This window comes from Schistocerca serialis, chromosome 8, assembly GCF_023864345.2.
Source record: "Schistocerca serialis cubense isolate TAMUIC-IGC-003099 chromosome 8, iqSchSeri2.2, whole genome shotgun sequence".
Classification (NCBI taxonomy): Eukaryota; Metazoa; Arthropoda; class Insecta; order Orthoptera; family Acrididae; genus Schistocerca; species Schistocerca serialis.
The window spans coordinates 548,246,414-548,368,309 of record NC_064645.1 but is presented as its reverse complement, the minus strand read 5'-3'; the positions used below and the strand labels follow the sequence as shown (position 1 = coordinate 548,368,309).

At 40.8% G+C, this 121,896-nt stretch overlaps 1 protein-coding gene across 2 annotated transcripts; it reads right to left on the bottom strand.

The window, feature by feature from the left end:
* Window positions 1–1,093: 1,093 nt before the first annotated feature.
* On the bottom strand, window positions 1,094–92,810 carry LOC126416195 (endoplasmic reticulum lectin 1). Of its 2 annotated transcripts, XM_050083783.1 has the most exons (10): window positions 92,547–92,810; window positions 81,575–81,664; window positions 60,125–60,208; window positions 58,667–58,802; window positions 54,429–54,687; window positions 33,764–33,884; window positions 23,916–23,969; window positions 20,953–21,108; window positions 3,459–3,698; window positions 1,094–1,532 (listed from the first exon to the last, which is right to left on the bottom strand). In XM_050083783.1, exons 1-10 carry the CDS (start codon window positions 92,679–92,681, stop codon window positions 1,290–1,292), a joined length of 1,518 nt encoding a protein of 505 aa, XP_049939740.1. In that variant the 5' UTR covers window positions 92,682–92,810; the 3' UTR covers window positions 1,094–1,289. The 2 variants fall into 2 exon arrangements, with proteins under 2 accessions (XP_049939740.1, XP_049939742.1); XM_050083785.1 differs by lacking the exon at window positions 23,916–23,969.
* Between the last annotated feature and the right edge of the window lie 29,086 nt (window positions 92,811–121,896).

Here is a 121,896-nt window from a genome sequence, read left to right as displayed (position 1 = left end):
TCAGTCAAGTGGTTCATTTCATCAATTTGTTCCAGTGTCACTCTGTCTGTCTGTGAGCAAGCCTGTTTCTTGACCTGAGGTATGTGCTGTGATGTACAATCCTCCTTGGCCAAGTGAACAATGTGTCACATACAGCTGTTGTGAGCCCACTTGAGGTTGAATATGGCTCTCCTGTTTACATCAGTTCCATATTTGCATGGCAGGCTTGTGTGTTCAGCAGACAAAACATAGCTGTACACTGTGTGTGTGTGTGTGTGTGTGTGTGTGTGTGTGTGTGTGTGTGTGTGCACTCTAACTTGAAAATAGATTTGTCTGAAAGCTAGTGAGATTTTCATTCCTCTTCGAGTGCTTATCAGCGACTCAGAGCTTCTGGTATTCACTGGATTGTTACCTTCACTCCTAAATTATTTACATTCAACTAGAACTTCTCATACCATATTTATGTTAATAAATGACTGTGTTGTAGTTTTTAATGTTAGAGAGTCTTTTAAGAATAAATTCATTTATTATATATACTGAGAAATATCAATTTATAGTAATAGAAACAATAATATAGTGGATGTGAGTAATGAACACAAAAGTGAAGACGAGATTTGAAAAAGGTCTGATGCCTAATAGTTGAGTAGTAAAATAAGAAGGTTTGAGCAAATCTTTTTAAAAATACTGTTCCCCTCACAAAAGATATGTAAGTGAGGAGCCACAAAGAGGATGGTATATGAAGGGAAGGGATATTAGAACAGCAGGCAGAAACAAGGTTATCGATTGTGCAAAACCTCCTATGAACAACAGATAAGCACTAGGAACGTTGTTAAATTCACAGAATAGCTCTTACACAGAGGAGGAGATTGAGAAGAGGTTTTTCTTTTCATTGAATATATTTCTTCATTATTACTTGCCTCATACTTATTGAACTGAAGATTCATAGCTATCATAACATGTTAATGAACTGATCCTTACTGAAACTGGAACAAGATGGCGTAAGTAATTTACCCTTATAATTAGTGTAAATGAACATGTGTATACAAGCAAGATGCACACTTTCTTTAAAGTTTTTGTAGCAGAAAATAACACAATGGAAAAATAAAAAGCCAAGTATGATACACATGGACTTATAATACTCTGTTGTAATACTTTTCTTCTTTGTTTTATACACATATCAGAGACTTATAAGCTACTGAAAAATGTCACACAACCAGTTTTTATACAGAAGAATGACTAGTTTGTTGAAAATTCTGCCCAGTTATTGCAATAATTCAAACAGTTTCTATCACAGTAAGGAGAAACACATGTTATTCATCTCCCTTAGGTCCACCAGGCTCAGGCAGTTCATCGTCGTCTTCTGCTGACACAGTAACACCATCTCCCGTATAGTCGAGAGGCAACTCAACTAAGCCATTCTCATCAACTTCGGAAAGAATGCTGCAGATCAGAGGAGACTCCACACCGAGCACGTACTCGCAGGTCTTTGGCTCCAGTAAATATAGTGCAACAGCTCCCGGACTTGCACTGTTCTCTAAGCATTTTAGTTTTACCTACAACATAAATCATGTGTTTAAGTGTGCAACAGCAATCTTAACATAGTTTGAATTTAGAGAAAAATAAATTCAATTTTATTGCAGAATGAGGTGTAATTGTGTACATTTCCTCACTAAACACAATTTCAACAACTTCCTGAACAGAACTTCAACAACTTCTGCTGCAAACATATTAACATGTTTCACAGTATTATTTTTAAAATGAGACTCCATTTCAGATTTTTATCTAGAAGTCTGGAATCACAAAGTCTATTCAAATATTACCAGTTTGAGAGATTACAAACAGTCCATCTTCAGACCTTCACTTATTAAAAGTAATTTGTAAATGTTTGTTCATTATTTAAACAAGTAATTCATTCATTCACTTGAGCTAAGAGGCCTAGATAAGTTGAAGTTCCTTTGACGTGTTGAGGTCTCTTAAACCCAAAAGTAGAGAGGTTACTTTGGAAAAGAGGGATACAATTTATATGTAGAAACTATTTGAATAGACTTTGCAATATCAGACAGAAAAATAAAAACCTATTATTGACACAGCAGTGCAGGTTGTGGGGGACAGTAGGTTATCATAGGTTGAGACCTGGATAATTTTTTGAGTTGGGAATGTTTTCTAAGCATAACTCTCATCTACATAGTTCAAAAAAGGTGGTGGTGGAGGGAAGGATCTCGATGGTCCAGGTTGTAAAGCAGCCATTAAAATCAAGCATGTCACATTCAGCTGCATTTATGCCAAAGAGTGGTGCACTTTGCTCTTGGCTGCTGTCTGGTGGTGGCCATTAATTCTGGTGGACACCTGGTTGGTAGTAATATCAATATACAAAGCCGTGCAATGATTGCAGCGAGCTGGTAATGACATATGGATTTCACAGGTGGTTCTGCTCTGATGGGGTTGGGTGAGTCTGTGACAGGACTGGAATATGAAGTTCTGGGTGAATGGATTGGGCAGCTCTTGCATTTGTGTCTCTCACAGGGATATGAGCCCTGTGGCAATAGACTGGGATTGGGAGTGTCATAGGGATGGACTAGGATGTTGCGGAGGTTGAGTGGGCAGCGGAATATGACTTTAGCAAGGGTGGGAAGGATCTTTGGTAGGATGTCTCTCATTTCAAGACATTATGATACATAATTACAGCCCTGGGCAAAGGATATGATTCAGTTGTTCCAGTCTGGGGTAGTATTGGGTGATGTAGGGAGCGCTCCTTTGTAGCTGGTTCTCAAGGGTGCTGGGACGATTGGGAGTATGCGGGGATATGGCATTGGAAATCTGTTTGAGGATCAGTTCTGAGGGTGGTGCCTGTCTGTGAAGACCTTTGCGAGACCTTCAGCATTTTGGGTAAGTTGCAGTCTGGCCAGATATTGTAGTCATATATGTACGAGGTGTGCTTGCTCGTGAGGAATATGTGTGTGTTTTCCTTTCTTTTCCAAAGAAAACTTCGGCCGAAAGCTTAGTGCGTAACAATCTTTTCATTTGTGCCTGTTTGCAATTCAATGTATCATCTTAAAGGTGAATAGTAATCTGTCCTTTTCACGATTGCTGATATTTCAACCTAGACTTCCCACTACAAAAGATCAGTATGACTCATAGTACGTAGCCCTCCACTGAATGGCACAAGTCTTCGCTTGTTCCAATGGATGAGGGCTAATCTAAATGTATCCTATGCCATTTACCAAGGCAAAAAGAATACTTAGACAAATCCACCGTAATCACTTCTTTTCATCAACTGATGTTCATTACACCTTTAACAGAGTGAAAGCGTAATTTTGAAACATTATTCACTATGAGGTGAAGTAAAAAGTGGCATCTTTCAAAGCAAAATCTCATAATTTGCTAATTTAAGGAAAGTGTTGTGAAGCCTACAAACTGCACGAGTTACACTTCAGCTATACTATCAGATAAAAATCAAGCTGGAGACATGCATATCTCACCTCAGTTTGGCGGGCACGACCTGTTTTGTCACATATTGTTCCGCCAGTATACAAATGGGAAATATGTTTTCGCTGGCCAAGTGGTTTTGGTCTTTTGTGGGGGTTTCTGTACAACCAATTCACATGTGCTTCCTTGTTAAAGTATCCAAGGTTGACCACTGTTTTTGTACCATCTTTTTCTTCGTGAAACTGTTTCACACTTGCTCCATAGCAAAACTCATACTTCCACCAACCTGTACCCTGAAATGGTTTCATAAGACAAATGTGTTGTAATTTACAGTTATCATTAGTAATATTAAATTAAATTAACAATTATGTTATTGTAAATATTCAGTTACAAGTCAAAACTCTCTTCTCAATTAAGACAGACACCCAAACTTAGAGAACGAAGGAAAGAACAAATGAATTTCATAACACAACCCTTTAAGCACTCCACAGGAATGCTGCCTCAGGTTTTTGTAGACAGAGAAACCTGAACAATTAAAACGAATTCTGTGATCCAGTAAATGGCACATAGGAAACATATTGATGCCAGTAGTAACTATCAGGGCAAGGAAAGCTTTTACTTAGACAGTTTAAGTTAAGTCACCTACATCACAACACCTTACATTACTTCACAGACCATTCAAAATATCAAAATGAGGTTTTCAGCAAATGGTAGTACACATGTCTTGTCCATTTCCTTTTCTTATCAATCAATATTCTGAAGCAAACAATGGAAAATCCAAGATGGAGTGTAACAATATTATGAAAAGGAAAGTTGCTACTCACCATATAGCGGAGATGCTGAGTCGCAGACAGGCACAGCAAAATGACTGTCACAAATAAAGCTTTCAACCAGTATGGCCTTTGTCAAAAATACACCACACACACACACACACACACACACACACACACACACACAACTCACACATATGACTGCAATCTGCACACTACATGGCTTCAGTTGCCTGAGACTGCAGTCGTGTGTGTGTGTGTGTGTGTGTGTGTGTGTGTGTGTGTGTGTGTGTTTGTTTCTGCCGACTATTTTTGACGAAGGCCTTACTGGCTGAAAGCTTTATTTGCGAAAGTCTTTTTGCTGTGCCTATCTGTGACTCAGCATCTCTACTATATGGTGAGTAGCAACTTTCCTTTTCATAATATTATGAAGCAGTTATGTAATTTTAAATTGAAATTAAACACTTTTTAAAAGTGTGATACACCATGAAAAGAGAATACAGTGATGCTGATATCAAATACCATTAACAAAAGTATCTTGTTCCATACATAACAACAACTGCTTCAGTATGTGGACTGACAAAAAAGTGAAGAGTATTAATCAACATCAAGATACACTACTTTCTTTGCACACTATCTGCTAACACATTTCAATAGCTGAAACTTATTATGAAATATTAGAGGTGATATGAACTGAATAACTTACACTGCATAATTTAAGTCAGTGCTGTAAGCATTATGGAAGTTCAAAAGGTCAACCAGATGGTCAATGTAACACATCGATCATCACAGATTTTAGATGAAATTTTGTGTGAGCATTCATACATTTCCCCAATGAACATTGGTAAAGTTTTACTTTCCCCAATCTAATACTTGCAGAGATGTCTTCATTTGTCTGACTACATGATAATCATCTTATTTTTTGGGTCTATGGAACAAAAACTGAATCTAATTCATCTAATCTAATATTGCAGCTACCAACAGTGAACACACAAATTTTCAACACAATATCTCCGCCAATATTTTCATGAAAGAAACAAAACCAGGCCATCATCTTGTACAGCTTTATGTGCTCTCTAAGTGGCATAATAAAAAAAGATTCCTTGAGAAGTTTAGATTTTTATACCTCTGGAAGTAACAGTGGGATAAATCTAAAACTTTGCACATATAATTCACCAAAAAAAGATTTTAGAATATAAAATTTCATTCACCTACTGCTTTCCAATAGTCTACAAACTAAGGAAAAATTGGCGACTTTCCTAAACATGCCAAAAATGGCCATTTTTGGCCCACTCTTACAAAAAAAGTGTCTTCTGCAAACATTTTTAAACCATTTTCATTAGAAACCCCATGTTCTAAACCAGCTAAGCAACTGTATTTGGTTTTGCAATCCAAGCATATAAGCCACCAAAAAATAATGACAATGTGAAGCACAGTTGGCTGAAAGAAGGATGCAGAAAAAAAAGTGTCATTTAGCTTTCTATATCTCCAAAAGTAATGGTAGAAAAAAACTGAAATTTTACACGTAATACCTTACCAATGTATGGTTTTAGAATATACAATTTTATTCTCCTAGTGCTTTCCAATAGTCTACAAATTAAAGGCAAAGTTACTGATTTTTCTAGTAATGTCAAAAATGGCTATTTTTGATCCACTTTAACAAAAAAGTCATCTGCAAACTCCTTTAAACCCTTTTCATTAGAAATATCATGTTCTAAACCACCCACAACACTATATTTGGTTTTGCAATGCATGCATTAAAAAAAAGGGACAAAGTGGAGGTGCATTGAAGATGGGCCCATATTCCGTTGGTTTTCAAATTAAATCTGACATTTTTGATTATGTTCTACAATTGTTTGGTACTCTCTGTGGAAGATAATGCCAAAAGTTCTGGTGACTACAAAATGAGTCTGAGTCTGAAAAACTGCAAATAAATAGTGTTTTTTGTATTTTTAGACATCTCTACAGCATTCAGCTCAACAGGACTCCTTATTAAAAAAGGAAATGGATTACGGAATCCAGTATAAAGAAAAGTTTCCTGTTTTTATTTCGGGCACTAATAATTAGAGGTAATCACATTTTTTATGTTCTGTCTTAGCAAAATTTCTTCCCAAACCTTGACCCCCATATGCTGACCCAGGCTTTGAATGAAAAAAAATATTCATGATCACCATTCTCTAAAATGTGTACCTGGTGCCTTTCTTACATGAAATTAGTCTGTTAAACAGCCAGGAGTTTAACAGTAAATTTGTACTTTGGCAGTTTCATACAAATAAACTAACAGTAACTATTTAACTAACTAATTTCATGTGGAAAATATCACAAGGTACACATTACATAGAAAATCAAATGTCAATAATTACATTAGCAATCAGCTACACTTAGATGTTTACTTCACTCCTGCGGATCTCCATTTTACTGTTGTGTTCTTCACAGCTTAGTGAGTGGGTTCTTTTGACTGAGTGTAATTCTTATGTACTTCATAAGACCATGCAAGGTTTATAATCTGATACATGTTTATAATAATACTACTTTTGGTTGTTATTTGCATAGCTATATACTTGTATTTTTGCTGACTGTTTTATTCTGGTGTTATACAATGTGCACAACTTCATTCAACTGCAATCTTAGCCAATGGTATTCTGCAATAATGCTTTTGTGATTAAGTAAAAATGGACACAGAAAGGAGCAGCTTACCTTCCTGCTCAACTGGGCAAGGAGCTGAAGCATCAGGGGTCATGTAATTTTCCACAAAGGGACAAAAAGGGGGGGGGGGGGGGGATTGGATTGAAATTGTCCACAAATTTTAGTGAGTGCAAACAAGCTCTGTTGGTGACTAAATGTGAGAGTCTACAAAAAGTGCTCTAATCCCGTGGGGAAAAAAAGAGTCATAATGTGAAGACATGAATTCGGACAGTTGATACTGAAACAGCACATACAGCACATAAGGCTTGTGCTCTGAAGAAGCAGCAGCTTGTACATAATGTAAAGCCAGATCATCTTGCAAGACTGCAGTACATAAATATATCGATTGTTTTCATTGTTACAAATTTCTGGAGGACATTTTATCAGCATCATCATTGCAGTCTGACGATGACTTTATACCAACTGAAGAGTTAAACACCATGTTATTATCAGTTGGCATTTCACCCCTGAAACAAACTGTAAGCACTCGAGATGCGCCTCAGTACGTGAAGCAGAAAATTCAAAGACGACAGAGTGTAAGTGAAAATCAAATCAGTTAATTCAATAGGCCAGTAAAAGCAAACAATGTGGCGGCTCTGCTGATTACGCACATTTGCTGATTGAATTGGAGGCCAAGATGCAGGAATCTAATCATAAAAAACAAACACAAATTTCAACCTTAGCTCCTGTAAGCTGGACAATCAGAGAAACAGTAACATATTTTGAAGTATCAGAAAGGACGGTAAAGCATGCTCAAAAGCTGAAGGCAGAGAAGGGCATTCTATCGCTTCCTGGAAATAGACAAGCAAACAATTACCAGCAGAAATCATTATAGCTTGCATCACGCAAGACAGCGCTTCCATGCATAGAGGCAGAGCAGCGAAGGGATGAGAACTGTGTATGCACGGCAGCAGAGAGCGAACAAACAAAGTCCATGTTGCCAAACTGCATTGCTGCGGACAACAGTCAGGCTCATTTGTCTCGGTACATCATATTATACATTCAAATCTATGAGGGGAATAGTAAATATTAAAACCAATTTCAATCAGTCATCATGAGAGAAATATTAATTCATATCTTGATGACGATGGGTCCAGTGCTCCACAGATTTAATCTGAGTGACATCTGGGGGCGAGAACAGCTGACAGAGCTATATGAAGATGTGAAGTACAATTTTTCTCAACACGACAAGATCACTGAGACTGCTTGCAATAACTATCATTTGTTGAGATTTGAATTGTATTGTAAGTAAAAGTTTAATACACAACAGAATTAACTTCAAGCACAAACCGAAATCATTATATTTGCTTGACAACTGTTGCTACTCAATATAATTTTTAAAAATGTGTAAAAGGTGTGTGTGACTATCGTAAAAATGGTCAGTAAGTTGTCATATTTTTCATGGTTAACAGGCATTGTGAACGTAAAGTAACTCGTTTGACATTACAGTGAGAGACTGCATTTATAATCCATTGAACAAGCAAACAATTAACCCTCATCCGTGAATAACTCAAGGGAATGATGACTAATAACATCGAAAAAGACCGATATCTTGACAAGTAACAGTTACTGTCATTTTAGGGCCTTATCCAATTTGTGTCTTGAAAATGGCAGGGATTTACATGTGGAAAATATCGGACTTTTGACGAATTTGTCCAGCCGCATTCTCACTTGTTATTAAACCATAAAATATGGTGGGAGAAGCTTAACTTCTCCTTGGGCAATATGTTGAACATTATAGCCTGCATAATTCAAAGAATACAAAGTCCTAATCAAAAATGCTAGGAAGTTCTCATTATTACGTACACAACTGATATGGTGACTAACACATTTTTTAAACCACGAGTCTTTAACACTAAGAAATATTATTACTTTGTTCCAAAGTCTACATCGCAATACCACCGTCACTTCTATTTGAATCTGTTTCTGAACAACCTAATTGTAAATTTACAATGATAGGTTCAGCACTTCACTGTCAAATTGTTCTTTCTGAAGCTATTCAGCATGCTGCACACACCATGCCCACTCTACAGGTGGGATGTTGTCTATTGCCTTGTGCACAAGAGATTCAGTGAATGTTATCTTGAATGTTTTGTTTTATTTTATTTTTTTCCACCCCCACACAGCCTTATCCTTTGCCCAAATTAATTCCATAGGGCTACATTGACAGTGACATGTGGGTAAATGCAAAATTGTGTGACCCCGTTCACGTGCAAGGAAGTCATGTTTGCAAGTTCTGTCACGTGACTTGTAAACATTGCAGAGCTGCAGGAGATTGGCACAAGTCTGGTTTATACTGTGCTTAATATTTTTATTTTTAAGCCAGGGGAAAATATCCACTTTTCTGGTGTTTATACTTGGAGTTTTCTCTGAACAGTTGAATTATAACTGGAAACGGCCAACTTTGAAGCAAGGTATGACAAGAAGTGTGAATCACGTAACAAAACTGACAGCCTTCATTTCCAAATGGTAGTCACTGCTGTTTTTCTTACACGTAAACACAAGGTTACTCTCAGAAACAAAACCAGACGAAGAGTCAGCATGCAGAATAATTACCTGAGAACCTATACCTATGAAAACTTTATAATCGCCAGTACCATCACTATTTTCCAGCAGATCTTTCTGGAATGATTCTAATTGACCCATGTTTCATCAAGGTAATACAATGTTTAACTACCTCCTTCTCTTGTATCTTGAGTCTTTATATGGGATGTAGTTCATGCTGTACCTATGTCACTTCTTTGAACTAAAACTCTCCTCTTAACCTATTAGGAACCAACGTCTTTTAAAATTCTTTACATTGATGAAGCGCTTACCATTGAAGCTAATTTCCTCCTGCGTAACTGTAACATGTTTTTGCGATATCGGGCATTCATCATTCACATGGAGCACTTTGAAACAACACTGTTAAAACCATCCATTTGTGTTGCAGGTTCCCTGCAATTTTGATGCTTTCCAGGCAAAATGAAACCAACTTTTTCTACAGTTCCTAGTTCTGACACTTTCATTTACAATCCTCTTTACAGTTCTCTTGCCTACACCACATGGTTCTGGAGTCCATTCTTGTGTCTTCAAATGTCAACAGTAGGACACCAGATTTCAAATTCACGTTTGAAAAAGTTATAAATGCGGTAAATAATCCCCCTCTCCTACTTGTGAAAAACTTCACATTTATTGCCGTCACCGTCACCTGGCTCTTTTTTAAATTGCACTTAAACATTTACAGATACTCATTCACACCTATACTGCTACAAGCGGGGAACACCGAATAATTAAAAAAAACTGACTGTTGAATAAATAATTTGGCTGTCGCGAAGTATGGCAACAGTGCAGCATATAGGAGCGAGGTTCTTGCTGTCTAGCTGTAACTCGCTGCTACCTGCTCCAAAAGAGAATGAATATTATTGGCTGCCAGTGGCTAGTGGAGGGGGATGCGCAGAATGGCTGAACATTGGGCCACCTTCCAACACGATGCAGACTCTAGTGGAGAGCAAAATTTTTCTGAAGATGATGAATTTAGCGAAGTATGTCCTGGAAAAAGGATTTTATATCTGTTAGTGTTTCAGGCACACAAACATACACAAAGAAAAGATTGTTGCTTTGCAATTTATGGGAAATGTACGTATGCTACAAGAATAGAAACGACCCAGAAATAAGGTTCTCAAAATTTTGTGAACTTAGATCAAAATGATGAGCAACCGCTGAATCAGCTGAAATGCATGCAGTCCGCTGGAATGCATGCAGTATGTGTTTGCATACTTCATCAGAATGTTAAGCTTATGCTTAGTGAAGCAGGAGTAAGTATAAATTATAAAGAGCATCTTAGCAAAGCAGTCTGCAGTCTGGAATCTAAATAATGCATGCTACACCACAGTGAAAAATTTCTTGGACCAAAGACTGTAGCATCTGCAGTTGCCAGCTGTTGTACAGAGCATGATCCACAGGAAATTATCATGCACAAGCAATGGATCCATACTGATCAGGACACTATGGACACAAAGCAAATGGTAGTGGGCGAATTTATTAAAGAAGTAGCAACAAAAATTTGAAATTCGTCACGCCTTCATTACATTGCTAAACATAAAAGTTTGCATCTTAAAACCCTTAAATGTGATCTGCAGGAACATGAGCTCATGATCCTAATAGATTTTACCAAAAATTATTCATTTGTCATTTAGGATGAAGTGTAAGGTTTTCATTGGGAAAAGAGTCAAGCAACAAGCCACCCATTTGTTGTTTATTTTTGCCAAAATCAGAAAGTGGATCAATGAGTTTCTCCATGGCCAATGACTGACTGTTACATGACATAATTACTTTATATGTTTTCATCAAGGAGCTGATGAAATGCATAAGAACACAGTTTGCGAGGGTATCCTCATCCATTATTTCAGTCATGGCTCCGCTTCCCAACACAAAAATTTTGAAAATTTTCCCAGTTTGTGCTGTTGTAAAAGAGACTTTGGAATTCTGGCAAGTAAAGTAAAGTAAAGCACAACTTCCATTTATTTTGTTGTTATTGATCTGGTGAATCTAATAAAACATCTCCCAAACGTGTATCTGCAGTAGTTTTCCAGAACATTAAGAGAAGCAAAGACATAATTTCATAAAATTTTTAATTTATTAACTACTTGGCCCAATTTATTTTTTAAATTCCAGATAATTGCAAAAAGCTTTCAACAGGAGTTGTAGAGAATTGAATTTTGGAAAAATGATGGTAATAATGTTAACTGAAACTATGAATGTCAGATAATCTGCTTTCGTTAATACCATAGTACAAGTGAACTCATGTTAAACTGGAATAAAACAAAGCTCAGTGTTAAGGAAGTTGTACAATGTACATACAATTTCACAATACATTCACAATAAATGTTCAAAAATGTCTCAACTGAGTTCAATGCATTTAGCTGCACTTGTATGAACAGATTTTGTTGCTCATTTCAGTTTCACAGGGTTGTTCTTAATTTCGTCTGTTGCATTCATAATGTGAGAAAATAATGTCTCATTTGTATTGACTTTGTCCACATAAACTATGTCTTTCATCCATCTCCATACACAAAAATCCATTGGTGTTAAATAGGGCGATCTGGGTGGCCACAGACATGTAGCACGATGACCAATCCATTTCTGAGGAAAATGTTCATTTAAATGTGTAGTAACGGCGTTGGTGAAATGTGGAGGCATGGCCTCATATTGAAAATACATTTGGAATCGGGTAGCAAGAGGAACATCTTCGAGCAAGCGGGGCATTTCTTCTTGAAGGAACTGTAAGTATGTCTCACCAGTTAGACGTCCTGGGAAAATTAATGGTCCAATAAAGTGTGTGTTGATTACACCACACCCCATTTACCCTAAATCGCTGCTGGAAATGGCGTTGCACTGTTGCATGTGGGTTTGCTTCAGATCGTACGTGCTCATTATGTAAATTGTTTGTACCATCTCAAGTAAACTGTGCCTCATCTGTGAATAAAATGTATTTGTGCAACTGTCAATCAGTATTTAACCAGCTGCACAACTCCAAGCAAAGGGCAGGATCTCCCGGATGTAAACTTTGTTTATGGTAAGGATACAGATCATTGTACTTCAGTGTACGCCATACCTTACACTGTGAAATGCCTAATCATTGAGAGACACATTGCATACTGGTACCTGGGCTATTTTGAACATCATCCATAATATCCACACCATCGTCTTCACATATCGAGCGCTTTTATTGATTAAGAACACTAAGTGGAGAACATGTCTCCTGTAAGATTCGAAATACTCCGATAATGGTTCATGTATTTGGAATCCTCCAAGTTGGAAACGTGCACAATATTCGTTAAGTGCAGCCATAGCATTACCATCACATTTGCTGTAAATAAATGTCATATCGGCGTAGTCCTCTGTCACAAATTTGAAAGGCATCCCTATTTCATAAATAATCTACAAAGTACAACAGTTACTATGTGGTTTCACTTAAATATACTGTTGATGTTATGTTCTTTCCCTGAACAATACAGAAAACAAAATCACTTCAAGGTTAGGAAATGACTGAAACAACTCACTAACAGTTGCCAACAATGAGAAACGTTTCTACATTTTTAATGGAAAGTAAACAAATTTACTTGTATAATAATCTTTGCTTCTCTGGAAAACTACTGCAGATACATGTCTGGGGTATGTTTTATTAGATTCAGCAGACCAATAACAACAAAATAAATGGAAATCAAGCTTTACTTTAACCTCATACACTTGTGTGACGGCTTCATATTAGTGAAGTTGCTAAATTTAAGGCAAAATCTTTTATTAGCCATAACTCCATAACTAAAGATTTTCTGACCTACGTTTATGTGAACTTTTTTATTTAGTTTTAGAATAACATATTCTTGTAGAATAACATATAAAATATCTGCATATCTTCGTGAATAACCCTGTATAGTATTCTGTTCTGCCATGTGTCTACATATCCTTTCAGTTACTTCTGCAGGCAATTCTGAAGGCCAGATCTTAAAAAAAACGGTTCTGACAGCATGACAAGAATTTATTAATTGCTGTACACCACTCTTATCACCACTGATATCTCCTCAAGTCACGTGCTCTAGCACAGTAATGAAGATGTGCACTGAGCGTGAGTGTCTCTTATGGGGGGGGGGGGAGGGGGGGAGTGTTCAATAAGTAATGCAACATATTATTTTTCTTGGCCAATTTAGTTGAAACATGCACAATTTGTTGTAGGACATTGTGGAATATTCCTGCATCAGCCAGTATAGCTTCATGAAGTTCTGATAGGTAGCAGCACTATACATAGCCTTCAAAATGGGATTCGTAACGGAGGTGCATTCCAAGTAGACAGCTGTCACTGAGTTTCTTTTGGTGGAATATCAGATATTCATAGGTGCTTGCAAAATGTCTATGGAGAACAAAAGCATGGTGAGTTGTTGGGCGAGGAGTCTGTCATCACCATAACAAGATTGTGTAAATCTGTCTGATCTTCCATGTACCGGAACTGCTTGCTCATTACAAGGCTGATCATCACAATTTTTTGTCAAACACTGTCACAGGCCATGAAACATGTATCCAACACTTTGAACTGCAAACAAAATGGCAGTCCATGGAGTAGTGGCATACCACCTGTCCTCCAAAGAAAAAGTTCAAAGCCGCAACCTCAGCTGTAAAGTCATGGTGACTGTCTTCTCGGACTCTGAGGGGGCTATTCTGTTGATGTCCTTCCGCACACTGCAACGATCAACTCTGAAGTGTACTGTGCTACTCTCAGAAAATTGAAGAGACAACAGTGTGTTCATTGCCACAAGAACACAAACAAACTTCTCCCTCTCCATGACAAACTTAACTGGACTGTTCTAACTCATCCTCCCTACAACTTCGATCTTGCACCTTCCGACTTCCGTCTGTTAGGCCCAATGAAGGATGCACTCCGTGGGGAGCAGTATGAGGATGATAAGTAGGTTACTGAGGCAGAAAGATGTTGGCTCCAATGTCGACCGGCAGAGTCTCGGCAAACAGACCCTCCCAGTAAGGTGGCTTAAGGTTGTTGCACTGAATGGGAGATTATGTTGAAAAACAGTGTTTTGTGGCAAAAGATGCAGGGAATAATGTGGAGTATTGGAGCCCTGAATGAAAACAACCTGATTTCAGAAAAAAATGTGCTGCATTACTTATTGAACCCCCCTTGTATATTGACAAATTGCTCCTACAATATTTGGCCCTGCATCAGTAACAAACATGATGTTTTGGACAGTGGTGAGTAAACTGAACAACCATAAAATCTTTAACAGTTCATATTTAATATTTTCTCCAATTTTTTTTAAATCTCACTCTTGAATTTTCTGGTACACAACATTTGGTCCTTAAGTTTTCCGTCTTCTCTGTTTGTGTACTGTGTAGTCATTCCCCTGTAGTTTATTTTTCGATATGGAACATACCACTGATCAACTGTTAGCGCCCCTCTTACATCACTGAAAACATTCCTCCCCCTCTAGAAACAGTTTCAAGCAGATGATTGGTGGTTTCCTTTGAATTTCCAGAAATGATGGCTGGATGTGGTAGCAATTCCTCAGCACTCACTGCACTGCACTTGGCCCCCACATCAATAAAGAACTGTCCTGTTTTGAGAAATCAATTTCCACGTGTAACTTCAAAAGATAAAATAAGATTTATGAGTTTTTTTGTCACAGCTATTTTCAATTTCGGTGGGACTTTGGGAACTTTAACATCTTTACTGGTATTTAAAAAAGTAATTAAACTACTCTGTCCAGCCTCACATGCACATTTAAACAAATTTGAAGTCCAAAATTTGTGTTCAGTGCAAGAATATACATTTTTACATGCTAAACAGACCACTGTGCCATTGATTTTTCTCCTTGCCATCAAACACATAATCAAATTTCTTCCAAATCAACAATTTTAATTTGTTTTCTTGCAATAATGTGAAATCACCTTGTTTCACCTTACATGCAATGATGTCCATTGTGTTCATTTTAATAAAGCACTCTCACTAATGTTTACTCCTGTGGAATTACTATGTGGTGAGTTAATTACTATCAAAGCTTTAACTGAAGGCAGCATAAATTTGGTAACTCTCATCTCTCAGGTAGCCAGCGGCCAGGCTTGTCACCCAGAATATCCTTCATGGACTGCAAGAAAGATAAGATTGCCACAACATAACCACAAAATGGAAGCCCCTTTGGGACAGCGAAAGTGGTCATAACCAGAAGGTAACGACAGAAAAGGTGTAAGATGCAAACAGATTTCCACTATACATGCAACTTTCAAACATTCCAAGAATGCCAACACACCTGAAGTTTTCAGCTGATGATACAACAAACGTGCAATGCCGTTCACTGACCACATGTAACACGACTCGACAAAACTCATATAAGATTGATACTGGCCTTTAATTTTTAATTAGGAAGCAATTATCCACAAATCTCTGAAACTGTGCATACTTTTATCAGCAAAGTAACAATTACTACGGATATCCGCACACATGTGTATGCACCCTCGCATCCCCCCCCCCCCCCCCCCCCCCCCCCACACACACACACACACACACACACACACACACACAGAGAGAGAGAGAGAGAGAGAGAGAGAGAGAGAGAGAGAGAGAGAGAGAGAGAGGAGAAAGGGGGGGGGAGGGAGGGAGGGTGGGAGGGAAGGAGTCTTCACCCGTTCTTTCAACTGCCATGTGTCATGGGGTCAGCTCTATTTGCTGCTATAGTCACACCAACATTATGGCATGTGACATACAACTTTCTGTGCATGAGTGGGAGACCTCTAGCACCATTCTCCCACTTTCTTTCATTTCCACTGAGTTGTTAATATGTTACTTTATCTAGCTTGTCCTTATGTGTACGTAGCAGTATGCAGAGGAAATTTATGAATTTTTCTGAAGGCTTAGGTTGTGGCTACTTTTCCCTACTTAGGGGGGACTGAGGCCAATGCCACTGCAGCAGCATCCCATGTTGTTTGTTCTGTTTTACGACCATGTTTTTTAGGCATCTTGATGCCCTAATATCTAAAACAGTATCAAGTGGCTGGAGCAGGCTATTTTGAATCAGATTCTTGTATTAGGCCAAACAGAAAAGAGATGAATCTTCATGGCAGACTAAAACTGTGCCCCAGACTGAGACTTGAACTTGAGATCTTTGCGTTTTACAGGCAAGTGCCCTACCGACTGAACTACCCAAGCACAACTCACAAACCATCCTCACAGCTTTAATTCTGCTAGTATCTTGTCTCCTACCTTCCAGACTTGACAGAAGCTCTCTTGTGAAACTTGCAAGACTAGAAGACTGGAAGGAAGGATGCTGCGGAGACATGGCTTAGCCACAGCCTGGGAAATGTTTCCAGAATTCCAGAATGAAATTTTCACTCTGCTGCAGAGTGCGGGCTGATATAAAATTTCCTAGCAGATTAAAACTTTGTGCCAGACTGTGACTTGAACTTAGGACCTTTGCCTTCCAAGGGCAAGTGCTCTATCGACTGAGCTATCCAAGCATGACTCACGACTTGTCCTCACAGCTTTACTTCCAGCAATACCTTGTCTCCTACCTACCAATTTAATGAAGTACTGATGGAAGTAAAGCTGTGTGGATGGATCGTGAGTCACGCCTGGGTAGCTCAGTTGGTAGAGCACTTTCCTGCGAAAGGCAAAGGCCCTGAGTTTGAGTCTTGGTCTGGCACACAGATTTAATCTGCTAGGAAGTTTCATATCAGCGCACCCTCCGCTGCAGAGTGCAAATTTCATTCAGAGAACAGAGGTAGTTTTACATAACATAAATTAATTAATTAATTCAAAATGATTAGAAAGGGATAGAATGATGAATGATAGCTTAAGGGTTTAGCAGTCAGTCTGACCTGTGGCATTATGTGTGATATATGAAAGTAACTAACTCGTATTGGGGTAAACATCTTGGCCACTTTTCCAGAGTAGTATGGCCAGTTTTTTCGACTGAACACCATGGTGGCATTAGTGGTTCATAGATGAAACTACCAAACCGAAAGAAACAACAAGGATCAACATTTGCAGGTCAAATGTGATTCTTTAGTTTAAACACTGATGTGGTAAAAGTGTAAAGATGAGATAATAATAATAATAATAATAATAATAATAGGAAACTTCCCAGCACATAAATGGACTAATCAAAATGGATGGAAGTTGGTCAAATTCTGCAGGATATTCAACCTTAAAATCATGTCAACGTCAAGAAGAAACCATCAAAACACATGACATGGAGATCACCCAACTCACTCACTGGTGAATTTCAAATTGACCATATAGCAATTTCCTGTCCAAACCACAGGGAAATCATGAATATCTAAGTAAGAAAGGCTGCAAATGTAGACTCAGACATATTACCTAACAAGAATCAAACTACAGTTAAAACCTTAGAGGTTCACAAAAAGAAAGCCACTAATCCCAAAATTTGACACTAGCTGGATTCAAACATCTTTCACAGAAGAATTACAGAAAAAGCCCTCCAACAATTGGAAGCAACTCAGAAGCAAACTAGTCGAAACCGCACAAACACTGATACCTCTGCAAAAAAGAAAAAAACACCTTTGGTGGAACGAACAATGTGAACAAGCAATCCAATCTCGACAGAAAGCATACAGTAATTGGAACAGCAGAAAGACTGAGAAGAATTACAAAACATTCTTGACGCTACAGAAAAAGACAGCCCAATTAATCAGAAAGACTGAAAAGAAATTCAAAAAGGAGCAGCTACTTGAAATCGAGAAAGACTTTGAAACAAACAACACGCGAAATTTTTAAAAGAGTTTCAAAACAAAACTCACAGGATATTAGCTGCAAAATCTTTGCTTCAAGAAAGGAAATTGGCAATTTTCGCTGAAGAATCAGAAAAATTGTGAAGAACTTGCAAGATATTTTGAAAAACTGCTGAACTGTCCAGAACCAACACAAAGATTTCCACCTCAGAAACCTGAATCCACAAATCCAAACTCTTTATCACCGAATGTAGAGGAAATTACCAAACAGATCAGATGTCTTATAAACAATAAAGCTGCAGGTGAAGATGGAATTGTAGCGGAAATTCTCAAATCAGCAGGCTCAAAACTATAAAAGAAATCACTGAAATAATACAAGACATTTGGCAAACAGAAATAATTCCCGACGACTGGAAAAATGCATTAATTCATCCTCTACACAAGAAAGAAGATAGATCAGATGTAAACAACTATAGGGGACTCTCACTGATATCAGTAGTATACAAAATTCTATCCCAGTGCCTTCTCGATAGAACACAACAACAATTAGAACCAAAAATTGGAGAATATCAGGCAGGGTTCACACCAGACCATTCATGTCCAGAGCAAATTCTTAACTTAAAATTAATCTTAATACATCAGAGAATAAGTGGCAATGATGTAGTTTGCACATTTGTTGACTTTAAAAAAGCCTACGATTCAGTTGACCGTCAATCATTATTCCAAATATTAAAAGAACAGGGTTTAGATCTGAAAACACTTGCAATCATACATCAGACATTGATAGACACAAAATCTAAAGTCAAATTTATGGAGGAAATCTCTGAACCTTTTCTGATCAAAACAGGAGTAAGACAAGGAGATGAGCTTTCTCCACTACTGTTCAACTGCGTCCTTGAAAAGGTGATACAAGCATGGCGCAAATTGAAATCAGTCCTCAAGATTGACCAACCAATTACTCTTCACAGAGGAAAATTAACAGTAGCATTTGCAGGTGATCTAGCCATCTTAACAACATTCAGGAAAATGGAATAGAAACAAAATCCAACGAAGTCAGATGCCAAAAGATGGACACTGCTTATGGACTCAGTCAAAATATCTACGGTAAAAATGTGTTTCCAAGCACACAAAACTACGACATTACAATACTGTCATAATACCAGAATGTCTATATGGATCAGAGACACTAACTTTAAACAGGAAAACAGACATAGAAAACATTCAGAAAAAGGAATGGAAGATTATAAGAAAAATATTAGGCCCAAAACTTGTACATGAACAGTATCGGCTCAGAGGCAAACAGGAAATCAAACAATACTCTAATATTTACAGTGACATTAGAAAACACAGATTAAGGTTCTATGGACACATCAAAAGAATGAATCCGGACAGACTTACAAAGCAAATAAATGAATTCTATGAAAACAGGAGTAAATCTAAAACAAACCCAAGGAAATGGATTGGAGAAATTAAAACAGATCTGAAACTTGCAGGAATTACACCAGAGGATACCCAAAACAGGGAAATCTTCAGATTCAAAATTCACAAGTGGCAAGTTGACCAAGAGGAGAAACCAAAGACGAAGACTGGAACAATGTGGTCTCAAGAAAGAAAAGAAGCCCACAGCAAAAGAATGAAAGAAGTACGGGCACAAAGAAAGGCAAATGTACGCCACTAAGTACTTTGCTTAGTCCTAACGGGCTCATTCACAATTAATAATAATAATAATAATAATAATAATAATAATAATGACTGGCTGAGGAAGTCAAGGACATGTGGCATCAGGATAAAGTTGACATTATACCAATTATACTATCAACTACAGGAGTCATACCACACAATATCCACCAGTACATCAACGCAATACAGCTACATCCAAACTTATATATATACAACTACAGAAATCCGTAATTATTGATACATGTTCAATTACCCGAAAGTTCCTAAATGCAATGTAACATATACCGTACAGTTAAAAGGAAGTCATGCTTGATCAAGGTCCGTGTCACTTTCCATTTTTAACCAGACCTAAGCTCTGAGAAAGGAAAGAAGATGATGATAATAATAATAATGTAACAAGATTTTTCAGTCCAACTCACTGATAATGATGATGATGTATATAAACTATTTTGACCACTTCTTGACATGCAGCAACAATGTTCAGGGCAAAAAATGTAACGGTCTCTTTTCCTGTACTCTCCCAACTTTCCCTAATTCTCTGTAGGTACATGTATGTAATCTTGCTACACTCTGAAATCCCTGTGCCAGAGTACCATAGCACAGTGGTGAAGAAGAGAAAATAAAATGGGGCAGCCCATCTGCACTTTATCAATGAACTGCACTATGTTCTTTTCGCTTCTCTACTGGTGCGCTACAATACTGTGGCATGGGGATTTCAATGTGTAGCAGACTGCGAACGTGTACCTGCAAACAAATAAAAATTAATTAAATAACTTTACTCTTTTTAGGTGATAGTTAAAACTTCATGACTACTACATCTACTGATAATGGATGGAGTTTGTATCAGTAGTTTGTATCAGTTAGCTCTGAGGGACACTGATCAAAAGCTCAGCAACAATTTCAATATCATTTGTGTGTCTGTTGACAGTCTGTGCCTCAACAACACAGTGAGTGGGTTACCTTTACATTATCACTTACTGGTTCTCCACTCAGGACATTCCAGCATCACATCAAAACCATATGAGTAATTTACACTGAAACACTTGATAATTATCTTTCACTGCTTCATTATAGGATCATGGAAGTAAACAACCCCTACCAAGTTTCATAATGCAGTTTTAAGGCTACCTGTAACAAAACAGGTTTTTGATAAAATTTACTCTGAGACATTGGTACAAACCCCAGTGAGACAGTCCTTCCCTGCCAAAAAATTCATCACTGGTGACGTATCTCTAGACACTTGTGGTTCAGGAGGCTGTGGGCTTGCTGGTGCTTCCAGTTCGTCAATTGACATATCCATTGGATGTATTTCAACACGGACTCTTGTTTCTCCATCCTGTAAAATAACAACAATAACAAATACACAATGAAAATCTGTTATGTAACGTGTGCTACACACAGGACATGACACGTTAATATGTGGGGGCACTGAATAACTCAAGAAAACCATGGTCATGGCATTTTGCAATCTTCCACCTTTTGTATCACGGAAGATAGCAGCAGTCTTACACAATAACTAAATATGATATTGGTGAAGTAGCATAATGTCAATACATTTGTAATGTGTCTTTCAAATCGTACATCTCAAGCAAAGTTTGAGAGAAGAACGCTGATGACGATAAGCACTGAGATTGAGACACTCCCATACCACCGCTGGTCAAAATTTTCTTCTGGCTCCTTGTTGCTACCCAGTATCGCCCATTTCCCCACTTCCAAACAAAGCTACATTTGAAAAAACTTTGTTTATGATAGACCTATTATCACAATTTATTCCTGTTGCAGACTCAGTATTTCAGTAAAGTCTTGGTACTCATTCAGCACAGAATAAGTATAATACTGAGTTACATTTGAATATTCATTCACAAAATGAAGTGATTGACTGAATGCGAGTAAAGGCAATAACTTTTGATGACCTGGCAATGAAAAAATCAATATTCAGCTGATAAAATAGTAACAAATGTGAGAAGTTCCCAGTAGAGACACAAACTCTTATGTGTTAAGCTACATTTTCATATGTTCTATGAAGTGTACGTAGATTGGACCATACGCATACTTCAATCAATAGACCAATAGTGGAAAGATATTCACGGAAGTGAAACTTGTCGGAAAAAAAATGAAAGTACAGTATAAATACTGTACGCAAGAATTAATATGTTTATATTTAATGTTAATTCTACAGATCCTAAGTGAAGTGGTCCTGAAGGACGTACATATAATCTCCCTTCCATAAAAGAAAAATGAACAATAAATATTTTTTCCTAGTGCGCCAAAAAAAAGTCAACTGACTTTGTAGTTGCCAAAATATATTTTAAAAAACAGCAAAAAGTAGAAAACAAGCAATGGAAGCAGAGGAGGAGAGAAACACTATTGGTTGCGTTGCTGGAACACAAGGTTGTGTAATGCTGGAGTGGGAACAGAGAGGTGGGTGAAGGACAGGGGCTAGTCTGCCTGCCCCACCCTCCTCCTCACCCCCATTACACGCAGATTGAGTCTCCCGTCAGGCACAGTTGCTCACAGACCAGCCTCAGTGGCCAGAGACAGTGGTCATGTGTGTGTGTTTTGTGCTTGAATGAACATGTGCATGTGTTTTCTACTGTAGAAGGAGGTCTTCAGCCAAAAACTCAAATGTGTAGTACTATTTTGGTTGAGCCTGTCTGTGACTCAACATTTCCTCTGTGTGGTTAGTAGCACTCTATCCTTTTCATAATACAGTTAAAAAATGAAAATGCTTCTCCAGCATACGAACAGTGTACTGCTCCTAAATAATTCAAACATATCTAAAACAAATAACTAACACAAGATAAATTTATCACCTCAATTTTACCAATGTAATACTAAATAAAAGAACAAGGATATTACAGCACATTTACTGCACAGTAAAATCAAATTATCCAAATAAATGGCAGACAGCAGATGCAAAATTTCTAGAATCAATGCAACACCAAACAGCAAAAAAATGCAAATAGAAACACATTCATTACAAAGAAAGCAAAGATGGAGTCCAGTAAGCAACTAAATCAACAGAATGCTCCTAACCAGATGGTAGATGCCTGAGAACAACACATTTACATTTTAATGGAATTAGATCTGTAGAACTTCATGGATAGTAAATGTTGACTAACCTACAAATAGATATTACTGAAAATTAGTTTAACTAGAGAAAAGTGCAAATCATAAATAAATGGACAGAACAAATGTGTGAGTTATCATTCACCAAACCTGGAATGGTAAACAATGAGAATCACCCAGCTCTTAGGTCACAATAAGCAAAATAGCAATATTGGCATAAATGTAGTGAACAAAATTAATAACTGGGTACATTAACATCATTCCTGAATCTGAACAATGGAAAATTAATTAGTGTTGAGCGCTAAACAATGAGGCTGCTAAACAAAAGACAAGCTTTAAAATCAAAGTGCAGCAGATCTAACTCCGATCCAATGCAGCCATTTATTATAAAAAACATAATACATAATTATAAGTTGTTCTGAGTCACAACTATTACATCACATCAAGTTTGACAATTTTAAACTTATGGATAATGATTTTATTGAATGAACTAACACAGTGTCTGCAACAACTGAAAGATAGCCACATAAATCCATTTTTAGAATACATTATATGTAACATGTGAGGCCTAGCCAACAAACTGTGTGTGTGTGTGTGTGTGTGTAAAAAAGAGTGGAAGTGGGGCTAACTATAGTATCTGCAAGAACAGGGAGAGGGGAGTTGGGGTGGCGAAAAGAGATACATCAGCCTCCTCTCCCCTCCCTGGAAACTGGAGTACAGAGGCTTTATTCATAACAACATTTTCATACACTCGCAGAAGTTATTCCCTGTTATTCTGCTAAATCTCTCACTTAGCCAATAATATCATTACACTGGTTTAGTTCTTGTGGCACGTCTCGCATTCTGCCCCCCCCCCCCCCCCCACACACACACACACACACTCCGCAACCCCCACCCCCTGGATAAATTTCTGCAGACACTCGTAGGTTGATATGTATTACAGATATGTCCCAGGTCCACCACACAAAAATTGTAGGTTACTTGTGTATAAGCATATTTTATTTTTGAAAAGCAAAACTTTTTAAACCATCATAACAATCATTGAAAGTAAAAATAATTAACAAGAACACCAACCTGTCCTTCTCTGTCAAAGGAGAAAACTGCATAAAGTTGCTGCAGCTTTTCATCCTGTTAAAACAACGAAAATAATCACTAAAATAATAAAATAAATAAACAAAAAATAAAAAAAGTTGATGTAAGAAAGTGTCAAAATAAAATTAAAAACTTAATATAATGTAAATAAAATGAATGTTAACAATAACTGTGTTAACTTTATTATACTCTATCAAAAATTAGAGAGAGTTAGTTTGTGAAGTTAAAAAAAATGATGTTAATACAGCTGATGACAGAATTACTTCAGCTATAATTCCAACAAGCATGAAAACAAGGAAGTTTCTGCACATTGTAAAATATGTCAGATATGCATCCAATTTCAGGAATGAACATCCTAATGTAAGGATTGGGGTTACAATAGGTCTTTTTGATAGGGGATTTTTTGCAAACTATATTTTGAGTGTTACTTCTAATGTGATAGGGTAATAAATAGTGGACACTCTTCTCACAGAATTGAGGACACTGTCTTGAAACACTGATCCATTGCATCTGGTGTATGGTTATGGGCACCTGTTTGGCACCATCCTATGCCAACCTATTCATGGGTCATCTAGAGGAAAACTTCCTCAACACCCAGAATCCTAAACGCCTCATCTGGTTCAGATTCACTGCTGACATCTTTGCAATCTGGATCCAGGGTGAGGACACCCTGTCCACATTCCTCCAGAATCTCAACTACTTCTCCCTCAAGCCAAAAAGCCCACCAACTATTTTTGACGAAGACCTTACTGGCCGAAAGTTTATTTGTGACAGTCTTTTTGTTGTGCCTAACTGTGACTTAACATCTTCGCTATTTGGTGAGTGGTAACTTTCCTTTTCACAATACAGTGTTATTACAAATGACTGAAGCGATTTCACAGCTCTACAATAACTTTATTATTTGAGATATTTTCACAATGCTTTGCACACACATACAAAAACTCAAAAAGTTTTTTTAGGCATTCACAAATGTTCGATATGTGCCCCTTTAGTGATTCGGCAGACATCAAGCCGATAATCAAGTTCCACCCACACTCGGCGCAGCATGTCCCCATCAATGAGTTCGAAAGCATCGTTGATGCGAGCCCGCAGTTCTGGCATGTTTCTTGGTAGAGGAGGTTTAAACACTGTATCTTTCACATAACCTCACAGAAAGAAATCGCATGGGGTTAAGTCAGGAGAGCGTGGAGGCCATGACATGAATTGCTGATCATGATCTCCACCACGACCGATCCATCGGTTTTCCAATCTCCTGTTTAAGAAATGCCGAACATCATGATGAAAGTGCAGTGGAGCACCATCCTGTTGAAAGATGAAGTTGGCACTGTCGGTCTCCAGTTGTGGCATGAGCCAATTTTCCAGCATGTCCAGATACACGTGTCCTGTAACGTTTTTTTCGCAGAAGAAAAAGGGGCCGTAAACTTTAAACCGTGAGATTGCACAAAACACGTTAACTTTTGGTGAATTGCGAATTTGCTGCACAAATGCGTGAGGATTCTCTACCGCCCAGATTCGCACATCGTGTCTGTTCACTTCACCATTAAGAAAAAATGTTGCATCATCACTGAAAACAAGTTTTGCACTGAACGCATCCTCTTCCATGAGCTGTTGCAACCGCGCCGAAAATTCAAAGTGTTTGACTTTGTCATCGGGTGTCAGGGCTTGTAGCAATTGTAAACGGTAAGGCTTCTGCCTTAGCCTTTTCCGTAAGATTTTCCAAACCGTCAGCTGTGGTATGTTTAGCTCCCTGCTTGCTTTATTCGTCGACTTCCGCGGGCTACGCGTCAAACTTGCCCGCACGCGTTCAACCGTTTCTTCGCTCACTGCAGGCCGACCTGTTGATTTCCCCTTACAGAGGCATCCAGAAGCTTTAAACTGCGCATACCATTGCCAAATGAAGTTAGCTGTTGGTGGATCTTGGTTGAACTTCGTCCTGAAGTGTCGTTGCACTGTTATGACTGACAGATGGAGTGCATTTCAAGCACGGCATAAGCTTTCTCGGCTCCTGTCGCCATTTTGTCTCACTGCGCTCTCGAGCGCTCTGGCGGCAGAAACCTGAAGTGCGGCTTCAGCCGAACAAAACTTTATGAGTTTTTCTACGTATCTGTAGTGTGTCGTGACCATATGTCAATGAATGGAGCTACAGTGAATTTATGAAATCGCTTCAATCATTTGTAATAGCCCTGTATTGTTACATTCCATCCTGGATTTTCCATTGTTTGATATAAACTACGTGAAACAGACAATGGGGTAGCCTGGAGGACAACTGGATTTGTGAGTAGGTTATTGAACCACAGTGAAAAGAACTGCCCTATGACTGAAAAGGAAACTCTTGCTATAGTTCGGGTTCTTTTACAATTATAGTTATTTGTTTGCAGGACATAGCCTATTGTGCACTCAGCGTCATTACACATTACTATTTTTAATACATAGCATTTTACTTAAAATTGCATAACTGAAGGGGCTGTTCATATAACAATTTAACGCCACGGGCTTGTAGTAACACGGTTCACGTTTCCGTCGCACTTCACATAGCGTAGACCGGGAACTGTCTCCTAGGCAGGCCCGATGTGAACTGACTGGGCACGGCCCGTGCTGCCTGAGTTGTTGTTCCGCCGGCAGAGGTCGCAGCCGAATTCTCGCGTGCCCTCTGGTGGACGGGACTCTACTTGCGGCAACTACCGTCCGTGACACGCTGTGCTGATGTGCGCCTCCCACAATCTTTCGGGTGGCTACTGCACTCCTCCTCCTCCTCCTCCTCCTCCTTCAGGAGGTGCAGCCACTGTGATCCACTGCGTTGAAAGGTGGAGTGTCATGCAGGAGCGATGACCTCCACGTCCATCGGAAGGCTGGAGTCGAGGGGATCGGCCAACCCTCGAGCCGGAACCTTCGAATACGGCTGGAAGTGACCCCACACGAAGAGGTCCCCATCGTCCCACCACCGGAGCCTGGGACAGAACGGGAGACAAGCCGTCTAACTCCGGATCCTGGTCCACCTCGGAAGGGTAAAGACCCAGTGACAGGGACGATGGGGAAGGGACGTCCACAGGTGAATCAGCCTCCTGAGCCTGCGTGGGGGGCCAGCTCGCACTGGGACATCACTAATGATGGCGATGCCGGTGCTGGAGCTACTGGAGGGTGCCAAGGCTGAGAACCATCGCAGTGTGGCGGAGTCCCAGGGGGAAGGGCGGTAGCGTCCCCTGAGAAACCAACACGGGTGCCGGCAATGGGGAAGCCGGTGCCCGAGGGGTCGGAGGGTGGGAGCCCAAACGTGGACGTAGCTGATTTAGGTGACGACATACCTCCCGGTCCCCCGCCTGCAAGGTATAGAGCTGGCGGCCATTTCGGCGCAGGACCGCCACCAGTATCCAACGTGGATTGTGACCAAACCCACGTGCCCAGACTGACATATCCGGTGGAAAGCCGGGTACTCCGTTTTGCGAAAACTAGCGAGGACCAGGCCAGAGGAGGTGTAGCAGAGTCCTAGGTTGGTGCCCGTGGAGGAGCTCTGTGGGGCTGCTTTCTCCCATTGGTGTGGTCCGGTATGCCGTCAGGAATAACGTCAACGCCTCCTCTGCAGGAAATTCGTGCACATACTTTTTCATCTGCGTCTTAAATGTGCGCACCATGCGCTCAGCTTCCCCATTCAATTGTGGATGAAAGGGGGGAGAGCAAACGTGCCGAATACCGAAGCACATACAAAAATCCTGGAAGGTCTGCGAAATAAACTGAGGTCCATTGTCCGAGACCAGGGTGACTGGCAGACCGTCCACAGAAAAGATTTTTGCTAGTGCCTAGATTGCAACTTCTGAAGTGGTTGAGGAGCAGCGAACCACATATGGGAATCGGGAGTCAGCATCAATGACAATGAGCCAAAAGCCATTGAGAAACGGGCCCGCAAAATCGATGTGAACGCGTTCCCGTGCCTGGGTTGCATGTGGCCACGAAGAGAACACTGACCTGGGAGATGCCTGTTGGCTCGCACACTAGGAACAGGCGGCCACCAAGTGCTCAATTTCTCTGTCAATACCGGGCCAGAACTCATGTCTGCGAGCCAAGGTTTTAGTACGGGAAACACCCCAGTGCCCCTCATGTAATAATGTGAGGACTTCCCTTTGCAAACTTGCAGGAAAAACCACGCGAGGAGAACTCCTTCCAAGATGGAGAGGTGGTCTCGTAGAACAAAATAATTACGAAGAGGGTCCGAGGCCCGGCCTGGAGGTCGGGATGACCACCCCTGCTGAATGAGGCGAACGACGTGCCGGAGAACCAGGTCAGCTGCCGTTTCCCTGGCAACTCGAGAACTAGTGATCAGGAAGCCATCAACCACTTGGCGGGACGCCACATCCAAATGAAAACACATAATCTCCTCTCGATCAAACTTAGGATCCGGGCCCACCGGAAGACGGGAAAGAGTGTCTGCGTTGGGAAGCTGTCCGGTAGGGCGTAAATGAATGTCATAATGGTACTTAGAGAGGAACAAGGCCCAGCGCTGTAGTCTGTGGGCTGCCCTATCCGGAATCTGAGAGGCGGGGCCAAATAACGATATTAACGGCTTATGGTCAGTGATTAACTGAAACTTTGTGCCATACAAGAAAGGGTGAAACTTGGTAACAGCATAGACAATGGCCAAAGCCTCTTTTTCCACCTGGGAGTAATGAGCTTGCACGGGACTAAGAGTTTTAGACGCAAACGCCAGTGGGTGCTTGGAACCATCGGCGTTGCGATGGGCCACGACCGCCCCCACCCCATACTGCGAAGCATCAGTAGCCAGGACCAACGGCTTATGGGGGTCAAAAGTAGCCAAACAAGGCGCTGACATGACAAGGCCCTTCAACGAAGTGAACCCTCACTCACATGCAGGCGACCAATCAAAAGGAACACCCTTGCGCAGAAGGCAGTACAGGGGGTGGGCGATGGTGGAAGCCCTGGGAATGAACTGGTGGTAATAGGCAATCTTGCCTAAAAAAGCTTTTAACTCCTTCAGCGAAGCGGGCCGTGGAAGGTCGACGATACCTTGGACCAGACTTCCTAGCGGCTGGACGCTGTGCCGAGAGATGGTGTAGCCCACATACTCAATGGACGGTTGGAAGAAATTTGACTTACGCAGGTTGCAACGCAAGCCCACGGACCTGAATTTGAGAAAGAGGGTGCGAAGGTTGTGCAAGTGTTCCTTCGTGCTGCAGCCTGTGACAATTATGTCGTCCAGGTAATTAATACAATGAGGGATAGTCGACGTGACGTGCTCAAGATAGCGCTGGAATATCGCTGGGGCACTGGATATTCCGAAGGCCAACCGCTGGTATTGGTAAAGGCCAAATGGAGTATTGACGACCGCCAGCCTTTTGGAGTCCTCATCAAGTGGTATCTGATGATAAGCCTCCGAAAGATCGATTTTCAAAAAATATTGGCCTCCTGCCATGGCGGAGAACAATTCATCAGCACGAGGCAAAGGATAGGTGTCCACCACCAATTGGGAATTAATGGTGGCCTTGAAATCGCCACAAAGACGTAATTTTCCCGAGGGTTTCCTGACAATAACGAGAGGCGAAGCCGACCCACTAGAAGAAATGGGAAGAATGACCCCGAGGGCTGTCAGCCAGTCGAGCTCTTCTTTTACCTCAGGATGGAGAGCCAGGGGGATCTGCCTCGCACGTAGAAAACGTGGGCGACGCCTTCAAGGTTAAGTGAGCTTCAAAGTCTGAAACACGCCCCATGCCCTCCTCAAAGATATCCGGAAAGTCAGAGATCAAAGATTCCAATGATTGATAGGGAACGTCTTTGGAGACCAACTGTATGGTGTCAGCGATAGAAAAACTGAAAGCTTGAAAGGCATCCAAGCCAAAAGGTTAGCGGAGCTCGCATCACTGACAATAAAAGTAATAGGCCGAGTGATTGATTTGTAAGTCACGTCGGTAGTGAACTGACCCAGTAGGGGAATGAACAGTTTACCATAACCGCGTAGACACCGGTAAACTGGCGCCAACGGGGTCGACCCAAGGTCGGAGTAAGTTTGTGAATTAAACAAAGAAACGGCCGCGCCCGTATCTATTTGCAGTTGTAATCGGCACGACCGAACAGACACCTCAATAAAGAGTTTGTGTGCTGATGCGTTGGGAGCCTGGCCCGATGAAACTTCCTGATTATCAATGTCCATGTCCTCTGTACCTGCTTCCTTCGATTCTTTTGATGCTGAGCGGCAAACTTTAGCAATGTGTCCTTTTTTATCACATTTGCAACAAATGGCCCAATGCTGGGGGCACTCTGACCAATCAGGATGTATATAGCACGATGCACAGGACGGTAACAGGGGCCGGCGGCCGGAACTCTGTTTATGTGCTGTGCGGGAGCGGCCGTAACGGCCGGATTGTACCGCTCGCACGTCGACCACCCCGGACGCAGTGGACGCGGCCGTGCTGCCCTGAACCGCCACGATGTCGCACCACGCTTCCAACTGTTGACCTGCGGTGTGAGAGACTTCATACGATTGAGCAACGGACAGGACTTCCTCAAGGGAAGGGTCTTCTGACTGCAGGACCCATTGCCGAACCTCCCTATCAGGGGCCGAACGAACAATGACGTCGTGCACCATAACGTGGGCGTACGACTCTCGCGACTGCTCCGTGACAAAATGACACTTGTGACTAAGGCCGTGCAGGGTAGCGGACCACGCCCGGTAAGACTGATGGGGCTGCTTCTTGCATTTGATAGAACTTGACCCTAGCCGCCACAACATGCGCGGCAGCGATAATATGAAGACAGCAATGAACACAATGCGTCAAAAGACAAGGACGAGGGTTCCTGCAACGGCGCTAGCTGCCGCAAAACTTGATACAGTGTGGGAGATATCCAAGACAAGAAAAGAGCACGACATACCTCCGCATCGGCAACATGAAATGCCTGTAAATGTTGCCGAAGGCGATGTTCATATGCGTCCCAATCCTCCGCCGTCTCGTCACACGGGGGAAAGGGAGGAGGGAACGGTGCTGGAGCAGACTGCGTGGAGAGCAACACTGGAAGCACTTGTTTCATGGTAGCCATGAGCTCCGTCTGCTGCTCAACCAAAACCAGCACTAAATCCTCCATGCCGTGGATAAGCTGCGAAACCGGAACAACAACGCAACACGCGAAAGAACGACCCTACTCGTCGCCAATTGTGTAGTAACACGGTTCACGTTTCCGTCGCACTTAACATAGCGTAGACCAGGAACTGTCTCCTAGGCAGGCTCGATGTGAACTGACTGGGCACGGCCCGTGCTGCCTGAGTTGTTGTTGTTGTTGTTGTTGTTCCGCCGGCAGAGGTCGCGGCCGAATTCTCGCGTGCCACTGGTGGACGGGACTCTACTTGCGGCAACTACCGTCCGTGACGCGCCGTGCCGATGTGCGCCTCCCGCGATCTTTCGGGTGGCTACTGCAGGACTCATGTGAAACTTTCACACTTTAAATAATGATAGTATCTGGAACAAGTGTAGTCACTGAGATAAGCATAGTTGTTGGAAATGAAAACATCTTTAACAATGAACCGAACAACGTGAAATAATAATCATGAATTTGTGATACATCTTTCTATAAACATTTCCACGTGTCCAAAAAAGTGTTTTGCATTCTAGATGTTGGTCATGGTTTCTGTGACACACTTAGATCAGGGGTTATCAGAAGGGGCACGTAATCTGTAAGTATAACTCGGCAAATATTTTCAACTATAGTGAACACGATAGGCTATAGTAGCAATAGATAAATTTTTATTCATGGCGACAATGACAAATAAATTTATCATTTAAGAAAGTACATTCATTAGAAATGTCAACTTGTACAACAGGCAGAGTCTCTCTCGTATTTTAAAATTTTCCACAAATAGTTTCAGCCCAAAATTTCTTTGCAATGTCAGAAGCCCGTTAAAAAACATTTCCAATGAAACCTCATTCATCCCTGTGTGATTAGAATGTGTTAAGAAAAAGGGATACTGACTTGAGAAAAAGTACACTGAAAAGCCAAAGAAACTGGTACATCTGCCTAATATCATGTAGGGCCCCCGCAAACACGCAGAAGTGTCGCAACATGACATAGCATGGACTCAGCTAATGTCTGAAGTAGTGCTGGAGGGAAGTGACACCATGAATCCTGCAGGGCTGCCCAAAAAATCTGCAAGTACGAGGGATGAAGATCTCTTCTGAAAAGCACTTTGCAAGGCTTTCCAAATATGCTCAATAATGTTCATGTCTGGAGAATTTGGGGGCCAGCAGAAGTATTTAAACTCAGAAGAGTGTCCCTGAAGCCACTCTGTAGCAATTCCCGACATGTAGGGTGTTGCATTGTCCTGGTGGAATAGTCCAAGTCCATCGGTATGCACAATGGACATGAATGGATGTGGGTGAGCAGACAGAATGTTTATGTACGTGTCACCAGTCAGAGTCATATCTAGACGTACCAGGGGTCCCATACCACTCCAACTGCACACCATTACAGAGACTCCACCAGCCTGAAGCTGACATGGATTCATGAGGTCGTCTCCATACCCGTACACATCCATCCGCTTGATACAGTTTGAAATGAGACTCATCAGACCAGGCAACGTGCTTCCAATCATCAACAATCTAATGTCGGTGTTAACGCGCCAAGGCGAGGTGTAAAGTTTTGTGTCTTGCAGTCATCAATGGTACCTGAAGCCCGGCTACAAAAGCCCGCATTGATGATGTTTCGTTGAATGGTTTGCATGATGACACTCGTTGATGGCCCAGCACTGAAACCTGCATCAAATTGCAGAAGGGTAGCACTTCTCTCACACTGAACGATTCTCTTCGGTTGTTGTTGGTCCCATTCTTGCAGGTTCTTTTTCCGAGCACAGCGATGTTGGACATTTGATGTTTTACCGCATTCCTAATGCTCATGGTACACTCATGAAATTTTTGTATGGGAAAATCCCCACTTCATCGCTACCTCTGAGATGCTGTATCCCATCGCTCATCTGCCGACTACAACACCACGTTCAAACCTACTTAAATCTTGATAACCTGCCATTGTAGCAGCAGTAACCGATCTACCAACTGTGCCAGGCACTTGTTGTCTTATATATGCGTTGCCGACCACAGTGCCATATATTGCCTGTTTACATATCTCTGTATTTGAATACACGTACCTATACCAGTTTCTTTGGCGTTTCAGCTTATATACAACAATAATTCAACATGTACAGTGGGATGTGGACAAGGTGGAAATGAAAGATCTATGAGAATTGATAGACGAGATTCACTCAACTTTTTTCCTGAGGGGGGCTGAATATTAAAAGGACATTAAAGAGTCATGAATAGTCCTAATATAAAGGTAAAATTTGCTATATGCAGGCATCTTATTCAACAAATTAGAATGTGCAGGCATCTTATTCAACAAATTAGAATGTGGAGTCCTTTATTGGCATGTGTGCTATCTGCACCTGTTGCGAACGCCTATATTATTTCACCAGGCAGCAAATGAAGAGGCATAACACACAAAGATACTAGAGGAAACCATTGCGCACAACATTGAGAATACCTATAACATCAAACCTGCAACTATCTCCTACCAACATGCTTCTTTCGACATGGTGTGATTCCAGTTAAATGAGCTACTACCAAAACATGCAATTCTGAAAAGGCACACAGAGGGGGGGGGGGGGGGGGGGGGGGATGGCGAAGTAAGCAAATTACTTGAAAAGTTGTGGCCTGTAGTGCTATAATTATGGTGAGTGAGTGATTTAATGTGATCATGCATTTCTCTAATGAAAATATGGCACACTCATATTACCAAACATACAATCTGGTGTTTCATTAAGTGGGATTCTAGGTCAAACTTACTATAACTTTCTGGTGTCTGAATTTTATGCTCTCAGCTTCATGCATCATCAGGTCTTTAGGTTTGATGGGAGAACCTTCCACTGGGAGACAATTGATGACGTTTTCTCCAGAACGCTGTGGTCTGTAAGAAAGCAAAAGCGCATTTAGTAACTATATAACACAAATAATAAGCCTGTGTTTTTAAAATGTCTATGGCCAGTTGCTAATAATTTTCGTTTCCCTCATCCTCACAACAGGTTGGTCCCCTTACACTGCAGTCTAAAAATAACCTGCCTTTCCTCTCTAACCTTTCCAAAACTCTCTCTCTTTCCTCTCTGAAAGCTAGGATATTCTTTTTGTTTTTATGTGTGTGTATTGGCAACACAGAAATTTTGCCTCCTGATGGGAAGTACTGGGCTTGCAATCTGCATCTATAATTTTGCAGTTCTCTGAAGTGGATTTTCCTTTTGATTTAATTCAGTCACTAATCAATAAGGCAATGTTTTGCAAGTTTGGAATGATTCTGATAACCTTGATTTTCAAGTGTCACTTAAAAGTTACATTACACATAGAAGCAAACATGCAACCATACCACAACTAAAATTACTAATTAAACTGTACAAGCTACTTAACAACCCAAAAAGGAACATATAAACAACATTCAGACTGAAGTCTCACATTATTTTCATTTGTATTTATTGTTTTTATTTGTGAGCTTCATTTAGAGATAAGGATACAATAAAAAATAAATTGTTAATAATCATATAATTCTTGCATTTTGACACTATGTTTATTACTCACAAGTTTGTCTTCATTGTGTAGCCTAATGCTGATGTGTGAAATAATATTTGGCACCTATTTTCCATATGCTCATATCTTTCTTCTTCAATATGATGCTATAGAAACGGCTTACAACTAATTACTTTTCCTGTAACTGCTCCATAAATAATTCATGCATTTTCTCCAGTAAAGTCAAATACAGCGAAACACTTGTACCAGCCATCTCAATGTAGCTGCTGTCAGTTAATATTTTCTAGGCATCTGACCAATATAATCACTTCATATTTCATTTTCTTACGAAATTTTACATTCTTAGAAGATGTTTCAGACAATTTCAAATTTGTATAATTGACTGAAGGGTACCACAAAAAAGAAAATTTTTCTTTTTCTTGCCTTGATAAAAAGGCGAGGTTGTCTACTGATGCTTCATCACTGTAGTTTCACATAGTGGTGCATTTGACATTCTTACTGATGTTGTCATCTCCCTTCTCAAATGGGTCACTGTCCCCCCAAGATTATACCCTTACTCTTCAATATTTCAGCCTTGTGCACAGATGGGAAAAAAATTATTTGTTATCACATTCCTCCCACCTCTAAAGAATGATGTCATAAGCTTCATAACAATGTATCTGGAAATGATTTGATTCCCTTGTCAAAGCTCATCATTTCTCAGATATGATTCATGGTTTACTGACCATGTACTGTGTAAATCTGCATCTGGCTTTAGTGAGAAAGTGCCGTTCGCCAGCTGTGATTTCTTTATCCCAGAATGCAAGACAGGGAACAATTTCAATGAAAACAAACTTGTCTGTTTTGTGTCTTAACTTATTTTATTCCATGATTTCAACACGAAGAAGAAGAAGAAGAAGAAGAAAGAAAGAAAGAAAGAAAGAAAGAAAAACCAAGGGTGGACAAAACTGCAATGAATGTACCTATGTCAGAAAGAAAAACACACCACCTGTTGTTTCCAAGTTGTCTATGGAAACTTACCTCTGCTTAGAGTTTTATATGTTTTAGCATTGTGTCACATGTAAAAATCATGTGCACACAAAAAATAATGTTCATTGTGTAGAGAGATTAAATGGACCTTCTGAGTCCAAAATGGCACTGTGTACAACTAAACCTAACATCATTTGGGAGCAAAGGCCAAGTGTGGAGGATGGGGTGGACAACAGAGGACCAATACCAACTTCTTCAAAATCTGATTGAAATATTCAAAGACGATACAAAACACTCAAGATCTTACACAGCATAACAAATAACCTTAGTGTTCCTAATGCCTCAAAGATATTATTCACAATCTCCTCCCTGATGACAATTACAAGACTGCCTTCATAATTTTGCAGCTGGTTTTATGACTTCACTCAATGGCAAATACAACAGTCTATCCAGGTGCAGCATGTTTTGCTGGAGCCCTCTGAGGTGACTAACATTAAACTATCTGCATTTTCTATTACTCTAATGCTGGAAAATAATATTCCACACAAGTATTGTCAGATATCTAAACAGCAACATTTCAATGCAAAATTCTTATGAGATCTTCAGTTTATTGTTGTTGTTGTGATTTTCTATAGAAATACCGATTTGATACAGCTCTCCATGCTTGTTGGTACTGCGCAAGCCTCTTCATATGTGCATAACTTCTGCAGTCTACATCCACTTAAATCTATTTACTGTAATCAGGGCTTGGTCTCTCTACAATTTTTACCACCCCCTCCTCCAATTCCCTCGATTACCAAATTGGTAGTTCTTCAATATATCAGGAAGCATCCTATCAACCTATACCTCATTTTAGCCAAATTGTGCCACAAATTTCTTTCTTTCCCCTCATTTGATCCAGTCCTGCATCTACTCTAGCATTTTTCTGTAGGATCACTTTTCAGAAGTTTCGTTTCTCTTCTTGTCTGCACTGTTTATTGTCAACAATTTAATTCCATACACTGCTGCATTTCGATACATACGGTCAGAAAAGATTGAATTTATATTCAACGTTAACCAATTTTGGTTTTCAGAAAAGCTTTCTTTTCTACTGTCTCAGCAATTGATGGAGTTCGAAAAATATTATACCGCACTGAAAAAGGAAACGACAAGCACAAAACATACTGCACAGAATGGGTGGAAGGGGAGTAACCAGAAGTGAAACAGAGAGATTCATTAACTGATACTAAACGTGATGTGAAACCCCAAATCGCAGAACAGATTCACAGAACAATAATACCAAAAATAAAATTTGAAAATGATTCTACATTTCCTAGGCCAATGAAAGGAAACCCACACAATCTTGAATGAAAAATTCTTCCCACTCCATGGTGTGCCTGGTACAGCAACCGTGGGTAGTTCTTCCCACTCCATGGTGTACCTGGCACAGCAACCGTGGGTAGTATTTCAAAAGAAAAACAGTCTTGGTTGCAGGGGAAACAATACTTTTATTCACATGGTTCATCCTTCTGGGGCGTCATCAGAAAATTTGCATTCAAGACATCTGTGGGGACTGCTGTGCATGCCTTACAAATGGAGGTCAGTTGAAAAAGCAGACTACACTTACAGAGTTTGAACCCATGTAGCACAATACGTACACTAAGCAATAACTAGTCACCCCACAGCACGAATGTTATGCGTTTTGTATGAGAATTTGTAATTCTGATTGAAACAAGTTACTGCTTAGTGTACAGATTGTACTACACGATCTGAAAACCTCTAAGTGTGTTCCTACACCAGCACAGCTTTTTCAGCTGATCCTGATGTGTGTAAGGGGCATACAATGGTCTTCACACGTCAATAAAAGTATTGTTTCCCTTGCGACTGAGACTGTTTTTCTTTCAAAAACTTGGATGAATATTATCACAGCAAAGTCAAACATTCGAAGTGGTTATGCCATTCAGCTGTGCACCGACTGAAGTCATCTACCACACTGTCACTAAATATGGTAAGGAAAGTTTCTGGGAGAATGTAAATAATTGTATATATTTTAGACCTTGTACCTACATAAGGGCCTGTCCTTACTGACAGTGGAAATACAGAGACAGGATTAGTGACCATGATCATCATCACAGCAACAATAGTTACTAAAGTTAATAAATCCTCATCTACATACATACTCCAAAAGCCAATGTATGGTGCATGGCAGAGGGTACCTTGTACTTCTATTAGTCATTTCCTTGACTGTTCCATCCGCAAATAGAGCGAGGAAAAAATGACTGTCTATAAGTCTCCATACAAGTCCTAATTTCTCTCATCTTATGTATTTTGGCAGCAATAGAATCATACTATAATTGACCTCAAATGCTAATTCTCTAAATTTCCTCAACAGCAGCTCGCAAATAGAACATCGTCTTCCCTGCAGGAATTCCCATTTGAGTCCATGAAGCATTTCTGTAATACTCGTGTGCTGATCAAGCCTACTAGTAGCATATCTAGCAGCACATCCTTGCATCAATACGGCTAAAAGAGTTTTCATGCTGGTAAGAGCAGATAAGCTGTTGTTAGCAGCATACTTAGATAATGGATGGGTATTGCCCAGTATGGTGGAAACATAGGAATTACGGTCAAAGTTTAAACTGATTGTAAATTGCGCTCTGGAGAAGTATGTATTGAGTTTGTTGATTAAGGATGAAAAGATTCACGATGGTTTGATAACAAAATTCAGAAAATGCTGAGGAAACACAGACTATTCCATTCTCTATTCAATAAAGAACACAGAAATGATGACATGCAAAAGTTTGAAGAAATTTGTGTATAAAAAGATTGATGCGCAAAGCCTACAAAAACTAGCACCATCAAACTTTAGCGAAAGATCTTGTCAAGAACCTAAGAAAATTCTGGTTCTAAGAAAATTCACAAAGAGGACTGAACATTTCTATTCAGTCATTCATCAACCTGTCTGGTGTGGCAATAGAAGATAGCAATCACAAAGATGAAGTTTTCAAAGTCGTATTAAAAAAAAAAAAAAAAAAAAATCATTCCTACGAGAGGATCATACAGATGCACCATCTGGATTTTGCAAAGCAAATTTATTCAAATTACCAACATTTAAAACTAAAAGCATTGTACTTACCAAAAGCAGAAACACCATAACTGTGGGAAGACAGCTTCTAAATAATCAGTAGGAATGACATTGTAAATAGATTCGTCGTTCCTTCTTGTTGGCAAATAAATCTGTCATCTCACATGGAAATGTTCAATTTTACACATGAATGACTTTTCACAGTATAGCATCCCTATGGCACTCAGTTATTCTTCTTTCATGGTGTTTCGTAGCAATGTTTTAATTCTCTTGAGCACGGAAGCGTACCACTCAGATTCTGATGTCGAGACAGGAGTCATGGTTAGCAGTTTCAAAACTTTAAACAGTCTCGTTGACTGTGTCATGAAATTCATCCTCTAGAATCACCGAAAGAAATGCAGCTGCTCTCAACTCAGGCCTAGCATAGAAGACTTGAAGCTCACCCTTCAATTTTTGTCTCCCCCCCCCCCCCCCAGAAATGTATATGTGTCTTTAATTTCAAAGTATTTGTCAGGAAAATCTGTGATGTATTGTCAGACTGATTTATATCAAGCAAGTTGGCTGCAACGAGGTGTCCAGTGAACTGAAAACATAATTTTATTTCAGAAAGGACAACATCGCACACTTTCAAAGAATCTCTTTTTTTATGCCCATCAAGAATCCTTGGCTTCTTGGCAGGCATTGTTTTATTATTTTCAAACTCATCTCGTTAAGGATGGAGTCAATGTCATCTCCGATGTTTTGCATTACCGCTTCAATGTCCTGGTTGACTTGCATTGCTGTGGTTGGTTCGGTTATCTTCTTCTGAGGCTGATAAAAAAGTATGTCTGCATGAGGCAGTATCTTATAGAAAAATGATAGCCAGAAAATGAATTCATTATCTTGCAGTCTTTGTTTGTATGAACCAGCTTTTTCAATAGTAGGAGACAGTTTTATGCTCTCACTTGTTTCAGTGATTTCCATAACAGTAATAAGATTTTTTCCTGTTTTCAAAAACACCTTTTACTACTCACAAATGATAATTCCATCACGTCACACACACGGGCAAAGCTTATTTGAATAATGCTATGCAACACTTTTGATCTCTTTGCGAGTTAGGGGCAAAAAAAAGAAGAAGAAGAATTACCTGAAAGGAGTGAAAAAAAGATGCAAGCTTTGCAATTAACAGAGGCTGCTGGGGACATTATAAAAATGGATGTAGTTTGCATTTGGATATTGGTCTTTAATCTCTGATCCCCATTCGACTTGCCACTCTTAACATTTGCACCATCGTAACTCTGAGCTATTAGTTATGCTCAATCATCGCCAATTAATGGTTCAATTTCTTTGAGAATACTCTCAGCTACTGTATGAGCATTCTGACTTGCTGGATTAACAAAGTTCCAAAATCTTTCAGCAGACTTTCCCCTCAACAACATAATGCAAAACAATAACCAACTGAAATCCGCAAGACACATCTGTGATTTCATTCACGATTATTGCAACATAATTAGCACGTTTTATTTCTTTACAACCTTCATCATGGTACACTTCCAATGTAAATTGCAGTAGTTTGTTCTGCAATGCCTTTGAACACTGATGCTTGAATGAGATAAACTTAAGCTCTTTACCCTGTTCTGCGCTGAACTGAATTAGCTTGCGAAAAAACCCTTTTTTTTTTAGAGGCACCAGATTCATCATGGCCCCTGAGAGCCAGCTCCAAAGCACCACAAACCGACTACAGTTTATAATTACATTCAATATATATCTATTCTTTTCTACAAGTTGAAACGTAGCAGTCTAATTAAAACCCATTTAAACACGTAAATTTTAACCATAAACAGTAATTTCTGACAAAGAGCTATATGGAAATATGTACTTGTGGAAAAGTTACAAAGAAAATAATTATGGAATCTTAATTACACTAATGTGTGGAAGCTCCGTAAATGAAGGGAAAATTTTCCATGAAAGGAACCTCTAGTAATTAATAAAATATGAAAATCGATTGTTGTAATTTCGTATTCGAGAAGTTATACTCAAATAAAATAACAGACATGTACTAATATCGTAGTGTACTAGCTGTTCTGGAGCAAACATACGTTCATATATGTATTTTCAGTTTTTATATGTCAATTTTAATTGTTACAAAATGGAAAATCCAGGATGGAATGTAACAATACGAGAGAAGGAAAGTTGCTACTCACAATATAGCGGAGATGCTGAGCCATGATAGGCACAATAAAAATTATTGTGTCTATCGCAGCTCAGCAATTTTAATTGTTAATCAACCAAAAAATGATTCTAAACAATGCCGAGGACTGTTCAGGATTGTTAAGAAAGTATAAATAGTTACAGCCATCCAGAATGAGATTTTCACTCTGCAGCGGAATGTGCGCTGATATGAAACTTCCTGGCAGATTAAAACTGTGTGCCCGACCGAGATTCTCCTGCGAAGAGCTTCTGTAAAGTTTGGAAGGTAGGAGACGAGATACTGGCAGAAGTAAAGCTGTGAGTACCGGGCGAAGAGCTTCTGTAAAGTTTGGAAGGTAGGAGACGAGATACTGGCAGAAGTAAAGCTGTGAGTACCGGGCTTGAGTCGTGCTTCGGTAGCTCAGATGGTAGAGCACTTGCCCGCGAAAGGCAAAGGTCCCGAGTTCGAATCTCGGTCGGGCACACAGTTTTAATCTGCCAGGAAGTTTCAGTTACAGCCATGTTGGCAAAGTGAATCAGTACTTTGTGTGTATTTGGACAGAAAATGTGTAACTTGTTGAGCATAATTCATTTCATTATTGTAAGTATGATACAACTTATTTCAGATTTGTCAAGATGCTTTTATTTATACTTTGAGACTGTAATAAATATTCAGACAAAACACTATACTGGATTAATGATTTAAATAACTTAATAGTTATTTTTTTACAGTAGCCGTTTTCCTGGACTTTTGCTGCGACAGATTGCCAGCTACGATGAGTAAATTAACGCATAGTAAAGCTTTATGAGTTGGAGGAGCTGGGATGCAGTGTAATTCTGTAAACTAATTTAGTATTTTGTTTCAGAGTTAATTCACTTGTTGAAATATTATTCCATTTTTTCGAAAACTGGACAACGAAGACAGTGAATAACACTACAAAGAACTTAATGATACTTATGTGAAAACACAACTTGGAGAACTAACTGTAAGTACAAAAACTTATTTGAATTTTTACTTTTGGATTCCCCCCCCCCCCCCCCCCCCCATCTGCATTGTCATTATGGAGGATAACAGGGAGGTTAACAACAATAGGGAAGTTGACGATAATGGGGAGGTTAATGGAAACATGCAAACTAGCGTAGATATTACTGATAATAATGTAGTTAATCGAGACAATGAAAACGGAGAGGATAGTGATCACAGTAGTGTATGTTCACCCTTTCGTGGATTTGAATCAAATGTATCAGCCTTAAAGGGGTTAGTTCAGTTAATGGAAGAACAAAAGAGATCAATTGATGAACAGAAAACTTTTCTGGATTCAATCGATAAAAAATTAGACAACCATGGAACACAAATTCGCGAGACAAAGGAGAGTTTAGATAGATGCTGGGGAAAAGTAGTCGAGAATACCAAAAATGTGTTGACTATAGAAGGGGAAACTGTTACCATAAAACAGGAATACCAAAAATTTGAAGAGAGGCTAGATTCCACGGAAAATTTAGAAAAAGTTGCTACTGTTGAAGTAATTGAAAAAGCTCAACAAAGATTTCGTAAAGAAATTCACACAAACAGACCAAAATATACAAAATTTCCCTAAAATCGCAAATGAGAATTTCGCAGAATTAAAAGAAGATGTAGGCACTTGCTTAGGCGAAATTTCGAGCTTCAAATCTAAATTTCAAGAAACTGAAGATTCCGTTGCTGTGAAATCTTTCTGTAGTTACAGTCCATTGTGGAACAATGTTAACATAAAAACATTTTCAGGGGAGGGCAATATACATCTAGTTGATTTCATGGACCACATAAAAGACAATTTCAATGATAAAATGAGCGATAATTTGAAAATTAAATTTCTTAAAAAGTTTTTAGATACGGAGGCTTTGTCATGGGCAAACCAGTCAATCAAACCCAAAATGTCGTTTAATCAGGTAGAACAAGCTTTCATGAACAAATTCTGGTCAGAAACTAAACAAGCCAGAATTAAGTCAGAATTTTGGAATGGGCCAAATTTCAAACTGGGTAGGGGACGCATGAAAATCTTTCATGAACAGCTTTGGTGCATCTTGATAAAGCACTGAATGAGATGATCCAGATAGATGCATTAAAACGTAGATTGCTGAACAGGGTATGGAGTCTTGTCTACGGACCTGATGATACAATTGAACAATTTCTTGGATATAAAGATAAACTGGACTTAGCATGGGAGAGAAATGACAGATGTAATGACAGACCTGATGATAGCAGGAATAACAACAACAGAGCTTTCAATGATCATTTTAATAGTAGATTCAGAAATGACGACAGAAGAAATGGGGAGAGCAATGGTAGCCAGAGACCAGAGAACAGGAATTTCGAACCAAGAAATAGGCAGTGGGGGCAAAATCAGGGAAACAATAGTAACAATTTTGAAAATAGAAAAAATTGTCCGGTAAACTAAGACCTGCCTCTTTCGGAGTCTGGCGAAATGGGGCAAATAGACATGGGAATTACAATCAGGGACATTGTAGTAATTTCAGAAGGGGAAGGGGCAGAACAAATAGAACATACCAAAATTTTGTACCCAGAATACAACCTGAAGTGAATAGAATGAAGTTTGATAGGGAATTTTGGGAAAATTTTTTTCTGAAAACAAAGCTGAACAAAAAAGTAAAAAATCTGAATTTGAGTTAGAAGAAGACACTTTGACAAATTTCTTAAACAGTAGTAATGCAGTGGTAGTTGTCGACAGTGATGAGAATAGATCTGATGAGTATGGTTCAGTGAGAACGTTGAGTGACTGTGAAATGAGTGAAAAAGCTGATACTTGTGCTGTATGTGTGGAAGCTGATGTTCATGTGCTTGGCAATGGAAATGAGAATGACAGAGTAATTTCAGATGAAATTGCAGTAGATAATAGACAGGAAAATGAGAATTTGGTAGAACAGAGTAGTCACAGTGTTGAGGTTGTTGAAGAAGTGCGTGAAGAGAGAAATGAGTTTGGTGTTGAAAATAATTATTAAGTGTGATGATAATGTTTCTGATGAGAATGTTTCAGATGATGATGATGATGATGATGATGTTGATGATGATATGTTACCTATAGAATTAGATGGGATGGTATATGTAGAAGTTAAAGTTGACGATTTGATGCTGAATGATTCTGGAAATTCTGGTGTGTGTTCAAATAATGAGTTAGATACCAGTAGAGCAGTGCCTGATAGATTAATGTTACCAGTTGATGTTAGTGATGTTGTGTCTGAATGTGTTTGTGAAAATGGAAAAGAAGGTCTAATTAGAGATAGAGTACTAAGTGTACTCAATGACTATAGTAGCAAATGTCAGTATGGCGATCAAAACGCAAGGTCTTAAATGAAATTTGTCAAAGTGTGTACTTAGATGATAATATTGCTATGAAAAATTCGGGACAGTCTCCTGATAGTAATATGATTAGTGAATGTGTATACAAGCAGTGGAGGAAGGGAGTGTGTGTGTGTTGAAGTCAGTAGCTTGCAGATTGATTTGAGGGGCCTCTGCAAAAACAATTACAGTACACAATTACTGAAAGTACCACAAAACCGAATAAACAACCAGCAAATAGTAAACTTGTGTTGAAGAATGTATACTCTATGCCACACAGACAAACCCATGCTGTACATCTTGTTAAGACACGTTATGAATATTCTGACCCAGTAATAATAAAAACACTAATTGAAAGAAAATCACAACTCATAAAAATCTCAATTAATGTCCACTGCTTTTTGCATTTGCAAACACTGAGAAGTGAGAAATTGGATAACTTAACACATTTGAAGCTAATACAGTAAAATATTTTTTGTAGTTTATATTCGTATTTCTTTTGTGTGCGAATATTTGCATATTTTTACCTATATTTTATCTATTCATAGAGTGGGGGTTGAAAAGAGTATATTTGAACATTTGTGTATACTTTTACCTGGCATAGATTGGGGGTGGTTTGATTTTTATGTAGGACCATTTGAATTTGTTGTAATTTGGACTTAGGAATGTGACACAGCTGAAATTGTGCAGACTACCTTAATCACCCATTTAGCGTCATGATATTTGTTCTTTGATAGTTGACACACCATTGGAAATTTATTTGTTGTTGAAGGTGTGTTCTTCATTTATACTGTGTTCTGCTACGGCTTATTTTTCTGTGTGACCTAGTCGCACACATCTGATATGTTCTTCGCAGCTTTAAGATATACAGCGCTGTGTTTGCCCAATTTATTGTTTACCGCATTTGTATGGTATGCTGTATACTCCTGGGGTGTTGAGGTTCAGTGCGCCTTTGACAGAACCTAGGAGCTCCCTCGTCTTTGGTGGTGGTCGGAGAATGGTTTTGATATTGTATTTGCCCAGAAGTCGTGCAATTTTGGCGGAGAGCAGACCCACATACAGAAGGAATGCGAGTCGTTTGTCTTCTTCTTCTTCTTCTTCTTCTTCTTCTTCATCATCATCATCTTCTTCTGGGGTTCTCACTGCTTCCTCCTTCCTTTTGAGCACCCTGTTGATCTGCCTTTCACTGTAGCCATTTTGGTGGAAGACTTCCATCAGGTGCTGCAGCTCGGATGGTAGGCTGTCTTTGTCACAGATGGTGGGGAGTGGCGGGCAGTGCCACCATACTATACCCCCCCTCCCTGCCCCAGCCTCCTCCTCACCTAGTCACCACTCCCATCATGCACTGGTGCTGCAGTTCACAGTGTGGTCTCAGCTCTCTGAGACTGCATATGTGTGTGTGTGTGAGTGTGTGTATATGCGTGTGTGTACGTGAGTCTACTGCTGACAAAGGCCTTAATGGCTGAAAGCTGGAACTGTGTGAATCTTTAAATAACTTTATAGTTATTTTTTTACGGTAGCTGTTTTCCAGGACTTTTGCTGGGACAGATTGCCAGCTACGATGAGTAAATTAACGCATAGTAGCGTTTTAATGTTTGTTGTGGCTATCAACTGTTTGTCTATATTGTGAATCTAATTTCTGCTGAATATTGGTTTTGCCTAGAAATGAAACACTAAGCACACTATTCAAGTGTCACTTTGACATTTCATGTACTTTCATTTTGAACCATGTATGCCCAACATCAGTTACTCCAGTCTTACACCAATGAACATCTCCCCCAAATAACACACAAGGAAAACAAAAAACAGCATTGCTTTCTTCACAACCACAAATCCATTTCTTTTTTGGTAAATTTCTGGACTGAACTTAAGGCATCAATTTTTTGTTTGCTACTACAGATTCAGATTTGGGAGTGGCCTACCTAGTGTTTTTTATCTGAGAGTCCTGTCACTAAATGGCATTTTTAATCACTCATTTACTTTGTTCATGTTTACTATTTTCACAGTCAACAGAATTTTCCCTTACACATAACACTGTGCCGAGAGCTATATATGGTCAATCATATGACCTCACAATAACTGCAACGTGTTTGTTCAGAACTGTATCACACGAACGTAATGAGTATAAACAAAAATACTACACCCTTGTTTGGAAAACAGATGCTCGACAGGTGGTGAATATGTTAGTTTTTTTGTTCTATAGCAATAGCCTTGCTGTTTTGAAATATACTAATATTTAAATAATGCCTCTTAGTTTCAAAATATAAGGCCATACTTACATTCAAATTACATATAGCTATTTATAATGATATTTAAGTGTATTATTTCTGTATTCAATTTAATTAAGCATTAATTAGTGTTTAGGAAAGCATTAGCATTAACTTGCTGAAAGATTGTAAACTTGGATTACAATGAATCTGTGCCCCGATGTATTCTAACATGATCGCTAGATGGCACATCATGCTTCTATAGGTCCTGCAATTTACTGCTCTCTGGCGGAAAGAACGTGAAGCTCTGAGTCAACTAGCTGTGGCTCTACCTCTGCCATAAGAAGCATGTAGAAACCAACAGCTGAGCCTTTCTCACAGCCCTTATGAGGGCAGACGGTGCCAATCTGCAGTTGGTTCCAAGCTTCAGAAAACTACCGCAAGAGCATGAATGCACCTCTTCAAATCAGAAAATACATACTCTGAAACAATGTTTTATGCGCAGTTCATATAGATTTTGCTTTCTTTCTTTTTTATGCAAGTGGTGTCATGGCACAGCAGCACTACCTCAGAAGCCGCCCCTGGTTTCACATATTTTCAACATAATTTTTTTAACAGTAGGAAATTTGCCTGTCTTGTACATATTTAACGCAACTCACCTTGGAACATGGTTGTCAAAATCATCTAAATCCGTGACAGGTTTCTCACGATTGTGATGTTTTCCTAGTGATCTGAATACTGGGCTTCCACTTGTCTGGACAGATAAATTACCTTTTCTGCCAATCCACTGAACACTTCTCAAGCTGATGCCACTCGCTTCTGCTGTGCGTTCCTAAGAGCTGGCAACATCTGTGATAAGTCCACCGTTTTCTGTTTCACGCATGAAGAAAGTGTGTATCCCCTAAATTATGTCTCTCACTTCCTGATGGAGAATTTGTTGCTTACCACCACCATCAGCCACGACAAATTGCAGCAAACTGAATAAAAATTCACCGAATAACTGTCACAAACACGTTTAACACTCGCACTGCCCATGACATTCACAGTAGAGTACTAAGATAACTACTGAATGTTTATTGGGTGTTGGAGGATGATGTCATGTCAGATGCACAGAACGAGTCTAAACTCAGCTGCCATCGTTCATGGCTCCAACTATAGTGGTGCACTGCTCAAAACAATTATGCCAATGAAATATCTACGAACAATGTTGCAAAACAATATGAAATGCAACAAGTACATAAGGCCTGTAGTAGGGAAGCTCAATGGACAACATCAGTTTATTGGAGAATTGTAGGGCTGTGTAGGTCATCTATAAAGGGGATCGCGTACAGAACATCAGAGTGAATCCATTCTTGAGCACTGCTCGAGTGTTTGGGATTCCCACCTGGTTGGATTGAAGAACACTTCCAACTGATTCAGAAAATGCTGCCAGATTTGTTACCGGTAGGATGGACCAATATGCAAGTATTATGGAGATGCTTCGAGAACTCAAGCAGAGGACGCTGAATGGAAGACAATGCTTTTTCGTCAAATACTGTTGAGAAAATTTAGAGAACCTGCATTTACGGCTGACTACCGAATTATGTAAAGACCACTAAGACAAGGTAAGAGAAATTAGGGCTCATACAAAGGCAAACTGAGGAGTTACTGGATTGAGAAGTGACGGCTCCGGTCTTGTAAACTGACATACGGCAGGGAGAGTGGTATGCTGACCACATGCCCCTCCATATCTGCATCCAGTGGCGCCTGTGGGATGACACGGTGGCCGGTCGGTACCACTGGGCCTTCCAAGGCCTGTTCTGATGGAGTTTAGTATCTGCGAGTAGAAGAGGATAGGGAATGACTAGTAGTGGTACAAGGTACCCTTTGCCACGCACCATATGTTGGCTTGTGGAGTATGTATGTAGATGTAGAACACACACACACACACACACACACACACACACACACACACACACACACTTGTGTAGCTACATTGTGCAAAGTGTGTTTACCGATGTAACATAGTACTGCATGTGTGTGTGTGTGTGTGTGTGTGTGTGTGTGTGTGTGTGTGTGTGTGTGTGTACTCTAGTTTGTTAAAAGGTTCGTCTGAACGGTAGCAAAGCTTTCATTCTTTTTTGCGTGCCTGTCTATGACTCAGCGCTTCCATTATTTGATGAGTTGCCTCCTTTAATCCTAAATTATTTACACACTGACATTAAAGACAGAGCTCAGGAGGGCAAAGATGTGGTAAAAAATTGTTCATGGTATTGTTGTAGCAATCATCCCAACCTTTGCCTGGAATAATTCTGCAGAATGTCGGAAAAGTGAAGAAGAGATCGGCTACGCATGAATCTAAGCTTCAGTCTTTATCTTAACTACTGCACCACCTTTTTTATCACATCAACTAGAATTCTGAATCAAATCCATTGGAGAACTACCACTATATGGCAATCCTAAAGTTAAATTACAATAAAACTGTCCTGTGTCAAATTTACAGTGATAAATAGTCCAGGGTGCAATATATGTATTCTCATATGTGAGAACGAATCACTACTCATCAAACAAAAGAGTTGCTACTAAGCATCGACAGAGAGGTGGTGGTGTCAATAGGCAAAAGTGTATGCGAATGTAAGGGTAGAGTGTGTGTGTGTGTGTGTGTGTGTGTGTGTGTGTGTGTGTGTGTGTGTGTGTGTTTTAGCTCTGGAAGCTAAACTATCTTCAATCATTAATATGCCCACAGTTAAGAGGCTCTTCTATGATGTGGTTAGTCATTTATCCTTGTATCCAGTTTGTAAGCTAAGCCAAATCCACATTTGCTGCCATCTAGAAAAAAAGAGTTTGTCAGGTATCATATATTTCACAAAAGAAAGATGCCAATTCATTGTTTCCAGATATATGTATTCAACGTGAATGAGTTATTTTACATGCAAGAGGTGAAAGCAAGGAATGGTGAGAAAATGATTTATTTTGTTTTAAATTTTCTCATTAAATCTTTCGTAAATCAAAGTTTGGAAATTAAAATCTTGTTTCTTTCCTGATGGTAACCACAACAACTTACAAGTGAGCAAAGAGGAACAGCAGCTTGAGTGAATAAGAGCACTCAACCTGGCCATTAGACAGTAGTAGCAGTGCCACTAAGGCAAGTAAAAACATCTGTGGTACACCAAACTTTTTCTTCTCATGAAAAGATCACTATTCTATGCTAAAGAATAAGAAATGATGTAGTCACCAATAAAACATAAAATGACAGCTATCTCTGAATGTAATAACTTATGAAAGACTAAAATACCTGTGAAACAGTATTTTTATTAATAGTAAAGAATTTCATATTCTGCATTTCTGAATCTACATTATAAACAACAGAAAGTGTTCTGTGAATTTTAAAATTTTCCCGGCGAATTGTCTGTTCAAACAAATTTCGGGCTTGCAGCCAGTCGTCGTTCAATACTTCGCATGATATTCTGGCGAAAACGTCCTCCGTTCCGCAATATATAGCGTACTGTAACTACTCTGCGCATGCGTCGAAAACTTGATAGTTGAACCACACTGCCCGCCGGCAGCGCCCTCGCTGGTGGAATAGCGGAACTCAGTCGCCCTCTGCGTTGCTGTTTGCCACAGCCGTCGACGCACTCTGTCGTCTTCGATTTGAGCAAATCGTGGAGATGATGGGATTCCATGCACTGTCCAGCTGGTAGCCACTGTCACAGTTTAACAGATTTTCCACCAGTTGTATTTCTACGGATTCTTTAATAATGGAGTCCCAGAAAGACGTTGCTGTGGACAAAATCATTGTTTTCTCATACTCCATTGAATGTCCAGTAGAAATACAATGTTCAGCAATAGCGGACTTGCTTGGCTGCAGAAGGCGGGTGTAACGTTGATGTTCAGTACAGCGTTCTTTCACGGTGCGTGTGGTTTGACCTATGTAAGCCATACCACATTGGCACGGTATCTTGTAAATTCCGGCCTTTCGTAGTAACAGATTGTCCTTAACCGACCCCACAAGGTCCGCAATCTTCGATGGTGGGCGCAAAACCACTTTTATCTGAAATTTTCGGAGGATTCTTGGTATTTTAAACGAAGTGTTGCCAACGAAAGGAAGAAAAGCTAAAGATTGTTCCGGCATGTTCTCCTCTTTATTCACTACCTGCTACTTAGTTTTAACTGTTAGTGCCCTGTTAATCTGCCGGATGGAATACCCATTTTCGCTGAATACTGTCTTTAGATGGGCGAGTTCTTGAGATAAGCTATCTAGATCTGAGACAGTATGAGCTCTATGAACAAGCGTTTTAAGCAAACTCATGGTTTGCGATGGGTGATGGCAACTCGATGCTTGCAGGTACAAATCAGTATGAGTGGGTTTCCAGTAAACTGAATACCCTAGAGAACCATCATTCTTCCTTCGAACCAGGATATCCAAGAAAGGCAAACAACCATCTTTCTCTATTTCCATGGTGAACAGGATGTTGCTATGAATGGAGTTGAGGTGATGTAGAAACTCCATTAATTTATCTTCTCCATGAGGCCACACTATGAAAGTGTCATCCACATACCGCCAAAAACTGTTGGCTTCAGCGCAGCTGATTCAAGTGCTCTCTCTTCAAAATCCTCCATAAAAAGGTTGGCGACCAAAGGAGACTGGGGGCTACCCATGGCGACACCTATAGGTAGAGTCACTTAGCAGACCATACATCTTATCTTTATACGCACCACGAGGTAACAAAACAGTTGCATTACCTTTGTCAGCTTTCAATACCACTACATCAGGGTCCTCTCTCAGATTTCGTGTTGCAGCCCTTTCTGCAGAGGTTAAATTACTGCGTAGAGTAGGAGCCTTCAACAGAGCATGGCAAGTTTCCCTTCTTATTTCGTCTGCAGCATCCAAAGGAAGACGTCGTACAGCTTCTTCAACACCACTCAAAATACTTATTAATGGCGGTGCTGTAGGTGTAGGTGCAAAATTGAGTCCCTTGCTTAATACAGACATCTTCTCCATGAGATTGACAACAGAAAGTCTTACCATTATCCCTTCTAGCGACGGCTTCTGTGGCAACAGTCGATCAATTTTTGATATCTGCCGACAATTAGCATCATTGTGGATCCACTCGAACTTGGCCGAAGTCACTCCATCAACCCAGTCCCATGATACGTCCAATAGTGAGCAACATTGGAGCTCCTACATATGATTTAGCTAAACATCTCGCTTCCTTACTGAGACCTTTCGTAGGCAAGTGCTCACATCACATACGAAACTCAGCTGATTTTATCAATAGACTGGGGGCTCTTCGTCTTAGCAGTGTAGACCTTCTAGTAAGTTTTGATGTGGTCTCACTTTTTACAAAAGTTCCTCTTGGAGATTCTTTGACACTGATTGGTAACATGTTTCCTGTTGATATCACTGCTTTGTTCAGGCACGCACTTTCCTCAACTTATTTTATGTTTAATCAAGAATATTTTGAACAGACTGACGGTGTCGCCATGGGTAGCCCCCTGTCTCCTTTGGTCGCCAACCTTTTTATGGAGGATTTTGAAGAGAGAGCGCTTGAATCAGCTGCCCTGAAGCCAACAGTTTTTGGCGGTATGTGGATGACACTTTCATAGTGTGGCCTCATGGAGAAGATAAATTAATGGAGTTTCTACATCACCTCAACTCCATTCATAGCAACATCCTGTTCACCATGGAAATAGAGAAAGATGGTTGTTTGCCTTTCTTGGATGTCCTGGTTCGAAGGAAGAATGATGGTTCTCTAGGGCCTTCAGTTTACCGGAAACCCACTCATACTGATTTGTACCTGCAAGCATCGAGTTGCCATCACCCATCGCAAACCATGAGTTTGCTTAAAACACTTGTTCATAGAGCTCATACTGTTTCAGATCTAGATAGCTTACCTCAAGAACTCGCCTATCTAAAGACAGTATTCAGCGAAAATGGGTATTCCATCCGGCAGATTAACAGGGCACTAACAGTTAAAACCAAGAAGCAGGAAGTGAATAAAGAGGAGAACATGCCGGAACAATCTTTAGCTTTTCTTCCTTTCGTTGGCAACACTTCATTTAAAATAGCAAGAATCCACCGGAAATTTCAGGTAAAAGTGGTTTTCCGCCCACCATCGAAGATTGCGGACCTTGTGGAATCAGTTAAGGACAATCTGTTACTACGAAAGGCATGAATTTACAAGATACCGTGCCAATGTGGTATGGCTTACATAGGTCAAACCACACGCACCGTGAAAGAACGCTGCACTGAACATCAACGTTACACCTGCCTTTTGCAGCCAAGCAAGTCCGCTATTGCTGAACATTGTATTTCTACTGGACATTCAATGGAGTATGAGAAAACAATGATTTTGTCCACAGCAACGTCTTTCTGGGACTCCATTATTAAAGAATCCATAGAAATATGACTGGCGGAAAATCTGTTGAACCGTGACAGTGGTTACCAGCTGGACAGTGCATGGAATCCCATCATCTCCACGATTTGCTCAAATCGAAGACGATAGAGTGTGTCGACGCCCGTGGCAAACAGCAACGCAGAGGGCGACTGAATTCCACTATTCCACCAGCGAGGGCGCTGCCGGCGGGCAGTGTGGTTCAACTATCAAGTTTTTGATGCATGCGCAGAATAGTTACAGTACGCTATATATTGCGGAACGGAGGACGTTTTCGCCAGTCTGCGACGGCTCACCTGAAGATGACTGGCAGGTGCCCAGTTGAAATATCGTGCGATGTATTGAACGACGACCGGCTGCAAGCCCGAAATTTGTTTGAACAGAAAGTGTTCTGTTTGCCATTACAAGAAAAACTGTTTCGATTGCACTGCACTGTCATTATGAACAGCATTTAAGTAATATACCAGTATACACACAGAAATCATATCAATCACAATAAGTCTTATGCCTCGTGACAGAAGCGGTACAAAACATAATTCACTATTTCTTTAACAGCAGAGATGAATCCTACTCTTCAAATTATTCTAACAGACAAAAATGCTTATAAGAGCCAACCAGTTGAATACACAACTGTGACTAGGAGCATATGTAAGAAGCAATCAAGAAGTAGCAAACCAAGATACACAGCCCTGCTTGTACAGTAATGGATACATTGTGTGACAAGCCAAAACACTACAAACTTCTCAATCGAATATACTGTTGTCAGTTACACAGACAATACCAAGTCATATATTATGTTGATATAAGAATATTGTGATTTATAGTGTAGAAAATGCAAGTGCTTATGTAACAGATTAGAAAGACTACTAATAGATATCTAAAGCCTGATAAATTGCTGGGACAAGTCACTCTGAGAGATGAAAGAAATGAGATGATTATGATGTGTGCTCTAACTGAATGTAGTAAAACAGGTTGTGCAAGCACAAAGAAAAGATGTACTCACTTAGGCACCAATACAGTCACGCTGACGGGAACTACAAAATGGGTCTTCTTGGGAGTGGGTGGGAGGAGGGGGATGGGTAACTGAAATGGACAATGGGTCAGTCTTACTGGAGATAATATTAAGTATGCGAGTAACCTGCATTAGTTTGTTTCATGATGAAGGATAGATAAAATATTTCACAGCACCATCAGAAATGTTAAATCAGTATTTCTGAAGGGAACACACAGTTTTGCAGTAATATTTGCATAAATTGGATGTAGAGCTCTGTGGACCAACAGCTCAACAACAGAACCTGAAACTTGTAGCTAGTACATATTCCAGTATCAGTCACACTGACCATTTGCCGCACCTCTATCCTGGCCACTGATGGTAGAAGAAATGCCTGTAGCTGTATAAATCTATTTGCGTTCCCTCTATTTTACTCTTATTTTTTTCTCCTGTTTCAACAAGAGAAAAATGAATTACGAGGGGTGGGGGGATGGGGAAGGAAAAACAGCATGAGGAAAAAGGAGCCAACATAATAAGTGAGGTTTATGAACAAGGCAATAAACAGAGGACTGAACCTGTGGAAATGCAAGTGATGGAGAAGGGAACTGAATATCACTCTGAACCTAACCTAGTTCAAGATCAGAATCATTTTGTGACCCCAACAGCACACTCAATGAAAGTTGTTACAAGTAAGGAGAGTTTGTAAACATCAGACACACACCTGTTACGGCATAAGAGTGTGCTCATTATTCTAATAACACATTCCTATTGTAATAGCTATAGTGCTTATCAATTACAGAACATAGAACTAATATCACAACTTACCTATAACCAGGGTGCTTGCACAGCAAAGGTGACAACACTATAACTTCGTATTCACATGTAGAAATCTCCTTCAAAGAAGTAATTTCATGTTTCGGATGGGCAAAACAAACATACAAAACTCTTGTCGTCCTTGGCTTCTGATTGAGATCACAAATGGTTCCATCCGTCATATTGATTTCCAAGTACGGCATGTTGACTCCCTCAATTCTCTTTGTTGGAATGGGTTGCTTCTCTTTAGCTTGTTTTTCCAGTTCATCAACTACAGAACACATGAACCAACATGGCAAACAATACTTTTAGACAAACTACTGACCTATTGGTGTAAAGAACCATGCTATTAATCCCCAAACACAATAAACTACACTATACTTTTACTGCAAAAAGTCATAGCATTCAGTAGAAACGTTCCTTTTACATAAAGCATTAATAAATGAAAAACTTAACGTAGTAAATAATTCTATGGTATGCAGAGATTTCTTCTTTGATGCTTCACTTTTATTATTGGAGAAGATGGGGTGGGTTGAGGTGGGAGACACTTCTGCCATTTAATGGAGATACTACAATAGATACTTCTTTACTTCTTGTTGCCTTTTGTTCCATTACTGATGATACATAAAAATTTCTAACTGGCACCAGTGTGCAGCACTATGCTCACCTGTGACCATTTTCTTGAAGTAGAGGCAAATGGCACAGCAAATATGACGGGCTGTGCTTTGGTAAACACCTACGATATTCATATACCGACCTTCGGTACATGAATGTTACCACAGCAATTGATGAGGTGCATGCCACTACAGGTGCATGTCCAAAAGTGATCCACATGTTGATCACAATTCTTTGCCTCCATAAGCTATTATTGAATGTCCAGATATTTGAGAACCACAGCAATAATTCGGTTACATGTCACAGACCTGTACTGTGAAATGGGTAAATCCCACTCCTAAGTATTCAGATAATCTTGGACTGTCAAAGGTAAGAATTAAAGATGCTATTTTATTCAGATTCTCAGTTTACTTGTTTCATGATGCTGTGTCAAGCTGATACCCCTACTTCCCACAGTTCACTCAGCTCTGATGCTGGGATATTGTACATCAGATCTTTGCCTGTTACAATATGTTTGCCAAAACTGAGTGTGCTGTGTGATTCTACTGCAATTGGGTATTCTTGTTAACATATTGTTCTGACAAGCACAATTATAAATTTCACTACTGTACACCGAACATTTCCTGGGTTGCCTGGCTGGATACATGTTCTGTCAAGCAGTTCGACTTTTCCATAGAAAAGCAAACTACGTGCGAAACTGCTCAAGAACTCACCCCCCCCCCCCCCCCCCCCGGTCCTTTCTTTAAGGATAATTATACTTTTTCTTTTTGCCATCATTATTGCATGATTTATAATCTATGAAAGAACTAAAATAAATATGAATAACTGACCTTGAAAGCTTGGTCTTCTTTGATGTGTGTCACCCTTTAAGGTATATCAAACACAAACGTGCCAGTAAAATTTTAAATAATGGCTTAAATGGCTGGTCTTCTGTGCCCAAAGTTTTTGTAAGTGGCTGGTCCTCAAGTGTTAAGTTTTGAATGAGAGTCAAATGTTCTGTGATTTAAGAACTTCATCACACATTCTCACACATAACGTAATTGATCTTGCCTAAAAGAAAATTTACTCTGCAATTCTTATTGAGACCAGTTTGAAATGTAAACAGCTGTGACGTCACGCTCACTGAAAGCACTCTGTTTTCCAAAGTATTGCACAGTTTTTATCCTAAAGCCTTTGCCACATTTTGCTTACGGCACATGCTCGTACGTTTGCAGTGTATTTTGTTGTAAATTACACTTTTTCTCTGCAACTACAAGTTTTATTTTGGTATTATTCTCTATTCATGTTTTATTGTCGCAGTATTATTCTCCAGTAGCGGGTTAAAGTAAAATCATTCTTTCCAGTCACAATTATAAAAATTTTACTGAAAACTAAAACAATGACAAATCCCTGGAATTCTAAAAAAACTGTTGGGTTTTTCTCAGCTTTTTTCCGAATAGAAAAATTCACGCATTTTCCCAGATTTTCCAATTGTCCTGGAGCGTAAACACCACGTTCAACAGTCATCCATCCTATCGGCATGCAGTCCATCTTGAAGTAGATGTTGTGTTTAAACTAAAGATTTATATGTCACTCACGATTTGGGCAACTATGGAAAGATGCCCCTTCCCTAAGACACACAAAATGTTTCATTGTCCTGCCTAAATCTGGTCACTGAGCATCCCTACAATCAGTTATAGAGAACTGGGTCACCCACCAGTCCTCAGCTCCAGGTCCCCTGGTTCATCAGGCCTATATTCGTCCATTGAGGGGAGTACATAGATAGTGGTGGTAGTAATAGTAGTAGTTTTAATCATGGGTGGATCACATCTTCTACGATACTGGACATATGATGGATTAAAACCAATAAACATGTTTTATATATACAGATATTTACATGCTTAGAGGTCTAGTTTGACAAAGATGAGCCCAGTAGTCGCTGTGGCCTTATAGCAAGAACCATACCAGTATTTTTCTAAATTAATTGAGGGAAACCTTGGAAAAGCTCTGTTGGATGGGTGGATGTATGAAGAGCTCTATCAGAGCAGATGGGCAGCGATTCAAGCCATCATCCTCCTGAATACATGGCCAGTCTCTTAACAGTAGTACAACCTTGTTTGGCGAGGACAGTGACTTGCACAAAGAAAATTGAAGTTGTACTGCACAATCTGGGAGCCCTTTTTTCTTCAACCATGTGTTCATAAAAGAATGTTGAATCCCCTGGTGGACATCCAAGTATGTAAAAGAAACTTAAGAATATGAACAGATATCGGCATCAGTGAAGGAAAAGGAAAAGATGTCAATAAAGGAGGAAAAACTGAACATAACAGCAAAAAGGTATTTGGTATACGACAAAACTATGGTCAGGTATGCACGAAGAAGGGGACAGTACATATACAAGAGATCACTATCGACTTAACACTGCTGTGAAACGAAGAAGTATACCAAACGAAACAGTGTATAATGGAGACAGAAGCAAGGAGACAGCTTTTCAAATACATTCATAGCCACTATACTAGGTAAGGAGCAACAGAGGCAAGGTAAAGCATATTGGGCATAAAAAACTAAATGGATCTAGGTTAATACAGAAATGAAAAATAATAGTGGACAAATGGATTAGAGTTAATGGAAAACAATGGCAAGATTAAAAAACATAAAAAATGTCAATAGTAAACTAACAACAATGTAGAAAAAGATAGATTGCTACTTATCGCAAATATGACACGTTAAGTTGCTGACAGGCACAATTAGACACTTACCCATAAGCCTTCAGTCACAAACTTCAGAAAAAGAAATAGAAACACACACCACTCACTTATTCATTCAAGCAAGTACACTTCATCCATATATGACTGCCCACTCCAGCAGCTCAGACCAGAAAGCAATTGTCATGCGGAAGGGAAGCAGTACTCTGAAGGAGGCGAGGAAAGGATAACAGGGCACAGGTGGGAGGAGAAAGAAGCGCTGTCTGGCAGAGTGTGTAGGGACTAGACTGCCAACAGATACAGTGTCAGGGGATTGTGGGGCATGGTGGTTGAGAAAATGAAGTGAAAAAGAAGAGAAGCAGGGAACAAAAGGTGGATGCATTGGCAGAGGGCGGTGCACAAAGAAGGTGGGAGAAGAAAAGAGGAGAAGGTAATAGGAAGAGGGGGTGAAAACTATTGGGCGGGGAATGTGGGGACAGAATGTTACTGTACACTGAGGCTGGGATAATTACGGGAGTGGACAATGTGTTGTAAGGATCTCTCATCTGCGCATTTCAGAAAAGCCGGTGGTGGAGGGGGAGGATCCAGATGGCTTAGGTAGTGAAGCAGCCATTGAAATCAAGCATGTTATGTTCAGCTGCATGTTGTGGCAAAGCATGACCTACTTTGCTCTTGGTCACAGTCTGGCAGTGGCTGTTCATCCTGGTGGAAAGCTGGTTGGTAGTCATAACTAAGATCCCATACAGCAAATGAGAAACTGAATGATGATGAAGATGAAGAAGGAATTTTTGGGTACTCCCCAGATTTATCTTAATAAAATCTTACAACCAGAGTGGGGGGGAAAAAAAAAAAAAAAAAAGGTATCATATACATGAAAGTCAATACATTGTTTCGGAATCTGTGTGTCAATACAAAATGGTAATGCTAACTAAACATCCCAGTTTCACTTACACAACTTGTGGTACTGTGCCATATTCCATCGACCTAGGTAAAATTCTTGATGCTTCACTCTCTTTCCTTCACGTTCTTCATGGAATTGACGGATATATCTGCCATGACACAGCTCGTAAGTCCAGTATGATTCAAGCTTAAATAAAAAGCACATAAATAATATACTCATAGGGGAGTGCTTAAAAAATATGAAAGTATAATAGTAAAAAATCAAAAGCAGGAATGAGAATAAAGAACAAAATGAAAGTAACAGATTGTATTCAGTATGCAATCAACACTTTACCACCTTGCTGTAGCCTTGCTGGCAGGTGCCACTGTGTCTGATTGCTGCATACAGATTATCTAATTTGCAAGACACACACATCATATAATAAGTAAATCAGCAAAAATAATGCATTCTTAATCAAATCAGGCTGCATTAAATTTTATAAGCCAGCCCAACAATGTGTTGATACTTTAGTAACATTTTCGTAGAATTTCAATGTTGTGTACTGTATGAATCACAGGTAATATAATCTTAATTCCTCTTAATCAATTAAAATAAACTGTGATATTTTCACAAACATTTTACAGACAGTTTAAGTACCCTGGTGTATTAACTACTTCTGGACAGGATAAATAACACCTAGCCAGTTATTGAATTATTGTGCCAGACAGTAGCAAATACTTTATAATACACAATTTCTAGTACTGGCACCGCCACGCGTAAAAGCATAATATTTGTATTCCAAGAGAACGGGGGACGTCACATTCTAGGTGATGCATTTATGAGCTCGCATTAGATTTCTCATGCATTTTGACTTTTTAAGTTTATTTCACATGCTAAGAAGCGATAAAATAGTGAATGCACAATATCACAGCTGTAAAAATAAACTCAGGAACTGTCAAACTCCACTAATGAAAACTTCTAGCAGATTAAAACTGTGTGTTGGAGTAGGCCTCGAACCTGGACCCTTGCCAGGAAGTTTCAAAATAGAGTATAGTCTACTATAGAGTGACAAATGCATTCTGGAAACAATCCCCTAGGCGTTGTCTATGCCATTTCTCTGCAATATCCTTTCTTCAATGAGTGTTGGTCCCACAAGTTGTGCAGGAGAACTTCTATGAAGTTCAGAAAGTAGTAGAGTGGTACTGGCAGAAGTAAGGGTGAGAGAGTGGGCCAAAGAAGAAGGTTCTGGGTTTGAGTCCCAATCCAGTACATTGTTTTTATCTGCCACAAAAGTTTCAAAACAGCACACACTCCACTGGACAGTGAAAAGCTCTAGATAATATTTGGAATCTGCTATCACCAGTTAGTGACAACAAAGATCTTGTGATTTATCTTCAGAAGTGATGCTACTAAATCAGACTTTACCTGCATGCTCTGTCAATATTTCCAGCTCACTTTAATACATTGCATTCACAATCAAATTCTCAATTCTAAATACATTTATTTTGTGATAATAAACTGTTGCTTACCCGATGAGAGCACGGTGCAGACGGTGGAAACACTGCTGACAGTAATTCAAGTGGATTTTGCCCATCATATGTTTCTACAGAGTCCTGTAAAAAAATAATAAGAGCTGCTGCACTGGTGACTAAAAATATACTTTTAACTCATTCTGAAAGCTGGATAAAATAATGGAATCAGTGTAATCCATGAAAGTGAATTAGAAGCCAGAAGTAAAAAACACAGCTCACAGCACCTGTCATGTTGCAGATAAAGTCTCAATCTCATCATTCGCTACTTCTTGAAGGTATAATGGTTCATCACAAATGGCATCATTTAGTGTTGATGTTGTGTTCATATAACATTTTGTCATATCCCATCAGTTGGAACAGTAGCCTGCTTCTTTTATTTTATTTATTTAAAATGTAAGGAAAAGATAGATTGCTACTTACCATTATGATAACATGTTAAGTGCTGCCAGGGATGATGGTCATGTGTGTTTGAGGTGTACTTGTTTGTGTGACCAAATGTGTGTGTGTTTTTCTGTTTTTCTGATGAAGGTTGTATCTGGAAGCTAATGTGTAAGTGTCTTTTAACTGTGCCTGTCTGCAACTTAACACGTCATGTTTATGTTAAGTAGCAATCTATCTTTTCCTTACATTGTAAATAAGGTAAATAAAATAAAATTAAAAAAGTAAAAGCAGACTATTCACCAACTAAAAGACAGGACATGACAAAACTTTAAATGAACACACCATCAACACTAAATGATGCCATTTGTGATGGACCATTACACCTGCAAGAGGAACATACCAATACGCTGGTAATTTCATCTGCAACATGACAGTTGCTGTGAGCTATGTTGTTATGTGTTATAGCTATCTTCACCATAACCAGCTCACAGCTCCTGAAGAGAAATAGGTCAGCTGCTGAAATACAGTGCAGAAAAATGGAATCAACAACTAAGAAGGCACACCATTAGTTGATCACAACAAGAAAACCAGAGAGATGACGCACAGATATCTTTTGGGCAGAGCTTTAAACCATATAATAAACAAAAGTACGCAACATGAGAAGATTTGGAAGACAAACTACAGAAGGGTCTCTCTCTCTCTCTCTCTCTCTCTCTCTCTCTCTCTCTCTCTCTCTCTCTCCACTCAAAGCCAGTATGGAGGTAAAGAAATCTAACTCTCCATTATTAATAATTATGGAAAGGATAGATTGCTACTCATCATGAAGATGACATGTTGAGTCTGGCATGAGCAGCCAGAGATGGCAGTTGTATGTGTGTGCAGTGTGCTTGCTTTCGTGAATGCGTGAGTGTTTTTCTTTTCTGCTGAATACTTTGCCAAAAGCTTAATGTGCAATAGTCTTTTTCGTTGTGCCTGTCTGCAACTCAACATGTCATCTTCACTGTGAGTAGCAATCTATCCCTTCAATATTTGTTGCTGTTCCAACGTGGACTTTCCACTGTTTGATTCTCCATTATTAATGAGAGTCAATGTGCAGCACTTCCATTTAAAACTTAATCTCTCATGTATTTTACGGCAAACCCCATGTGTTCCCTCATCTGAGTCATGGTGCATCTCAGTGGCCACCAATAGTGGTGCGAGGGAGGTGCAAACATAGGGAAAATTGTGGATCACAGACCATGGACAGCGTGTTGCTGCTCATTTATTGTTTAGACAGGAAAAGAGAAAGCACACATAGAGCAGCACTACTGTAGCTCAGAGCATGACAAATAATGATCACTGTATAATATTGATAAGTTTGTTGTCAACAGAAGAATAAATCTGAAACCATATCCAACACAAATGCTAAAAGTTGTCTGATGTAATTAGTTTTGGTGACATATTAAAAGTGCCAAGGTGTCACAAAAAACTGCTTAAGTATCAAACCTGAACATATAATCCTTGTGCACTGAACCTACTTCTATCCACCCCTCTTTGAGACAGCTTACAAATATCTTTCTAAAGATTTCTTCCTATACCATAATGGTGCATCTATCAACTATCATGTTGGAAAAACACAGCATTACTTAGTAATACAGCACTTAACATTTCGGACACTTCCTTCCACATAATTCAGGCTTTCCAACATACATGCAACAGGAAAAAAATGCCATTCAAGATGTTCTGACTATAAACAGAGAAGTAAATGATCACACTAAATATAAAAGAAACAGTTACCTCACACACCACAAATGAGGCAGCAGAAACTATTTCTGTGGCACTGAATATTGGCCTTAACTGTGATCTTCCACCAAAGAATAAGACTGCTGATACTATGACATACAAAAATGTCTGTTCTAAAACTGGACCAAAGCAATCACACTGTAGATCAGAGTTAGGCTATCAGCTACTTCCTTTCTGTTCTCTTTTTTGGTGTTTTTGAACCCTTTAACACTGGATCTAAATTATTCTCTTCCACAGGTCAACCACACACCAGACATCGAATTGCTTAGATTTTATAGCTGCATTACGATTCCATTTGCTGTGTGTGTTTGTACTGCCCTCGCATATCCCAGAGCATACACTAAATTAGTTCTTCAAAACCTTATCACTCTGGCACAGATACCTATGAACTACCTCCACTCCCTCTGGAAAATACCTCTTTTCTACAAACCCAAATTCCTCTCCAACTGAAAACCTCGTTCTCTAATAACTATGCCGACACACAAAATGCCACTTTAAAAAGGTGCCTAACATTCCACTCTCATACTCTCTTCTTCAAATAGCAGTAGCCACCAAGAAGAACAGCATCACAATAAACCTCTGCATTGACCTCTCAGAGTTGCCAAACCCTAGCTTGATGACCTGCTGCAGACCCAGACTCACTTTATGGGAGCCACACAGACCCTGAACACATGTGTCCTCAAAAGAACTCTCAGTCCCATAGATGAGTCGGTTCTTTCCAGAGATCAATTTTAACCCTATATAAAATTCAATTATGGCGTAACTGTTGAAGATCCACTTTTATTTGGTTTGTTCGCATAATGGAAACATTTTCTAAATATTTTCCCAAGACAACAGACTTAGACCAATGCCTACAACGAGCCCTGCCTCACTCAGTTTGCACCTCTAAGTAACTGCGATCCTCTGCAAATCATCATCTTCCCTGGAGACAAAGGCTCCACAATTGTTTTCATAAAGAGGCTTCCAGTCAGCTGTTGGGAAAGTTTGCCTACAAGCTCTGCTTCAATCATCCTGTTCAAAAGACCATGATGACCTCCAATTTCTTCTCAAATTCCTAAAAGCTATCTTCCAAGTCTCTTTCCTTCTTTATTCCCATAATCGTCCACATTCACACTTTCTACATATTATTTAGATCCCCAGCCCAGCAACCCAACACACCACATCATGGCTGGTTACTGTGAGTGCTCCACTGATAGAATCTCTACAGAACTGGCATCAGTTATCTAATGATGAAACACTATCTAAACTTGAACACAAGCCATCTACAGAAATTCTCTCTAGCCCTCAGACTATTTGAACCCCCTCATTCACATCACTACACACACACACACACACACACACACACACACACACACACACACAGATATATATATATATTATATAATGGAAGGAAACATTCCACGTGGGAAAAATTATATATAAAAACAAAGATGAGGTGACTTACCGAACAAAAGCGCTGGCAGGTCGATAGACACATACATATCCATCCACAAGCTGGATGGATATGTGCGTGTGTGCGAGTGTATACCTGTCCTTTTTTCCCCCTAAGGTAAGTCTTTCCGCTGCCGGGATTGGAATGACTCCTTACCCTCTCCCTTAAAACCCACTTCCTTTCGTCTTCCCCTCTCCTTCCCTCTTTCCTGATGAGGCAACAGTTTGTTGCGAAAGCTTGAATTTTGTGTGTGTGTTTGTGTTTGTTTGTGTGTCTATCGACCTGCCAGCGCTTTTGTTCGGTAAGTCACCTCATCTTTGTTTTTTTATATATATATATATAAAAAAATCTGGTTCAACCCGGTTCATTGGATTACAGATGGTAACTTCCATCTCACTAATCACTCAATCACTCTACCAAAACCTCTGTTTACATTAGACCTGTTAGTCACCAATATTTGCACTTTGACATATGCCACCGATACCACGATACCACAGTAAAGAGTCCTATGTACAGCCTAGCCATCAGTAGACATCATGTATGAAATGACAAATAGTTTCTCATCCAATATGTTGCAGGTCTTGCTGAATCTATCCTTCCCAACTCGTCAAAAAAGAGATTTTCCATATCTTATCTTCATAAAACATCTAACACCTCAAGGGAATTTACTGACCAACCACAAAGGAGAGACCCTCCCTCCGTCACTCAATACATGACCTGGAATAACTGAAACATGTTTTCTGACAGGATTTTGACTACTACTCATCACGTCCTAAAATGAGGAACATTCTTCCCGTGTCTTTCTCTCTACAATGCAACAGTCTTGTACCACTCTCAGGGCTTCCAACTACTGTAGTAGTAGTAGTAGTAGTAGTAGTAGTTGTTGTTGTGGCGGTCTGCAGTCCAAAGACTGGTTTGATGCAGCTCTTCATGCTACTCTATCCTGTGCAAGCCTCTTCATCCCTGAGTAACTACTGCACCCTACATCCTTCTGAATCTGCTTAGTGTATTCATCTCTTGGTCTCCCTCTACAATTTTTATCCTCCATGCTTCCTAATACTAAACTGGTGATCCCTTGATGCCTCATATCATGTCCAACCTACCGATCCCTTCTTCTAGTCAAGTTGTGCCACAAATTCCTCTTCTCCCCAATTCTATTTAGTACCTCTTCATTAGTTACATGATCTACCCATCTAATCTTTAGCATTCCTCTGTACCGCCACATTTCAAAAGCTTCTATTCTCTTCTTACCTACACTGTTTATGATCCATGTTTCTCCTCCATACATGGCTACACTCCATACAAATACTTTCACAAAAGACTTCCTGACACTTAAATCTATACTCTATGTTAACAAATTTCACTTCTTCAGAAATGCTTTCCTTGTCATTGCCAGTCTACATTTTATATCCTCTCCACTTCTACCACCATCAGTTATTTTGCTGCCCAAATAGCAAAACTCATCTACTATTTTAAATGTCTAATTTCCTAATCTAGACTCATGTTCATAAATTAAGGATAATTGCAGAATGTGGTGCCACACAACGCGGCACTACACAAAACTGGCGCTAATAGCACAGGCACATAGGGAACACACACGACACAGATCTGTAAGTCCACGGTATTGGTGATAAGTTGAGAAAACTGTCCCAAAACACATGTACAAAACGCCGCTGTTTCCTGTGCATGAACCCCGACAGCAATATGGGATATGATCACCATGCACACGTGTACAGGTCGCACAATGGGTTGGCATACTCTGGATCAGATGGTCGAGCAGCTGCTGGGGTATAGCCTCCCATTCTTGCACCAGTGCCTGCCGGAGCTCCTGAAGTGTCTTAGGGGGTTTGAAGACGTGCAGCGATATGTCAACCGAGAGCACCCCAGACGTGCTCGATGGGGTTTAGGTCTGGGGAACCGGCAGGCCACACCATTCGCCTAATATCTTCTGTTTCAAGGTACTCCTCCACGATGGCAGATCGGTGGGGCCATGCTTTATCGTCCATTCACCCATCAGGGGGAAAGTGGGACTCACTGCACCCCTGAAAAGGCGGACGTACTGGTGCAAAATGACGCCCCGATACACCTGATGTGTTACAATTCCTCTGTCAAAGACATGTAGGGTGTACGTGCACCAATCATAATCCCACCCCATACCATCAAACCACGACCTCCATACAGGTCCCTTTCAACGACATTAAGGGGTTGGTATCTGGTTCCTGGTTCATGCCAGATGAAAACTCGGCGAGAATCACTGTTCAGGCTATACCTGGACTCGTCCGTGAACATAACCTGGGACCACTGTTCCAATGACCATGTACTGTGTACTTGACACCAGGCTTCATGGGCTCTCCTGTGATTAGGGGTAAGTGGAATGCACTTTGCAGGTCTCCAGGCGAATAAACCATGTCTGTTCAGTCGCCTGTAGACTGTGTGTCTGGAGACAACTGTTCCAGTGGCTGCGGTAAGGTCCCGAGCAAGGCTACCTGCAGTACTCCCTGGCCGTCTGCAGGCACTGATGGTGAGATATGTCTTCTTATGGTGTTGTACACTGTGGACGTCCCGTACTGTAGTGCCTGGACATGTTTCCTGTCTGCTGGAATTGTTGCCACAATCCTGAGATCACACTTTGTGGCACACGGAGGGCCCGTGCTATGACCTGCAGTGTTTGACCAGCCTCCAGTCACCCTAGTATTCTACCCCGCATAACGCCAACAATATGCGTTCTTTAAGCCGTTTTCAACACACAGTCACCATTAGCACGTCTGAAAACGACACAGTCACCATTAGCATGTCTGAAAACATCTGCACACTTACTTGCTGCACCGTACTCTGACATGCACCAACAAACCTCTGTGTATGTGGACTGCTGCCAGAGCCACTGTGCACCGCATGGTCATACCCCGAGGTGATTTAAACCCGCAAACTGCCCACCAGAGCATTGTTTCACCACGTATCAGCATTATCCTTAATTTATGAGCATAAGTGTAATTCCCTCAGCATCACCTGATTTAATTCGACTACATTCCATTATTCTCGTTTTGCTTTTGTGGATGTTCATCTTATATCCACCTTTCAAGACATTGTTCATTCCGTTCAACTGCTCTTCCAAGTCCTTTGTTGTCTCTGAAAGAATTACAATGTCATCGGCAAACCTCAAGGTTTTTATTTCTTTTCCCTGGATTTTAATTCCAACTTAAAAATTTTCTTTTGACTCCTTTACTGCTCAATACAGATTGAATATCATCAGGGATAGGCTACAACCCTGTCTTACTCCCTTCTCCATCACTGTTTCCCTTTCATGTCCCTCAGCTCTTACAACTGCCATCTGGTTTCTGTACAAATTGTAAATAGCCACCTTCAGAATTTGAAAGAGAGTATTTCAATCAACTTTGTCAAAAGCTTTCTCTGAGTCTACAAATGCTAAAAATGTAGGTCTGTCTTTCCTTAATCTATTCTCTAAGGTAAGTTATAGGGTCAGTATCGTCTCTTGTTTTCCTATATTTCTACGGAATCCAAACTGATCTTCCCTGAGGTCAGTTTCTACCAGTTTTTCTATTCGTCTGCAAAGAATTGTTAATATTTTGCAACTGTGACTAATTAAACTGATAGTTTGGCAATTTTCACACCTGTCTGCACCTGCTTTCTTTGGAATTGGAATTAATGTATTCTTCTTGAAGTCTGAGGATATTTCGCCTGTCTCATACATCTTGCTCACCAGATGGAAGAGTTTGTCACGGCTGGTTCTCCCAAGGCAATCAGTATTCTAATGGAATCTTGTTTACTCCCGGGGCCTTGTTTTGACTTGGGTCTTTCAATGCTCTGTCAAATTCTTCACGCAGTATCATATCTCCAATCTCATCTTCATCTACATCCTCTTCCATTTCCATAATATTGCCCTTAAGTATATCGCCCTTGCATAGACCCTCTATATACTCCATTCACCTTTCTACTCTCCCTTCTTTGCTTAGGACCGGTTTCCCATCTGAGCTCTTGATATTCGTACAGGTGGTTCTTTTTTTTCCAAAGGCCTCTTTAATTTTCCTGTAGGCAGTATCTATCTTACTCCTAGTGATATACGCTTCTACACCCTTACATATGTCCTCTAGCCATCCCTGCTTAGCCATTTTGCACTTCCTGTCGATCTCATTTTTTAGACGTTTGTATTCCTTTTCACCTGCTTCATTTAGTGCTTTTTTTTATTTTCTCCTTTCGCCAATTAAATTCAATACCTCTTGTGTTACCCAAGGATTTCTACTATCCCTCATCTTTTTACATACTGACAACTATTCTTTCCTTAAATAAAGGGTAATGACATTCTCTGTTACTGGATTTTTGCAATAAATCTATTTCATCTCTTACTTGCTGGCATTCAATTTAGGTTAAAAACATATGCGTTTCTTAGATGTGAGAATATTTTCTCTACTGTTGTTTAAATGGAACTGTTACTCTGGGTTGTTATGGGGACACTCCACATCAGGTGGACCAGTATGTCAAACCTGACCATTTTCAGTCTGAATGAAATTTTAAACAGAGGTTTCTTATAGAAAATATATATAAAAAAGGGCTCAAACTTCGAGCTCAAGGTAAAAAAAAAAAGCACGAGTAGGACTTACACTCTGAGGGCTCCACGCAAACTTGATATGTAGATAACAATAACAATAATAATAATTTTGTGCGGCTCAATGGTGTGATGGAAGTCATTCTATTGGACACCACCAACAAGTTTCGTGTTCCTAATTTACCTCCATTATCCAACTGGGGAAATGGGACCCACCATTTAAAGTGGAAGCTGAACCATGTGTTGTTTGTGGTGACTCCTCAAATCATTCTCATCATTGAGAGGTGAAGGCTAGGTTAATACAAAGACTGAAAAATCTGTGGTCTGTCCGCGACTCAATTGCGTGACCTCTCAGTTTACACGCATGTGCTTTCCTGCTCGACCACCAGGTCACATAGGTGATATGTAGGCTTTGATGGAGTGAGTTCGTATCAAAATATGTAACATATATGGCTGTATCTTTTGATTCCATTAACTAAGAAGCTTAAATTATATTCTCTACAAAGCGACTGTAGACCTTAGTAGTTGATATAAAGTTCAACTTGATACCTCTACCGATTCCTGAGAAAAAGGAGTCTCAACAGACAGACAGGCAACAAATTACAAAAAAGATATTTTTTTTAATGTGATGTAATTACAAATTAACTATGTTTAGAATTTTTTCCTTTGCTTGTACTGCGAATCTTTGCTTCTCGTCAAATTTCATGATTGTAGGTCAATGGGAAGTACCCTATAGGTTCTGATGAGTGAGTTTGGGAGTATCGAAACATAAGTTTGTGACATAAATGGCCATCTCTTTTGATTTTATTGACTTACACGCTTAAAAATTCCACTCCGCTAAGGGACCATAGACCTTAGTATGTGACATAAATTTCAGCTTGATACATCTACCCATTTCTGATAAAAAGGGGCTTAACAATCAGATAGACAGACTACAAAGTGGTCCTATAAGGGTTCCTATTTTACGATTAATTACAGAACCCTATTAAAAAAAGCCATGGGTTTCTTTTTTCTGTCCACACCACTCCTTCCCCACCGACATCATGTGCAGCCTTCATCCTCCACTACCCCCAACCATGATATGCGACCCCCCCCCCCTCCTCTCCCCCCCCCCCCCCCCCCCCCGCTCCTTGTTCGTCACTTCCCGCTTCTCCTCCCCTCTCCCTACCTCTTATATGCTCTATCCTTGGAACTTCTTTCGACTTGCTGTGCAGCTGCTAAGTCATTGGTGGAAAGACCCACTTCCACACTAACCCACTATCCCCTCTTTACCTCATATGCCCTTCCCTATCTCCACCCCACTTCCATCTGCCCAGGAAACTGCTACTGATAAACCACAGTCAGTATCGCCATGGCCACAGGTGTTTGCGTTTGGGATTCTGCATGGTTGTATGCCTGACTGTGTGCTGAAAGCTAATACAAATACTGTTTTCTGTTGTGTGTTTCTATGCACCACACATCAATCAGCTATAGGTGATTGGTTACCTTTCCTTGATTTTACATATGAACTCCACATTCTCAAAGCTGATGTTAATTTCCAGGCTATGATAGACTGTCTTTTTTTAATAAATATGTAATCCTTAAGTAAGTACTTGGTTTGTATTCTTCTAATGGCTCTTGCAGACAATAGTTTCAAGGGAACCCAACTATTTGTCTTTTTCTCTGTCCACATTCTATACAACTTCATATTCAGATGCTATTACCCTCCAGACAATTAATAAAAGTAAAAATTAGCCAATTTAATTAAAAAGAAAGTTTAGTGTTTAATAGCCCATTGATGCCATGAACAGCAGGCCAATATTAGCTTCCATAATGGGAAGTAGCGAACTGATGGCAAATAACTGCAGTAACTTTCCTGTTCATCCAAATATAAATCCGATGTGCACAACACTGTGTCACTTCACTTGGTCCCACTTTATTTCAGCAGTAACACCCTCTTGCAGGCCTTGGCTCTTGACCTGCACAGACCAGTGATTGCTATATGAAATGCCTCACTGTGTAAACCACTTCATGGTCCCGGTACATGTCAAGAATCAAGAGGAAGTGACAGCAGAGAGTTGTGGGGTTAACTGAGTCCTTAGGACCATGTGAAAGGTCCAGGCGAAACTTCAGCCTAGGCGTACACCATGGAGCGCTCATACAGAGGCATATAGGCAGTCATTTTTCCCTCGTTCTGTTTGGGAGTGGAACAGGGAGAGAAGATGCTAGTTGCGGTAAGAGGTACCCTCCGCCACGCACCGTATGGTGCATTGCGGAGTATGTATGCAGATGTAGATGTAGATGTAAAGATGTACTTGAATGGACCTCAATTTTAGGTGGTAAAGGCAAGAACTCCAATTCAGACAGAAGAGATCAGATGCGACCACAATCTTAAGCCCTGACCTGGGCCTCCAATGCGGGAGATGAACCGCTGTGGATGGGAAAAGGAGACGACAATTCAGATGCTCAGGAGATCTATGAAAGTGTGCAATGTAACTGGTGAACAGTTGTGCACACCTGACCTTCATGGAGGGACTCCGGCCTCCACCAGAATGCTGGTCACCAGACTTGTCCTAAAAGCTCCTGTTGCCAGTTTAACACCACAGTGGTGCTCTGGGTCGAGTAAACACAATGCTGAGGGCGCTGCCAAACCATAAACCAGACTCTCATAGCCAAGGCGGTATTGAACAAGGGCTCTGTAGAGCTGCAGCAGCGTAGAGCAATCTGCACCCCAGTTGGTGTTGCTCAGGCAGTGGAGGGCATTGAGGTGCTGCCAACGCTTCGACTTCAGCTGAGGAAGATGAGGAAGCCACATCAATTGGGCGTTAAAAACTAGTCCTAAGAATCGATATGTCTCCACTACAGTGAGTGGATCATCATTAAGATAAAATTTTGGTTCTGGTTGATTGGTATGATGCAGACAGAAGAGCATGACACACGACTTCACAGTTGAAAACTGGAAGCTGTGGGCTAGAGCCCATGACTGCGCCTTGTGGATGGCTCCCTGTAGGTGCCACTTGGCAACACCAGTATTGGAGATGCAGTACGAAATGCAAAAGTCGTCTGTATACAGAGAAGGTGAGACCGACGACCCTACAGCTGCTGCTAGACTGTTAATGGCCACTAAAAATAGATACACTCAATATAGAGGCCTGCGGCACCCCATTCTCCTGGATATGGGGGAAACTATGGACGGTACCAACTTGGACACAGAAAGTACGGAGTGATAGGAAATTTTGGATAAAAATAGGGAGCGGGCCCCGGAGACCCCACTCATATAATGTGGCAAGGATATGATGTCGTCAGGTCATGTCTTAAGCTTTTTGTAAATCAAAAAAGACAGCAACCAGGTGTTGGTGTCTGGAAAAGGCTGTTCGGATGGCAGACTTGAGGGAAACTAGATTATCAATGATAGAGCGACCCTGGCAGAAACCACCCTGGCATGGAGCCAGTAGGCCACATGACTCCAGGACCCAACACAACCGACGACTTACCATACGTTCTAAAAGCTAACAATGAACATTGGTGAGGCTGATGGGCCGATAGCTACCCACATCAAACAGGTTTTTACTGGGTTTGAGCACTGGAATGATGGTACTCTCCTGTCATTGCGATGGAAAGAAGCCATTGCACCAGATCCAGTTGAAGATGACAAGGAGATGTCACTTGTAGTCCGATGAGAGATGTTTGATCATCTGACTGTGGATCTGATCTGGCCCAGGAGCTGTGTCGGGGCAATGTGCAAGGCCGCTGAGGAGCTCCCACTCTGTAAATGGAGCATTATAGGGTTCACTGTGATGTTCAGTGAACGAGAGAGCTTTCCTTTCCATTGGTCGTTTGAGGGTGTGAAATGCTGGGGGATAATTCTTTGATGCGGAGGCAAGAGCATAGTGCTCAGCAAAGTGCTCGGCAATTGTGTTTGCATCAGTAGATAACACGCCATTGATGTAAATGCCAGTAACACTTGTCGGGGTCTGGTACCCACAAACACATCTGATCTTCGTCCAGACTTGGGAAGGTGACGTATGGCACCCAATGGTCGAGACGTACCTCTCCCAACACACCTGTTTCCATCTTTTTATAAGCTGGTGAACGCAAGCACGGAGCCATTTAAAAGCCATCAGGTGCTCTAGGGAAGGGTGCCAGTTATGTTGCTGCAGAGCTCGCTGACATTCTTTAATGACCTCAGCAATTTCCGGCATCTGCCAAGGTACAGATTTTCGCCGGGGGCTCCCTAAAGAACAAGTGATTGTGTTTTCCACCGCAGAAATGATCATTCTAGTGACCTGCTCAATTACCACATCAATGGTACCACGTGGGGGAGATTCAAGGGTGACAGCAGAGGTGAAAGCTTCCCAGTCTGTCTTGTTTTCCCATCTTGGTAGACGTCCGGGGGAATGGTGCTAGGGGAGTGACAGGAAGATGGGTAAGTGAGCTGTCCAGTGGACACTTGGGAGAGGTCATGGGCTGCAGAGGGATAACTCAATGGCCGAGTAAGTGCCTTGAGGTCGAGTTGAGACAGTAAAGTTTTGACGTCTCTACCTCAGCCAGTAAGCACAGTGCCACTCCACAAGGAGTTATGGGCGTTCAACTCTCCCAAAAGTAGGAAAGGCTCAGGGAGTTTATGAATCAGTGCAGCCCTTGCATTCAGGGGTACAGCACCATCTGGAGGAATACATACATTCCAGATAGTTATTTCCTGTGTTGCCCATATCCTGACAGTCACAGCTTCAAGAGGGATTTGAAGGGGCACAGGTTCACTGCATACCGAGTTCAGGAAATAGACATCAACTCCATGAGACACACTATTATAGTCGTTACTGTTCTTGTAATATCCCCTATAGCCGCAAAGGGTAGGGATCCACATTGCCGGGAACCAGGTTTCCTGGAGGGCAATGCAGAAAGCAGGTGTAAATCCATAGCTCAGCCAGGTGGTGGAAAAAAACCGCAGCAATTCCACTGGAGGATGACGTTATTGTGAGGCTGGGAAGGCACGGAGCATGGAAGGAGGCAGGTTACTCCTCAGGGTCACTAGCTGCCACCAACTGAGTATTTGTATCCATTCCTGTTGTGGATGAGGCATCAGTGAGACCCAGGTTCTCAGGGGATGCTGAGATCTCCACCTCATCCGCAGGTGCAGAACTGGTGTGGAGTTTTGGGGCCACCGGAGGGTTCCTTATCTTAGCAGACTTCTTTGTTTGCTTACCCTCTCAATTCTCTTTAGGCGCTTGCAGGGAGGATTTCTCTGAAGTAGCTTCAGGCAAGGAGGAAGACTGTGAAGCTCTTCCTTCAGCAGTTTTTGGCTCCTTTAGCCACTGGCGAGTGTACGCTGTGGCATTAGTGGAGCCCTTTGGAGAGAGGGTCCCAAGGGACCCCTTCCACACAAGAGGAGCCGGAGGGGGCTGTTGCTTATACGATCGGGGGGAGAGGACTGATGTCCCCTGTGTTTGGGGGGCCTTGTTCCCAAAGTAGGTACTTTGGGAGCTACAGAAGGAGATTTCCCCCCTACAACCAAGGAGGCAGATGTATTCTGGAGGCCCAGAGGCCCGCTGTTCATGGCACAGAGTGTGGTACAACTGGTACTTGTGATATCGATGGTAATGTAGCTGCAGCATATGTGGACGTCAACCGAACGGAGTGTAATCGTTCAAATTTACGGTTAGCCTCTTGGTAAGTCAACTGGTCCAGGGTCTTGTACTCAATGATTTTACGATCCTTTTGGAGTACTGTGCAGTCTGGCGAGCAGAGAGAGTGCTGCTCTCTGCAGCTGGTACAAAAAGTGGGAGGAGGCGCACAGAGAGTATCTGAATGCAGTAGACGTCCGCAGTCTCGACATGTGGCATTGCAAGTGCAGCGGGAAGACATGTGCCCAAATTTCCAACACTTAATCACCACATAGGGAGAGGCATGTATGGTTTAATGTCACAGTGGTAAACCATCACCCTGACCTTTTCAGGCAATGAATCATCCTCAAAGGTCAAGATGAAGGCACCGGTAGCAACTCTGTTGTCTTTGGGTCCCCTGTAAATGCGCCGGATGAAATGTGCACCCCCGCCATTCTAGATTGGCATGGAGCTCATTGTCAGACTGCAAGAGAAGGTCGTGATGGAAAATAATCCCCTGGAGCATGTTGAGGCTTTTATGGTGAGTGATGGAAACAGGAATATCATCCAGCCGGTCACAAGCGAGTAATGCCCAGGATTGAGCTGGGGATGCTGCCTGAATCAAGACTGCACCATTTCTCATCTTGGACAACACTGTCAATTCCCCAAACTTATCCTCAAGACGTTCAGCAAAAATTGAGGCTTCATAGGTAGAAAGGAGTCCCCGTCCATTCTGTTACAGACTAAATACCAAGGCGAATAAGGCTCTCTCCTTTCTGTAGGCCTATGTTCCTCCCATGGTGTAGCGAGGGAGGGAAATGATTTAGGGTCATATCTGTCAGCATTGTACTCAATCTTGCCCTTCTTAGAGACTGCTGGTGCCATATGGTCACCACCAAGAGATGACTTAGTCTGCTTCATTGCGGGTCATCCGCCCTGATGCCACCCACTCCGATCCGGGGCTCTCCTCACAGGTGCCACTCAGCCACAGCACAGGCCACCTGGCATGATGGCCATTGCTGGGAGTCCTGATGCCTCTAGAAGACAGGCATCTACTCCTTAACATACATGGGGAGTTTACAGCTCAGGAATCAGGAATAGATCCCTGTGTAGTCAGGGGGCTACCACCACATGGGTACATGACAGCCCCACCACAACGGACTGGCTACGACGCTGGATATTGCGCGCAGAGAACTCCAATACTGTCATGGGGGCGAAAGAGTACAGGAGACAACAGAAGAAGATGACATACCCTGGAAAGTGTCCTTGTCCTATTAGTCGAAATGCAGGTGGAGATGCAAAACCATGACAAGAGGTTCAGGAGACCGAATCTAAGGGCACTATGGATAATTCATGCACCATGTAAGGTGTCCTTCCTCGTACGGCCCGCACTTCTGTAGAATTTATAAAGTGGCAGATCAAACCATAAAATGGGACCTGAACTTACAGAAACTGAGACTCCTTTTAGTCACCTCTTACGACAGGCAGGGATGCCTCGGGCCTATTCTGACCCCCAGACCTGCAGGGGGAAAGCTCTGTATTTCCCTGTCTCAATTTCTCTTTCACAAATTTTTTCAAATGACTACTAAACTGATCTAGCACAAGAAGAGAACTCTTCTTCAATAAAGCACTCTGTTAATCCATAATTTCATACCACCAACCTTGTCCATCCAACCCCTGTCATGTAAGTAAACAATAACACCTGGTGGCATTCCAGAAAATTTTGGCATTGTTTTGTGCTTGAAAATGATCACCGAATTAAGTTTAGTACCACCAGCCACATTGAAAGAACAACACTGTAGTGGATTTTTTCCATGTCCAATTGTTTTTATAGTTACAGTTTTAGCACCTTTCATGGCAACAGTTCTGTTACTCGGCACATCAAATGTCAGAGAAGTTTTGTCCATATCTGCTATTTGGATTAGTTCCACACTGCTTTTCTTTCGATGTTGAACAATAAAATGATGGAAAGATAATATATGCTCTTCATACTGTTGTGGCATCTTCCGAGATATTTTGGCTTTGGCTTGCATGCTAAGACCATGATGCTTCGTAAACCTATAGCACCAACCAACTCCACCCTTAAAATTTGTTAAGTTCCACGGTAGCACTAGTTTATGAGCATGTATTTGAATCATTTTTGTATTAATTCCAATGCTATTTTGATGGTCTCAGTTCACTCTTCCATCTCCATGCCCCGTCACAGTCACCACCAACCATCCTAGCCAATACCACTACTTGTGCCAGGAAGCCTGTAGTTCCATAAGATAATAGTAAGTCCATGTGCATCTGGGGGAAAAGGAGGGAGAGCGGATTATAAGCTATAAAGGAGAACTGTTACCACAATCTAAGCAGTAGAGCACCCTTTCCTTTGTGCCATCTCCTGCTCAGCATCTTACATGTGGGTGAATAGCAGTCTATCACCAAATACGCTTAATGTACTGTCAACAACTATAGTTCAATTCTTTTATCTTGGCGGCTCGCGCATGCCCGCCCAGACGCAGGAGATTGCTGCGTTGCCAGTTGCACACGAGGCACGCGCCAATAGAAGCAGCGCCATAGTATAGCATAGTTCGCAAGCTTACGTTTAGGGGGGAGCGCGCAGTTCATGAAGCAAAGCCACCATGGCCGCATTAACCCTTTCACTGCTACAAAGAAGTGCTCCCTGCATTCTGCGCTGTGCGCGATTTTGTCACTGCACTGCTTGCCTGTGCAGACACATCGTGTTCCGACTGTTTTGACACTCTTATCAATCGATTCCACAAAAACTATTTGGCCCAAAAATTAGATTTTTACACATTATCTTGACTCATACCTTCCCCCCATAAATGACTTAATTTTGTTTCGATGTTCAACGCAGTTATTATGCAGCATTAAATATAGTAAACCATTGCACGAAATTTTGAAGAGATTGCAGAGGTAAAAGTCCATAGAGTATACTTTCTGTATGGTCAATTTTAGTTGCCACAATGTTGAGAATGAAATGTGGACAAGATACCTAAATTTCATATAAAATTTACTGTATAACAATATCTCATTTAAGGGGATACGGAATCACCTATCCCCGCAATGTTAATATATGCCTACTATAGGGAACATTTTCTCACAAACTACTGGAGACAGAGAGGTAAAAATTTTACTGTATGTGCATTCATATGTTACAACAATACTGAAACAACAGTTTATTGTCAAAGTATTTTCTTACAGAGATATTGTACATTTATTTTTAAGTAAATTTTTTCCATCGCTTTTTACTAGACTATCACCCCTAAGTCTTTTGTAAATCAAGTAATTAAAAAATCGTTGTTTCAGTATGTAATAGGGACCTATGTCACTACGTCATAAAAATTTCAGACTTCTAGGTTGACCAGTACCTGAGATAATGTTCCTAGATGAAGTAAAAAGTAAACTTACGGGAAACGGAGAAAGAAGATTAAAACATTCCTGATCCGTAGCTAATACCCCCTTCACAGTCTTCATAATCATCTTCAAGTCTTCTTTTGGCACCCCTCTGCACCTGTCTTGCTTTTTTCACTAATGTCTTGATTATATTATCAGCATGCCTTAGTCTGTGCTGATCTAAAAAGAACATAGCACGTACCGTACGGGAACCAACACACATACCCAACTTTTGAAGGACCTGGCATTTAGTTATATTTCCAAGATTGAAGGTTGCCACAGCATCATACACACCAAAATGTAGTGTATTAATTCCGACAAACACTGTTTTTGGGAGACGATGCCATATCACACTATTCAAGCACTCGTTGAGGTTCTGCGTTTTTCCGTGAAGACATTTCATCAGAAGACTTCTGTCAGCCAGATCTCTGAAAATGGGCTTTATTTCTGCCATGATGGCTGATGGTAGACTGTGGTGGTGAATGTATTTCTCTCCTGTTGTTAGTCCCCTATTGTATTTACACCAGCTGTTTTCACCTTTGGGGCACAAACCATGTTGTGGATGCTCATCCGTGGATGCGGTGTGGAAATATAAAGCCCATATAGCTCTCCTCATTTCTTCAAGATTGCCTGTATTTTGCCTGATTGCAAGGCCATAGCAGTTCTGAATGTGGTCTATTATGGAATCAGTCAATCTTCCTCTGCCATCCAAGGTTTTCCCATCATCTAGTTTTTTCCCTTTCATATCTGATTTTAACCTTCTCAGCCTGGCACCCATTCTCTTCTGCACATGTCCTATACATTCAAGTTTGCTTATATTTACACTGTTCCCATATGGTTTGCTTTCCAAAACTTCTTTGAATGCTTTAGAGTCACCATCTCCCAGATATTTGACATAGCGAACATTATACCACTGTGAAGAGCGATGAAAAATTTTCTTCACCCCAGCAACCTCCATGCCACCACTACTACCATAATAATTAGCAATACAGTCATCACTGTGTTCATTTTTCAGCCTGCCTGTGCACCTACAGTATTTAGACATTATTGCAACATCAATAACCTTGCCAGTATCAACACTAGTTGCTGTTACAACACCATTGTTGGAGGTGTGGCCCCTTTTCTGCCACGTGCCATCAAACGCCACTGTGAGGTCACGACTGCCGTCATTTTCTTCCACTGCTTCTTCCACAGCAACCTGCATTGACTTCTGTGCTACATCTTCAACTGCAGATCCTAGTACATAATTGTAAGCTTCAAACTTTGAAGGTGCACTTGGAAGATTTAGAACACCACATAGCATATCACCAGCTGCTTTGCCCTTACCAATTGCTCGCAATCCATAAACTAACCTAATATTTACACTATAAAGTTCAGTTTTCTTGTATCCATTATTTACAGTTACTGAAACCGAACTTGGAAACTTACAGCTGTATTTACAAACACTGCATATTAAATTAAACTGGGTAGCCAGGCCAATATGGGATTCTACTTTCAGAGAAACGTTTCCATGACATTTTTTGCAGCACAAACTGTTTTCAAGAGCTTCACACAATATATTCGTATCAATGAGTTCAAAAACTTCATTCCCTCTATCAAGTAAATTATATTTCTCTTCCAAATCTCTTAGTTTTTTATGAGAAGCACTGTTTTCATTTGGTGTAAGTTCGTTCGGCAAATCAGTAATAAGTGGATTCACATTTTCCAACAGTGATGATGATGAACTGCTTTGCTTTGCTAATGAATCATTATTTCTTTTCTTTTGCCAGTTCACACGCTTTTTAAATACTTTTGCTTTAGCTCTAGGCATTTTCACTGCGAAAAATGAAGCACTAAATACGAAATAACACAACAACAACTACTTTCTTATATCACACTGTTTACAAAACAGTCCCGCCACAAAGTCAAAGAGTAACTTGAGGAAACCAGAGAGAAACATTTTCGGGCAACTAGTGTATAAATAGTCGCTGGAAACCGGGATATTTGAATTCATGTCACTTTAAAGGTACTGCCAAAAAGTTCATGGTCAGCCACGAGAGACGTGTATAACTAAAGCGCAATACCCGATCTCACAAATATATAAAAATAAAATAGTTATAATTGTAGTAGAGCTATGTATGATACGTCATTTTAAAGAGGAAACATGGCAGAATATAATACGCCAATAAAAAAAAATTCGATTTTTTAACCCAAAATCCGATTCCGTATCCCCTTAATTTAAGTACGACATAGGTGTCGTATGTAGTATTGAGAAATATTCCGTCTTTCGCGACTGTAACAGAAGTTTTATTTACACTGAGCACGTTTGGCTTTATTTTAAGGCACTTCAATCAATCAAAAGGAAGTAGACAAAATATATTAAACAAAACTGTGGACTTACAAAAACATTAGGACTTGAATATACCGTCTATCAGTGAAGTGCTCTGAGCTATGTCAAATATAATTTTTGTGTGTGGCACACACAAACAACATTTATTTGCTAAAACACTGATCCGCCAACACAAACGTTGAATATTGTGTTACCGCAGCACAAAACTACAAAAGGTGACTTGGCAATGGAGGAGACAAAATACTGTCCACTGAAGATGCTTCAAAAGAGAGAAACGCGTCTGGTCTAAATAAGCCCCTTATTACAGTTGCAGAAGAGGAATATATTTCAGTACCATTGGTAAAACTGCGACTGTGGAACAAAAACAAGAAAGAGAACATGAGTACCATTGTGTATGTGCCATACCGTTCCTTGATTGAAGTGCTTTAAAATAAAGCCAAATGCGTCCGGTGTAAATAATACTTTTATTACAGTCGCGAAAGATGGGAATATTTCTCAATATTACATACGACACCTATGTCGTACTTAAATTAAATGAGATATTGTTATACAGTAAATTTTACATGAAATTTAGGTATCTTGTCCACATTTCATTCTCAACATTGGGGCAACTAAAATCGACCATACGGAAAGTATACGCTATGGACTTCTACCTCCCTCTGCAAACTCCTCAAAATTTCATGCAATGGTTTACTACATTTAATGCTGCATAATAACTGCGCTGAACATCGAAACAAAATTAAGTCATTTATGGGGGGAAGGTATCAGTCAAGAAGACTTGTAAAAATCAAATTTTTGGGCCAAATAGTTTTTGTGAAATCGAATGATAGCGTGTCAAAGCAGTGGGAACACCACATGTCTGCACAGGCAAGCACATGTCTGCAGCGGCGAAAGGGATAATGAAGAGACAAAGCACTAGAAATTTCAAAAAATTGCATCCAAACGAATATAATTCGTGAAGTAAGGCATTTCGATATTGTTTTTAAATAATGAAAATCTTAAGCACCGCGCAAGGTTTGAACTCATAACCTTCCGCGTAGCAGCCCAACTAGAAATTTCAAAAAGTTGCATTCAAACGAATATAATTCGTAAAGTAAGGTACTTCGATATTGTTTTTAAATAATGAAAATATTAAGCACTGCACAAGGTTTGAACTCACAATCTTTAGCGTAGCAGCCCAACACCTTAACCGTTACGCTAATGCACCTCGTCTCACTACATAACGGCATGAGCAGTATAACACGTCACGCAAAATACCGACAAACACTGTTGGTATGACTATGAATTACTCACGCTTCGTCGAAGTACAACAGAAAATAAACAATTACCGCTGTTCTTTGTTGCGAAAAAGCGGTTCGTGAGAGTGATACAAACACCTTTCCTTGCTATCGCCTGAATTAGGAGTCTTATTGCTTGTTTGGTTTAGTTAATTAATAGAATATGAAGCAATTGGTATAAAGAATGCTTTTTCCAAACTTTCTATAAAAGAATGTCTGCTATCAAGACATTGCTTTTGTTCTATTACTTTATTTATGACTGAACGTTTCTAAAACTGAAGACACTCGTTCATGATCTGCACTGCAGTCGAGATGTGGCAACGTCGTTCTCTGTTCATTGGCTGACTGTGTTTTGTGACGTCAGATGCGCAGAACGAACCTAAACTCGGCCACCAACATAAATGACGCGCACTTTAATCATACAATATTATAGCCTATATTTTACTTATTAGTTATTGTTTCCATAATTGTCTATTCATGTGGTTTTTCATTCATTCTGACATTTCAGGTACCCAGTTTAATTAATTATAAATTTTACTTTCATCGTTACAGGTATTGTTTTTCCCTTTATTGGTGTTTTACACTTTCATTTTTGGGGACCACAACAACTTAAAACAATTTTCAGCAATGTTAAAAGCAACTGTTTTGCACTGATACAACAGTCAAGTAAAGTGTGTATTTATATAGCGCACATATTTTGTTACCTTTTCTTCCTCCTGAGATGACGGCAACAAGCATTTGTATCGCTCATTGTTTGCTGATGTGACAAAAAGGGGTTCAGCATCACCTATTTCCTAAAAAGAAAATACTGTGTTAATAATTTTCTTATATCAAAACCAAACATCAGGATATATTAAAATTAAAAATTGGTATGAGCACCTCAACTACCTAAATTAGCTGTGGTTACCATGAGCACCTGCTTTAGTCAAACTACAGAAAATCACAAAGTGTTGTAGAATTATGAAAGAGCACGGTTGCCACTACCTTTGAATATTTCCAAAAACAAAATAAAATTGATACGTATCATTCTGGTATTCTTTAACTACATTTTGGTCCTACTTTCTCCTCTTTACCATGCATACCTCTTAATGTCTTCCATTTCTCATAATGATTACAACTTCTGTCTTCTTTTTCTTTCGTCTACTTCATCAGCTTTTCTCTCATTGTTCAACATTTTAATCTCACACATTTACGAGGTTCACGCTTAAAGCTTTATGAAAGTAATGCAGACCTCCATGTTTTCTGCAAAATTTTCTACAGGAAATGGTCTATTCCAGGGATGAAGACCTTGTTGTGATGTCTAAATCTGGTGGATCATTATTTACTTAATGAAGTCTGAAGATGAAAAACATAGCAACCAGAAATGATAGCAGTTTAAGAAGACTAAAAAAGGGCAAACAGGGTGAAACATCAGCATGGAAACAACCCCAGCAGGAGTGATCCCAGGGATAGTATCCTACCAGTTTTCACAGCACACCCTCTACAACCAACGTACACTGATAGCAATACATGATATGCTACAACAGAGCTAAATAGTGGCAACATTTATTCTGTTTAAAATTTGGTGAGAAATGTTAAGACTTTCTCACAAACCTTGGTCGCTGCCAAGGTAGAGTGGCTTGCATGCCTCAATGACACATGTAGCCATACAGTAGGTGAAACACAACGAGGGGGGGGGGGGGGTGTACCTGTGGAGAGTCAGACAAACATATCGTTTCTGAAGTGGGCATCAGTCTTTTCAATACTTGCAGAGGCAACAGTCTGGATAATTAACAGATCTGGGCTTGTAACATCAGACAATATGGCATTGCTGTGCTGGTACTGCGAATGACTAAAAGAATGAGGGAACAGCTGTTATTTTTCCAGAGGACATGTAGCTCTACTGTATGGTTAAATACTGATGGCATCCTCTTGGGTAAAATATTCCAGGCGTAAAATATTTCCCCATTCAAATCTTTGGGCAGGAACTACATGGGAGAATTTCATCATTAGGGAAAACAAAACTTGCATAGCACGGATTCTTAGATCGCATAATTGGTAGCAGGTTATAAAATTTAAGAAGGGAAATCAATAGGTTGGAGTTATAGTGGGAATTAGTGAAGATCAGTGGAATGATGAACAGGGCTTGTGGTCAGGCGAATAAACAGCTATAATTACAAAATCAAATATGGGTAATGTAGCTGAAGGTCTGATAATGAATAAGAAAATTAAAATGAGGGTAAGCTACTATGATCAGCATAGTGAATGCATTATGATAGCCAGGACAGGCACAAAGCCAACACCCACCACAAAAGTAGGAATGTGTGTGCCAACTAGCTCCACAGAGGAAGAAGAGATGATAAGAATGTATGATGGCATTAAAAAAATTATTCAAATGGGTGACATACCGGAAAATTTAATTGTGGTGGGGGAATGGAATTCAAGAGTAGGAAATGGAAGAGAAGGAAAACTAGTGGGAAAAAATGGACCGGGTGAAAGGAATGAAAAAGAAGTCAACTGGTTGTTTTGCACAGAGCATAATTTAATCATCATTAACATTTGGTTTAAGAATCATGAAATAAGGTTGTATACTTGGAAGAGACCTAGAGATGTTGGAAGGTTTTAGTTTAATTGTATAATGGTTGTACAGAGATTCTGGAACCAGATTTTAAACTATAAGACACATCCAGGGGGGAGACGTGGACACTGATCATAATTTATTCATTATGAACTGTATATTAAGACTGAAGACATTGCAAAAAGGTAGGAAATTAAGGAGGTGGGTCCTGCATAAGTCAAAAGAACCAGAGTTTGTTGAGAATTTCAAGGGGCGTATTAGGCAGTGATTGACTGAAAAAAAGGGGAAAGAATACAATAGAAAACAAATGAATAGCTTTGAGAGATGAAACAAGCGAAGGCAGTAGAGGACCAAATAGATAGAAATCCTTGGATATCACATGATACATTGAATTTAATTGATGAAAGGAGAAAACATAAAAATACAGCAAGTGAAACATACAAACAGGAATACAGACATCTAAAATCTGAAATTGACAGAAAATGCAAAATTGCTTAGCAGGAATGGCAAACTGACAGGCCTTTGATGAAAAGAGAAGCAGCTATGTGAATATCAAGATCTCAGATGGAAAACAAGTAATAAGCAAGGGAATGAAAGCTGAAAGGTAGAAGGAATATATAAAGTGGCTACACAAGTGAAGGTATTATTGCAGAAAGTGAAGTGGGAGGAGATGAAGTTGATGTGGGAGATATGATGCTGTAAGAAGAATTTGACAGAGCACTGAAACACCTAAAGTCGAAACTAGGGTCCTGGAGTAGATGACAACTCCTTAGCACTACAGATATCTCTCGGAGAGCCACTCACGACAAAAGTATTCCACCTGTGTGCAAAATGTATGAGACAGGTGAGCCATTCTCAGACTTCATGAAGAAAGTAATAATTCCAATTCCAAAGAAAGCAGGTGTTAACAGGTGAGAACATTTGAAAACATTGTTCTTGTGAAACACAACTAGCTCTTTATACATAAAAACTGTTGAGTGCTATTGATGAGGGATTTTAAATTGATTCCATATTTCTAGATTTTCAAAAGGCTAAGTTTAAACAAAGCTCCTGGAGTAGATGACACCCCATCAGCACTAAAGATATCTCTGGGAGAGCCAGTCATGACAAAAGTATCCACCAATGTGCAAAATGTACAAGACAGACAAAACAGCCTCAGACTAAAAAAAAAAAAAAAAAAAAAAAAAAAAAAAAAAAAAAAAAAAAAAAAAAAAAAAAAGAGAGAGAGAGAGAGAGAGAGAGAGAGAGAGAGAGAGAGTAATGATTCCAATTCCAAAGATAACAGGTGCTGCAGGTGTGAATATTTGCAAACACTGTTTTTGTGAAACATGAATGAGTACTATTGGCAATTAATTTCAAATTGATTTCGTATTTCTAGATTTCCAAAAGGCTTTTGATCTGTACCAAACAAGCTAACTTACGGAATATTGTCTCAGTTATGTGACTGGATTCATGATTTCCTTTCAGAGAGGTCCGTTTGTAGTAATTGACAGAAAGTCATCGAGTAAAACATAAGTGATTTCTGGCATTCCCCAATGTAGTCTTATAGGCCTCCTGCTGTTCCTTATCTATATAAATGATTTAGGAGACAATCCGGGCAGCCATCTTAGGTTGTCTGCAGATGACGCTTTTGCCTGTCATCTAGTAAACTCATCAGACGATCAAAACAAATTGCAAATGATTTAGGAAAGATATCTGAATGGTGAAAAATTGGCAATTGACCCTAAATAATGAAAAGTGTGAGGTCATTCACATGACTGCTAAAAGGATTCTACTGAACTTTGATTCCATGATAAATCAGTCAAATATAAAAGCCACAAATTCAGTTGAAAGCCTAGGAATTACTATCATGAAAAATTTAAATTGGAAAGAACACACAGAAAACGTTGTGGGAAAAGCAAACCAAAGACTGCAGTTTATTGGCAGAAGACTTAAAAATGTAACAGATCTACTTGTCCGTCCTCTTTCGGTGTACTACTGTGCAGTCTGGGATCCTTACCAGATAAGGTTAACGGAGTACATTGAGAAAGTTCAAAGACGAGCAGCATGTTTTTTATTATCGTGAAATAGGGGAGAGAGCGTCACTGGCATGATCCAGGATTTGGGGTGAACACTGTTAATAACAAAGGCATTTTTCATCACTGCAGAATTTTTTCATGAAAATTCAATTACCAACTTTCCCCTCTGAACGCAAAAATATTTTATTGACGCCGACCTATGTAGTGAGAAATGATCATTGCAATAAAATAAGGAATGTCAGAGTTCCCACTGAATGATATAGGTGTTCATTTTTTCTGCATGCTGTTCAAGATTGGAATAACAGATAATTATTGTGAAGGTGGTTTGATGAACCCTCTGCCAGGCACTTAAGTGTGATTTGCAGAGTACATGTAGATTTAGATTTATTACCCAACTATGTTTACAACAGGCCATGGTTGCAAAATGCTGACACTAATTTTTTACAGAAGAATGGAAAAAAAGTAGTAGAAGCTAACCTCAGGGAAGATCAGTTTGGATGCTGGAGAAATGTAAAAGCATGCGACGCAATACTTATCCTCCAACTTATCTTAAGGCAAACCTACATTTATAGCTGGAATACATTCTTTTGGGATTCTGGAGGTAGCAGGGGTGAAAATACACACAAAAATAGCTTATGTACAACTTGTACAGAAACCACATGGCAGTTATACGAGTCGAACGGCATGAAAGGGGCCCACTGGTTGAGGAGGAGTTGAGTCAGGGTAGCAGACTACCCTCAAATTATCCAATCAGCATAATGTGCAAATAGTAAAGGAAACAAAAAATCAAAATGGAGAAAGAATTAATGTTCAGATGGCAGCAATAAAAACTTTGAGGTTTGCTGACAACACTGTAATTCTGTCAATAGAGTTGAATTAAAGCAGTCGATGTTTAGGGAATTAGATTAAAAAATGAGGCACTGAAAGTAGCGGTCAAGTTTTACTGTTTGGGCAGTACAAGGACTAATGATGGCTGACATAGGGTGGATATAAATGTTGACTGGCAATGGCAAGAATAGCGTTTCTGAAGAACAGAAATTTATTAACACTGAATGTCAATTTAGGTGATAAGAAGTCTTTTCATATGGTATTTGTCTGCAACATAGCTTTGTACAGGAAGGAAACATGGATGATAAGCAGTTCAGAAAAGAAGAGAATAAGAAGTTTTTGAAATGTGGTTGAACAGAATACTCCTGAAGACTAGATGGGTAGGTTGCATAATGAATGAGAAAGAGTGAATAGAACTAGAGACAAAAGTAGTTTGTGGCATAACTTGACTAAAAGAAGAGATCGGTTGATGGGGCACATCCTGATACATTAGTAAATCATCAATTTACTACTGGAGGCGAGTGTGTGGGATAAGAATCATATAGGGAGACCAAGAGATGAATACAGAAAGTGGGTTCAAATTGAAGTAGGTTGCAATAGTTATTCAGAGATGAAGAAACTTACACAGATACAGTAGTGAGAGCTGCATCAAATCATTCATCGGACTGAAGACCACAACAATAGTAACTAAATGATTTGCCAGGTTAAAAAATTACAAATGTATATCACATTTGTCAATACTTGATGTGACTGAAAATTAACTAAGAGGTCCCTCATGATCAGTGCTGCACTGACATGTACTGCCTCCATGTCCAACCCTGAAACCAATACAGAATTATATGTATATGGTATTGGACATTGCTGCAATATCTGCTTTCTCTTGAAAGTTCAAGCAGACAGTCTTGCCAGCAGAAAAGTGGAAGACACTGTTGATGCTCCATGAGTAAACATGATCAAGACATCGCTGAAGACATTGCTCAAGTAGCCAGGTTCTTAAGAGGAGTAATAGATCTAAAAGTCATCAATGAAAAGAGTTCCAGAGATACCTGGCATGAGACAATCAATAATAGGGTTATGGCTATGGCAAATAAGACGACGCTGAACACAGAACCCTGAGGCACCCCATTCTCTTGAATAAAAGTGTTCAACAGAGCCGAGCCCACATGTTTCTTAAAAACATGGTCTTCTAAAAATTCCACGATAGAAATGGGCAGGTGACCCCGGAACCCCCACTCATACATAATATAGAGGATACCCATCTTCAAGCATGTGTCATACGCCTTCTCCAAATAAAAAAACATGGCCACAGTCTGGAGCTTCTGCAAAAAAATTGTTCATAATATGAGTTGACAAGGTGACAAGATGATGAACTGCTGAGCGGTGCTTATGGAATCCACATTGGGCATTAGTGAGGAGATTCCGAGACTCAAGCCACTACACCAGCCGAACATTAGCCACACATTCCATAACCTTGCAGATGCTACTGAAGAGGGAAATTGGGCGGAAGCTGGAAGGAAGGTGTTTGTCCTTACTAAACTTAGGTATGCGAATGATAACAATCTCACACCGGTGACTGGGAAATGTGGCATCTGTACTGCATAAAAGGTATAAAACAAGTTGCTGAATGAAACATGTCTAGCTGTCAGGAGAGCAATGCATGATGCCTTCAATGACTACCATAGCAGAATGTTGCCAAATGATGTTTCACAGAACCTACAGAAATTTTGGTCACATGTGAAGGCTGTTAAGGGCACCTAAGTTAGTGTCCAGTACCTAGCGAATGAGACAGGAATTGAAATTGGAGGTAGCAAAGCACAAGCTGAAATGCCTAACTCCATTTTCAAATGTTCCTTTACAAAGGAAAACCCAAGAGATTTGCACCAATTTAATCCTTGTACCACTGAAAATATGAATGAAATAAGCACTAGTGTCAGTGATGTTGAGAAACTGCTGAAATCGTTAAAACTGAACAAAGCCCCAGGGCCTGATGGAATCCCTCACCCAAAAAACCGTGCGCACTTCTTGGATGTGATCCACAAAAATACCCTCCCATAATCCCAACATCCATTTATTGTAGAATCTTAGAGCATATTCTCAGCTCAAACACAATTGAGGTATCTTGAACAGAATAACCTCCTCAATGCTAACCAGTACATACTGGAACCTTTGGATTCAGGCAATTAGGTCTACGTAGTATTTCTTGACTTCTGGAAAGCATTTGATGCAGTACCACTCCTATGCTTATTGTCAAACGTATGATCATATGGGTTACCATGTGAAATTTGTGACTAGATGAGGACTCTTTGGCAGAGAGGACACAGCACGTTATCTTGGATGGAGAGTCATCGTCAGATGTAGCAGTAACTTCAGGTGTGTCCCAGGGAAACATGTCTGGACCCTTGCTGTCATGTTGTATATTAATGACCTTGTAGATAACATTAATAGTAACATCAAGCTTTTTGGAGACGATGCACTTATATATAACAGAATACTGTCTGAAAGAACTGCATAGATATTCATACAGATTTTGATAAGATTTAAAAGAGGTGTAAAGATTGGCACCTTGCTTTAAATGTTCATAAATGAAAACTGAGCACTTCACAAAAAAAAAAAAAAAAAAAAAAAAAAAAAAAAAAAAAAAAAAAAAAAAAAAAAAAAAAAAAACACCCATAGTATCGTATGACTATAATATCAGTTATTCAGTTGTAGGTAAAGCTGGTGGTAGACTTTGATTTATTGGTAGAACACCAGGGAAGTGCAATCAGTCTATAAAGGAGGTTGCTTATAAATCAAGTGTGCGACTGGTTCTAGAATATTACTCAAGTGTGTGGGACCCACGTCAAATAGTAATAACAGGGGGTATTGAATGTACACAGAGAAAGGCAGGACAAAGGGTCACAGGTTTGCGTAATCTGTATAAGAGTGTCACAGAGATACTGAAGGAACTGAACTGGCAGACTTGAAGGCAGATGTAAACTATCCTGAGAAAGTCTATTAACAAAGTTTCATGAACTGACTTTAAGTAATGACTCTAGGGATATACTACGATCACCTATATGTCTCTCACATATGGATCATGAGGATAAGATTAGAATAATTACTGCATGCACAGAGGCATTCAAACAGTCATTCTTCCTGCAATCCACACTCGAATTGAAAGGGAAGAAACCCTAATAACTGGTATAATGGGCCATACTATCTGCCATGCAGCTCATGGTGGTTTGCAGAGTGTAGATGTCGATATAGGTAATTATTATTCTTACTCCCCTTTTCTGCAGTTTGACAACTGTGTCCATGTTTTATGCTTTTGAACCCAAGAAAATACACCCATATCTCAGAACTGAGTAAACACAGTAATATGATGGGAACGAAAGACATTGGCTGTTACATAATGATTATATAATCCTCTCTCTCTCCTCCTTCTGTGTGTCTCCATAGTGAAACTGTTTGTGTTGTGTTTTTGAATAAGAGATGGGAATGAGTATTAATGTCAGTTTTACATATGCCGGAAACCATCTGAAAACTACACTACGACTGGCTGATGCACCAGACGAAATATCGTTAGTCTGGAATGGAAAACCCAACTACTTCTATCTGATAACAATGTATTGCCAGCAAACGCTCTATATTTTGATGTTACGGGTTATTCCATTTAAAGCAGGACACACTTACGTTATTAAAAGTTTAAAGTTTGGTAATTTTTATATACTTTTTGAAAAGGCTGGACTTTTTACTGTACAGCAACAATGGTTTGTGGCCCATTATTGCTTTCCCTCCATACTTTGTAGCCATTTTTATAATGTCGTATATCTTTCATGTGATGAGTGTGTGAATTATTGGAGATTTTGGACCTTCATTTCAACTAAGTGGCAGATACGAATTAGCATACCATTATTTATATTACTGTTACATATCATAAGGTATTTCATAAAGAGAATAAAACTGAAGTAAGTAAATAATAGGTTGGGATAAACAATATAATACAACAGCATGAACTTTCATGTGACATGAGTCACTTTCATGAAATTAAGTTTTTATACCAAGACAGATATTAGAAATAATTTTACATTGTTCAGTAATTTATTTCTTAGTGTGAATGTGTAACTAGTATCACTACGAAAAATTTCCCAATTTCAACCAATATACTAAAAACAGAAAATTAAATCTGTAGTGTGAGTCACATAATCTGAGTCACAGTTGTACTATTAGCAGCAGCAGAAAGACAGAGTAGGAGGAGGGAAAAGTTAATGAGTGAAGGAAAATATGAAGAATTTAAGAAGAAGCATGTGGAAGAAGCTCGAAGAAGCCAGCAGAAACAGAAATAAAAGTTTCTACAGTAGTGTCAACAGAAGCGAGGACTGTTATTTGAAGAAAGAAGAGCTAAAAATAGGGAGAGAGTTAGCAAACACAGGCAACATAAGATGTAAGATCAGCAACATAGCAAAGCAAGTTTGTCATGTATAAGTCACATCGTGCTCTGGATAAAGCCATGGCTCGAGTGCTGCAATTGCTTACATTAGCAAGGTACTGTCAACTATAGGGCCTACCTACAAATGTGAAGACAGTTTCAATCTGGTGTGATGGATCTGCCTCACAATTTAAAAACAAATATATTACTGGTACTGAACCTCAATTTCCTACATTCCATCATAAAGGAGCCATAGATGGAATTGGTGCAGTTGCAGAATGGCTAGTGGGGAATGCTGCATACAACTGAAATTCATAGTAGGTGACGCATCAACTTTCACTCAGGTAGCTGCAAGTAACACAACTATACAGGTTTTTCATGTGTCTATTGATGAAATTCAAGGAATCAATGTCAACCTTAATCTGGCTCAAATATTTTCTTCAGCACCATCAGTACCAAACATAAAAAGCATTCACTGCTTTCACTACAAGAAAGTAGTAGTACAAACATATCTGCTGTCTCCAAAGAAATCTGCTGCTGCACATCATCATACTGAAGAAGCTATGGAATGTGTGAAAACTGGAGACTGGCACAAAGTAGAATATGACAGTAAACTCAATGCTGAAGAAGTATGTGCAGTTTTTGGAAATTCTTACTTAATCAGTGTGCTGGCCACAATTGGAAATGGCCTGTAAAATGTGATGAAATTATAAAAAAAATTAATGCATTTGATGTTGTCAATGCAAAAGAATATTTTCAGTTCTCTGATCTTTACTTGAATTTACAGTTCATTTTCCCAGATGTCATGCTCTTATAATTTTTCATAGTGTTCGAAAAGTGAAATGTTAATGTTAAGTTTATGTTATTTGGCTCATATTGCCATATTTTTATTTCTCTGCCTGTAGGAAAAAAGTTTTTCCAACAAGAAGTAACACGAGTCACGCGCCTTTTTCAATACATTACAATATTTCACATGGTATGATTATTTTTAGAAACCTGTAACTCTGTCATTTGAATGCCAACTAATATGCATTTTCTGTGATGAAAACCAGATCCATGGGCCTACTCCTAATAGTTTGAGGACACTTTCGACCTAAAATGCACATTAGGAATAGGATGTCCCAAATTTGTAGCATGAGCCACATTACATTCTCGTCCTTTAATTTTAATGCTCTTTCCTGCTTAAATAACACTCCTAGATATTTGCCCGAATAACTGAATTTGTTATGATGATTTAAAAAAGAAAGTATGGGTTTACAGATTAATAACAAGTCAATATAAAACGTTGATTTCAAAATGTAACGTGAGTCAGCAAGGGATCTCCCTTACGGAAAAAGATTAAGTGGATTGATATGATTTATTAATCACTTGCGACTGGTTTCCATTACAATAAAAACTGGCTATCTTCAGGTGCCATGACGTTGTTTTCAGGACGCTTCTGTCGGCCCTGCTCTGTCGTATTCGTATATTAGCGCAACGCAAAAACATAAAAAAGAGCAAAGCGCTAAGACAATCCTCTAATGTCCGTTCTATACTTAGAAAATCAATTCTTAAGGACAAACCGTTGAGTGCAGATATTTCTTTAATGTGACCCTGTCGAATGTTAATTGTAACAAGAAGAGACAGTTTGTGAGCGTTATTACAATATCAAAATTACATGTGGATTTCTAATTTCGTTGTCTACTGACGAGCAATGATAAGAAACGTAAATAAATGCTCCCTCACAATTTTTTTTCTGTTGAAACAACAAATCACGTTGTGTGCTACACTGTTAAATAAACGTGTTTCAACTGAAAATATACTCGACGAATAAAAAGAAAAGGAAATATAAGCATGTATGTCATGATGAGGGATATACTACTTACCAAGAGATCAGTTTCGTCGTTTCCCGGCCAATTTATCCTGTAAAAAATGGAATCATCAAAGCCTCCACTTTCAGCACATCCATAGTCCGAGACGAGGAGATACAAAAGACATATTATTAAATGACAAGAAGTCATTTTGACAAACTCATAATTTCACAGCTCGCCTCGACAGCTGGCAACAGTTTACAAATCTACCGATACTTCACGTCACATAACTATGTTTTCATAACACGTCCCACCAATAATACAGCAACACGTCAGAGATTATCAGTGACAAAGAACCATCTGGGCAGTGGACACGTTTTGTGTCGCTTTGTTTTCTAAAACAACTGAGAAGTTGTTCATGCATCCCCTCACCATCGCTTTCGGAGCCCAGTAGAATTTTCGTATACATTGTGATAATTTCTGCTTCTAAGTTTTCAATAAGACGTTAACTTAAAAACAGGTTTGAGGTACTGCTACGCGCGCAGTCAATTTCTACTTGTTTTCAAGAAACCGTTCACTTCAAAAATTTGAGGTGGACCTGTTGCCCATAGCTGAAAGTATGTTGCCCGCACGAGGTGCCTCGTCTTTTGCGACGGGGCAATCTCCCAGGAAGGTTCAGACAAGTGCGGAGGGTTGGTTTGCTAGTCAGTTGAGAGCTCCAACGCTAGGAAAATGTTGTAGCCACTCAGGGGAATCGCAGGAAGAAAGTCCACATGGAATGTCATCTACTGGAAGGGGGGAGAGGGAAGCGGGGCAGGTGTCTCATAGGAGAAGTAGAGGATGCTCTGCCTGTGGCTAATGAGCACACTTGGTACAGCAGTCTACAACTCGTAGTATAAATGCCAACTGCCAGCTGGATTCAGAGTCCACCTTCAGCTCCTACAAGAGGCTGGATGAACTAGTGAAGACTGCTAACCTCGCACACAGCATCGTTCCCATAATCTATCGCGATCATCTGCTATGGAGCTGGGAAGAGAGCTTAAGCCAGAGGCTTGAACGATTCTTTGATGACTTTGATTATAGATTCCCAAACTCCACTATCTTGTGAAGAATATAGAACGCCTTTTAATGGGTGAGGCGTGAACTGCATCCTGTAGGTGGGTATTAGGGCAGCAGAGTATGTATGGTGTGCTCACGTTTTTTTTTTTTGTTTTTTTTTTTTTTTTTTTTTTTGGAGGGGTGGGGGGTGGGGGGTGGACAGACAATTCGATAGAATTACGTACAGGTTTCAGAGAGGGTGGGATATGCCATAGCAGATATGAGACAGAAAATATTACTATCGTAGTAGTTAACTACAGGAATATCCATGGAAAGGTCCCAGAACTAGTCTCACTTATAAACAGAAATAATCCACATATCGTGTAGGGATGGAAAGCTGTCTGAAATCAGATATTAAAGAAACGACGTTTTTAAATCTGACTGAAATAAGTGCTGCAAAACCGTGCGGGCATTGTTTTGGAGATTTCAGTTCAAGAGCTTACAGAAATGTTAACAAAGAGGAAACACACTCCCATATATTAGATGCAAAAACAGATTCCCCACAGAAATCATTTGAGGGCATCAAATACGCTAATAACAGAGCTATCAGCAGGAAAAATAAATGATGCAAGAAAATTTCGAACTATGTTTCATTCTCTATACAAAAATCAGGAACACTCATACACAACAAGTAAAACAAGTAATGCCACCTTGTGTTAAGTTACAAGTAACACTGAGGTATCTGGCAACTAAAGACACTCTTACCTCCATAGTAGTATGCTAGCTACATACCTAAAAGCATAATTTCTAAGTTTTTATGAGAAATACTGGCTGCTATTTGCATCACAACTAAGGTACATCTGAAAGTAAGACTTTTCTCAACAGTTTTGCTTTGTTTTTGTCCTTGGCCAGCGCTCTCAGAGGTCATTGGTACAGTAAATGTAATTATTGCTGTACTAAATATTGTAACCAAGTGCGCCTCGACAGCTGCATGGTGCTGGCACGGTAGCTCAGCGTGTTTGGTCAGAGTGTTAGCTGCCCTCCGTAATAAAAAAAAAACTGAGTGAACGGGTCAATGATGAATTTGAATGGATGTCATTTGATGTCCATCCCAAACAAATGCAATGAGTCATAACAAACAAAAATGAGAATTAAAAAAACAGAAATATATAAATAAAAAAGTGGTCAGAGCAGCAGAATGCCATGCTAAGGGACCCGTGTTCGATTCCCGTCAGGGTCAGAGATTTTCTTTGAGCAGGGTCTGGGTGTTGTGCAGTCCTCATCATCATCATCTCATCCCCATCAACATGCAAGTCGCCAAAGTGGCGTCAACTCAAAAGACTTGCACCTGGCGACCGGTCTACCTGATAGGAGGCTCTAGCCGTAGGACATTTTATTTTATTTTTTCACTGTAACCAAACTTTGTACCTTTGTGCAGAACATGTCATTATTCAGTGATTATGGCGGGAAGTACGCTATTGTTTTTTACTTGTTTTTAAATCTTTGAGGACACAAATATTTTTTTTCACTTTAGCCTTACGTTTACAGTGAGATAATACAGAAAAAATGTATTACACTAATTCCTAATACCTTTAAAATATTGACAGCTCTGCAGTAATGTGACCCTCGGCAAGTCCATGCTCTGGGTTGCAACACTTCTTCAGTGCATTGTGTTTCTGCAAAGGACATTGTGTTACTTGATAGCCACTCCAACGGGGTGGGAGGGCAGGTTCCTTCCCTCCTCCTCTGCAATCTCGAGTACAGAAATTTTATCCATTACAAAACTGTCACACACTTCTAGAAGAGATTTCTCGTATTTTCCGCTAAGCCTTTCATCTACCCAGTTACATTACATGCCTCATCACAGTCAGATAATTCTATAACTTCTCGAAACTGAACAATTCGTTTATACCAGAAATGGCAGTTTTAGAATTTTAGAGCCTTCTCCACCCTTCCCCTCCCTCCCTGGATAAATATCTGCAGATGTTTGCGTGTTTCTTTAATCTTGTTCAGTGGTTAGAGATAATTGTTAAACGCTAGAATGAGACTTCTTATCATAAAGTTTAGGAACATTTACTATTTCACAAAATATTTTTGTATATAGTTGAAAGTATAGCTAATTTTTTTGCGATTATGCTAACTATCCATTTACACAAGCAAATAATTCAGGACATCAGTTGTTGAATGGTTGAATGCAGAATAAGAGCAGATTCAGCTAGCAGCAGTTGCTTAGGCACTTGGGTGGTGTTTGGGAGAAGTTGCCCGAGGCCTTGTTCTTCTGCAGGTGTAACTCAGACATCTATCCCAAACTGCAGCTCCCTCCAAAATAACCGTTTTTCTGGGCACTTCAATAACACCTTTTTCTGCTTAAACTAATTTTAAATTTTATCAAATAACAACTCTTGTAAGGGGACATATCTCCTAGGCCATGTGACAGTTATGTAAATGGAGATTGTTGTCAATACAAGAAGAAAAAGAGTGAGAACTAGACATGTGTGACAATTATTCATGTGGCGCCTTTTCTAACAAAGACCCTCGTCGTGTATAAAAAAGGGTTGTGTAGGACTTTACTCCCACTAGCTGATGAATGCCATTCATTGGGAAATCTCTGGGAAGATGGGATGTAAGCTTCAGGCCCCTATTCTGCACCTGTTACAGGCATTTCACAAAGTATTTTGTAGCATAAATCCACAATATAATGGCCTGCTCCGCACAGGCTGGACTAGTTCGAAGAATATGTTGAAATTAAGCTGTAGAGACCGCTTAGATGATGATGATGATGTTTGGTTTACAGCAGGGCTTCCCAACGTGTGGTCCGCAGACCCCTTAGCGGTCTGCCAGTTCTTTCTAGGGGTTCCGCGGCCACTTTTCACCAAATCGTGTAAAATAATGAGTAAAACTATTGAATAAAAATGTGAAAATCAAATTCATCACTATTTTTTTTCGTGTGAAAAAAATGTGAACTTTTACTTAAGGTCGGATTCCCAAGCAGCCTTTGCGGTTCCTAAATGAGAACGCATACACTGTTTAGTGGCGGAGAATGCGGCTTCTCAGATCGACTGTTTCGCAACAATACAGGGGTCATTTGTGCGCCGGCTCACGGCGCTAGATGCGCTGAAACCTTTCACGCATGCGCGGAGCGAGCTTTGTCGACCAATCACAGCGCTCGCTGGCACGTATGTGGCCCCAGGCATCATTAAATGTTAAACTTGCTTTGTCAGTGCACTACTTATTTCATAAGTCGATTGTTGACCAGTTTATTACTTCTAACATGGATCGGTGGCTGAAGTCAGGATCATTGAAGAAGGGTGCAGTTTCTCCATCGCCTTCACAACAAGGTAAGTTCCCAGTTTAAATGAATGAGGAGGGAGGACGACCAAAGGAAGAACAATCACAAGAAGCTCCACAGCTGGATTTATTATGTGAAAACGCTGAAAGTACTCCATTGGTTGCAATATCCTGTGGAAGTGGAATAACCAAGAAGCCTAAGTACAACGAAAGCTATTTACCAAACAGTTCAATGATTCCAGTTAATGGCGCCGTCATTTTGGAGGTACTCACCCCGATTTCCAGGCTAAAGACATCGATTTTTTCAAAAGTGCTGAACTAGCTGCTTCTTAGTATTGCATGAAAACTCATGCAAAAACAATTAATGAAAATTCATTAAAAGCTTCTTTCTTGGTTAGTTATCGAGTGGCAAAAACAGGCAAAGCTCATACCATTGCAGAAAATCTCATAAAGCCGTGTGTTAATGATATTGTTTCTTGCATGCTAGACGAAAAGGCAGTAAACCTTGTATCTTCGGTGCCATTATCAAACTATACTGTCAAGAGACGCATTGTTGACATGTCAAATGATGTGAAAGACACTCTTGTTTCTTGCATCCAACACAATTCATTTTCTCTGCAGTTAGATGAATCAACTGATGTTGCAGGATTAGCGATTTTATTGGCTTTTGTTCGTTATGAATATTCTGGATGTTTTGAGGAGGACCTCTTATTGTGCAGACCACTATCTGCCAATACAACAGGTGCTGAAATATTCCATCTATTGGATGATTTTTTTAAGGCCTAACGAAGTTTCATGGTCTAATTGCATAGATATGTGCACAGATGGTGCAAAAACTATTCAGAGAAGAGCAGCATGTTTACATGCAACTCTCGCTCACCTACAAATTTTTAGAAATGGAGGAGACCGACTACTGTGTGCTTGTCTTGCTCATCTGACTTGTCCTTCTTCTTCTTCTTCTTCTCCAGCCCATAAAAGTGAACCAATATTCCAGTATACTGAGCCTCAAACTTGTGTATGTCCTGGATATTTACAGGGAACTCTATGCCATCAAAGTTACACTGTCTTGTAATATCATTGAGTTTGTAACTGCTCGGATGCGCAGGATGATATTTGTAATTGTAATTTCTCTCACAAGCCAGGACTGACCATGCAAAAAACTTGATCTTTTGTATTTTGGACATTAATGCATACATGATTCTTCTCAATATCTATAGGGAGTTTAATATAACTGGACTCTCCATTTATTGGATCATAGACATGTATATAGAGGAGTGGTATACAGCTGAGTGCAATAGCGGACCCACGTACTCCCATCTCAGATATTCGGGCCATAATAGCGCTCGAGGTGGATTCTTGATACCACTCAGCAATGGATGTGCTCCGAGAAATAACGCCATTATCACCTCATTGTAGAACAAGAAATAAATTTTCTATTACGCTTCAAAGTGTGTATACATTTTTTTGATGCACCCTGTATAGTGTGGAGTCGTTGTCTCTGCATCACCTTGATGTTTAGGGGGGAGGGGGTGACTCAATTCGCAGCATAATACTACACTGCACTTAATGGCGTTAAATGTCGGATCCTTTGGGCCTTTGAGGAGCTCAGTCTCCAAGACAGGGAGGCACACCTCTAAACATGCTACAGGGTCATGGTACCTCCCTCCTGGATTCTCAATCCTAGTGAAAGAGATGCGCCCCTCAAAAGCCCTAGCAACTGCTGAGTATTCTAGGGGGGTCATTACGCCATTATTCTGATCGAAGGATGAAGGAGAACACTACCACTAGCCACAGGATAATCACAATTACTGTTGGTACTACAACTCGGGGTCCAGCCAGTCGAAGATGGGGCTGGCGATGGCGTATCATCTACAGGGAGGGGTATGCTGAAGGGCACACGAACCTTGTGTTGGTGGCAGGGGTGAGCTGGCTGATGAGGCGGAGGTGGTGATTGCCTGCTGGAGCAACTGGGCTGCGGTGATGGCCCCCAGGGTGTGATACTCCCGCTACTGGCTGGTGGGGTGGGAGACTGTTGCACCAGCTGTTTTTCCTCTGCTGTCAATTGCATTGCCCATGGGCAGGAGTGGTGTTGCAGGAGGCGCTTCCTTCGGCTTCTGCTGCTGTCTCTTGCGCAGCTCTGTTGGGGGCTACACATGGTGGAGCATGTCTCTGTGGCTATGTGCCCCAGACACCCGCCCCCACAACCACTGCTCTAGGTATACGGCAAACGTCATATTATATACCTGTAACGTAAATAAGAAAAATATAAGTTTAATGATGTAGATTTAAAAGAGCAATAAATAATAGTACTAAATAATGTTCGAAACTATTCACCTTCTCCGATGTGGCTCCATGGTTTGAGCAACTCATTGCCACATTCAGTCAGGTCTCCTACCCACTCAGGCAGATCGACCTCCTTCTCTAAAAGATCCATAATTTGGCGTCTGCAGCAGTCGCTATTTCACCCCCACCTTGCATACTGTCCTTGTTGCACCCCTCCCTATGGGTGGAATGATCATCATCTAGAAGGAAAAGAAAAGAATAAGTCTAACAAAGCTCAATCTAGACACTTGGAAAACGAGTATATATAGTATTATAGGAAATAATTTGATTTAAGAAGTAAGTTATTATTACAAATGTACTTATATTCGAGCTGTGCTTGAGCCCTCTCGAACTCAAGCTGCTGATCAAGCTCTTCCAGCATTTGCAGGATGTAATCTAGAAAGATGGAAAAAATCGAGTATAATATCAAGCATGGAAGAAAATCTCTGTAGAAGAAGCGCAATCGCTTAAAGGGTGCAGCAGTCAGCGGTCCAAAACAGATATAACATAGAGATACAGAACACATAGACACACAAACACATACAATCCGTTAAAATACCTGGCAATCTGTATACAGAGTGGTCCAAAACAGATATAACATAGAGCCACAGAACACATAGACACACAAACACACACACACACACACACACACACACACACACACACACACACAAAATCTGTTGAAGGTCGAAGCATTCTGTACAGAAAACTGACCAAAACAGATATAACATGCATACACTGAGTTAAAGGATGCAGATATGGGAACACTGAAAATGTACTTACTAGGTACTAGGTATGTCACGACATCGTTTGCTGCTGATACGTTAGATGAGCGGTATGGATGTTACTTTGGTTAGGATATTTACAGAAGTGGGTGTATGAAGGTACAGGTGGAGGCTGTGGTGTCGTGTCGCGCAGTTGCGGGCTTTCAATGCGACGCATATGCTGTTATGTACACGCGAGACAGAGAGCAGACGATCTTGGGACCATGCAGTGGCCGTGTGTGTCCCACAGCACATGATGAAAAAAAGAATTCTGCCATCATGAATAACAGTACTTGCGGTCATCACCCGACATCACGGTAGCGCCCTCTTGTGGCGACGAACTGAACTAAGCCAGTTGGAGTCCACACCCAGTGGCAAACACACCTGCTCGAAATTGGTTAAATAATAAAGAGAAGTCCTTTTTTCTGACGAAACCTTACGTGGAGGAGTCGACTGATGTTAGCACAAATATCCTTTTTTCCGCGCCAGCAGCAAAACCTCAAGTGACCTATATTTCCACCAACATTCAAACTTGGTGCCAGTTCGTAGGAGGAATTGGCGGTCGTTTGACTTAGGTTAGTGGAGGTAGCCCAATTGATATATCTTCCAGCGATTTTCCTTGTTTAGTAGAGATAACAGGGGTGTGGTGCATTATGCTGTTGGAATTCAAACTTGGCGCCAGTTCGTAGGAGGAAGTGGCGGTCGGGTGACTTAGGTTAGCGGAGGTAGCCCAAGTGAGATATCTTCCGACCATTTTCCTTGCTTATTAGAGATAATAGAGGTGTGGTGCATTATCCTGTTGGAAGTTGAACTTCACGCCATTTTTCAGGGGAAGGGCGGTGTGGTACTTTCCAACCAAAATTCAAACTTCCCGCCATCTTGAATGAAGTCATGGCCACCATCCTGGATGATGTCATCGGCGCCATCTTGGATACGTCTGGCAACAATTCAGTGTGGACTCGTATGGCGTTGTCCCAATACTCCCATCGCCATCTTATTGTATTCAAAGTGGCTGGTAGGTGTACTAAACGCCATCTTTTCCTGATCCTTTTCGTCTATAATTACTTGAGAGTAAACTTTAGCAAGATATAGTGTTGAGAAATACTTTGCTTACCTTAAGCTATCGAGTATTTCATCGATTCTGGGCAACGGGTAAACCATATTCAATGATATATCGTTTAATTTCCGATAATCGGCAACTACTCGCCACTTTTGTCGTCCACATGCGTCGGAGTTCTTTGGCAGTAATATGAGGGGAAAATTCCATGTGCTAGTACTTGGAGAAATTATGCCTTCAGCTAACATTCCCTCAAGTCTGCAGTGCTTCTTGCTGCACTTGGGGAATTCGATAAGGCGTCTGATTTATGGTTTCGCCTTCCGCCTCATGTACCAATGGAATTTGATGCTTTACTGCAGTAGTGTGTGTGAGTATGTCTACTGGTAAATGAAACACATCATTCTTCTATTGCTACTCTCACTTCCCGATTTAAGTGTGAGATAAGCATACTTTCTTTCAGGAAGCTCTGTCAGGTTTTCCTTCCTTCTTTCTTCTCCAGCGGTATACATCGTATTTTACAACTGCTCAGGGGTGGGACTCTTTCTACTAACACCTCCGATGCAGGGAACTGGACCCCTTATTCCGTGGTATTCATTACACTTGTAATACACGTTCCATTTCGGACAGACACTATGGCTTCAGGTATACCTCTGGTCTAATTTCTTGTTTTGGGATTACCGATTCGGTCCCTAGTCCTCGCGTTACTCGAACTTTTTGAAATCTCTCTTCTCTTGGCCCAATCCTCCAGCGCTTGAAATATGTCACCCTCACTTGTATTGACTGTACTTTGCTTTTTCGGTCCTCTAGTTTGGCATTCGATTCATTCGCGCTTATTTCTATCGGGTTTCGTACTACATTTTTGGGACGCTTTGGGCGACAGACTATTGGCTATTTGAGCCATGTATTTACCCTCGTCTGTGCCCTCATTATCAACTTGGAAGAGGCTGTTATGTTCTACTTGCGGAGCGGCTCTTGTCTCTGGGTGTGCGGCTGTCTTTGCCGCCGCTTTACCATATTTTCTCACCTCTGCATATCCCGCTCACTCAGACACTCCTTCTCTGCCACTCTGTACGACGAGTTTACCAGCGGTTGCCTCTTCGTATGTTTCTCGTAATCCAACCCATTCGCCCTGCACCCTCATTTTTCCATGGCCATGATCCAAAACTACTTTATTCTTTTCCAGGAACTCTCGACCCAACAGTCAGTCAAATGGTAAATCGGTGCGATCATTTACAGCTTGGAACTCAAACGTACAGCCACAGGACCTTCTGTACTAATTTCTTCGTTCACGATACTCTTTATTATAACCGCCTGCCTAGCATCTCTTAGAACCATGGCCTTTATAAGGTTAATATGCGCATCACCATCTATTAATAGTATTGTATCAGCGCCCTTTTCATCGTTACTCATATATAATCATTTTTTCCCGTGCAGTCAGCAGCTCTTATTACTCCTGACGTGGCGTAATGGGACTGCCGCATCACGCCCGCTGCTTGTTTCCCTGTGCGTTATTCTTACTTGTATTAGCCCATTTGCTCTCGTGACAATCACGGGCGTAGTGTCCGGTCTGGTGACGTGTGAAGCACGTCACTGGTTTTGCTCTAGTACACAGGGGAGAGTGTCCCATCAAGTCGCACTACGTACGTCGAACTGGCGGCAGACACTGCGCTCGCGATCTGTTCCCTTTGAATTCTCGGACAGTTATTTTCTTTATGGGCAGCCGACTATGTTCCGTTCTTTGGGGAATCTCCCGTGCAGTGTCTGTCTTGCGGACATTATATTTGCGCCTGCATTCTCGCGCTATGTGCCCTTCCTTACCACAACTGAAACACTTCACGGTGGCCCTTTTCTCTGGCCAGTTTACATTTAATACTAGCGCTTATCTCTTTCGGACATTACCGCGCACTCTTCTGTGGCCGCTAGGTTAATGGCTTCGGAAGTGTTATTCTTTCCCCTTGAGCCCGTATTACACTCTTGATCCTGTCATCGTATAACCCCTGAATGAATATGGCTCGCCCTAGCTTCCCTATCAAAGCATTGCTCCCCGCAACCTCTCCAGCTTCCATAACCCTCTTCACCGCTTCTCTGAAATGAAATTGCATAGTATCCACACGAGAGCCCCATTGAGCCACACTTTCCTCTTTCCCTTGCCTACTATTGAACACAGTACATGCGTAGTAATCAATAGTGAGTTTACTCTCGTAGTTTTCTAATAAAATTGCCCTCATGTCGGACCAAGTTTCTGTGTGGTCTCTAGCTAATAACTTACTGTGGGTGGAGCCCATTATCTGTCCAATAACAAATCTTGGAAATGCTTGCTTAGCATGAGGGTCTACTATATTAAATGCATTGGCACAGTTCAAAAGTGGTTCAAATGGCTCTGAGCACTATGCGACTTAACTTCTGAGGTCATCAGTCGCCTAGAACTTAGAACTAATTAAACCTAACTAACCTAAGGACATCACACACATCCATGCCAAAGGCAGGATTCGAACCAGCGACCGTAGCGGTCACGCGGTTCCAGACTGAAGCGCCTAGAACCGCACAGCCACACTGGCCAGCATTGGCACAGTTATCAATTAATTCTGATAATTTTTCCCTATCTCCATCAAACTTATGAGGCACTAGTTTTGTAGCCTCGCTGCAACTCAGGTGCAGCCTGTTCTCATTTGAGTTTACTTCAGCGTCGTTTCTCATCTTTACTGACCCTGTTTCTTGCGCTGTATGAGATGAGCACTGTGCTCACGGCGGCGGGGCGGTGTTCGGCCCGCAGCCGGTGCAGTGTGAAGCCTCTAGGCTGCTGCGGTGACGCTTGCGCCGCCCTTCTCGCTCCACGATGGCACGGTGCGACGCCCCTCTGCCTATTCCTGTACTCTTTTTAGCCAATTCCTCCACCCAACGGTACTAAAACCAACCCCACATCTGGCACCAGAAAAGTCTACCACTGACGAGTCCTGAGAGGGAGTAGGAAGGACTGCACGAATGCGTGTCATGGAACTCACCGACAAGGTTCGTCGGGGACAATTTCTGCTAGTGGGACACCTGCTTTTCAGTTGTTTGACTGAAAAGTAGGCTATTGAGTAGGTTAGAGTACGAAACTCAACAGGAAGTTCGGGGATTCGAGAAGGATATCATAAAGCAGATATAGGATTACTATTACTGGAAGCACCCCCTGGCATATGCCTTATGTGCAAGTCTATCTACTAAGTGTCTTCATTTGGTTAGAAGCCTTCCTATTCTTCCCTGAGCCTAAGTCTGATGGTGCAGAGGCGTGTGTGCTGGCCTGAGTGTAGACTACATCGGATTCTTCGTCCAGCACCTGCCACACAGTGACACTCGCAATCCTCTTCCCGACGACTATGCAACAAAAGACCTTTCCAGCAGGGAACGGTGGCCCTTTTATAGGCGTTTTTGCACATTGCCACATTCTTCTGGAAGTTTCTACGCCTACATATGCTGGTGGGGCTGATCATGCAGGAGCACATGACACCCGTGTGGTGTATACACATGATATTTCGACACTGACTGTGTTCAAAGGTCACTTTTCCCCGCTTACTCTAAGCCTCGTGATGCTACAGAGTCCGCCCGTGTTGGCAGAACAAACAATAAATAGTGGCTGCATCTGGTTACGTACGCACCTCTGCTGCTCTGGCTAGGAATTTAGGTTCTACTATACTACTAAATTTAGCTTGTTTTTTTCTGCTATTCGTGACAGTGTTGTAAAGGACATGGGGTTATTTTTAGGAAATATGGTGCAAAGTTGTGATTTAGTGTGTTTCAGTGTATGATGCGCCAGCCTCACAGCAGACGGCGGATGAAGGCTGGCCGGCGCGTTATGCAGGTGACACAGTTTTGCAACGAGCGTCAGTATGTGTGTATGTGCGCGGCAGCCATCAACAGCCAGAACGCAGCATTAGTAGAATTACGCTGGCCCGGGCCGCGTGTGGCGCGGTTGCGTTAGCCAACTCATCGAGAACAGTCTAATAAACACGCCGCCACGTAACCGGCGGATTCAGCAGCGGTTTGCACTATTTAAGGGCATCAGAGATGGGCGTCGAAATTCGGTTCGACCGATTGGGCGTTCGGTCGCTGTTACGTCGTCGTCATCAGTGACGCTGTCCCCAAGGACCGTCCAGCGGAGGGCGTTGCCCGCTGCTGCACCGGCGACTCCCGGCGTCGTCACGAGCCGCTGCATGTGCAGGAGGTGGGCTAGGCTGGGCCTCGTGCTGCTAACCTCCTACCGCCTGCGCAGCCACTGACCGAGCACAGCATCGCGTTCCCCAGGCTGTGTGCATCAGCACGTCTCCACCACGCCACGAGCAGTGGGGCTGAGCTACCGGAAAATGAATTGGAAGAACCAACAATAAAGAGGAAGATTACTAAAAACAGCCACCTTCTTCCACCCAGCCACGCCCTTGAACCCCGACCACGTCACCCGCTACGGTCATCCTATTACAAGTGGTGTCAGTCGGGTAACCTGCACATCAAACACTCCTGTTACAATTGGTGACAGTAGTGGTGTTCTCCCTGTATTTGGAGGAAATTGTGGCTGGTAATCGACGAGGATATGTGAAACCTGAGAAGGGCAACAATGGATCAGCAACTCCTGCAACATGACAGGTAAGTACCAATATTTCGTTTGGTTGTTTGTCTGAACCTGTAGCATAGTCCGTCTTCCCTTCCTGTTCTTCTTTCTGGGCTTACTGTAGTCTTGATTCGATAGCTGGTAGAGATGGAGTAGTCTGGGTCAGCCGAGGTGGCTATTCAGCAGCTACTTGAGCGAGTGCCGGATTTAGAGGTAGAGCTTGCTCGGTCTAAAGATGCGAGCAAGGAACAGTTTCCTATTACTGCATTAATTATTGACACTAACGCTGCGACTTTGGTCACCCCTTTCTCGGGAAAAGCTGGGGAGGATGTTATGATTTTTTTTTTGAGAACCTCAGCATGGCCCTAAATTGGGAACTTGGGGTGCAGAAACACTTTTGCATGTGGCTAAGTTGAAAGTAAATGGGGATGCCAGAGCATACATTACATGCCATGAAGAATTAAGGGATGCTCAGAAATTTGAAGTATTCAAAAAAGGGGTGCTAGAAAGGTATCGAAGGAAAATTACGTCTAGATATTATCGGGAACAGTTCAATAGAATGTATCGAAGGAATGGGGAAACAATAGAAGTTTTTGTAGATCTAATTCGAAAAATTAATGCTAATACCTATGAGCTAAAGGATTCCGATAGGGTTAATGAATCCATTCTGCAGGAAACTGAGCAGAGGGCACTAGACGCATTTTTGCGGGGAGTACAGCCCGAAACCTCCCGCAAGATTAGAATAGAATTTCCTAAGACTCTCAATGAGGCAGTCGGAATCGCTGTGGCGTTAGAGGAAGTTGAAGCAGTAACAAAGACGTGGGACAGGAAAGCAGTGTTTAATGCAGAAATAAAATGTTTCAGATGTGGTCGGATGGGACACATTAGACGCGATTGCAAGGAAGTGCAGTGTAGGAAATGCAGACGTTGGGGTCATCGGGAGCGTAATTGCAATGGGTCCTGGCAGGAACATGATAGAAAACCGCAAGGTGGACCTCACCCCCCTCAGTTAATCGGGACAGGGGGTGTTGCGTCTGAGCCGTGGCGCGGCTCTCGGGCGCAAGACGCTGTCGATTACTCCTCTGGTTGAGGTTGGCACTATGTGCGATCGCGAGCGCCTCCTGTCAGAGCGGGTCCTAACGAGGGTGTAAGTGCGAGTACGGGAATCTGGGATGGACAGCAGGCTACACTCTGAGGCGACAAGAAAAGAGTTGTGGTGCACGGCCGAGAAGGGAGCGTTGAGCAAGGCGGTAGTCAGCATCGCTTTCCGGGGGACAGAGTTGCGGCAGTCCAGCGAGCAGGCACTAGCTCCGGGAGCAGTGCTCCGGTTTGTGGACGTGACGTGGGTCGTATTTTTGGCGCAGTATAGTTTGCTTGGTACGTATCTGTTGGCCCCTTTATGCCCACGTGTGTTGTTCTGTCCGTGTGTGCATTGAAAAGGTTACGCTCCGGCTGGAACAGTGGCTTGTGCTTTACGTTCATGCACCCTGACTCATTTGTTTTGCTGCAGCCAGCTGTAATTTCAGAGATCTTTTTTGCCGCGATTGTCACAGCCCAGTGGTGCCTAGTATCCGAGGACAAGACGGCTAATGTGTGACCTGTTGTTTTGGGTTTTGGAGTCCTGTTTGGACAACCTAGTTATCACGCACACAAATGTATTGCTGCAGAGTGAGGTTAGTCCTAATCTTGTGGAACTAAGCTTTCAGTGACTGGCTCGTCTGCAAATTAATTAATTTAACCTTGTTGTGTGTTGTTTTTTGTTTTCAATGGTGAATTTCTTGTCATTCATTTGTATATGTTTCGCCATTAATGATAACTGTGAGTAAGATAGCAAGGTCTTGAAGGGCTTGCGTATCGTGACTGTATTTTCGGCAACTGTTTAATTTGAGTTCTTGTTTATCGGTCTGGTGAAAACTTATGCCAAGTTTACTAATTTCCGCCTGTGGTCCGGAAGTTGGTTTGAAGGTAAATCCGTTGGTAAATCTTTACTGGACCTAACTGTTAACTGATCTTGCGTTGAACTAATGCCATTATTAAATCGTTTCTTGTGTGCTATATACAGTATTACCATAGACAAGGAGACAGGGCACATTCTGTGGTCGAGGGATAGGTACGGTTGCTGCTTTGCGCGTGGCGTCTTGTCGCTCGCTATCATTTCCCGCGTTAGTACTGTAAGTAGGCTGTTTAGGTTTTTTTATTGGTAACGCCACCGCTGTATAAAAATCACTGGCTGTGCTGTGTGCTGTCTGTGTCTAGTTTGCATTGTTGTCTGCCATTCTAGTGTTGGGCAGCGGCAGCTGGATGTGAACAGCGCGTAGCGTTGCGCAGTTGGAGGTGAGCCGTCAGCAGTGGTGGATGTGGGGAGAGAGATGGCGGAGTTTTGTAATTTGTCATGAACTGCTATATATATTATGACTATCAAGGTAAATACATTGTTTGTTCTCTATTAATATCTTTCATTTGCTAACTATCCCTATCAGTAGTTAGTGCCTTCCGTAGTTTGAATCTTTTATTTAGCTGGTAGTAGTGGCGCTCGCTGTACTGCAGTAGTTCGAGTAATGAAGGTTTTTGTGAGGTAAGTGATTTCTGAAAGGTATGGTTTAATGTTACTCAGGGCCATTCTTTTGCAGGGATTTTTGAAAGTCAGATTGCGTTGCGCTAAAAATATTGTATGTCAGTTTAAGCACAGTCATTTGTAATTTTTCTAAGGGGGCGTTTCATATGTCGACCCTTAGCCGTGGATACCTCACTGGAATCTTCTGATTTTTTCTTGTAGTTTGTGTAATTAGTGTAGATTTTGTTTATTGCTAGCGCGTAATTGTAGAGAGAATCTCCTTTGTAGTTGCAGTCTTTCATTGTTGTACAGTAAAACAGTTGTGGCATGCATGTAGATTTGCACCAAGTATTTCGCAGCTGCGCTGGCAATTAAGTAGACATTATTTCCATTGCTATGTTATTTTATTTTGCTCTTCAAATTGTGCTTTTCTGTGTTATCGTGTGAAATATTGTGACAATTATGGCGTGTGAAAAACGTAATACTAGGCTCCAAAGTAATCTGAGAAATGACAGTGAAGACGAAAGCAGCGTGTTAGCGCCGCAGAGTAATGAATTAACTAATGTTCAAAGTAGTAATTTGGTAATTGCGCATAGGGAAATGGAGCGGGTTGCAAATAATGGTGTACACAGTGAAACAATTAGTGAACAGGGAAGCATTATCGATCGATCGGTCGGCAACAGCTCGCCTCAGGAATCCGAAATGACAGGAAACAATCTCGGAAATACTGTAGATTCAGGTTTTGGGTCCTCACCGTTTTCTCAAATAAGTCAAGACACATTTTCTGCTTGTCAAAATGTGAATGTTGCGGGTGCAACTTCACTGCCGAAAAACACTGAGGAACATGTTTCAGACACCAATGCATTGTTATTACAATTAATACAACAAATGGGACAAACACAGCAAAAGCTTCAAAAGTTAGACACAATGGAACAACACCAGAGACAAACACAGCAACAGTTAGACGCAATGGAACAAAATCTTCACACCACGCTTGAACAAACACGTGAAGATTTAACTACTGAGTTACATAACATTGAATCGAAATGTCAAAAAGTCTGTAATGACGTAAAAACACAAATTTGTGAGCATTTTTAACCTATTTTTTCGCGGCATGAAAATGCATTACAGAATCAAGAAGCAGCCATAAAAGAACTGCAAACTATTGTTCATGAAAATCATGAGACCTTGCAAGCTAAATTTGACTCAGTTGCATCTACCGATTCGGTTATGCAACTTGCAAAAACTCAAGAAAACTTAAAGGACACAGTAGATACTCTGAAAATTGGTTCAGAAAGACACATGGAGGAAATTAGTTCATTATCAGAGAAAGTAGTTGAACTTTCGGATCAGCTAAATAATTTATCTACGAAGGTAGATGATAATCTGAATGACACAAAACCGGTAGTCTTTAATGACACAGAAGAGAGCGAACAAATTAGGAAACTGAAACAAAATCTGAATCAAATTAATACGCAACACCAAAGAGAAATCCGGGAAGTACAAGATCAGCTGACACAGGTAATACAAGAATTACGTATTTTAGAGGACACTCGCGCTCCAACACGGGAAGAGGGACTTAGAAATACGGAAAAGCCGCAAAATAATAAAACAGGGCATTTCGGAAGTTATGAAAGAAATTGGCAATGTGCACCGAATTTTGAGATGGAACGGCCGACACGACCTAACAATGACCGATATGCGACTCGCCGACATGATGATTTTGACTATAAGCTGTTCATTACTACATGTAAATTCAAAACATTTAAGAATTCTGGCAACGACATTCATCCACAAGCATGGCTCCATCAATTCTCTCATTGTTTTCGTCCCAACTGGTCGTTAGAACACAGATTAGAATTTATGTGTGGCTACTTAGAGAATGAACCAGCTGTAAGAATGCGATCAGTCATTCACGATTGCCACAGTGAAGGAGAATTTTATCATGCCTTCCTCTCAGCATATTGGTCTCAAGCTACATAAGACCGAGTAAAACATAGCATCATGATGATGAAACACTTTGAACAATCTGAATTTTCCAGTCTTGTCAAATATTTTGAAGACATGTTGCATAAGAATCAGTATCTTTCAAACCCATACAGCCCCTCAGAACTCATCCGCATTTGCTTACTCAAATTGCCTGAACATTTACGACATATTATTTTAGCAGGACGTCGCAAAGACGACATTGAAGCTTTTCAGGGACTGTTACAAGAACTGGAAAACGCCACTGACAATCGCGGAACGCGGAAACAGGAAAACAATCACTACAGGTCACATCCGTCACAATTCCGTGACGACAGAAACAATAACTGGACACGACAAGTCTATTCTTACAACGCAAATCGTGACCAAAACAGACACCACCCGTATGACAACCGTTGGCAGAGTAGTAATAATTACAGGGAAAGATCACCTCTCCGCAGTAATGACTATGACAGAGACAATCATAGAAACAGACAATATGGCAACCAGAACTATTATTATCACGGGAGACAGAATAACTTCAGACGCAACAGTTCAGCGCGCAGTTACGATTCAGGGAGAAATTCTCCACCACTTAACCGACAGGAAAGAAACTACAGGAACTACCGACATGACGACAGACGATGTGATCGTAACGACAGACCTGAATTGCATCAGAACTGGCGGGATTTAAACAGGGCAGGGCCTTCTCGTCAGAGTGAATTTGTAGAAGTTAGGTCTCCTAATCCCAATAACGGCGCGCGCCAACAAAGAGACAGACAATGACTCGCACAGCAGGCAGCCGCGTGCGCCCGCTGGCTCCGAGAAAAATAACATAAGACGCTAACCTTGAGAAAAATTTTTGCACTCCTCACCGACGTATACCGCATGATAATTCCGTTCAAGTTGAAACTCTGAGTACTAGGAAGAGTAAAGGTTTACACCACATTTCACATGTAAAACCGTTTATTGAAAGATAATCTGCTTTTTAACTTTGTCTTTGCCATAAAACTTTTCACTTCACATTTCTAGTATGCTTTGTCAGACTTAAGAAACTGTTAACATGCAACAATGTTTGAAGTTAAATATCCAGTCAAGAACGAAGAGAACTTATTTAAACAGAAATTACGAATGCATTGTTATTGTGAACAGACGACACAGTGTTATTGTGTGTATGCATTCTTGCTTGTTAGTTGCATGATTATGTAACGACTATAAGGCTTACATACTTAGAACATTTACCAGTACTGCTAATGAGATTTTAATGCAACATTTTGGTTTACTTGAAAATACATTCTGGATTTAAAGTACTTTCTGTGAGATACCAGATGACACAGTGGTTAGTTTATGTGACAGCTACACGATTTTATCTCGACGCTACTAATGAGTGACAATTTACAATGTTGCTTTTGCGGTGTATCTGTTTTATATCTGCACAGTTTTACTGAATTCTTCTGGAAAGTAAAACAGGTTTTAGTAGTAACTTTTGTGGTATAGCTACAATGAGACAGCCTTTTCCGTAGCACAACAATACGTTACAGCACAGTAATTTCTTCATCACAACAATAAGCGTAATAACTAAGATATCTATATGCAAAGCATTTCACTTTTGTTTATGATGAGGTAAGTACATTGACTTCTGCAGAACTTAGCTTTCGGAGGACAATAACTACGACACTTTCACAGAGATTATCTTACAGCAAGACGCACATTTAGCGCTACAGGACATGTGTTTGAGTGATTAATTTTGTACTTAAACCATTTATTTTTCAAGATTTTTGAATTACGAAGAAAGTTTTCCGTGATACATTTCATTCCATTGCTGTAATCTGTAACACCTGAGGGTATAATTACATTAATCCTCAGGGGGGGTACACGCTTACTTTGTGTATCATGTGTTTGGCAAGCATAAGGAGCCATAGCTAATATGGTATTTGCTTATATAACTTTACACATCGGTACCATATTTCTCTAACACAGAATTACACAGCTATCTGATTATTTGACAGAGAAACAACCATTCTTTTTACTACGTCAGTGACAAATGTTTACGCAATTACACAGTTGGGTAACTTCACACTTATGTAACTGTATTTTGTCTGTACTTTGTGAACTGTTCATATTTTTTTGGAACCATTGTGATACTATGAGAGCTTTGAATGATGTATTTGGTATGGGATTATGATTTTTGAAGTGCGCTTGAGGCAGATGACGCTTTTGACATGAGCAGAGAATTTTTTTAGGTTTTGAAATTATTGGAGGAAGCTACGACGATTTTGAGAGTTGACTGAGGTGTTATGATGTTATTATTACGATGACTATGTGTATTATGCTGTTGCGGTATGTTTATGATCAGTAAGCTGATGCTATATGAGTTATTTGATTATGCTACATATCTGTAATGACGAAATATTGAAGAAGTGTCGACGAATAAGGTAAGGAATAATGAGTATTGGTTAGGGACTCTGGTTTGTGAAAAAGGTTGTTGGAAACCAAGAATCGTACTTTAAGAGTTATGAAATGTGTGTATATGCGTGAATGTGTCACAATGCTGGCGAAAATTTTTTGGACGCTATTATATTTATAGGATTTTGTTTCTACAGATATGTAACCCAAATTCTTGACCTGTGAAATATTTTTATATGAGACTGTCACTGTAGCGGAAACTGGTGTCATAAATATTTCGGTAAGAAAGTTAAGTGACCACCTGCACGTAATGTGTCGTGGGCACCCAGCTGGGCGACAGGCGCCTGAAAAAAAAAAGGGTCATTAGCGTGTGCCTTTCAGAGGTACAGGTGGAGAAAAAAAAAGGGAGGCCATTATCCTCGCCATTGTCATTCCTTTAGAGAAAGCATTGCAAATACGACACGCTAATTACTTGGAAACATATTGTACTTTCTGATATTTACTGAAATGCGTAATGGAATGACAAGAAATAGTTTGTCTACACACCTGACTATGACTACTGTTTTTCTAGATGAGAGATTTTTTTACTACTTATGAAATGCCACATGACTATTGAACGATGTTCTTATGCTTTGCTTTGTACATAGTTGCTTATTTCATTTGATATCTAGTTTCTAGCTGCACTGCAGCATTGGTTAAAATAAAATTTTATAGATGTACTAATATAAATATTTTCTGTCTACAGATCGAGTAAATAATAATTTTTTTCAAAAAAATGAGGGAGCACAAAACGACATTTCCCTTCACAGGAACTGCATTCATAATCTTCTTTTCAAGTACTTGGTAATTTCTTTTGTAGAATAAATTGTGATGCATCACTCTAGTATTAAGATGTGACATAGGTATTAGACATGGCCATTTTTAGTGTACTATTTTTTCTGCTTGAGCTTTGTCATGTTTAGGTATAAGTTATTTCATTTTTTGTTGTTGGTTGCCAGGCATAGTGCTACTGAATTTCAATTTGTGTTACTGTGCTAAGCCAGATTTATTTTTCTTGTTTGCTGTGCATTGCCTCATATTAGTTGTAATGTTGAATTGCTTGGTAATTTAGATTTACTGTAGCTTGCTTTGCAAATTTCCATGTTTTTTTCATTGCTGTTTGCGTTAATTGTTTTGTGCTGCTGCATTGCCTCGTCCCTTAGTTTAGCATCTGAGCTCAGTAGATATAAGTTAGCTTAAGAGGGGGTAGCCTATAAGAGAATGAGTAGCAATTAATTGGAAGAAATGCATTGAGAAGCTATACGAGAAAAGTACAGAAAGCAGGTATAGATAGGACTTTTGGAAATAATGAAGAACGAAGGGAGATCTCCGAGAAGTAAAGAAAGTTTTGTTTGCAAAATACTGCAGTTAAACAAACCCTGTCCTTTCCTTTTGTATTATTATGCTATATGTTTGTGTACCCTTGTGTATTTGTGTTCATCCTGTCTTTATGTGTTTATCTGATACGATTTAGGTTGTAGAATTTTTCTAATACTCAGCTACATTCACTATGATGAGGAATACTGTTATCCTCAAATACAATTTGCATTATTAATATGTTATTTACCTTGTAAAGATGTTTAGACATTATTTATTCTGTTCTGTTTTAATGCTTGGGTGTGAAGTTGATGTTTCAAAAGTTATTCTGATCTTTTATGTAGGTACTCATAATTCCTGTAACACTGATGTATATGTTTATTTCTATTCTTTTGTAAAGCCTGTGTTACTACAAATGTTATCTGTATTGTTATGTTCTTTAATGATGTGTTTTGTACCTTTGTTATTGTGTTCTTATGTTATAAAATTGTACTTGACACCAGTTCATCAAATTAAGTAACTTGTAAGTTCCATTTCACTGCACACATACCTGTTGGTCATAGTATATGGACAATATGTGAGAAGTAGGGACTGATAGGGTTTGCACGTGTGTTAATAATTCAGCAAGGGACTGGATAACAATATTGCTGGTTCTAAGGACAATTCCAAAAACTTTGTGAGTGCGCAAGTGGTGGTTATGGACTTGCTATATTCTCCGCAAGAATCTTCGATGGTGATTGTGCACCTGCACAGTCGCAACGGATGGCTGCTAGCCATCTCTACAAGGACTACAGTGGGTCTGCATCTTTGATGACCCACCAATACCATTATTTCTACAAGGACTGCAGTGGGTCTGCATCTTTGATGGCCCACCAATACCATTATTTCTACAAGCACTACAGTGGGTCTGCACCTCTGGTGGCCCACCAACACCGTAATCTCTACCAGGACTACAGTGGGTCTACTCTGTGATGACCTACCTACCAGTATTCTTCGAAACGTCGACTGACTCTGCTGTGGGTTTGCTCTGTTGTGGCCCATTACCCGTCTGCATGTCAAGAGTCAGCACTGTCTTTCCGTTGGAAGGACAACACTACTTCTTCAAGACTGCATGAAAATCCACTACTTCTGTGTGCATTGTCTTTTACTGCTCAGACTTGGAGAAAAGAAATGGCAGTTTTACTGTGATGAATGATTAGGACTGTCTTCATGGACTGTGAGAAAATTTTAGCATTTGACCAACATTGTATCAATAAGTCTGTGCATTTGATTTCGCTGTTACTGTAATTGTAAAAATTTTTTTAACAAATATGTATTGGCCAGTGCCCAAAACAATTTGTAAAATTTTTTGTGGGGAGCATGGGGGCTATGTAAGTAGGCTGTTTAGGTTTTTTTATTGGTAACGCCACCGCTGTATAAAAATCACTGGCTGTGCTGTGTGCAGTCTGTGTCTAGTTTGCATTGTTGTCTGCCATTGTAGTGTTGGGCAGCGGCAGCTGGATGTGAACAGCGCGTAGCGTTGCGCAGTTGGAGGTGAGCCGCCAGCAGTGGTGGATGTGGGGAGAGAGATGGCGGAGTTTTGTAATTTGTCATGAACTGCTATATATATTATGACTATCAAGGTAAATACATTGTTTGTTCTCTATTAATATCTTTCATTTGCTAACTATCCCTATCAGTAGTTAGTGCCTTCCGTAGTTTGAATCTTTTATTTAGCTGGCAGTAGTGGTGCTCGCTGTACTGCAGTAGTTCGAGTAATGAAGGTTTTTGTGAGGTAAGTGATTTCTGAAAGGTATAGTTTAATGTTACTCAGGGCCATTCTTTTGCAGGGATTTTTGAAAGTCAGATTGCGTTGCGCTAAAAATATTGTATGCCAGTTTAAGCACAGTCATTTGTAATTGTTCTAAGGGGACGTTTCAGTACGGGCGGCGTGGGACTTGTTTGCTCGCGGTTGTATGGCCGCTAGTTAGCTGTAACTGCTGCCGCTTCAGGGTGTGCCGTGTTTCGTAAGGCGTACGCCGACTTTCAGTCACTGTTACTCCTGTGTTGCTGTCGGTCGCTTACCGAAACGTTAGTCTGTTTTAGCACGGTGGCCACTGGGCCGTGACGATGTCGGTTGATGACCAGCGTCGGGGCGGTCGTCCGCTCTGAGTGGCTTTGGCCGCTTGGACTTGGCAGTTACCATCTGGTTAACCAGACCAAACTTGTTTATGTGCTGTAAATTCCTAAGTAGTTTGTGAGAAAAGTTGTAACTCAGCCTTTCATGATTTTACACAATTCAAGCATTTTGGTAAGACATTTTCCTATCTATGTTTTATTTAAATGAGACTTATTTATTGGGGTTATTCACCTGTTGAAACTTAACACAAAATTTGTAACTTAGCTTTCATGATTTTACTTAATTTAAGCATTCTTGTAAAGCAGTCCTTTATCTACGTTTTATTGATTGGTAATTCCTTATTGGGGTTATTCACTTGTTGAAGGTTAACATATGTTTGTAACCAAGTTTATGTCCTTGCTTAATTGTGATTTGTTAAGAGCCTTTATTGCTGGAAGATCATTAAAGCTTGGGAGCTTGTTAATTGTGAATACTGTTGTCTGTCTATGTTGTGGGCTACCCTTCCACTTCCACAGCCAAGCCATCCTAGCTACCAGTACAGTGTCCACTGTGCAACACCCCCGGTAAGGATTAATGCTACTGCAGAATCAGTGGCAGACTTTTTTCTGACCGGCTTGGTGAGGGGCAGACTGTGCAAATTTTTATTGGATACCAGGTCTCAGGTATCCGTGTCGAGTAGAAATGTACTCGGTAAAGTAGCATTAAAACCATCACGCTGGGCGTTAAGTGGCGTGGGTGGGGGACAGGTGAAGTCACTCGGATCAGCGATGTTAAACTTCCGAGTGGAAATGAGGAACATCAAGGTGAAGGTAGTTCTTCCAGTTGTTGGCATCAGCTATGATGTCATACACGGATTGGATTTCCTGGTTGCGCATCACGCAAAAGTTAACCTGGAACGGCGTAAAGTAGAACTGGACGGAATACAATTTCGCGTAGGTTCTGCAGCCGAAAAGCCATTACTGTCGCAAGGAACCATCCAGACGTCGGGTGGGCCACCTAAACTGCGTACAAGGTCCCTTAGGGTTAACTCGCGGGATACTATACCCAGAGGTACAGAGAAAATAACCTGGGCAGATGTTGGAGCTAGCGTGCCGATAAATTCGTTGTGTGTCGTTGAACCTTTGTCTGAGAATGAGCCGCTGGATAAAATGAAGTGTTTTACGCGCTTGGCGTGTCCTACTTTCAACTTAGCCACATGCAAAAGTGTTTCTGCACGCCAAGTTCCCAATTTAGGGCCATGCTGAGGTTCTCAAAAAAAATCATAACATCCTTCCCACCTTTTCCCGAGAAAGGGGTGACCAAAGACGCAGTGTTATTGTCAATAAATAATGCAGTAACAGGAAACCGTTCCTTGCTCGCTTCTTTAGACCGAGCAAGCTCTATCTCTAAATCCGACACTCGCCCAAGTAGCTGCTGAATAGCCACCTCGGCTGACACAGACTGCTCCATCTCTACCAGCTATCGAATCAAGACTACAGTAAGCCCAGAAAGAAGAACAGGAAGGGAAGACGGACTATGCTACAGGTTCAGACAAACAACCAAACGAAATATTGGTACTTACCTGTCATGTTGCAGGAGTTGCTGATCCATTGTTGCCCTTCTCAGGTTTCACATATCCTCGTCGATTACCAGCCACAATTTCCTCCAAATACAGGGAGAACACCACTACTGTCACCAATTGTAACAGGAGTGTTTGATGTGCAGGTTACCCGACTGACACCACTTGTAATAGGATGACCGTAGCGGGTGACGTGGTCGGGGTTCAAGGGCGTGGCTGGGTGGAAGAAGGTGGCTGTTTTTAGTAATCTTCCTCTTTATTGTTGGTTCTTCCAATTCATTTTCCGGTAGCTCAGCCCCACTGCTCGTGGCGTGGTGGAGACGTGCTGATGCACACAGCCTGGGGAACGCGATGCTGTGCTCGGTCAGTGGCTGCGCAGGCGGTAGGAGGTTAGCAGCACGAGGCCCAGCCTAGCCCACCTCCTGCAGATGCGGCGGCTCGTGACGACGCCGGGAGTCGACGGTGCAGCAGCGGGCAACACCCTCCGCTGGACGGTCCTCGGGGACAGCGTCACTGATGACGACGACGTAACAGCGACCGAACGCCCAATCGGTCGAACCGAATTTCGACGCCCATCTCTGATGCCCTTAAATAGTGCAGACCGCTGCTGAATCCGCCGGTTACGTGGCGGCGTGTTTATTAGACTGTTCTCGATGAGTTGGATAACGCAACCGCGCCACACGCGGCCCGGGCCAGCGTAATTCTACTAATGCTGCGTTCTGGCTGTTGATGGCTGCCGCGCACATACACACATACTGACGCTCGTTGCAAAACTGTGTCACCTGCATAACGCGCCGGCCAGCCTTCATCCGCCGTCTGCTGTGAGGCTGGCGCATCACACACTGAAACACACTAAATCACAACTTTGCACCATATTTCCTAAAAATAACCCCATGTCCTTTACAACACTGTCACGAATAGCAGAAAAAAACAAGCTAAATTTAGTAGTATAGTAGAACCTAAATTCCTAGCCAGAGCAGCAGAGGTGCGTACGTAACCAGATGCAGCCACTATTTATTGTTTGTTCTGCCAACACGGGCGGACTCTGTAGCATCACGAGGCTTGGAGTAAGTGGGGAAAAGTGACCTTTGAACACAGTCAGTGTCGAAATATCATGTGTGTACACCACACAGGTGTCATGTGTTCCTGCATGATCAGCCCCACCAGCATATGTAGGCGTAGAAACTTCCAGAAGAATGTGGCAATGTGCAAAAACGCCTATAAAAGGGCCACCGTTCCATGCTGGGAAGGTCTTTTGTTGCACAGTCGTCGGGAAGAGGATTGCGAGTGTCACCGTGTGGCAGGTGCTGGACGTAGAATCCGCTGTAGTCTACACTCAGGCCAGCACACACGCCTCTGCACCATCAGACTTAGGCTCAGGGAAGAATAGGAAGGCTTCTAACCAAATTAAGACACTTAGTAGATAGACTTGCACATAGGGCATATGCCAGGGGGTGCTTCCAGTAATAGTAATCCTATATCTGCTTTATGATATCCTTCTCGAATCTCCGAACTTCCTGTTGAGTTTCGTACTCTAACCTACTCAATAGCCTACTTTTCAGTCAAACAACTGAAAAGCAGGTGTCCCACTAGCAGAAATTGTCCCCGACGAACCTTGTCGGTGAGTTCCATGACACGCATTCGTGCAGTCCTTCCTACTCCCTCTCAGGACTCGTCAGTGGTAGACTTTTCTGGTGCCAGATGTGGGGTTGGTTTTAGTACCGTTGGGTGGAGGAATTGGCTAAAAAGAGTACAGGAATAGGCAGAGGAGCGTCGCACCGCGCCATCGTGGAGCGAGAAGGGCGTCGCAATGCGTCACCGCAGCAGCCTAGAGGCTTCACACTGCACCGGCTGCGGGCCGAACACCGCCCCGCCGCCGTGAGCACAGCGCTCATCTCATACAGCGCAAGAAACAGGGTTAGTAAAGATGAGAAACGACGCTGAAGTAAACTCAAATGAGAAAAGGCTGCACCTGAGTTGCAGCGAGGCTACGAAACTAGTGCCTCATAAGTTTGATGGAGATAGGGAAAAATTATCAGAATTAATTGATAACTGTGCCAATGCTGGCCAGTGTGGCTGTGCGGTTCTAGGCGCTTCAGTCTGGAACCGCGTGACCGCTACGGTCGCTGGTTCGAATCCTGCCTTTGGCATGGATGTGTGTGATGTCCTTAGGTTAGTTAGGTTCAATTAGTTCTAAGTTCTAGGCGACTGATGACCTCAGAAGTTAAGTCGCATAGTGCTCAGAGCCATTTGAACCATTTTTGAACTGTGCCAATGCATTTAATATAGTAGACCCTCATGCTAAGCAAGCATTTCCAAGATTTGTTATTGGACAGATAATGGGCTCCACCCACAGTAAGTTATTAGCTAGAGACCACACAGAAACTTGGTCCGACATGAGGGCAATTATTAGAAAACTACGAGAGTAAACTCACTATTGATTACTACGCATGTACTGTGTTCAATAGTAGGCAAGGGAAAGAGGAAAGTGTGGCTCAATGGGGCTGTCGTGTGGACACCATGCAATTTCATTTCAGAAAAGCGGTGAAGAGGGTTATGGAAGCTGGAGAGGTTGCGGGGAGCAATGCTTTGATAGGGACGCCAGGACGAGCCATATTCATTCAGGGGTTATACGATGACAGGATCAAGAGTGTAATACGGGCTCAAGGGGAAAGAATAATACTTCCGAAGCCATTAACTTAGCGGCTACAGAAGAGTGCGCTATTACGTCCGAAAGAGATAAGCGCCAAGTAATAAATGTAAACTGGCCGGAGAAAAGGGCCACCGTGAAGTGTTTCAGTTGTGGTAAGGAAGGGCACATAGCGCGAGAATGCAGGCGCAAATATAATGTCCGCAAGACAGACACTGCGCGGGAGGTTCCCCAAAAAACAGAACATAGTCGGCTGCCCACAAAAAAAATAACTTTCCGAGAATTCAAAAGGATCAGATCGCGAGCGTAGTGTCTGCCGCCAGTTCGACGTACCTAGTGGAACTTGACGTGACACTCTCCCCTGTACACTAGAGCAAAACCAGTGACGTGCTTCACACGTCACCAGACGTCACCCGTGATTGTCACGAGAGCAAATGGGCTAATACAAGTAAGAATAACGCACAGGGAAACAAGCAGCGGGCGTGATGCGGCAGTCCCATTACGCCACGTCAGGAGTAATAAGAGCTGCTGACTGCACGGGAAAAAATGATTATATATGAGGAACGATGTAAAGGGCGCTGATACAAAACTATTAATAGATGGTGATGCGCATATTAACCTTATAAAGGCCATGGTTCTAAGAGATGCTAGGTAGGCGGTTATAATAAAGAGTATCGTGAAGGAAGAAATTAGTACAGAAGGTCCTGTGGCAGTACGTTTGAGTTCCAAGATAGGAACCGACCGGGTTACGCAATTCCAACCTGTAAATGATCGCACCGATTAACCATTTGATGGGCTGTTGGGACCAGAGTTCCTGGAAAAGAAGAAGGTAGTATTGGATTATGGCCGCGGAAAAATGAGAGTGCAGGGCGAATGGGTTCGATTACGAGAAACATACGAAGAGGCAACCACTGGTAAACTCGACGTACATAGTGGCAGTCTGAGTGAGCGAGCTATGCAGGGATGAGAAAATATGGTAAAGCGCCGGCAAAGACAGCCGCACGCCCAGAGACAAGAAGCGCTCCGCAAGCAGAACATAACAGCCTCTCCCAAGTTGATAATGAGGGCACAGACGAGGGTAAATACATGGCTCAACTAGCCAATAGACTGCCGCCCAAAGCGTCCCAAAAATTTAGTACGAAACCCAGGAGAAATAAGCGCGAATGAATCGAATGCCAAACTAGAGGACCGAAAAAAGAAAGTACAGTCAATACAAGTGAGGGTGACATATTTCAAGCGCTGGAGGATTGGGTCAAGAGAAGAAAGATTTCAAAAAGTTCGAGTAACGCGAGGACTAGGGACCGAATCGGTAATCCCAAAACAAGAAATTAGACCAGGGGTATACCTGAAGCCATAGTGACTGTCCGAAGTGGAACGTGCATTACAAGTGTAATGAATACCACGGAATAAGGGGTCCAGTTTCCTGCATCGGAGGTGTTAGTAGAAAGAGTCCCACCCCTGAGCAGTTATAAAATACGACGTATACCGCCGGAGAAGAAAGATGGAAGGAAAACCTGACAGAGCTTCCTGAAAGAAAGTATGCGTATCTCACGCTTAAATCGGGAAGTGAGAGTAGCAATAGAAGAATGATGTGTTTAATGATGTGTTTCATTTACCAGTAGACATACTCAGACACACTACTGTAGTAAAGCATCAAATTCCATTGGTACATGAGGCGGAAGGCGAAATCATAAATCAGACGCCTTATCGAATTCCCCAAGTGCAGCAAGAAGCACTGCAGACTTGAGGGAATGTTAGCTGAA

Coding starts and splice junctions, on each gene's coding strand:
- LOC126416195 (XM_050083783.1), bottom strand. CDS start 92,681: ATGACTTCTTGTCATTTAATAATATGTCTTTTGTATCTCCTCGTCTCG. Junction 21,109..23,915: donor CCTTTGACAGAGAAGGACAG/GTTGGTGTTCTT, acceptor GTTATTTTACAG/GATGGAGAAACAAGAGTCCG. Junction 1,533..3,458: donor GTCGTGCCCGCCAAACTGAG/GTGAGATATGCA, acceptor TTTATGTTGTAG/GTAAAACTAAAATGCTTAGA.